This window comes from Podarcis muralis, chromosome 2, assembly GCF_964188315.1.
Source record: "Podarcis muralis chromosome 2, rPodMur119.hap1.1, whole genome shotgun sequence".
NCBI lineage: Eukaryota > Metazoa > Chordata > Lepidosauria > Squamata > Lacertidae > Podarcis > Podarcis muralis.
Window position 1 is genome coordinate 35,606,263 of NC_135656.1, and position 125,410 is coordinate 35,731,672.

A 125,410-nucleotide genomic window follows, 5' to 3' on the forward strand; every position below is an offset into this window, starting at 1 on the left:
AGTTCTCTTGTGTAGCCAAGGGCAGTGCTAACTTTTGTGAGCAGCAAGACACCTCTAGAAGTTCAATCCATTCAAATACAAAGCACTAGACACTTGCAAACTGTCCACCCAGATTGCTCCTGTGAAAATGGCAAAAAAACCAACACCCCATTTAAGTGGGTGAAAGGAAATTCATGGCATGTGATAGGCACAGTTACCTGCTAATGACTGCAAAGCAAACCTCTTTAAAAGCACAGAAGCTGTCCCCCCCCCCAAGTGCTGGCAACTCAATATGGAGGTATTGCCTTCAAGCCTGTGAGAGATCTCTCCTGTTTGTGGCACACCAAGCTAGATTATCATTGGCTGTACTCCGTATTCTGATACTCTAATAGTATTAGAATACTAGTTAACAAGTGAAGGGCTATTTTTGCACTTTGATGTGCTTTTGAACTGCTAGGTTGGCAGGAGAAAGGACCGAGCAACGGGAGCTCACCCCATCGCCGGGATTCGAACCGCCGACCTTCCGATCTGCAAGCCCAAGGCTCAGTGGTTTAGACCTTAAGCAATGATAATAAAACAGAAAACCCTAGTAGATGCTTCCTAGATCCGCTCTCTAGCTATGGCAACAATATGAATGGCCTGGGGAACTCATGAGATCTTTTCCAGTGCTGGGTCTTTTTTAGAACTGGTAGGATAATAAACATGATTCAGTGATAGATTATTTTCAAATCAGAAACCAAAACATGTCACTGAGGCTGCAACACTGCACACACTTGCCTGGGAGCAAACCCACTGAACTCTTAGGACTTGTAATTCTGAGTAGACACACTTAGGATTGCACTGTCTGTTCTCTTGCGCTGTGTCACTCACAAATGTTGTAAGATGATACAACACCGAAAATAAGTAGATGAACTGGCAGTAGATGAACTAGCAGCAGTTCTCCAGGGTTCCAGACAGACGTCTTCCTCAGCCCTATCTGGAGATGCCAGGGATTGAAGCTGGAACCCGGTGCATGCAAGGCATGGGCTCTACCACTGAACTACGGGCTAGAGTCAACTAATGAGTCGCACTAGCAGAAGCCAATGCAAGGACTTCTCCTAGTGCAATGGGGCTTTCCCATCTCTTCTCCCACCCCTGCACCTCCCTATTGGTTCAGTGTATGGGTCAAGGAAACCCCCAGAACACAGCATGTGAGTAGACAGGAGATCATTCCGCTTGCAAACTGAAATCCTTATGCTGGTGGAACAATCTCCTTAGCGCTAGGTTGAATTCCTTCCATAGCCACCTCCCCTAAGTTAAGATGTAAAACACAAGCTTGCAGTACATTATCTTGCAGGTGTACTAGTTGGGGAGTTCTGCCTGCAGCAATCTGTTGAGTGCACATTTAGTGGCCAACCTGAGTTTGCTTCTGCGTAATGTGTGGAATGGACTTCAGCTTCAGATACGAGAGCAATTCTTATCTAGTAAATCCTATGGCAGTTGCGGGCGGGCGGGCTGGGCTAGAATGCCCCACAAACCAAAATTGGTTGAGGAACAAAACTGAACAATGAAGCTATTAAGCTTCAACATTTCCCATTTGATCCTGGATTAGAACTGTATCCCAAGACACTTGCTGCTTTTTTAAGAGCCTAAAATTTAGACTATCCAACTGATGAGAACAGCCACAAGAACTCCCAAAAAGAACAAAGGGGAAAAAGAAAAAAAGAGCCCATTCCCACGAAATCTCTGGCTTCATTTTGCCAAGCAAAGGGGCATTTGAACAACATATCTGAATTTCTGGATTTTTCTCTGCACTGGAAGCTGGATTCCTCAACTTTGGACACTTCTTCATTACTATGCACCATGTGTCCAGCCCTTCTGCTCCCCTGCACCATTCCTTATTTTTTCCCACCCTAGTGAGTAATGTTAGAAGGGGACGAATTTTCAGGATGAGGAAAAAAAAAATGTAAAGGGGGGGGGGTAGGGGTTGGGGAACCATCAGCTGTGACCTGCTCAGAAGGCAAGGCGTCAAATCCTCCTGAAGGAAACAAAAGCTGGGCAGATTAGCATTTCCAAACTGAGCAAAGACTGGGCCCCATTGCAGAGCTGTTTATTCTAGGCGTTGATTTTCAATATTTAGAATGATTAGCAAGTGAAAGCAGGTTGTTGCCAAGATGGCTCTGTGCCAACCCCTGTACTCAATGGAAGAGAAAGAGCAACAAATAAAAGAATGGCAAGAACCAGAGAGGGGGAAAAGAGGAGGGCTTATGTGTATATTTTTCCTCTGAAGGGGAGAGCAGTTTGAGGTGTTGGTGTTTGCCCAGCAAGAAAAGATGATAGTTTGCAGGACAGCTGGGGGAATATGGTAAACAAGCAACAAAAAAGTAATAATCATGCTGATCCAAATGACGGGCCATTGTATTATGTTGAACCTTTGCTCCTCAATAGTCCTCTGCACAGTCATTATTTTCCCAAGAAGGAGCCAACCTCTGAAATGCTGTAGAGTTGTTGCTGGCTCCAGAAGGAGCTACACAGCACTTGGATGGAATGAAATGAATCTTACAAAGGGAGCTATGAATTGGGGGGGGGGCAGAGGGTTGTTCCTAATGCATGCAACTTGCACATGTTCAGATATAAACCTCTTGTTACAGCTGCAGCAAGCTTTTAGTTACGGTCATATTCAGATTTCTTACATCACTAAGATCAATCAGTTTTGACTCTACAAATGTGCTCTGCCTCATGGATTGGGAACCTGTAATCCTTCAGATGTTGTTGACGCCAGTTCCTACCATCCCTGACAACTGGTCAAGCTGAGAGTTGGAACCCAACAACCAGGGGCGTACCTAGGGGTTGGTCAGGTTGGTACCTGCAAAGGGCACAGGTCCAGCTGTATGTGTGCAAAAATCACTCTGGCTTGGAGTGGCTAGGAGCACACCAGCAGACTCCCTGAACCGCTCCTCCACTGCTCTGGACAGCCAGGTGAGGCATGCAGGCTCCTCTGGGCACCTTGGCAGAGGAATGTGTCTGCTGATGTGGGCCGTTGCATCAACCCTGCAGGGCCCCTCCCCTGTCATCCAAGTGCCCATTGGGGCTCCAAGGGCACATGGGACGGCATGTGTGTGTGTGTGCCAGTACAGTTCTTTGCCAAGGGTGCAAGGAAGCCTTGGAACACCTCTGCCAACAACCTCTGGAGAGGCTCCCTTCCCATCCCTGATCTATCTTCTCCCCAGCTCACCATATAGACTGCATCCCAGGTCAGGTTTAGCCAATCTTCTGGCCCAGGCCCCTCCACAGATTTTCACTTACCAGCTAACTCAATTCTTGCAGCTATAATTAAGCCAGGTGGTTCTTCAAAAGTGAATCAACCACACCCCACTAAGCATATGCACATCCAGATAAGGACCAGGAATGGCCAAGTTTATCCTTGTGTGATTCCATAAGCCTCAGTAATGCCACAGAATCCTGGAACTACATCTGGAGGAGTCCTGAACTATACAGACCAACCCCTTCGGGTTTCAGCCATTGCTAGAGCCAGTGTGCTGTAGTGGTTAAGAGCGATAGACTTGTAATCTGGGGAACCGGGTTCGCATCTCCGCTCCTCCACATGCAGCTGCTGGGTGACCTTGGGCCAGTCACACTTCTTTGAAGTCTCTCAGCCCCACTCACCTCACAGAGTGTTTGTTGTGGGGGAGGAAGGGAAAAGGAGATTGTTAGCAGCTTTGAGACTCCTTTGGGTAGTGATATAGCGGGATATCAAATCCAAACTCTTCTTCTTCTAGTTGCTTAGGCCATGCCACCAGCCTGCTGAAAGCTGTGAATGGGCACCACTCCTGTGATGGTAGCAGTGAAACGACAGAGAGCACTCAGGTGCTACAGCAGTCTTCTGCAAGCTGGTGGTGCCCTCTAGATGTTTGGGACTACAGCCATTCTGGCTAGGGTTGACAGGAGTCATAGCCCCATACATACGGATGGCAGCACCAAGTTGGTAAAGCTGTGCTACTAAGAACAAAGAGAGGCATCCTTCCTGGCTAACAGAGGACAGGATCTCACTAGTGCATTAGTTGTCAACCAAGGCACCCTTGAGAGACTTGAGGAACGTTCAGGGGAGCCCTCAGGGGAGACATAGTTTCGTTAACTTGCAACCCATATCTTCCTGCATTATCTTTCTCTCTGAGGAACTTTCAGGGGAGCCGGTGGGGGTACAACGGGGCAGGGCGAGGGAATCGCCACTTACGCGGTGGCCAGGAGTGATGGCGCCTTGGCCCGCCAGGAGCAGGATGGCTGCCAGCCATGTAGAGAGCTACAGAGAGGCGAGAGAGTCCTGCCCAGGTAAGGGGGCGAGCAGTACAGAAGGGTGGGGAAGACCTGATGCCAGCCGGGCCCAGGGAACTTCTCCACAATCATTGCCAGCGTTTGGCTTCCTGGGAACTGGCTCACTTGGAGAACTCTGGTGTTGCAATTCCTTCATTGCCGGGGGTTGGCCTACATGGCCCTAGGGTCCCTTCCAACTCTACAGCTCTGTGATTATTGTTTTTATGGAATCAAAGTGGCAGGTGCAGGCAGGGCCGTCTTAAGCATATCCGGCGCCGTGCTGCAAAGATCCCTCCGGCCCTGAGGCCCACCCCCCATTTCCCAGAGTTGTTGACCTTTTTTAGGAACGGTTCCCCAGAGTTGTTGTTACACATTATCTCTAACAAGCCCTTAGAACAAAATAAAATGAAAAGGCAGAAGAAAATTTAATAAAGTCCTCAATTCCAAAGCAATAGGACCTTAAAACCCGCCCCCGTCTTTATAGGACTTTTTGTTGGTGTTTGTTTTTAACCACTAACTGCATGGAGAGCACGCTCTCGAGTCCATCCTTACCTCCGAACTGAGTCCTAATGGTAGTGCCCCCCCCCCCAGCTTTCCCCTCCCACTGCCCCAAATCTGAATGAAACCCTCCTCCACCTTTTTCCTTGACGGAAGGGGCGGGGGGTAACGTTCTCGGGCCCCCTGCCCATCCTCCCCGCCCCCTGTGCTGGGTAGCTTGAGGCTCACGCGGGGCGGGCAGGAGGGAGAAGGGCGCTGTGCAGCTTTGCGCGCCACCGCCACTGTCTCTTCTCCCAGGCAGGAAGTGAAAGAGCGAGGCTGGCTGTAGGAAGAGCCAATGCCACCCAGCATGCCATCGCAGCTGTTCCTGGTCGGTCCTGGACTCCTGCTGCTGGGCACCCCTGATGGGCCATGGCGCCACTAACCCTAATGGGTAAGACAGCCCTGGATGCAGGGTGTGAGAGAGGAATGTGTCCTTCGCCCCATAAGGCACCCCAGCCATTTTAAGTGTCTTGGTCAGGTGTTCTGGAGGCGGGAAGTGATTGTGCGCACACCAGAACAAAACATTCTCATTTGCTGTTGGGGAAAAGGCAATTTCCACTAGCCCAGGTCCGTGGGAAAGATGCTCAGGCCCTCTACCAACAAGAGGCCTGCCTAATCCGAAGAAGCCTGCAACTAACCCATTGTCTAGAAGGGTTGAGTTCGCCTCCACTGGGGGCTGGGGAGCAAATTGCTCTAACCCAAATTAGCTGCATGGCTGTGGAAGAAAAAGAAGCAGCAAGCGGGGTCGATGGCCATTGCAGTTTGCGTTGCACAATTCTTGTTTGATCTGCCAAACTGCAATGCATTTGCTCTGCTAGCACACACAGGGAAGAAAAAACCCTTCCTTTCTTCCCCGCTTTGGAGAATAGCCCTCAACGCTTTTTGTGAAACTGACTGGCTTAAACAAACAAATAAGATTCCACCACGTTCCCCCCTCCACACACAAAAACCCCTGGCAAGCTCCGCTCGCTCCTCCCCACCCTGGCCTCGCTTGTGGTTTTGCAGTTAGGGAGGGAAGCGCGCCACTTCCCCCGGGAATGGAGCAAGTCCTTGAGGTGCCTGGGTGGGGAAGAGTCCTGCCCACAAGCTTTGGTGTTGGAAAACTCCTGCTTTTACCAGGCAAGCCCGGGCAGGCCGAGCAGCGAAAGGGCCGTGACCTGCCTTTCTCGGTGTTTCTTCCCCCCCTTCTTTTTTCTCTCCCTGAGTACACATAGTGCTTTGTAAGAGGCGCTGTAGTCTCCCCCCAAGCTCACGTTGGAGGGCAAAGTTGACAACCCAGGGGGAGAAAGTTTTATTGTCTCGCATTCTTTGCGCTCAATCTCCTCCTTGTTGGCTGCTGGAAAGCGTCAAGCTCTGAGGGAATCGAAGTTTAAAAATAATAAGGAAAAGAAGAAGGAAAAGGGGGGAAAAAACAAGACCCCCGGCTTCTGTACCTCTCGCCCTGGTTACGCCACCGTTGTTCCCATCTACTCTCCCCGCCACCCCCGTTACAAACGCATCTTGTGGGCTGCTGTTGCACACAAATGTTTGAAAGGGTGGACCCGACCCAACCCCTCACTGGTGGGGTGGAAAACCACTCAGAAATTTGTTTCGTTTTTAAAACTGGACAAAAGGTGGTGGTTTCTCTCTCTCTCCACCTCCCACCCCTTTCCTCCAAAGCCTCGTATGACGATGCGGCTTTTATTTTGCTCTCCCTCCTGGGGCCTGGCTGACACTTTGCTGCTGCAAGAATCGTAGGGGGGTGGGGTTTTTTTCATCCGCTTCCACGTTTCCCTTTTATATTTCAAAGGGTTTCCATTTTGCAGGGGTGGGGGAGAAGCCGAAGAGAGTGGGCTGGAGGCGGGGGGGGGGTGTCTTGCTTTTTTTAAAAAAAGGCGCTGCTTGGCACAGCTGTTTTTGACAACTGCCGGGGCTAAACAACACGTAACTTGGGAGGCCTGCTGTCCCCCTGACAGACGGATTTGTGCTTACTTAAAAGCCGTGGGGGTTGAGCTGGAGCAGCATTGCTGGTGTGGGGAGGTGGTTGACCCGCCGTCAGCCCCACTTTCCCTCCCCATTTAAACCTCCCGAAGCTCCTGGTGGCCCCATGGGTGCCAAAATCATACAGGTACCTGGATTTTCCCAACCCCAGCAACTTCAAGGTGATGGAGGGGGTTTTAAATAGTGAAAACAGAAGGGGGGGGGGAGAAGGATGACCACACACACACACAAGGCAATCACAGGTTTCTCTCTTGTAACTGGGTAGTTTGGGCTGCGTACAACAAGGAGAGTTGAAATGTCCTATTGTCGGGGAATTGATGTCCTTTCTACCTCAGTTGATGCCTTTTCTGCATCAGTAGATTTGCTATGGAGCCCCCTGCACAATGTCACACGTGGCCTCTTGGATGCTGGCAAGTGAGATACCCCAGCTGTGGTACATAATAGGAAATAAAACGAAAGGGATCTGAGCATCTCAGAATTCACTCAACGGCAGTGTGGTCCACCATTATTATTATTATTTTAATGATAGTTTGGAAGACTTTTGTTGCAATGCCTCATGGATACCAGTCTCATCTGGTGGGAGTGGGAATATTAAGAGTTGGAAGGGAGAGAAGTTGGGGGTACAGGCAGGTGGCAGGTAAATGGGTGAGGAGGGAGGAGATGCAGGGGTCTTTGCTCATGTACAACAGGAGTGGGGAACCCATTGGACTCCAGCTCCCATCATTCCCAGACAACATGGCTAATAGGATGGTGCAGAGATGATGGGAACTGTAGTCCAGCAACATCTGGAGGGCCACAAAAAGTTCGGCTAGATAGAGAGGTCAGATTGTTAGGAGTTGAGGCAGGCTGAATCCCTGTGCCCCCTTTTTAATTCTTGGATTATCTGAGCTAGCTTCCTGGTGAGGTGTTGGGACATTAAGCGGAACGAAGGAAGGGGCTCTGTGCGAGATGCCACACTTCCATGTAATAATGATTTTAAAGGTTTTGTGCTTCTCACTAGCTGCCAGTTTCCACTTTCCCTATGGCTGTACCAAAGGTGAAGGTTTCCTGAACCAATGCAACTTCTCTAACATACTCCCTAGCATATGAGACTGCTGAAACTTCCTTTTCAAAAAATACATGGATGCCTCCTATTTTGAAGCTGCCATACCCCAATGAAGCATGGGGTCCCCTAAGCTCATAATTTTGACCTGGTACCACCCTAAAACAACCCACTCACCGCATGGCTTGACCAGTGCATGGCTGGCATTCTTTCCTGTACTGTTCCTCAAGTGCCTTTGTGCCACTCAAAGGTCATTAGTTCACCCTCCCTAACCTTTCATGTTTCCTTCCCTCTCCTTGCCTCCAACATCTTCACAGAAGCAATTGCTTCTGATCATAATTAGCCTCAAGTGGATTCATCTATTACTGTCTCCTTTGTGTGTGCTTCACTCCCGTGCTTTTCTCAGGGTGCCTGGGCCATCTCTTCTCCACACCAGAGCTTTCTAGCTTGGAGTGAGCACAAGATAGTTTCCACTACAGAAATGGACTGAATTTTCTTCATTTCATCAAGTCGTCCCGTCCCCACGAGAAGGGGTGGGGGATCTTTTTCCAAATTAAAGGCCACATTTCCTTCTGTGCAGCCTTCCAGGAGCCACATGCCAATGAGGTACCTGGCCAGAGGTAAAAGTGAGCAAAGGAACTAAATCTCGCCTCTGTACCATAAACTGCTTTCTACACACACACACACACACACACACACACACACACACACACACCTCTCTCTATCCTCATCCATTAGCAGAGCTCAAGGACACATTCCAAAGCAGGGCAGTTGAGGGGGGTGGCTGAGAAGGGGGGTGCAGCTTGGGGAGAGGGGTGTGGAGGGCCACAGCCAGTCCCCAGGCCTGAGGTTCTCTACCCCTGCTCTAGAGTGCGAAGTGCTACCTCAGTCCCTTCTTTGTCTGAAAAGGAAAGGATACTAATACACGATACTAATGTACCTTTTCAGCTATGCTAAATATCTATATCTTGAACCAGTCCCATTTTGCAGGTAAACCTTTATTTGGAACCCCACGGTGCAAAAAGAAGGGGGGATGACTAAGAGCAGGAGCAAAGCACCTCTCTCTCTCTCTCTCTAACACACACATAAACACACACCCATGCTGCTCCTCTCCTCCTGAGTGTCTTTGCCTTGTCTTCACCCTGAGAGATAGCTCACTTGGTAGAGCATGAGACTGTTGGTCTCAGGGTTGTGAGTTCGATCCCCATGTTGGGTAAAAGATTCTTGCATTGCAGGGAGTTGGACTAGATGGCCCTTGTGGTCCCTTCCAACTCTACACTTCTATGATTCCCAAAGCTGCTTTTTGTCCTGGGCTTGTTAAAGGGTCCGTAAGAGTAATGTAACATGCTTCTGCCCCTGATATCTAATGTGATGCTAAAATATAGGGAGCAGCTCATCCTTACCAAAGCAGAGTTTCCAGGCAGCTGGTGGTGCCTGCAAATCCCACTTATAGTAGGGTCCTCTTGAGTTCAAGCTGGGCTGCCAAGGGAAAAAGAATCATTGGCTTTCCTGCTGTCAAAGTGACACCAGGTGATCAACAGGTGGTGGCTCCATCCGCCTGTTGAAGTGAACTTCAGGGGATGGGAAAATTCACCCTTGCCCTGAATCATTGAGGTCCAAAATGCTGCTCACTCCCTGTTTTTGGTCTTGCCTTCAGGTTGCCTAGTACACCTGGGTCGCTCATCTGCACTACTGTAGCTCTCTGTCCTTCTGCTGTCAGCTGCTTGTGGAATTACAGCTAAGGCTCCACAAAGGAAGTAGACATTGCAGAGGAGGTTGCCTTGCTGGGAGGATGTGCAGGGGAATATAAGAAATGAAGTGCTGAGCATCATGTCTCCCTAGTAGAATTCTCACTGGTTATATAACATAGTTCAGGAAAGCCCTTTCCATAATCCCAGGTCTGGTTGCATTATGCATCATTGGTGCATCAAAATGTGAGTGGGAACTGCCCAAAGCCATTTCAGTCCCCAAAGTAGGCCTAAACTAGCTTGAAATGAATCCAGATGATCTGGGGAAGTGTCTGTAGCAAGCTCTGGCCATGTTTTATTGGATGAATTTCAGTTGTTACAGTCTGGAGATGCGAATAATTGTGCTACAATTGTGCTAACTACTATCAAGTTGGCTTGACCTTTGTCTTTAATGGTTAATACAGTGGTACCTCAGGTTACAGACGCTTCAGCTTACAGACACTTCAGCTTACAGACTCCACTAACCCAGAAATAGTACCTCGGGTTAAGAACTTTGCTTTAGGATGAGACCAGAAATCGTGCTACAGCAGCGCGGCAGCAGCGGGAGGCCCCATTAGCTAAAGTGGTACCTCAGGTTAAGAACAGTTTCAGGTTAAGAATGGACCTCCAGAACGAATTAAGTTCTTAACCTGAGGTACCACTGTACTATATTAAGCTGAATAGGATCTGGAGCCATGGGGTGGGCAATGCCACTTTACAAGAGAGGGAAGTCTTGAAAGAGCCAGCTTTAAGGATTCATCCGGAAACTTCTTAGCACTATGTTGAATTATACCTAGTCCATCAGTAGTGCTAGAAAGCCCCAGTGTGGACGCAGCCCATTTTCTCTGTTGCGATTTCCATTAAAGCACTTGTGGAATTAACATTTTGCATTGCTACTGAGAATTTGTTTTTCAGAGCTTCTTGGTTGGAAGTTTAGCAAGTTTGACCATAACAGAGGCTTGGAAATAGTTTGTGTTTATAGTGTGTGCATTTTGAGAGATAGCTCCCACCTTGTTTGTATAGCACAGCCTTTGCCAACCTTGTGGCTTCCAGATGTTTTGGGGCTACAACGCACATCAGCCATAGCCAGGAGCTGCTCAGAGCAGTGGTCTAAAACACATGGAGGGCAGAAGCCAGATGCAGCAAATGAGTTTTGTAACTTTGTGTCATGTTCCTCCACCTAGATCCTGCAAGCAACAGGTGGGCCTGATGCTCCCAGTTTGACATAAGGAGGGGGGGAGAGCATAATTTGATTTTTATCTCTGGTAGGTTCACCAGGAGGCAAATTGGATTCCATTCTCTCACAACTTGCCCTTTTGGGCGCAGATGAGTAGTTGGTTCAGCCAGACACATTTGCCTTTCTTGTTAGAACTTCCATCTGCTGATTCTCCTCTAGACTTTGCTATGTTTTCTGAAGCCATTGATCTCTAGAATTGTGCTCCTGAAGCTTCCTGTATGGAGACTGGGACCAGGCTTTCAGCAGTAGGCAGTCCAGAAATTCAAGCCAACTTCCATAGACCTAAACTGATCTGAGAAAAGCTTGAACAAATTCACTATTCTAAATGTGCAAGACGAACATGAATTTAAATACCTCCTGATACTGGTCATCCTGATACTGGTCATTGACTGCAATAAAGCGACTTTACTCATTAGGAGAACACTGAAATTAGATTTGCAGCAGTATTAGGTTTTTTAAAAAATAAGTTGAAGTAAAGTCACTGACTGCAACCAGAACCCATTGAAATCAAGGACAAAAATCTCATTGATTTGAATGCTGAATATTACATTTAGGTTGTGAATCTGAGAGTACATATTTACATATTTAGGTTTTTTTCAGATTATATATCTGTGCTTCAAATGCCAAATCCCAAAATACAAAGAGACATAACAAAAATCCATTGGATTTCTATTTAGTCCTATTGATTTTGGTGGAAGAGAATTAAAGCACAAACTTAATTCTTTCACTGAACAATAGGATTTTAAAATGCTGAACTCTGTATGCCTCGTGTCCATTGAAACGTGAATTCCAAATCTGAGTGCACTGAATTAAAGTTCCAAATTTTAAATTCAGCAAATCATTCTGTTTTGCCTCAATTACCGGTATTTGTTTCAAAACTGGTCCATTTTGCATGTAAGTCCCCATTCCTTTTAGTTCTGAAATATATGCTCTTCCATAATTTAAAATAAGGGCTTTTCTTTTCCAGTAGTTACCCAAACTAATTTTTATTTTTCAATAAACAAGCAATAAGGAGAGAGAGAGAGAGAGACATGTACACATATCTACGGACATGATTAAGGTTTCTAATATTGTTTCCAACAGCAACAGTTCCTAGCTTGCTATTTTTCATTAATCTAAACACACTCCAAAGAAAATCTAGTATTTTAACTCACTGTAAATTAATAACATTTCCAACAGCAAAGGAGTGGATTAGAATCTGAATTGCTCATATTTCAGTTCCATGTCAGTGGTTCCCCTCTTCCCCCATTATATTTAGGTGATCCATATGGTTCCCAGATACAGTACTCTTCTACACTCCCACTACAAATCAAATAGAGGGCTGAATCCTGCTCAGCTCCAGGAAGCTCTGTTGATTTTTATTAGCAATACTAATACCAGCTGGTCCCAGAATATGAACATACTTTGCCTTCCATTACTTTGCTTTTTCAGGTACTCATATGCCTGTGACTTTTCCAGGTGGGTGGGTGGGTGTACCTCCAGAGTAGTCTTCTTACATTGAGCTTTGGAGGCAATATATTTTAGACTAGAGATGGCCAGTTTGGGGGGCCATGTGCTTTATCACCCAAGTAATGAAGACTAGGCAGGTGGTGGCAGTTCATCTGTGAATGTCACAAGGCAGAACATTTTTACTACCCAGGAGGCGTGGCTCTGTTACCCTTTAGGAGTCTAGTACTTGGCAGGGTGTAAGCTGTCCATGCTTGGGGGCAGTTTATCTGGGAATTTATGTCCTACATTCCTGCAGACGCTTCAAGGAATAAATGGTGTCTATCCCCATCCCAAATATGGGACTACCTTGGTGCTGCCCAGAACTCATAAACTCTTGATTACACAAAAAAATTGTATCGGAGGTTGGATGTGTAGTCCACAGGTTGCCCTTTCTAGACTGTGTGCACTCTGCATAAGATAAAAAAATAAATTTGGGTCAAGTGCTTGGAAAATATAATGTGCAGCCGATGTGTATAGAAAGTGTGCAGCAACTCAGAACCAAATGCACATTTACTGCACGTAAAAACACCCCAGGCCAAATGGCCTTCAGTCTTCTGCCTAAAGAGAGATTCAATGGCCTACCTTTGAGGGATGGTGTGAGGATGATTGTAAAGCACACTGAATACTAAAAGTGCTAGGAAATAACAATGCTTCATTGCTGCATCTCTCCTTGCACACTAATGTAAGCACAGGACTAATATTGGGGGCAGAAAGCAAAGAGCTGTGCTTGGATTCTCTGCGGATTCATCTGTGTCCATGATGCGGGTTATGTTTTTTTTAACTGTGAACAAAGAGAACGTAGCATGGGAAGCAGCCATCTCTAGGTGTCAAATTATTGTCCCTGGAAGTCTAGCTCTTTTGTTAAAATAAACTGGTGGGCGGGCAGAATACTCTGATGTGAACAGATGCGGTTCTAAAGAGGCATTTATCGCAGTTCATCATATTTGTCACACAGAAACAGAAAGCCTGCACTTTTCTCCCCAGGTTGTAGCCTTTCCCCCACTTAAAAATCATTGGGGCAGACTGATTAAGGGGATGGAAACATTAACATTTCAAAACATAATGCACGTGGCTGTACATTATTCAGGAAGGTGCAGAGAAGTAAAGAAAAAAAGGATTGACGTTTGCTTGATGAACGTTCTGTTTGTTTCTGCGTCTGCTAAATGCAGACAGTAGAGCTTTACCATTCCAGAAAGGTAAATACCTATAAAATATCATCATGTTCCAGACAAGACTGCCAGGTTCCCAGGGGGAATCCCCATAACTATTGGGAATATGCAGAGTTTACTTGAATGCACATAAAGCTTAAGATGACTTTTGGCTTAACATTAGCTGTGGGCTAAACACCTAGCTGGGTGGCAACTTCAGTTCTAGGATGGAAGCTAAATAAGAAGGCAGGGGGAAGCTTTCATTTGCAGTCTCTACTGCATATACAGCCTTTGGCCTGTAACCATCCACTTAAGGCTATGGGCACACGTACAGTTTGAAATACACAGGGCTTGTTATTCCACAGAGTGCTTTTGTACATAGCACTTTGCCATTGTACATAGCTTTGCACAGCAACGTTGCCTAAAGCGGGAGTTAGTCTCTGTGCTATCTGTACATACAGGTAGGAGGTTTAAGAAGCAGTGAACAGCGATGTTCTCTACTCCCCTCCATTCATGTAGTCTAGTCACACCCCCTAAGCGCTGGAATAAATGGTGCAACACCTCACCGCACTTGCACATGTGTAGTTCCTTCCTCACCTTGAAAAAAAATGTGCATTTTAAAAATATGCAGCGGGATGTTGTCGGTATGTACGGCACCTCAAAAGTGCACTTTCATCCAGCACTGAATACAAATTATCACACAGTGTGTACCTACCATGAGTCTAGAGCCACTGATTAACATGCCCATTCGGAGTTTTGTTTTAAACTCTCTCTGGCTAGAGACTCAAATATACGGAGACATTAACGAAAGCAGAGGAATATTTGAGAAGTACCCACCCGGGATCGCTTGGCCAAAAGGAGAGGAAAATAATAGCCCTTCATTACTGATCAGTTGTGCTGGCAACTGATTTGTCAGAGTCTGTCTTTCAATCACACAGATTCCTTCATAGTTTCCGGCTAGGAAAGGGTACGGCACTTTGTTAGTTGTTCGAGACTTCAGAGGGCCTGCCTGCCATGACTTCAAATGTCTAGGCTTTACAGTATACACAGTCAAGATTGCAAAAATGTAAAGAATTTAAGATACAAAAATAAGTAAAAAGGACCGTCTAGAGAATGCCAGGTCCCCATTTGTGGATTTTTAAAAATCCTCTACTGGCAGGAATTCCCACTTGCATATTTTATTACATTTCCCCTCTGTATAACAAATGCTTGATACACTTCAATCTTAATCAACATTATTACAAACAATCCTCATTTCCCACCCCCGCTGTAAATACTCTACTGATTGTGCCCTGTAGCTAAAAATATAGGTTTTGTAATAGATATATAGATATATAGTAGGCTCTCTATTTTATAAGCCTGAAAGATCCTGCCTTGTTGATTCATTTCTGAAAATACAGATGTCGACATCTAAACTAGTCCTAGATAGACTGGTGGCTGAAATTCCTAGAATACAGATGGGAATTGTATTTGCCTGCTACTTAATTGTCCCATGTTTTACCTATAAGAAATTTTCCCTGGGTAGAAACAATGCAAACACACTCACATGAAAGAGAGGGATGGAGGGAGAAGCAAATGGACAAAAGAAGGAAGAGGAAATTACAGAAATCACAGATCTAACATGTTCTTAGTAACCAGAAAAGGCCAGCTCTTCCATCCTATTCCATTATATTCAAATGTCATGCCCTCCCCTGCAAGGAAGATATGCCCTTTTCAATTCCGTCCACCCCCGAAGTAGAAAAATTCCATATTTCTTTAAAAGAACACAAAAATAAGTACTGTATTATTATTATTTTGTTGTCTTTTGGGGTACAGAGTTCCCCGTGTGTTGCTTTCAGATACATCCTGCCAAATTCTCCAGATCTTTCCCTCCCCACCCCCGACACCTCTGTGATCCACGTGGTCCCAAGAATGAAGATGTCTTGTTTGCTAGAGGATTCTACTGTTAGTGTAAAGTCCTGCAGCACTGGGCCAATCTTGTTCATACAGCAGGTCAACCTGGGATGATCTTGAGCCTTCCAGCCAGGGCTCTTGTCACTCATTAAAGACACCCAGCATTGCTCCAGTCATTCATTTCCGTCTGCAATGAAGGATCGTTGAGTTCAAAGAGCGGGTCTATGTTGACAGAACTCGAGAGGTAATCGTTTCTCCCTTCATCCCAGGGATGCTGGAGGAAAGAAGTGGCAATGAAGGTCTCGTCAAAGTCCAAGCTGTTCTGGTTGGATTCGGTTAGGATGTAATCCTGCCCGGCAGGGCACCACTCCTGTGGGCAGTCAATATGTCTTCCATGCACAGTCAAGTCTACATCCCTGGTTATTGGGCTGATAGGAGGAGTGATCTCCAGATCCTCAAAGGTGGAGAAGTCACCATTTAAGGTGGTGTCGAAGATAGCTTCCCAGTCAAAGTCACCTTTCAGAGACCCAAGCTCTGTCTGCTCTTCCTGAGTAAGCAGGGGGGAGCTGGAGAGGCGGGCTGTCTTGCACATTCGCTTGGGGAGTGGCTGCTTGCGTTTATGGCTCATTTTCCCATCTGCCGGGTTCCAGTTCTGGTCGCCGGTGGCTTCTTCAAACTCTTTGAGCAGCTGCTGAGACTCCATGTTGATTTTCAGGATGCTGTTGTTTTTCCAAGATGCCGCCGCCTGGTGAGCCAATGAACTGGAGCCAGCATCCTGCTGGAGTCTTCCGGTGAAAGCTGGGTGGATTTGCACGGGGGGCATCCTGCGCTTCTTGAACGCTCCGTTCATCAGCCTGTCTGCATACTGGGGGTCGATCTTCCAGAATCCACCTTTCCCTGGTTCGTCCTTCTCTCGTGGCACCTTGATGAAGCACTTGTTCAAGGACAGGTTGTGCCTAATAGAGTTCTGAAACCAGAATTAAACAAAATGGAGTTTTAATATAAGTAACTGCAAACATAAACCCACATTGAAGTGAATACAATGAAGGCGGCTGAATCAGCTGTAAGTGTGAAGGTCTTTTCAGCAAAGTAGAAGGCTGAAGTGGCTTGCCACAGTGAAACTGAATCTGGAATAGAATGATGCTTAAATGAGCCACATGGCCAGGCATATTTCTACCGATAAATGACCATCCTCGTTCCTATACAACTTTGAAATATATGGATTCATGCCTCAACTCCCATCACGATATTTTAACCATCATGATCAACCAAGAACGTCAGATCATGTCACATTAAATTCATACAAGAGCGACATGAACCAGAATATTTACTGGAAGTATTTTGTACGAACCTTCATTTGAGATGGCCTATGGATGCCAATGGCAAGTGTGGGGAGATGAGGGGTGTTAGTACCCTGTCTGCTTTTTCTAGTGCATGCATTGCATAGTGTTAGGGCACATTCAACACACATAACTTCCCAGAAAGAATCCTGGGAACTGCAGTTAAGGGTGCTGGGAATTGTAGCTCTGTAAGGGGGAAACTACAGTTCCTGGGACTCTTTTGGGGAAGCCGTGTGTTGGATGTACTTTAAATGTAGGGTATGGATCTGCCCTTAGTTTCAAGGTTTGATTCTGTCAAAATGTTCTAAGTTGCCCTGAGCTTTCAGGAAAAGATCTTATGCCATGTGTGTCTATATTACAAGTTTAAACTACTTTCAAAGCACACCCTGGCTTTCAAATTGCTGTTCTGTGCAGAAGTCTCTAAGAAATAATTCTCAGCACTTTTGCAAAGCTACCATTTCCAAGGTGTTGTCAAGGAAGTCAAGAAGAGAGCTAAATGAGATTAAATCTGTTTAAATCTGTACTTAAAACTTTTCATAAATAATAATACTTAAAACGTGAAAAGGGTCTTTCATCTCCCTCATAGTACACAGACACTTGTTCTCTTATTGACACACCTTTTCTAGTCTGCTGCCCTCCTTCCGTCACTTCTTTAAATAACAAACATGCCAGCAGAAGTGGAGCCAAGACTGAGCCACCGAGAAACTAGAGTAATTAGGGGGGAATCCCAAAATTTACAGAAGTACAAAACATCCTTAAAAACAACTGATGTGGTTAAAAAAGAGAGATGATACTCAGTAACCACAAAAAAAAAGTTTCAGCTGGAAAAGAAAACCAGAAAACCATGGTGGAGTAGCCTGAAGACAGGTATGGATGGATATACAAGATCCAGTCCAGTGCTGGCACGAGAAAAAAATATGGATGGTGGAAGAGAAAGTGCAAAGAGAGTTTTGATGGAGGCATATGTGGAAGATTAAGAGGAAAATTGACCTCTGGAAATAAGGCACCTCAACAATCTCTGCAGGTGGAGGGCAAAGAAAGAGAAGTAATTTTTAAGCAACCACATGCCCAGCCTTGCTGTCCTTTAGTGATGCTTAAGGAAAGACATTTATATTCCCCCAAGCTCCAGCTCATTCAGAATTACTGGAGGGGGAGAACACCTTAATATAAGAAAAAGCTAATGCAGATGCCCTCCATTTATCCTGAGTGTCAGTCATCATAAGATCAAGTGTCTCCTTTAATATGCCAACAACAACACCCTGCCCATCGGGCTGGGTTTCCCCAGCCCCAGTTACAATGAATAGTTTCTTTCAGTCTAAAAGACTGCATATTAGGTCTGGACCAGAACAGACTGTAATGCAGTGAAATAGTGTAGTAGAAATAGCGCCTTTTTCCCTTCCATGGTGCTAGAAGAGACAGTTTCTGTTTCACTGGTTTTGGTCAGAAGCGTTCACAGCAACTTTCTGAACAGTGAGATGAAGATCACCATCTCACACCCTCAAAATCAGAAGAGAACAGACCTCCTGCCTCAGTGCTTCAGGAGACCAGAAAGGTAAGCCAGACATTTTATGACCCTCATAGTTGGGTTGTTTTTTAAAACCCATGCTAGCCAGAAAACTGATTTTGGCCTGGCTGATGTGTCACTTTAAAAACCTATAGTTTAAAAATGAACATGCAAGTACTTGAGGCACTGTTAACATCTCAGCTGCTTTGCTCTTCCTCTGCTCATACCAGGCTGCTAGGATTATGTCTAAACCTGGGCTCATTGTTTTTCTCTCCCTCCAAACAAACCATAAACTGTAAATTACCCAAGTTTGTTCTTCTGGCTTCTGGCTTCTGGTTTGCTTGCACAAAACAAGCAGTGAGCTCAGGTTCTTAAGTGTCACTAATCCAAACCATGGTTTCATTCCTGGCAGGAGTAGGGGAGGAATGAAGCAGCGGCGGTTTTTGCTCTGTGCACCAGCACACTGCAGGTTCACCTTTTAAAGCACAGCTAAGCTTCAAATGATGTGTGAACCAACATGTCTGATGCTGAAGGATTATCCCATAAACCACAGCTACCATGGTACACAATGGTGCTAAATATGACGACACTGTGAAAGAACCACTTCATTTGACAGAAATGGAAAAGGGGACACAACATAACTCCCCCCCCCCTTGCTCTGCACACTCACTGGCCTCCTTGGTATGGATTGCTTATATTTACACACCCATGTGAGAAACACATTTGCGCACCCATGGAACATCCTTTGGTTGGAATGGACTTCATATGAAATCACCCTCTGAATCATCATAAAAAGGAAAAGAAAAATCAGAAAAGCTCTAGAAAAAAATAGCAACAAAGAGATAAATAAAAAGAAGGGGCATTTACTGTTCCCATAGAGCTACTCCTCAGAAGAATGAATGTGCGTGTCTGGAGTGATGTGCACAATCAGAAAGGAAACTCTGTTATTGGGTAAATAACACCCTCTTATAGAGCACAAAGCCAGGAGGGTGTTAAGAGATTGGATATGGTAAAGGATTGTGTGCAAGAGTTTTTCATTCTTTTTTTTTTTCCTTTTAAAAAAAAAAGTTGCCTGGATATCTTTATGCTTATTCATCCATAATCCGTATTGCCAAAGAGCAAAAGCAAGGCTTGAATGCCTGGAGGGCTAAATAATAATAAGAAGCTATTCCTCTAGGCTGAAACTCCCTGGGCATCTTGGCTCCTTTCCAAAGCACACAGCTCCCACAGGAATCTCTCCCCATCCCCCCACCCCCCTGCTTATGGGTGGCATGACATTTTGACTTTGTGTCTGCACTTACAGGAACTGGGGTTGACGAGGCGGGTGAGAACATGGGCACGATGGGAGAAAGGGGAAAGAAAGAAAGAAAGAAAGAAAGAAAGAAAGAAAGAAAGAAAGAAAGAAAGAAAGAGAAAGAAAGAAAGAAATTCCTGTGAACGCGCTGGTCTCCGATGAGTCAGAATTTACTGTTTAATGAAATTTTACAAGGGTCAGAGAATAACCCTCTCCCCTGCTAGAGTCAGTTTAAATCTGCTGGGCCTGCCTACAAGCTGATTATTACCCAGCTAGTTAGCATATTTATCATTCTTCCCTGCAAGGATCCATCAAACCACCTGCATCACGACAAAGAGGGAGTGAATACTGGGGTTTTGTTTTTTTTTAAAGGGGGAAAGAAAGAACAGGAAAGTTTGCATCAACCACATCAATATGCAAGGGTTTTTCTTTCTTTCTGTTTGTACTTATTAATGCCCATGTTGTTGTTAATTCTGTAAAACATAAAATGTCCCAATCTCATAGGAAACCTAATGGATTTCGTTTTGGTCAATACCTTTTTTAGGATTTAGGACCACTAGAATGTCAGAAAATAGTGAGCAAGCTTTTGAGTTCTCCAGAAGTCTTCATCAGGCTAGATGTTACTACTTGTTTTATGCATTGTGACCATGGTAGGAATCAGAAACATCCACTACACTGAGCAGCGTTATTGTGGTGACTGCAAGCAATAGTGTTTTGGCACATCAAGAGACCTGGTTGTGATACAGTCTACTAGGAGGATTGGAAACAAGCTTAGCAGTGTGTAGTGGCAGCCTTTTGACAGGTGATGGAATGACAATAACACTGTACTATGTTATGTCATCACCACCATATCCAACCACCTAGAATCTAACTCATTCACTTAGGATGGAGAGGAAACTCTTTGTTTCACCTTAAGCAGGGGTGCCAACTTCAATAAAATACTGGAGGGCCCAGATAAGCCCCACCCCTCGTAATTGATCACGTGACACGGTGCACGCACACCATTTGAATGGCAATGCCCATCAACTTAGTGGGGGGATGGTCCCCTCAATTTTGGGTGTGTGTGAATTCCCTTCAGCCCCTAGGAGTTAGCTCTTATGATCTTAAGAACGATGTGGGCAAGGAACATTTCAAGAGGGTTTCCCTCAAGGATTCAACACTAAAACTACCCATGAATATCAAACTGTCACATCAATTGTCAGAAATGAATGACATGTACTCATCATTTTCCTTTGACTGAGATGATGATGCTTGTTATTATTTTTAGAAAACAGTGCTTTGAGAGCAGAAGGGAAAGTCCAAGGTATAGAATTAAGAGTGGATGCTTGAAATATGCTGACTTTTGGGTCTCCGTCTATTGGTGTGGGGCTACAGATTCACTGTCTTACCAGGACTATTTGAAGGATATAAAAAAATTACAAGCCATATAGATGCTACAGTAATAGAGTCCAGTAAGTACCTTATAAAGACCTGGTGAACAAATTTTATTTGGATTTTCTGAAAGGCAAAACTTTCCCTCTTTTTTCCTACCCAAACTTTTACTTGTCCAGCCTAATATTTTTAAACCTCAAAGAGCAAAAGACACAAATGAGTCTACCACGTATCACAGACATTGGGAATTGAAGGAGGTGGTGCTCAAGGACAGACATTCTTCCTTACACTGTGGTGCTTGCTAGGGGAAGGAGAGAGCCTCAACATGCAATATTTCAATATTGTTGTTAACATGGTAACAAAAGTGAATTTATTCTCATTACAGGCCACAGCCTTCATTGCAGGCTGATGTCTTATGTCCAAGGCTGTTCAGCTGGTGGTCATGAGACTTTGGCTCTTCATATGCTGTTATTGGATTTCAACTCTCATTACCCTCAGCCAGCATGGCCATTGATCAAGGATGATGGGAATTGGAATCTAGCAACATCTTGCAGGTTACTCACACCTCTCCAAGAGGTTAGTGAAAAGTTATATTTCTGTCTTTGACCATTTGAGGCACTGTATACTTCTGATCCAATATCCCAGCCATTCTACACTTAGATGCACCTCTTTCCTAATAACCTCTCTCAAATCTTTATTTTGCCTTCTTTCAAATGCTTCTCCACAGTCAATCTTGGAAAGCATCAGGTCGCACAGAAAAGACACATCAATTTCTTTGGCGCGTTTCCTCCTCAATTGATCAAAGAGTGGGATTGGGGGGAAAGAAATTTATACCTCTGACTTTTTCTCCTCTTTCTCCCTAGAAGTGAGTGAAGCAGTTGCTTGTTTTAAATGCTCTCCAGGCATGATGCAAATAAGCCAAGTATATCCTACTTGTGTGACCAACTAAATTTTGGATACAGTAAGTTAAGCTTCCAGATACTGAATATGGAAGATAGTTCCATATTCAAAGAGCTGGTTTCCAAAGCCCTCCTAACAAGATTGTTCCCACTGAAATCTGGGGGGGGGAAACAAAGACATTTCAGGGTGGAGCATTAAGATTTACCCCAAAGTGCAAGGCTTATTCTTGGGTATATTCAAGATAAAATTTATTTAAAAAAACCAGGTATCCTGAGAGCATTTGTTGTGGCTATTTTTTCTACCTTGTTGTAACCAGAAATATAAACACTTGTGGGGAATAATCACATGTTATCCGCAATGAAGGATGGAGTGGGGTTGACTGCCCCCTTCCCTCTCTAAATGGTTCCCCTGCCTCCCAGTTGTGCATTTAATTGACTCCAAATGCCCATTTATGACTGATTGGATTAGCAGCATTAAGCATCCAATGAAAGATTGGAGGAGAATCACCTCTAGGCAACGCAATCCGCCTCTTGGCTCCTACTCTTGCCATCTTTACTTTTCTTTCGCCCTCCACCTGTTTCCTTCTCTCTTCCCCTTCACTGCCCCTCTGTTGTTTTTCTGTACTGTACTTTCTATGGCACTTCTTTTACGCTTGTTGGAGCCTCAAAAAAAAAACCAAAAAGGACATTCTCTCAATCATCCACAGTCTTTGTTAGATAATTGCTACCTTCAAAAGGAGAAAATGCCTGTTTACATTGCTCTGCTTTCTCATTTACCACAACCTCTGTGTGCTACTAAGTGCTTATTCCAGGCAAAACACCTTGATAGGAAACATACCAAGCAACAGTAATTGCACTCTAGGGAGAAGGAAGCACAGAAAGGAGCTGCAGCATGAATACTACAAACACTTGGTCGCTTTCTATTGTCATAGGAGGTTGACAGGAGATCTGTTCCTCATCTTGTGGCAAGAGGGTCTTACAGCCACCTGACCACAGACATAGCTGGTTCTCCTGTAAGGTGGCACAGCTGACAGTGATGGAACCTTACGTTATGTATGTATGATGAAAGATGATCCAGAAAAAAGGGTGCTAGTGTCTAAATTTGCACACCCACCATACATTTAAAGCACATAACCACCACCACCCCTTATAATCTTGGGAACTGCAGTTTGTTATAGCTGCTGGGGATTGCAGTTCTGTCGGGGTAAGCTACAGTTCCCAGGATTTATTTGGGGTGTGAATGCTTTGAATGTGCTCAAAAGGTATGGTGTGGGTCCAGCCCCTGGTTGCAAACCTAACTCTACTTAGCTGGGAGTAAGTCCCATCAAGTAAGTCCCTGGTGTGCTCTGGTCCACAGGGTCACGAAGAGTCGGACATGACTAAACGACTAAACATCAAGTCCCATCAAATTCTATATGGATATGGTTAGGACTGTGTTGTGTGTTAAGAATGCAGGGAGCTGCATTCTTAAGGTTTCTGGCCAAGTAGCTTAGATTTCCTTCATTAGCATATTAGGTGTACACAACACTTGCCTCACATGGAAATTATGAGAATTTAAATAGTGGTGAAACAGTTTCACTGTCAGATAATGCAAGTCATAGAAGCATCAAGGCTGATTTGGGAGGATGGCTGGTCATGAACTGCAGTGGATAGCCAACAGAAAACATGGATACAGTAGCAAGTGCACTATAACCTCACCCACATGACTGGGTGGCCAAAATGCAGAGAGGTATGGGCTTCCCATCCTAGGCACCTACCTGCCATGTGGGGTCTGCATGGCGGAAATAGCAGAAATTATCTGTAATCCATTTATAGATGTCTGAGAGGGTGATTTTGGTTTTCTTGCTCGCTTCCATCGCCATGCAGATGAGCGTGGCATAGGAGTAAGGAGGCTTTACATGGGGATTAGTCTTGTAATCTATGTCTTCCAATGGCTGGCCTTGCAGGTGTGCAGTCCTGGATGTGGAAGAGGAGATTGGCTTGCCAGGGGTATGGGGCATCCCCATGCAAGCCGGGTCACCAGCTAGAGGGGAACACGGTGCAGCAGAGCCAGGGATCTTGTGATAGCCGTGAGGATCTGTGCTGCAAGGGGAAGAGCTTGCCTTGCCCATGTTGGCGTTGATGATGGAGAATTCTTGAAGCCACTGTAGGCTGGTCAAGCTGTCGTCCAGGTTGCTCGAATCTGCCATGCTGCTTTCCTGGCCTTTCTCTTCTTCAGACTGCACGTTCAGCCAGCTGTCAGTCATGTCAGGGGAAGCCAAAATAGGCAAGTCCAACATTCAGGAATTGTGGGAGAGCAGGAAGGGGGAAGAAGGGGGAAGGGCGGGGGGGGTGACAATCCTGCAACAATAACACGAAGAAGTTCAAAGCCCCTAACAAATAGGCGGCTCACAAACAAACACTTGAGCAGGTTGTTTTCTAGCCAGACACTCTAAAAGCACTGGAGCCAAATATACCCTTGAGGTAATCCCAGAGAATTGAGCCATCCCTGGGTGTAGGATCCCCTTCTCAAACCAGCCTACTTAACTAGCCTGCTTTATGCAGACCACAGCCTAAGATGGGTGGAATTCACCCAAATGCCCCTTTTTTTCTTTTGTGGCAAGATTTTTCGCAAAACTTCCAAGAATCTAAGTTGCATTTGTTCCTATTGAAACACTTAAAACCCAGCTAGAAACATGCAACTGAAATGAACATGTTAGTATCTCCTTCTAGGTAAATAACAATTTCTTCAGCTTCATAAATGCTTCAGCTTGCAAACCTGACAGTCCCTAACCCTTTTACAGATTCCATCTTAGTGATTTGAAGTAGCCTCTGTGTTAAATCTGTCATTGATTCCTCACTCAATGCACAACACCATCAGTTTTTGTTTTTGTTTTCTTCAACATTAGAGGTATGAATACTGCCATAAAAATGGTTAAGATGGTGGGAGTTTCATGCCATTCCATAATGCCTAGAATTTCCAAGGCTATATTGGAGATAAACGTGATTCATTTTTTTTAAAAAAAGGAAAATCTACCTCCAGCAACACAATCCATAAGTTGAAGCACTTTCATTAAGGCAAGTGGCACCCCAGTGCCAAACACATTATGTGATGTATATCCCATTGATTTCAATGGGATCTACCTTCAGGTAATGGGCTTAGGGTTGCAAATTGCTCCCATTGATTCGGCAGGGAGCTAAACCGGTTTAAACCTGACTGCTTTGACTCAGCTGGTTCATAGAGCAGAGGGTAAAATCACACCTGGGCTGCTCAAGGCTGTAATCCTGTACCCAGAGAGTAAGCCCCATTTACCTCAATGGGGCTTAATGCCCAGTATATTATTCATAGGACTGGGCTGCTTTGAAATCCTATGAATCTTGTATGCCGTATATGTAAGCATAACAAGAGGGCGTTCAGGTTGGAGAACCAGAAGAAGAGTGGCTGAGTACCTGTATTTAAGCTTTACTCCCCCTGAACTAGTACATGAAGATTCATGCCAACCATCTTCACATGAAAAACACAGAATTCAACCAAGCCCCCAAAAGGCTCTTACCATGGATTATTTCTTCCCCTTTTAAATGAAAGTGTTGTTACATTTGCGTTGATGGATTCATGAGAGGGTCCCTCTGCATTCACGTCTGGCCAGAACCATAAAATAAAAAAAATTGTGTGCTGGGAGGATTCCAGCCTCCCCAGGATAACGTGGCGGAGAAATAAAGCTGGCCTGCCCTCCCCGCCTTGTTAAGAAACAAATAATTCCGTTTATCTTACCTGTTCCTACGAAGGAATCGCACTACCGCCAAGTGTTTACTACTAAGCGCCGAATATTCAGTGGGGTGAAGTGTGTGGCGGTGGGGGCCGGGTAGGGAAATAGGGTAGATTTCTACTGCTCTCCCGTTGGATGAATTATTACGCCCCTCGCTGCCAGAGCCCTTTTATTCCGGAGCCGCTGTGATTTGTAAGCAACAGAATGACTGTCAATAAGTAGCTGCTCCGAAAGGCTTCTCTGGATGCTATGGAGACGCTCCGCCCCTATAAACAGCTTCTGCCCCTCTCATTGGTCCTCGGATCTCCATGGAGAGCGCAATCACTTGACAGGGTTTCTCTCTCTCTCTGCGGTTCTGCTACTTTGCACAAACTTTGTTTTGCCCCCCATCCATCTCTCTCCCCTCCACATCGAGCCCCCCCTCCCACCTGCTTCATTTGCCACCAGTTAATTTTTAGTCACGGATCCTGGCTGCCCTGGTGGGGAAAGAGAAGCTTATGAAACCTTTAAAATGCTTTTAAATATCTGACGAAGCGCAATCGCACGCATTTTTTTTTTTTTAATAAAAAATAAACGACCCGGCGAGGGGGTGGGGGGGTTTCTTTTCAAAGGCGCGTGCTTGTGTGCGCGCGCGCTCCCGCGCCGGCTGCTTTGCTTGCAAGGGTGGCTCGGTTGGTATGTGGCCACTGCGCACACAGAGGGGTGGGAGGTGGTGGGCGCTTGGGAATTATTTGCTGTGAGTTTCATTAAGACAAATTAAAGTCCACTTGAAACAGCTCCCAGATGCCCATTATTCTTCGGGATACTAAAGGAAAGCTGGAGGTGTAGGGAGAGAGAGAGAGAGAGAGAGAGAGAGAGAGAGAGAGAGAGAGAGAGAGAGATCCCCTCTGCCAAGAACAAACAACCCAGCAACCAGAAAGATTCCAGGCCTTGGAAAGAAAGGGAACGATTTCAACCGCCTGCTCCTTCCTTTCACTGGGGCAATTCCCCCCCTCATCTCTTTAGCTTGGCGTTGCTTTTGTCCACTCTGATCAGCAGGGCAGGGCAGTTGCTGACTCCCCCCCCCTTCAACCCCCCAATCGACCAGGCATTACTTCTGCTTTGAAGTTATATTTGAGAGAAAACGATGAAGAGTCATTGCTTGCAGTTGGAGGGGTGTGGAGGAGGAAGAGGGCATTCATGTGCAAAGGTCTTGGCTCTCCTTGAACCTTGGCCATGGCTGAATTAATAGTTAGCCTTTCATGATGCTAAGAAATTCCGGGGGCCAAATTGACCCCACGTGCAGTTTGGGCCCAGAGAAGGCAGCCGGCACGGCTTTTCCCTTCTGCTTACCTGCTTCAGTTCTGAGGAGTTTACCTTCTCCCCTTGACCTTTGTGTAACCCGAAGTAATTAGATGAAAGAGGATAGGGGGGAAATATTGTGTGTGTAGGAGAAGTGCAGACCCTGCATCAAAAAGGTTGCTGGATGTGCCCCCCTCTTTAATTAAGAGGCTACAGCCGCAGCCCTATATAATAGGATGCCCCCTCCCTTCTTTCAGAAAAAAGGGATGGTTGAAATGGATATTAGGTATTTATTACATGTTCATGCTGTTCTTCCTCCAAAGAGTCCATGTCTCTTTATTCTTACAACAAGCCTGTGAGGTAGGCAAGGCTGAGAAGTACTAATGAGCTCAAGGGGAGCTTTATGGCTGAAGTGCCATTCTGCCTACAATTCTCACTCTCTCTCTCTCTCTCTCACACACACACACACACACACACACACACACACTCACATTGAAATCAAGTACATTTCCCACATGGAAATCTGTCTTAGAAGGTGAGCCTACCTCATCCAGGGCAGCTGATGCTCTGAGGTGTGTTTTATTCTGGAGAGCTTCAGCAGAGTTTTGCTGGGCAGAGTTGAACTGTGGTGACATCAACACACCTGGCTAGTAGTGTCCAAATATTTCTGTTAATCAGTCACTTCCCCTACAGTCTTTGAAAATTTTAAACAGGCTGCAGTAAGGTATGGGCAGGCAGGGGAGAAATGGACAGAAACCCTCCCCGCGTCAAAAGGACAGCAGAGATGTGGAACAGTTCTCAAAACCTTGTTTTGATTTTGCCCACAGCCCACCAAGACAATTGAGTCTTCTACCATGGCTGCTTTCAACTAAACTAGAGTGGACTGGCTAGAGTTTCAGACTAGGACTGGGTAGATCTTGGATTGGCCAGTCAGTATCCGTTAGCCTAAACTACCTCACAGGGTTGTCATGTGGATTAAATGAAGCCGTGTGCTTGTGTGGAAATCAAGTACACTGCCTTGGGCTCCTTGGAGGAAAAGCAGGATACAAATGTTATGAGACCAGTATCACTCCTTCACACATAAAGCCAATCTCTTGCCCTTAAAGATCTTTTCTCTCTCTCTCTCTCTCATATTGTTTATCTGACATTTACATTCCATTGCCCTCACAAAAGCATCAGACAATGCCCCGCTAAGACAGTTTACCCACTTTGGAAGCAGGCCCAGCGTCAACGGCAGAGGTTGCAACATACCAGTTGCTCACTCACAAAGAGCGGCGCACATCTTGAGTTAAAGGGTGCTCTCTGCCGTTTACACTTCTGCTCTGCCAATCTCAGAATGGAAATTATATTGGCACAGTTCCTCCTCTAATGATTTTAAAGCACATTGTCTCCAGTGCACCACCCATTACGGACTGTCTCCAATCCCCCAGTTATCAACCGCCCTGTTAAATGTTCATGCGGTAAGCGTTACCGCTGTGAAACCGAAACACACACATTAGCCCCCCCCCCCATCTTACTGGCAACTAGTTAATAGGGCACCGTTCTATTTGCTGGCAAAGTTAGAATTGCATGGTGAGCATTGCTTAATTTTCAGTAGCAAATAAATAGCTGGTATATGGGAGATTGTGGAATTGTGAAGGACAGTTGCAATCTGAAAGGACAAACTTAGTTCTAATTCATGGTGAAGTTAATTTACCAATCTGTATTAGTTATCGTAAGAATAAATAATTGTTGCAGCCATGTAGCTTGTTCTTGTAGAACAAAAACTGTCCTGTTTCATCATGACTATGCTTGTTTATAAAGGCAATGGGTACAGAAGATGCTAGAAGTTGTCTTCCTTGAGCCCTTGAACCACTATTCAGGGGTTAGGGGTCAGGGGGAGGTGTGACTCGAGGTAAAAAAACAGCAATCCCAAACCTTCCTTTTCCTGTGCTATATCGGGGGATTTTAGGAGGGAGGAAAGTAACGGGGGCACCTTTTTTTCTTTTTACCTTCCAGAACCTCTCTGTCCCCCAGTCTGTATAGTAACACAATGATTGGCGTCCTGCCTAAACTTGAGCCCCAGAATTCACCATCCCAATATTTTGTCAGCAGTGAGATACTATACATTTTGGAAACATTAAAAGCGTTTGCTATTTTTAAGGGAAAGTTTTGATAAATAGGGGAGATGACAAGCATTCTGGAGCTCATCTTTATACACCATGTTCATCACCCTACGAGAGAGCTACCCCCCAACAAGTCATGGCTCTTGCAGGGACAGGTGGCACTCCAATTCTAGAACTGAAACCTGTATTTAACTCACAAAATCCAACTTGCAAAATCACAAGGCTGAAATTCAACATTCTGCAATATTTGTATGTGTAGTAACGGACGTTCTGGTAGTACAATTCAAATTTGGGTGGTAGAGATGTTCTGCTAGTCAGACCTTGTTTGTGACCAGACTATAATTTAGTACTGGCAGATCTCTCCCACCCATTTCTTCTCAAAAAGCTTCTCATTCATGTAATTTCTACCTCTTGTGTAATTGCAAATCCCTTTCTCTGGGGCAATAAGAGTGTGTTTGGCTCTTGCATGCCATCTTCTGATTTCAAAGACTCACTACACCTCCCATATAACTCACTGTGGCCCTAGGCTGTTGTTTTAAGTGACACAAATAATCGTTCCAGCTTCCATAGATCTGTTACTCAGTTCCAGGCACATCAATAAAAAGATGAATCCTGACATTTTGAAAATGGCTTTTGTGTTGCTGAGATGTAGCTGTCATAAGAGGAAGCAGATAGGACAATATGTCCTAAGGAATGTTAGAACACCCCCCCTCCTCAAAATTCATTTTTAAACAAATGAGCCTCTTTACATTGACAGGCAAGCAGCAGCCTGCCCCTGTGACTTAAACCGCTGCCCATAATAGCGTGGTGGTAACACATCTTTTACCTCAGACAATGACACACACAAACAATTCCAGGCAACAGCTGTCCATCCCTTGTAAACAGCTTTATTCACTCTTTTAAAGAGTCATGCAGTCATAAATACATATTGCATTGCTGCCACTGAGGTGCACACAAGCGTGTCCAGAAGGTTCTATAGTCCCATGTTGTGGCATGTGCACCCATTAAGAACAGTCTGACTGTACTCTTGCATGGGGCACACAACTTGCTTCCCTGCTGCACGTGCCTGCTTCACAGTAACAAATTCAGATGGACACCATCTTGCACCTGCAATTTCTGTTGCCTTTGACTTCGCCCCACCCCTGTAAAGGGGGGAACGAACAAAAAGAAAATACATTTCTCCTCAGTAACCCCACCCCACCCCACATTCCATCCACGTTGCCACCATTACAATTTTCTGAGAAATCTCTGGAACATAAACAAGAGTTTGCTTCAGAGGGGTATGTGAGGGAACTGAGGAAAAACACACAACCATGCTGTCTATGCCAGTCCTATTTTTCTTGTTATTGCTTTTCCCAGTCTTCAGGTCTTGCTTCATACAGCGTTTTGAATGCTGAGGTAAATCTTGAGAAAATGCACTTTATCCTACAACAGGCTTACTGGTGGAGCAGTGGGAGAAGGAGAGCTTGATTAATTTAACTAAAGCAAGCATTTCTGGGGTTCACCAGCCCCACTATCCCTTGTGAAGACTCCCAAGACCACACAACCATTTTCCCAAGACTCCCAGAGTGAAAGCTCCTCCGTGTGGATAATTAGCAGGTTAAAGGCTGTATCCAAGGTCTCCGGTTGTAGAGTTTTGTCATGACCACCAGTCAATTACAGTAAAGGCCAGAGCCACGTGACAGGCATTTCACAGTGGAAGGTGTGTATATTTACCCCTTTGTCTCTTGTAAACAGATTATACAGAAAAACCTGACTGACCAGCTGGGGTGGGGTGGACAAAATAACTATGTGCACACTTGGGACGCAATACCTCTTTGTTGTTTCTAAAGACACAACCGATGTTCTCCAGAAAAACTGAAAAGTGTCCAGCATTCTTCTTAATCCTCTCATTCCCCTCCTTCAAGGAGAAACAAAAAGTAGACAGGGAAATGGAATATTGAAGGGTGTGTTGCTGGTGAAGACAATGCAACACAAATGTTTTCTTGCTTGACCATACACAGGAAGATGCAACAGAAAGGCCTGAGACAAAGTCTTTGTCTTTGACGATGGGGGCCGGTTAACACAAAGCTAAAGATGTAACCTGCTCTCCTCCTTCTGGAGGATCAAAGGAGTCTGCCCAGAAAGTCTTGTGAAGCCATCTTTGTGTGCTACACCATTAATTTTGTTCTACAGTAGGAAAGAGCTAAAGGAATGAGAGTGGTAGGAAGCAAGAGTAGTCAAGCCCAGCTCAAAAAACCCACCACCAATCTAACCTTACCTGACCAAGAGAAGGCTTCACTCATCCCCACTCCATCCCCCACAGTTGCAATTGCTCAAATGCCACTTCATGTTCACTCCTTTTTTTTTTTTTTTTTTTTTTGCCAGTGTGTACTAGAATCACACCCTCAATTCAAGAACAGCAAAACTTCCAATGGTATTAGTGCAAATATTCCCAAACAGCAGGTTCTAAAACGACTGTGTTGGTGATTCACCAGACTGCTGGCAACTAGCCTCTGCACAGTAGGGGGAGGCTTGACAATGCAGCACAAGGAAGGATGAGAATTTCGACTCAACAGGTGGGTCCCAACCAAATACCAAATTCGACTGCTGGGATGGACAGCTTGTTAAAATGACTGGGGAACTGCTGGCTTCAGCAGGACTTGCATACACTCATCACCAAGGAAACCAAGACCATTAACAGTGAACAAATGCATAGCTAATGATGCATTTAAAAGGCCTTTATCGCATAGGGGGAAGACTGCACTTTTAAGTAATGCCATGCATGAAGTTTAAGGGACAGTCTGCCTTAATAATATCACTTTACAAGTGCACTTACTAACGCTCCTCTAACTTGGTGCCAGTTAATCTTTTCCCAACCACAAGTCCACATGCCTAACTTCACCTGTTCTATCACCTCTCATGGGATCCAAAATTAGCAGAAACAGCCACTAGGGCAGTGTTGTATTTTCATATAATGAATCTCTTTTGTCATTTTCTCTTGACTGTCTGTCTGCTTACCATTTCTCTCCCCCATTCTAAGATACAGCTGCTAGATGTTCCATATTTTAAGGGGGGGGGCCCTTTGTACTAGATCTTGCCACTTCTATGCAGCACAGAATTCAGCCCAGATCTTGAAGAATAATGGATACTACACATCCCCCATATTGATTGCTTTGTTGTGACCTGGAATCATTATCCAGGCAGCTCAAAAGACTTCAGGGTGAGTGTAGAATGGGTGAAGGAACTATAATCTCATTTTTCTGCTATCAGGTTTGCTGCATGTATTAGGTGGCATCAAATACATGTCTTCCACACTGAGTGGATGTGATAGGGAGCTGTGCCAATGCATTAGTTTGCAAGTATGAATTTGCCCTCTGTGTACATTACATTTTTACAGGTACACATTCTACATGCACCTGTCAAGAATTATAAATAGGTGAAGCAGCATTAATTCCTTGATTTTTTTTTTAAAAAAGGGAAACGGGTATTATGGCAATTACCAAAAAATTATTCGGTTACACCATAAAGACAAAGATTAGCAGAGAACAGGGAACGCTGAGTTGACAAGATGATAACAGGAGACAAAGCATCAATGTTTATGGAGGCAACCATCATTTGAGCCCAACTCAAGCCATTCAGCCAGTCCTACTGTGTGTTCGTTTTAACATAGAATGATTACAAGGGCAATGTGGCTTCTTGGCTACCATGTGTGGTGTTTAAAACAATGTCACATCATCTGCAGGGTTTGACAGGGGTAATGCCCACAGCTTTGCTGCTTTAAGTGTTTTAGGGAAACGTGTTCAGTGCTGTGATTTTCCTCTCCACACAATGCAACATCATCGAGGGCACAGAAGTCCCAGCATGCATTGCAAATCTTCATCGTACTCCAGGTTGATGCTGCTGGCAGAAAAGTGGCGCCTCAGGGTCTGGCTGTGATTCAGAAGATTGTCAGCTGACGCCTGGATACCTATGAGAAGAAAAGTAATGAATAATACTATTGGCGAGAGCTTAGCGGGATAATAGGAAGCAGAATACCAGCGCCAAAGAATGGAAAAACAAGAGGTTTGTGCTTTAAAATTTAGGCAAGTAATAGATGTAGTGGTCTACAGACTCTGGCAAGAGTACTGAAAGACTGGTTCTTAATAACGGTCAATAACTAGGGGTGGCAGTTTTTACAGAACTCATTTTAGGTCCTCATCGAGCCCTGGGTTCATTCTGTAACACTGACATTTGTTACAAGGTATATCTGAATTTCGGTAAAACTAATTTTTATTTTATGTTTAAAAAACATTTACCTTTTCCTACCTACACTTAAAATATATTAATGGAGGTTTGTCATAATTTCTTCTACCACTTTAACCATCCATTTAAAGAAAAGGAAACTTATCATGCTCTTAGGTCCTCCAGGTGATCATGAAAAATTGGACAAGCCAGCCAACATAACTAGCTATTTATAGTATCTTCACTGCAGGTTTGACAGGTTACCCATACAAGTGTGAATATGGAAGCTGCTGCTGTGGTTTCAAACAAAATGAAAGTTTCTCCAAGTACACAAAGCATGCCTACAAATGTCTTCCATATAAGCACAGGGAGATGGTGTCTGGAAGTATCTTAGGTCCCTTCCTAAACTTAGCAGCCTCACACTGCGAGATCTTCAAATGGTTGCTGGATTTAGTAAAAGGAATTGCCCGTGAGGCTCTTCATTCTAGGAACATTTTGATACCTTCCATTCCGTAAGAACAGCCCTATTGGCCCAGGCCTGTGCTCTGTGATCGCAGACGGACAGACTTAGGAAGGTGATAACATAACAGGACCATTTTAACAGAGTGCTGTACATCATTCCCTATAACTCTAACTTATCTTAGTTTAGCTATAGCCCAAGTATGAAAATAGCCGCCCTGGGCACAGCGCAGCTATTTATATTCTCATCTTTGATGCAGTGAATAAAAAGTAGACATTTTAATTATTTGGCATCTATGGAGCCTACAGTCAAGAAATGCCATAAGTTATAAGCTGGGATTTTCATTTACTACAGGAAGCAACTAAGTACATCTTTCATGTGCTTTAATTTGACCCCAAGGCATTATATTTGTACTAAACAAAAAAAAGAAAGAAAACCACTTGCCAGCCTACAGCATAGTTATATGCTAAATGAGGCAATTAACTCCTGCAAAACAGCTCTAAATCTCATACACTTTGCAGGGATTTCATTAGGAAATCATTGCTGCGCAGAGAGAAAGTGCAACTATTATATAGAAACCAAATATCCAGCAACGGTTATCTCCCTCCCTCCTGGACTTAATCTTTGAAGTATGAGAACTCCCCCTTCATTCGGGAATGGGCCCTTGCTGAAATGTAAAGTTAATTGTGATGTGATAGCACAAGGAATGAAAGTTCATTGTTCACAGCAACCTTTTGAATAGTCAAATTGAGTCAATTCAGCAGCGTTAGTCTTTTTGCACTCTTGCGAAGGAAACATTTTATGGGCATTTGCTAATCAAAGTGGTTGAGCGCCCAAGACAAAAACAGTGAATATATTTCTGTAGTCAGACAGATTAATAGATAGATATAACAGAGAGGGAATCTGGTTGATATTGTGCAGTTGGACTTTCAAGCAGCTTTAGACAAGCTACCTCACCAACAGCTCCTGAGTAAGCTTAGCTGTCATGGAATCAGAGAGGTCCTGTTGTGGATCAAGAAACAGGAAGTAGAGAGCAGGGATGGAGGGATGTAGAAGGTGGAATCCCCCAAGGATTGGTACTGGGACCTGTATTTTTTAGCAGCCTATCCTACGGCAAAAGAGAGTCAAGAGTTGTGGTGGGTAACAATTGCCCCAGTACATGTGAACTAAAATCCATCCCACTACACCCTTTGTAACATTTGTGGACTTAGTCCCTGAAGATGAAATAGCCTGGGTAACCAGTACATGGCTAGAAACAGAAAAATGCACCCGGGCACAGTTCTATTGGTCATGAATAGATGCACATGGTTTGCCTTACAGTGTAATCTTGTGCATGTCTGCTCAAAAGTCAGTTTCACGGGGTTCAATGGCAATTACTTCTAGGTAAGCATGTGTAAGATTGCAGCCTCAGATTCTGTAGCTTGGCTTTTAAAAGTCATTTACACCAATGAGTTAAGAAAGCCCATTCTGCACTTGTGTTTTGGTTCAAGAAGTGATTAAGTATCACTTGCCCCTGCCAATATTTCATGCGCAAGAGGCAATCCTTCCCTTTTTCAAAAAAAGTGTGTAGGGGGTGGGGACTGTTTGATCAAACAAAGCCTTAGAAAGATTATACTGCAAAATGAAATCTAGGTTTATTCAGACGAAGTGAGCAGCAGAGGACTTTGCAAATCTCATACCTATTCCTCAATGCTTATGGGGCAGGATTCCGGAACTGCAGCTGTTTAGTAGGAAAGACCAGAAGCAAATGGTGAACAAGAGAAAGGACAGACAACACAAATGCAAATACATGCAACGGAGAGAGAGAGAAAGAGAAAGAGAGAGAGCACAAAAAAGGGACAAAACAAAAACTATCTTCTACGTTGTAATCCCTAATGCCAACCTAGGAGATTTGACATAGAAGCCTGTGTGCTAAAAACTCTTAGGAATTGTGTTCAAAGTCAGTGGCAATTTCTAAGCAAGTCTTCGTTACTGTGAGTAGCCTATCACAAAGGGATGGAACCCAACCCAAGGTGTCTACAAGAAGCATGGGACAGAGCATAGGTTTAATCCAAAGGCTGTTTTATTCCACAGAAACATTTCTAAAGCAGATGGGATGGGAAGCAGGGGCCCTTGATTAATGGGTGTTCAAGAGAGGGCTGGGCGCTCTAGAACGGTGCTGCAGCAAGCTAATCCTTGCAGCCCAACTCAATTTGAGCTCTACCCCTGTAAAACAGCTCACATCCATCATAGATATTGTTGGTCGAGACCACAGTTTGGTGGCAAGCTAGGCCATTAAACCTGTAAAGCATGCTAAGAGGAGAGCCAACAATTCCACAGAGATTCCCTGCCTCTTGCATGGCCAATGATGTCACAATATAACATTGTTATACATTCTATAGCACAGAATTGGCAGCAGATTGCGGGGGGGGGGGGGCACAATCCATCAGACATAGCCCCCAAAGGCAGACATGGGACATAGCATTTTGAATGGGCCAAGCTAACTTTTCTCTGGGCTAAATGTTAGGTGGTACGGTTGATGCACAGAAGACCTACTCTTAACTTTCCATGAGACCCCAGCATTATTCATTTAGTAGTAAAATCTATGCCCTATGTTCAAAAGGGATTCCCAAAGCAGCTTACATTAATGTTGGGAAAACAAATTGCAAGACCAAAGTGTTGCCATCCAAGATTTAAGGTCGCTACACTTTGACTTTTGCACGGAATCTAAAAAGAAGCAAGAAGTGTAAGCTATCCTGTGCCCCACATTCTTGGACCGTCATGTTTAAACATAGGGCAGTTTCAATTAGCATTATGTATTAACACAGAAAGAAGCAACAGCTAAGGTCTGTCTGGTCATAACTGGAAAGCACAGTTGTGTAGTGTAGCCTCTAGAATACACCAGATGTGCATATACCCTGTTAACAATGGCTCAGGGGTATCCATGTTAAGAGCTCAACAAACAATTCCCCCTGAGTATTCTGCTTGTAGCTGGGAGACTATCTCAGCAGAGCAAAATGCGTAGCTGGAGACACACAACAAACTATAAACATTTACCTATTACTGGGTGCCAAAGGAACACTATTTGGTCCTGTGATAGTTCAGCACAATCCCTTGAGATGGGCCAACATGATCATTGCCAGCTAGCCATGCTCATCAAGCTGTTTGAGTGAATTACCACTTGCCCAGCTGCCAATTTACTTAAAGGCCCTGTTTGTACCATTTTTTTTTTATTTTTTTTTTGCTACTTGGGAAACACAAAACATGCACAGATTTTTGAATAACAAATAATACATGCATGGACTGGTTTATTGCCTTCCACCTCCCATATACACATGATATTTAGAAGGGAAACATACAACAGTATTTGACACCATTTCTGTATTTTGCTCTCTGGCATGTACACCTGAAAGAAGTGGTCTTTATTCTCTTCTGCATCTCTTATGTTGTTTTTATCAACATCTGAGAATTATTTAGTCCCACAACTGGGCCACTACATCTGGCTATTAACCATATCAGTAGGCATTCCCTTTTGCGTTTGTCCCTGCCTTCTCATTTGTTGGTTCTATCATGCCAATTAAGTGCTGACAGAGCATGTGCACAGATAGCTATGTGTCCACCTCATTATATATATATTCCCCACCCAAAAAGTGTGCAAAAGTACTTAAACAATAGTAAATTTGCTTGTGCAGTTTTTTGGTTTGTGCAAATCTTGAGTGATCTAAAGAATACATATATACATAGATGGCTAAGTTCCTGACACCCCGTTATTGGCATGCTAGAAAAGAAATGAAGACAAATGTAAATTCTCAAGCACACACTTTTCAAATTGTTGCCCAATAAATCTGGTGTAGGTTTTGTGCAAATCTGAAAAAATTAACAAAACTGTCTCCAGAAATGGTTACAAGCAAGGCCAGAAGAGAAATGAAAGCACTAAGGAAGTAGTGTACATAGGAAGGAGAGTAGCAGAAAGTGACAACACAGAAACCAATTGTCCATGACCCCAAATTGAGTGGCTTGGAACCTGATTTTCCCCAACTTCCTGGATTTATCCCCGTATCGAATGAGCCAAAATTTATAAGGGAAAAGCATCAAGACTGGTGTTGTGTGAGGGCAGTGTCATGTGCACTATATGCAAATCAATTGGGAACACAAACAGCTGCAAACCCACATTAAAACCCAGTGCGGACAAGCCCTAAGCCAACTATCGCAGATTCAAAATTAATACTTTGCTTTTCCATCTCCCGTACTTACCTTTGTACCTATTCACTCTTTAAAAAGGGGGAGAGAATCCAGAGACTAAAAATCCTTAAAACAAAGAGACTGAGCTGGGGCGGGATTGCCCTCCTCAGATAAACTGAAGTGGAGTACCTAGAAGTGCTTTTTTGTTTTGTTTTTAGGAGTTCAAACTTTGGGGTGAAGGAAATGGAGTGTGAGGGAAACAAGAGGACAACTTCAGAAATGCACCCCTGCCATTAGATCAGCCAGGCACAGCATTACTCCAGCCATATACCAAAAAGCTCAAGGGCACAGCATCTGCGAATAGGCAACTCAAGAAGTCTCATTCCCCATTCTGCTTTACATATATAGCTTGTGCACCATGGAAGCAGGTACATGCTGCTTCTGGACTGGCTGCAAAGCAAAGCATGGGTTTGCACAATAACACACTGCAGCTAGGGAAAAAAGAGGACTTGGCTTCGTCTGTTGCATAGAGTGAAGGGTGGAGGGTCTGCAAAAGATTCCTGCAAGCAGCAAAGGGTATGCAAGCCAGAGGAGGTGATGACACCTCTGGTGACTGTATAGTAATTTATTCCACAGGTCTCCTGATGCCCAGCTTCCACTCCAACAGTTCAAGAAGCACTGCAGGCAACACTAGGGAATACTTCCTATGTCTATGCAGATAACAGCTGGGATGTGATAAAGATGTGATCTTTCATCTAAAGCAGTTCTTGAATTTAGCCAAGATTCTGGGTTTGGAAGCTTTTCTACAACCAAGTATGCTAGGGAGTAAGTTCCACTACAACACATTTAGAGAAATATCTCATAATGCTCTCCCACTGCTGCAGTTATGTGATGAAATAAGAGACAGGAAGAATAAGAGACACTGCTACATTAAGTTGGTCGGTAGCTAACTCATTAATTACTGCCATAGTAAAAAGGTAAAAGGTAAAGGTACCCCTGCCCATCAGGGCCAGTCGTGACCGACTCTAAGGTTGCACGCTCATCTCGCTCAAGAGGCCGGGAGCCGGCGCTGTCCGAAGACACTTCTGGGTCACGTGGCCAGCATGACTAAGCTGCATCTGGCGAGCCAGCACCAGCGCCGCACACAGAAACGCCGTTTACCTTCCCGCTAGAAAGCGGTCCCTATTTATCTACTTGCACTTAGGGGTGCTTTCGAACTGCTAGGTAGGCAGGAGCTAGGACCGAACGATGGGAGCTCACCCCGCTGCGGGGATTCGAACCGCCGACCTTTCGATCGACAGGTCCTAGGCTCTGTGGTTTAACCCACAGCGCCACCCGCGTCCCCTAACTGCCATAGTATAGGCCTTTAAATATGAGAAAGTTTTGCTTTCCTAAAAGTAAAACAAACAAAAAAAACTGACATCAAATGTTATGGAGATTTATCTGCAATGATGGACTTTTTGGGGGGCGGGAAGAGGGAGGATTTGCTAAAAGTAATATTTTGCATGATAATTCACGTGCTGTCATTAATGCACACTGTTGTTCACTTTAAAAGCACAGAGATGCATTACAAAGCCTTTTTTTACCAATTTGCACCATATTGCACAGTATATTAAGCTACTATTTTTTTCTTTCCTTATTCAAAAACTCATTGACAAGCCTGCTATTTCACAGGGTCTAGGCAGCTTTAAATAGCTCAGCTGTGAAATATGTTGTGCAACATGTCATTCCTCCTCCCCACTTCTTGTTCTTCTGATAGAACTGCAACCACTGTTCTGATACCTGATGCTATATTTGGAACACTTATCCACTACACCAGGTATGCAGTTTTCAAGAAATTCAAGGACATTAATTATATCCATACTGGTGACTTTATTGAGTAAGATGGGTTGCATGTGTCAGCCTCTGTTCTCTGGTTCCTCACTGCCCAATAGCCATTTTAAGACCCCTGGAAAAAAATGTTCCAGTGATTTATTTTACTGCCCTCCAATAGCTTGCTTGACTGAAGCAGGATTTCTAAGTTTAAAAGATCACAATTTGAAGGGTTATGGATACGCACTAAATTGTACTTAGCAAGGCATTTGGTTAAGATTTTGCTCGGGTCTGGGCTTATACACAGAGCCATGATCGCTTGAAGGTACCAACACTGCAAGGACATAATATGGTGCAATATTTTAACCTCGGAACTATAAATGACCTTGCATGTGGCTGTGTTCAAACAATTCCTGCCCCAGAAGAAAGATGGCATTTGCCACTATTGTTAGAGGGTCTCTTATCTGCGGGCACATATGCTTTTGCAGAGCAAAGCTTGGATTAACTGCAGAATTTCCCAAGTGAAATAAATTACACAGAGGGACAGCACAACAGAGGAAGAGAGCTAGCTTGCTAGCAGCTATGTGAGAAAGCTCTCCCTCTCCGAAGCAGTGAATTAGACCAACCAAGAAAGATTCTTTCAGGTATCTCAAGTTTACAGCCTTGAAAGCTTTAGCGAAAGGCAAAATAAGCAAGAGATGGGTTGCTATGGTGTTACAAATGACAACAAATTTACTGACATAGGAGGACGGGTCTGATGCACCTGCATTTTAAAGATTTGGGGCATAAGCCAGAAGAGGTTAGGAACACTTAAATCCTATTAAAATAAACAGAAATTAAAACACACACTAGGTAAGTGTTCCAAGTCCTCTCTGGGTGGGACACATGAATGCAATCCATCCAGGGCAGAGGTGGACAAGACCCTTATATTTCAATGAACGGGCACAGAATTGTGCCCATGGTTTCCAATCATTGGAAATAAAAACCAACAAATCTTTAATTTTCATTAATCCTGGACCAGGCAAGGCCAATTTGCTCAACTATAATGCATGATTCTATTCCCCCCTATTCAGTTTTGTCCAGACCTTTAAACGTCAGCCAGTAAAATTTACAGCCATTTCAGCAACCCGGAGAAATGGAAAGGATGGAAGCATGGGCTAAGAAAAGAAAAACAAGAAATTTGCTGGCGTAGAGTGAACATGAACTTTCACACTGATGAAACCCAGTGGGGCAAAAAGATCAATGAAACAGCAAAGAGACACACAAGGCATACCCGGGGTTAATAACAAAAAGTAAGGTGGGGAATGTGATACCAGGGCTAAGCCAAGGAATTATTAAACATGTCTCTAACATGCTTTTTCGTTATGTTACTAACCAGGCTAGCTATGTGTAAAGAAAATAATTAAATCTGAAGGACTTTTACATATTGGTTAGAAATAGAATGAGATTGGGGGCGATGGCTGGATCTTATTTTAGTGCAGGAAGAAGTCCCCCAATAGAGCATCTTTCCCATGGAGTCACTAAATTAGATATCATGGAACAAGTGTGGCTCCTTCTGTACCCAACAGATCTAACCAATGCTTTGACTTCTATAAGCCTATCTAGGAGCTGACAATTTATCCTGCCACTATGAATCTTGTCAAGAAGAACTCTGCACGCTGAGTCTTGGGCTCAACTTTAAAACTTAACCCTATTTCTTATGCCAGGCGTATGTGAACATATCTAAACTGTACACCTAAAATGGCTTTCACTGCCATGACTGAAGGATCTTGGGCACTGGTCCTCAACAGGTGGATGAGGACACCCAGGTGGGTTACAACCCGACCAAAAGTGGGCTGCACCAGCAGTGCTGACATTTCCTTTCCCCCCTTGGCTTCAAAAAGTTTTAAAGATGAGGAAAAAATGTGGAGGCGGAGAGAGTAGGACACAGAAGGAGAAAGAAGGGGATGGAAATATTCAGTAAGAAATAAAGTGTGGGCACCACGCTACACATGGAATTAAATGTGGCTCCCGTGTCTTATGGGCTAGGAACTCCGACAAAGATGTTTCCACACCCTCAGGGAGTTTTGGTTCCCAGGGGTCAGTGGAGAAAGCCATATTAAAAACTTGCCTTAAGTTAGGAAACCTAAAGATCTCTATATTGTGGTGCAATGCAGGGCTGGTCAGGGGAGGTAAGTGGGCATGGTTTAAAATATCTGGAAGATGCCATAGCTGAGCACCTTTATTTTTGCCTGTTTCAATGTGAAGTATGTACATGCAAGTGTTACGTTCTGGCTGCTGGTGACAGGGTGGGGTGGGGGGGTATGTAAGAGGCTCCCCTCCCACCGCCACACACCCACAAAAGTTCATGTTCAGCAGACTGCCACTCACCAGGTAAGCAGGCCTCAGAGCACAGCTTATTGTCCAGTGCTTTCACGCTTGCGTTGCCAATGTCATTGTTATTGTCACACTCCATACCTAGGTATGCGCCTGTCCTTTGGCCTGTAAGGGAGTTAATGTAGTTAGAGAGGGGATGGGGCTGCGCTTTGACATACGTATTCTTTCTCCTTAAAATATCGGAAGGCACAAACAGTTTGTATCAGGAGTTGGGGAAGAAAACCTCAACGGCAGCCCATGGGGGCATAGAGAGTGAACAAAAAGGCATTCGACTGGGTTGCATCTGCATTAAGCCATCTTGGCAGGTTTCCTCAACCACTTCCATTTCTATCCTGGTTTCCAAGGGAAAAAAATATTGCCAGTGAAAAAGGGTACAGGCACAGGAGGATATTTAACCTTTTCTGCAAAGGCAATACATAAACAGGCAAAGAAAGGAAGATCACCAGCTCATGCTTTTGCGGGTCTCTGGCTGGTGTCTGAAGCCTTGTGGAGGAAGCTATATGAATGCTTCAAAAACCAAAACGTTCCCCCAACTTGTTACCTCTCCAGCAAACGCAACACAACAGGAACCTCAGTTGGTTGCAAAAATTAAGCACTATTAATTTTGTATCGCAAATAAGCACCATTGGACATATCCTTCTCTTCGGGTAGCTCTGGGAATGGTAGTTCTTTGTGACGGGGTGGGGAAATTGATGGCCTCCCGATGTTCCTGGACTCGCATCTCTCATAGTCCCAGACCACTGGCCATGCTGCCTGGGGCTGATGGGAGTTGGAGTTCAACAATGTCACCTGGAGCTCAACGACTTCCCGTTTCCTGTTCTGTTGAGTGGGTGCTAGGGATTTCTAACAGAATTCCTAGCCCCTTCACAAGAACGACAGTTCCCAGGATTCCTTGAATGATGCCTTGCACTGGTATAAAACAGATACAGAAAGGTCTGTAGCACAGATTTGTTTGCTTTGACACAGCTTAATGTTGGAAAGCAAAAACTGTGATTGCCTTAGGCTACCTTTTTCAGGTTTCTCCAGTAATATTCTAAGAGGTGCTCACACATATCATAATTACTGCAGTGAGTTTTCATTTTTAACAGTTGAATGAGAAGGCTAAACTGAGTCAAATGTCTGTTTAAATGGGGGCATCTTCTTTTACCTGAAGCTCTCAGGACATTGAGTGATGCATTACTTTTGAAAATGCCCCAACCTAACCAACAATGACATCTGTTTTAACAATATCTGGCTATACTCCTCTCCCTACCCTACAAAAGCCCTTAGGCTTATTCATTGTTTTTCCTTGCAATATTCCAGATTAAATTTAGACTGTGTGGGTACTATTTTGTTTTTTGTTTTGTTTTTAAAGAGACAGAAATATCTATGTGGTAAAGGAAGAAATTTACAGAACTTCCATATATTAATTCCGGAAAAGTTAATAGAAATTTTGCCATTTGGTTTTTTTAAAAAGCGAAAGACCTTGCAAGAGGAAACCTTTTCAATTGTTTTCTGGACAAGTGGTTTTGGGGGCTGGAGCAGAAGACTATGTTTAAAAAAATCTTTCAGTGACAACTCTCTGAAGCCCTGAAAGAAAAGCATTCCACACAATAATGTGGGTGGTTCTTTCCTTAATCAACCACACAGACTATCCATCCTACTCTGGACTCTCTGCTGGTTGGATGCGCAAGTGTGCAAAAACTCGCAAGTCCTAAGAACACCAGAAGAGCATTCATTCCTGGACGTCTAAATAAGAGTGCTATTTAGAAGGCCTTCTGCTATTTCAAGCTTCAAAATAAAGTAAGTCTTTATGGTGACAGAATCCCTCAAAGCCGCTTTGGTTGACATGCTAAGAAGCAAAACTGATGCACAGCCAAGTACTCCAGCATGGCTGGTTTATGGAGTGGGCTGCTGGGCATGTGTTGAAGTATTGTGCTGCACGACTGCTGTACGAGGCAAGCATGCAACCCCACTGGAATCCCAGAAGCGCAGCTGGCACTAAAGCAGAAGCCCCAGCCATTGGAGGGGGAAAAGGGAATGGCACCTGCTGACCCACGGAAAAGCCACCAGGTTTTGGTAAACACTGCCATTATACTGCTATTTAAGAATGGGTTCTCTGCCTTGTTGGTGCTTACTGAGGGTGTGAGAAGTGTCGCGCACGGAAGAGAAAAAGATCACACGATCTGTCACCCTCCCCCATCACCCAGAACCAGTGGCATGCCACAGAGTTTAACTGAGTTACAATTTGCTCCAGTTATGGGTAAACTTGGCCCAGCTCCTGCTGCAGCTTTTAAGTTAACCCTCAAATGTTAGCAAAAACATTCTGCAAGCATACCAGGAGGCAGAAACCTGAGGCTAATTGGCATGTTCCATTGAAATTGCATATTCACTATGCATATGCTGTGTGGATGTCAACTTCCAGAATCATAACACGCATGTGGGTTTAAGTTTTGATTTAACCTTCCAATTATTAAGCATGCGGCTGCAGTATTTTCGAGCTTGTCTCCTTGCTGCTGACCATGAGCACCTGAAACTTGCCTTTTAAAAATGCTCAGAGTTCACAAGGAAAGTCCACGAGTCAACTAAAAGCTATTTTACTTGGGGAGGGTTGTGTATGGAAACTCTTAAGAATGTTTATTATGAAGTTCTACAAAGCAGGTTGATTTCTAATCAGCCAAACACACCAAGGAAGGAGAGGAAGCCCATTTTACCTGGCTTCTCTTCCCATCACAGTGAGAGCTTGGTCTCTGCATCTTCCAAAAGTACCAAAGAGGTGTGTCGTCATCTGGGGTTATGGGAGTGTCACAGATCCCTTACTTTTGGGGGAGCAGTTTTCCATCAGGGTCCCTATGTCAGTGGCCCATGACCTAGCTTCCGAAACGTGATGATTTGTATTGACCTATGCTTTGCTGCTGCAAAGTTCTGGTGTCTATAGCCCTCTAAGTAGCTAAAGACTGAACCTAATAGCTCATTATCTGCAACAGTGAAGATTTCCCCCCTCAGTTTTGTAATTTTGTACCAGAACATCCACTGCTATGGGCATTGCCAAAGATGCTCCAGCTATCTGAAGATTGCTCTCGGCTTCATCCTTCCCTCCCCGCTCCGTTTTCCAGAGAGGTGTTTGGAATTGCTATTGCTTTAGTAAGGGACCCTGGCATTTTGAAATTGAGGACTTTTCATTTATGTCTCTACCTTGCAACATTTTTATAATTTCACTTGTGAGCGGCATTACTGAAACTTCTGAAAGCTGTTTTACACTACTTTGCAAAAACTAGACCTCATATTTTGGCATCAGAAACACATAAACCCACAATATACAGGGAAAGCCATCAAGTAGCTTTATATTACAACTCCCCCCCCCAACACCTCCAAACTCTTTAGACCATCCATCTGCTACTACAAGATAAACAAGGCTGAGCTTGTCCAGAAGTCCCACCCCCGCTCAGCCTTGCTTTTCCTTATCCGCCACTGTGAACACTGCCAGCTGGATGTGATGGAACATAGCCAAAAAATATGGGGAAAGGAGTAATGGTCTGTTCTCTGTTACCATCTTCTTGTGTGGGGGAGCCAGCCTCTTCCTCCATGACGTCATTCCCCTGCCACAAAAGAAGACAAGGTGCAAATGTTAAAAGTGAAGGACTTGCAATACACAGAGGAAGACACAAAAGCTCAGTTAACAGAGCCTGGTTCCCTCCTTAAAAGGGTGTCCAGAGAAGCATTCTCCTATGTATTTTCTCCACAGAAGAAACCTGAAATTGGCTTGATCAAATGAACTCAGCCAGAGGCTCCCTGTGAAACCTAGTGCGGTGGTGCTTTGACCGATCGGAAAGCCATGGATATGAAGTTTAGTTTGCTTGTTCCTAGAACTGGAGTCCCAGTCATATGGGCGCACTAGGTTTCACAGGGAGCCTCTGGCTGAGCAGCTGCTTTGGCTGGACAGCAAGGAAGAGCAACATAGAGAATATGCTTAGCTAACAGCAATCCAAGAAGACTCAGATTAGCCAGAAGAACCTGGCACCGATCCAGAGTATTTCCTCCCCCCTTTTTCATAACTTTATTTTTTTATTTTGATGAAGTAGTAATAAATAATTAAGAATTAAAATGTGCACCTCATGCCCTAGACCATTCCATTCTAACTATCCAACCTCCAAAAATTTCAACACCTCTTGCAATGGTTTGACCCCTTTCCATTTAAACACTACAAATTCTACAAATACCTTCCACATCTCCTCAAAATTATTTCTCCTGCACATTCCCCGTCTTACCTTAATAGCACATGTTAGTAAAGGTAAAGAGACCCCTGACCATTAGGTCCAGTCGTGACCGACTCTGGGGTTGCAGCGCTCATCTCGCTTTGTTGGCCGAGGGAGCCGGCGTACAGCTTCCGGGTCATGTGGCTAGCATGACTAAGCCGCTTCTGGTGAACCAGAGCAGCACACGGAAACGCCGTTTACCTTCCCGCCGGAGCAGTACCTATTTATCTACTTGCACTTTGACGTGCTTTCGAAGTGCTAGGTTGACAGGAGCTGGGACCGAGCAACGGGAGCTCACCCCATCGTGGGGATTCGAACCGCGACCTTCTGAGTCCTAGGCTCTATGGTTTAACCCACAGTGCCACCATAATAGCACATGTTAATTTATCATTAATAGCTACACCCCACACCTCTTGATACCATTCCTTCATTTTATATTCACCTTGCCCCTTCCACTTCCTAGCTATAATAACTTGTTCAGCTGTCAATAAATTTGTGAGCAAGTCCTTCATATCCTGTGAAACTTCCACCCCATTGTAAATTGATAATAATGCTACCTCTGGACTTTCGGTCAGCTTTAACCCAGTGATTTCTGTTATCTCCTTAAACACCCTTTGCCAAAAAAGTTGTATGTCACTTTGTGCTGAGCTACAAACTTCATCACTGAGCAGCTCTCAGCTTCCCTTTTATCAACTACACAATTTACAGCATTTTCCATCTAGAGTATTTCACTTTACTCATTGGCTCCCATCTGCCTTTCTCTCCCTAATTGATGCCTAGGCTTTCAGGTTGCCAAAGCAAAACGTTTTCACAAGAAAGCTTCAGCCACTGGCTTTTACATCCAATCATCCCTCCCCTTCCTTAAATAGGCTTTCAAATGTGGAACTTTACCTCTGCATCTCGTTCCTCTGCTGACATACTGACAAAATTTTCATCTGGAGATTCAACGGGGGTTGACTAAGGGAAGAGAAGGGGAAAAGGGCAGGGCTTGGACTTACTGGTGCATTTCCTGTAGAGCCAAGTTACCATCACTGGCAAATTGCATCGGTGGTATCAACCCCAACACACGTTCTGAATTTTTTAATGTCTCGCTGGCTTCCCACCTCTTCTCGAATGAATTTTTGCAACAAGGTACACCTGGCCAGTGCTTTTTTTCCCCTTTAAAAATATGTTTAGGGGTACTCTCATTTTGACTCAATAAAATCACCATTTTATAGTACAAATCGGGAAAAATAAATACAGTAAATGGACAAAAGTACGAAGATTCACAACATGTTTAGGGGTCTGCGTCCCCCCAGAAAAAGAGCACTGCACCTGGCCACCACATTTGTCCATTTCTGCCACACCCAGGCAATGGCTGCTTAGCCACAACCTACAATGCTGTGTGTTTGCTGCCATCTTGGATGTTAGGTGTGCCATATAATCACTGGGTTCCACCCAATAGCTGAAATGGCTTGAATAACTTTTTTTTAAAAAAACTAGGTGGTATTCAACAAAGTTTTACCCAGAGTAGAACTTTTATTTTATTCTGTGAACTGCCCTGAAACCCCCTGGGTATAGGGCAGTATATAAATTCAAGAAGAAGAAGAAATAATAATTAATAAACATGACTTAACCATGTCCATTAATTTCAATGGGTCTACTCTGATTAAAACAGTTGAATATCTCTCTCAGTTTGACAATTTAAAAAGGTCTTGCATTATACGAAGTGCTTTGCCTGTCCCAATGGTGAACACATCCCTTAGAGTAGGGATGGGGAACATGTAACTCTCCAGTTATTGTTGGACCACGACCCCCATCATCTGGCTACTTTCCCTCCTGGCTGGGAGTGATGAGCGTTGAAGTTCCACCACATCCGGAAGGCCACAGGTTTCCCACCCCTGCCTTAATAAGGGTGGCTGTCATCACCAAAATGAACTAGCCCGCATCGCAGTTTCTGCTGATTGGTCATCTGAATAGGCTTGCCATACTTACATCTCCTTCTGAAGGTACCCCACTGGCAACAGCAGGTGATGGGATCATGTCCCCCTCTTCCTCAGTGCCAGGAGCTACGTAGGAGCCTGACATGGAAGACATGGTGTCAGTGCTGATCTCAGAGTGCTGGCTTTGAGAGGAAGCCATGGACATGACCGACTGGGCCAGGCTGCTGCTAACAGGATCTAAGGAAAGAGAGGAGGGCGCAGGCAAGACATTGCCAGGGAGGCTGGTTATAAAGGGACACACAATAAACTAGCTGAGATACAAGTTTAGCATTTTTTTTAAAAAAACAAGCTTTTTAACAGCTTCCAAGATCCAACCAGAGCCTCAGTCCTGTGCAAGGGAAAGGTCCACTCTGCTGTGCTCTTAACTCAATCGGTACATCACACGCTTTCCTTACTGCATCCGGCTCCTGATCACGTGTCTTTCATGAGCTGTCTCTTCTAGCTCAAATCCTACGACAATGACTAATATACACACAATAATTACCAAAATGATTATACATTCTTTATCAATCTTCTGAGAAAAATGCAGAACCTTATGCAAAGCCACAGAGACTTGTGAACTACCCAACGTTATACAGTGGTGCCCCGCAAGACGAATGCCTCGCAAGACGAAAAACCCGCTAGACGAAAGGGTTTTCCATTTTTGAGTAGCTTTGCAAGACAAATTTCCTTATGGGCTTGCTTCGCAAGATGAAAACGTCTTGCGAGTCTTGCAATTTTTTTTTGCTCCCCCCCCCCCTTTCTAAGCCGCTAATAGCCTTTTAGCCGCTAAGCCTTTAATAGCTGCTAAGCCGCTAAACCGCTAATAGCGCTAATCCGCTAAGCCACTAATAGCAAGACGAAAAAACCGCTAGACGAAGAGACTCGCGGAACGGATTAATTTCGTCTTGCGAGGCACCACTGCAATGTTTGATTTCCGTTATAATGTATCTGTGGCTTTGAATAAGGTTTTGTATTTTTCTCAGAAGATTGATAAAGAATGTATAATCATTTTGGTAATTATTGTGTGTATATTAGTCGCCAACGTGTTGCATGAGTCGTATTACTTCTATCAACAGAACAGGTTGCATTTTTCTAGCAAATCCTACGATAAAGCTACTCACTGATCTGCCTGCTTTCCAACTGTATAGCAGCAGCATGGGTTAATCAACCCATTAGTTAATCAACACGATATCCATAAAAGCAAGGAGGCCAAAAGGTGGAACATCTGCAAAACCTTTTTTTTTATTTTAAAGCCAAGACTGTGCATCTTATGGTCTATTCCTGTGCACTGGTGTTCAGCCTATGTCCTCTGCCAAGGCGTACAAAAAGGTGGTATAGGGGAAGAAGTGTGGGATTGAGGAAAACCACTAATATGCTTTCTGAGGGGTCTTTTGAAGATGTGCCCCCAGAATCAAAGCAAGTCAGCTTTTCTTCTATACCTTCTGGAGAAGAGATGGTAGAAGAGAGAGGTGTCCCTGTACATGAAGACTGGTCTATTGCTCCTGAGGAGGATAAGGTAAGGTTTTCACTTTCTGGCGTCACACCACATTCCTGAAAAAAATGCATCAGATGTTAAGAGGGAAACATAATTTCCAGTGATGGAACTACTGCCATAAATTGTGTGCTTAGCCTTGCCATTACAGATAGGCAAACTCCCCCAAACCTGCTTCAGATTAATGGACATAAGAGTTGAGGTCTTCTGAAAACAAATGAGAAAGCTCTCAGATCATTTTACCAAGGCAATCAAAGTTCCAAAAAAATTAGTCCCTTAAAACAGGAAGTGATCTAGTTCCTTGGCAGTGCTCCAACAATCTCTGGTCAAGAAAGGCTTTGCTCAATCTCTCCTGGCCTGGCAAAGCATTTAGCAACAAGGGAAGCCAGTGATTCTTCCCTGGCTTTGGATTTCAATCTGAGCCAGAGACGAATTCCTGAGTTAGCAAAGCTCACTTCCTCTTTGAGGTGGGCTTTTCCAAGCCTCTGAAATTCTTTCCTAAACCAGGTTCAGGAGAGCTCTGCCAGCACGCTTCCTTAGCATGAGCAACAAAGACATCGGGTTTAACTCCTGGGATCTCTTGCAGGAAAGCTCTTTAACCCTCCTGTTACCAGGAAGTAGAGTTGGTTTTTTTTAATATAAATCAAAGACCTTTCAAACAAACAATCACCTCTTCATGAGGACGAGGAGACTTCCTCCTGGAAATCCTGATTTCAGATTCACTGCCGGTCTTCTCATCCTCTTCTTCATGTAGTACTGAGGAATTCTGGGATATTGACCTGGTGGAAAACAAACCACTTCTTTCTACTAGAAACCAAAGGGAAGGGGGAGCTCTAAAGAGCTACAAGCTGACAACAGAAGACACATCCACAAGCAGCTAGATACACCTGGAAGGCAGCAGCTATATATATCAAGAGACAGCAGACAGGTACCAGCGATTGTAGCTTAGCCATTGCAGTTTGGGCAACAGCCACTGCAGTGCAGGAGACATCAGCAAGCTACTTACTTGGACAGGCTCTTCTTCAGCTTGAGTCCTTGGCTGCCGCAATCCGACAAGCGGTCAAGGGGAGACAGGGTCCGGACGGGAGGCAGGTGGCCATCACTGCCATATGAGGGCAGCATGCCCGACACGTGGCTGTCCCCAAGTACGTGGAGCGGAAGAGCTGCTGGGGATGGAGTGAGAGGCCCATTAAGGGCTTCCAGAAGAGAGACCACCTCATAGCCCGGAGGGATGTTCTCTGAAGACTAGAGGAACCGGGGAGATGGGTGTGAGAAGAACACTCTCCCTCTGTATCAAACATAGCTTTTTACAAGAGAGCTCAGCACAGAGGAGTAAGATCCACCCCCCTTCAAAGGAATCTGACTCATATGTAAAAGGAGCAAGAGAGAGAGACAGACAGGCTGAGATCACCGATAGGAGACTTGCTTATTTCACATAAAGTTGCTGATATTTTCATGCTTTATTCTGGACCAGATCACTTGGATTTCTTAGCCTGAAATCTTTTAGTTAGAAGAAGTTGTGACTGTGTGACTATAAAATGGGAAGAGGAACACCCTTGGGTGCTGGAGCCGTGCAGGGCACAGAAGTCAGAGAGAGAGAGAGAGAGAGAGAGAGAGAGAGAGAGAGAGAGAGAGGAAAGGAGGGGGGAACTAACACACAGGAATCATCCAACACACAACCTGCTACTATTCTAACAAACTTCCATAGTCAAGAGGATATGGTGCACACTTTTCTGTTCTGAGCTTGACATTTCAAGCCTGGTTCCCTGACGTTGCAGATGTGGTGGTAAATTAGTTCTGGGCTCAGATCTCTTCAGACTGCCCACCGTGTGGAAAAAGTCACATTGTTAAAATTATTTATCCATTGGGTGGTGGTGGAAGTCCACATGCACTCAAAACGAAAGTATTGAGGGGAGAAGACTAGAATTTTGCTCTTCTCCCCAGTATCTAGTTTTCTAAATGCAAAGCTGTTTAAAAAAGAAACCAGCGAAAAAGGAGGAGAAATTGATATTACCTTCCACTTGCAGTCTGAAGCACTATTGTCTAGAAACATGCATCTACTCTGCATGTGGACCTAGAATGAATCCCACTCTCCCTTAGATAGATACCAGATCCGCACTAAATTCTGGACATGCAGACTGGCAGGAGGTGAACAACTCACTCTATGTGGGTGCTGCTGGGGCAGAGTAAATTGCTGTAAGGCACAAGGGCCTCATTTGCCAAGTAAACTTCCAGATCCCTAGCTCTTCTGTCTTCAACCCATGGCTTCTGGCTCAAGGCTGATTCACTTGATTTTTCATGGAATTTCCTGCCACGCTACCTGAATCATTGTGAGGAAGGCTGGTTGCCCTTGTCATCAGCGGCAACTTTTCTTTGGACCCCCAAAGCCACTGGCTGTGCAGCAGTCCCGTAACAGGCTCTGTGGATACGATACTACAGGGAAGGTTTTTAAAGAAGCCTTCTCTGTGCCCGACTCCTCTTCAGCAAACTACGGTATTTCACAGCCCGCAAGACATGCTCAGCAAAGACAGCAGGGCAGTGTCAACACTGGGACCACCAGCACACCTATACTAACCGAGTGCTCCTCTGAGTCAGATGTCTGGGAGGCGATGATAGGGTTGAAGTTGGTTGGGGAAAGCGGTCCCAGCTTTTTTCTCATGGCTCGGATCTGTAGCAAAGCCCGAAATGCTGCAGGGCAAGAGATGAAGGGTAGGAGGAATAAAAACAGCTTCCAACAACAAGTATTAAGGATGCTCACTGTCAGACAGGAACTCCTCATGCACACAATTTTGTGTGGCTTCCACAAAACACCAAAACGCAATCCCATAAATTTAATCCAGATTTACCCTTACTGGGTGAATTCTGATTTGGAAACCCCTGTTGCCAGCAGCCCATACGAGATATTTGAATGACTCTTTGCAATAATAAGCCCCTGCTTAGAAGCTCCCTCAGAAGACAGGTGCAATATAACAACATACGCTATAATTTGCACATGGTGACAAAAAAATAAAAATAATTAAAAATAAGATACTGCATGCAAAATCCGACAGGATTTTTGTCAACAATGAAAAATGAATGTTAACTTTCCAAAGTCAGAGGATCAAATAGGATAAGCCACTGATTTTTCCAGGATATGGCTACCTCTAATTTGGACAAACATCAAGGTGTAAAGAAGCTCGCGGACTTACGCAGCCTGCAGATGGGGCAGTTGTTGGCTTGGTAACGCAAGGTGTCGGCGCAGGTATTGCAGAGGCAAAGGTGGCGGCAAGGTAAGATCAAGGTGTCCCGGACATCAGAGAGGCAGACCACACATTCTGCACTATTGTCGCTCACCTCATCTTCTGCCACCTGGAAAGGAAAGCAAAGCAAAGCAAAATTACAAAACAGGTAGGTGAAATATGATGTTCAAATATTTCCTTAATGAATTTGAATAAATGGGAATGCTGTTTTGCTGTGCTTACACAGATGTATTGGGGGGGGGGGGAGAGAGAAGAGAACTGTAAAAATTGAGCAGTAACTAAATGTTAAGAGGTCCTCCCCTTTTAAATTTTAAAATTTCTGCCACAGCAGCTTTCCAAGGCGAATTCTCTCGTACGAAAACAAATCCTTCTTGAGTCTGTTTCATGTGTATTTTTACATCATGTGAACTTGCCCTGCATCCTCTGCTTCAGTACTCACCTTGGAATCCTGTGTATTATATTTGTTTTCTATCCCATAGATCTCTTGAAGGAGGTAGCTCACTCCGTCCACCTACATGGGCAGGGAGAGAGAATCAACACATAAGTAATTGGAGGTAAGTAGAGTAAAAAAAAAAGGGCTCCTTTGGGAGGAGGGGGAGGACTACAGACAGCTTCTGCGAGAAACAAGAACTTCTCTAATCCAAAGATACCAGTCTGCTTCGGCCCACCTAAACACACACACAGTAGCCCATATTGTGGGGAAGTAAACTCCATGCTTCTCTGCAATACTTAAATGCTATGGGTGACTATGGCATGTTGAATTTTTCAACTTTCAAATTCCCAAAAGGAGGGGTGCTAAAAAGTTGTAACATGACTTGGGAAATCAAAAGATATTTTGGTTAAATTCATATAATTTAGTTTTGTTTGGTAAGTAAAATATGTGTAAAATTGCATAGAAGTTTTTTTTAAAAAAAAGATTGCCAAATACTTGTGGTTTTTATATATATATATATAGTTTAGCATTGCTTGACATTTTTGGAAGGTAAAATTAGAATTCTTCATTCCCCCCCTGAAAGCTGATTGTGTGCTTCTTCATCAGACGTAGGCTTCCAAACACGTATTTTTATGACCCCCCAAGGAAGAAACTTGCAAAAATTAAGTTTCATCCCTAAAATGACATCAAACTGTTCTCTAATTTTCCCTAATCCATGGCTTCCCAATGCTTTTTATCTAAATGCTCTCTGCAATAGAATAGGCACGGACGGTTGAGATTAGACTAGGATGGAGATCCCAAACAAATCTGACCCCAACTCATATGCCCCCCCCCCCCAATTGGGCAATATCCAACTTAGAGGTAGCCCACTGAAATGGATGGACTTAAAATGGATCTAATCTGAGTCTGACTAATGTTGGCTATCACCCAAATATACTTGTGTCTCGGGGTCTTCAGTGATTCTAGGCAGCTTTTCCAGAAAAGTGGTAACCAGGGACACACCTGAACTAAAGCAGCAGGCAGACACCACCAAACACCAACCACACACTCACCACTTGCTTCTGTTTGAGGGGCTTCACACAAAAGCTGCCGTCGGCATGCTGGGAGAAAAACACAAACGATCAGATAGGGCTTTAGTCTGTCAAAAGAGGCTTCACAGAATACATTTGCGATGAAACAGAATTCGCCTACTGAAGAGCATCCGCTTTAAAAAAGAACGTGTCCGCCTTGTAGCAGAATGCAAAAGGAATGCATCCTATTCATGTTGTGCCTTGTGCTCCAGGAATCTTCTAAGAATCACTCCCCTTTCAACTCTCCTAGCACTCTTCTTTACTATTCAAACGCTCACAAAAGATTGCTACAGTTCAAAAGCAGCCTCTAATCCTTTATATTTATATTTTTTACATCCTTTACATTCACTCAGCCTGAGTACAAGGGGTGAGTGTGTATTAAATTTAATTAACTGAAGGAATTGGGGGCGGGGGCTTGATTTGTTTTGGTATAAGCGAGTTTGGGTTGGTTCCACAGGCATGTCTTCTGATTATATCCCTGCTGAGCATTAATGCCCCGCTTCTTTGGTGTTTGGGCGTACGGCGAATAGACAGTGCTACCAATATCACTGTGTAGCAGAGAGTCAAACAAGCAGCGCGCAAAGCCTGCAACCTCAGGTGCTCAGTAGGATCACCATCCTCAGATCCCCTCCGATTCCATGAAATCCTGTTATATAGAAGAGGGCCCAGAACTTCTCTTCTTCTACCAACATTGTTCAGAGATCCTGGCTGCTTCTTGGAAGCTTGGGCAGCTCTCCAAGCCATTCCTCATGATCCAAAGTCATGTAACTTGGAGAATGTGGTGGGAAGCAGAGGCTGGAGAAGTCTACAGAGCTTGCCCCTTGCCAATTTACCCAAGCGGCTCAGCAGTCTTCCTAACCCTTTGACCACGGACTTGCTTTCAGAGCAAACTCTTTACCCACATTTGGGAGGCCAGATTTCTGGGCATAAAAGCTAGCTTGGACAAGAGGTCAAGAGAAAGACCACACTCACCTTCTCAAACGTTGCCAGGAGTACATGGCAGTGGCCCATATGCTCTGCAAGGCAACAGGCAAGAATGAGAGTGATTGACACACACATGCGGAAGCCTGTATATAGATGATAGAGGTCAGGGATGGCCTTCCATAATTGATTAATTAATTAATTGTATCCTGCCCATCTGGCTGGGTTTCTCACAGAGTTACAGACACACTTGCACTTCAGCTCTCATCACCTCCAGCCAGACAGGCCAATGGCCAGGGATGATGCCAGCTGCAGTTTGCCAATACGTGGAGGGTGATAGGTTTGTCACCCCTGGTACAGGTTTTCTGCAATTGCAGGTGTCCACTGACGAACACAATTCAAGTTGGTAAAAACTACAAACAGATCAATTAAATGTGTACAAATAGCTCATTATAGGCAGTTTTCAGAGTGTATTTGTTTGCTAATGTCACTCAGCAGGGCGTCTGATGGATAGCTGGGATGTGGTTATCTAAATAGAAACTGGGTTGCAAAAAGTACAGCTACAGCTTGCCAGGCAAAAATCATTTGAGCATCCATGTTAACTCAGTGCCAAAATGAATCCAAACCTTCAGAGCATTGCTTACCGTCTCCCTCATCTACCACTGCAAGAACCACCATGGGGTAGACTTCACGGTCCAGATCAAAGGCCAGCTGCAAAGAACAAGAAGGAAGAAAGGAATATATACAGGGGTGAGCGAAGTGAGCAGGGGCATCGGCCCCTAGTAACACCTAGAGTTGCTAAGTGCTTCTGTATCAATACTGCATTTTTAAAAGAGATGAATGGACTATACTACAGTATAGTCTGCTTGCATCTTTTCTGTTTGTAAATTCCCATAGGGCAGTATCCTGCCGCATTAGTATTATCAGGATGGGTCCTTACAACTTGCTAAGGACTCCTTAATTATTATGCCTCCCCTCCAGTGCTGAAAATATCCCTTAAACTCCCTTCCCACATTTGCAAACCCACTTTGCCTTACCTCCTCTTCAGTCCATTCTGAGGGATCGACAGTGTGGGAGGGGAGGCAGAACTGCTGGCACACCCCTCGCTTGTAGTGGACAGTCTCTGATTGCAAACTATTGTCTTTGGGGATGTAACTACCATGGAAAGGGAAGACAACAAAGAGTGAACAGCCACAGAACATCTGCTAATTATTCTTGAATCCCAACATGTAGCATCCCCCAAATGCACTCCAAGACAAAGATCTTCCTCCATGCAGCAAACCAGCTTTATCTCTAACAGGCTCTTACTAGTTCAAAGGGATTTCAGGTCTGCATTATATTAATACCCCCCGGCAGCCACTTCCTTATTATCCAGAATATCAAGCCTCCAATCAAGATTCTCTAATGGTATCCTCAAGGCCGATTTCCAGAACAACCCCAGCATGTGGAAGCCCACGCTGACATTGATCCATGGTGAGTCACTCATCTACATCCTGATAGCATCTACATAATTCAACTCAGATTGGCTTCGGTATGCCACTGCAACATTGCCTTTTCTGCAAATGCGCAGAGATGCTATCAGATGCCATATTACTTTTGATTCTGTGCATGCTGTCAAATGCTGTTCTAGGATGAATTCTCCCTTGCTACAGGCTGACACTGATTCCAAGACTCCACAGCTCAAATTGCTACACAGACCCTTGCAGGTAATCTTTCTGCCCATCCATTAACTTGTGTCTAGTTGATTTCTTCCCCCTGCACATATAGCAAGCTCAACACAAGGCCCTTACAACCACCCACTTGGCTTTTTGTTGCTGTTTAGGTGCTTTTAATCTATTCTGCTTCTGGGCCCAATGTGTGTGGCCTTTTCTCTGGTCACCTGCCCTTGCTCTTCCAGAATGATTTACACATGTTGGCTCCCTGCCTGAACCTACAGTGATTTGCAGCCTCGTCCCTTGAGGACTCTGCCAACTTAGCTTTACGGTAGCATACAAGAGAACTGCAAACTACATGCATTTTATACTAGTGTTTGCTCTATCCCAGAATGGATGTTTCAATAAACTTAGCAATGTCAGGATGTTTGTGTTATCATTCGCACTGCTTTGCGAATGGTCACTGCCCTTATTTTACATGTTTATGCTGTAAAGCAATTCCAGTTTCCTTATTTTCTTGTATTTTGTTTCCCTATGGCCTCACTGGTAACATTTTCTCTCCCTTTCCACCCATATATGTACAAATCATCAACTAAGGATCCAATGAAGTAAGACCCTGGCCCACAAAAGAGTACACCATAATTAACTGTGTTAGTCTTAAGGTGCCACTCAAAATACCCAGAGTTCTATTAATTCCAAAGCAGGTGTTTTTTTAAACTGCTCTGCATTCTAGCCATTGGCAAATTAATTCATTTTGCACTATGTGCAGCTGTTTCCCAGGAGTTCATGCTTCTGAATACCAGTTGCTAGAAACCAAAGGAAGGGAAGAGTACTTTTGTGCTTGCGTCCTGCTTGAGAGTTTTCCACAGGCATCTGGTCGGCCACTGTGAGCACAGGATGCTGGACTAGATAGGACACTGGCCTGATCCAGCAGGCTATTCTTATGTTTAAACATACATCTAACACCAAGGTGGGGCTGGGAGAAATGGTGCAGGCTTCCCAACTGTACGGAAAGCCCATGTGCTTTCCTATGCACACGTGAATAGGCTCTCCTTTCAAATGTTGCGCTGAACATATGGATGCTATTGGCAGAGCCTGGAGGTGCAGTCCACCTCCTCCCTCCATTCACTGGTGGTGCAAAAAAATTCGGACACCCTGTCTGAGTGTGCAAGAAAAATTTAAGAAATACTATTATTAAGCCGTCTGATTCTGTGGGAAGCAAACACTCCCCAACCCAGCTTTCGGTATATTTACCTCACTACTCCATTTTGGAATTCTTCAGTAGCCTGGTAATAAATTGTTATAGCCACCCGGGCATCAGTGTCGAATGTGAATTCCACATTGTAATGGACTTTGGCTTTGCTGACTTCTTCCCCTGGAGTCTTCACTTCCTCCGCACACCTGGTAGATAAAGACGCAGGCAAAGAAATTAGTCTAGCTCTAGACCAGGCATAGGCAAACTCAGCCCTCCCGGTGTTTTGGGACTACAACTCCCATCATCCCTGACCACTGGTCTTGTTAGCTAGGGATGATGGGAGTTGTAGTCCCAAAACACCTGGAGGGCCGAGTTTGCCTATTCCTGCTCTAGACCTTGCAACAAACAGAAAGGATGCAACTCAAAATGCCCAAGAAGTGATTTGACCTCTCTTCTGCTAAAACAGGTGTAGCCCTCCAGATGTTGTTGGAATACAATACCCGTCAGCCCCAGCAGGCATGGCCAGCGTTCAAGGACGGTGAGTCCAACAACAAGTGCATGGTGCTACATTGGCTACCACTATGCTAAAGTAAACATTAAGAAAGTAATGCAAGCACACCTGCAGCAGAACTTTAAAAACATTTAACCCCTGGAGGCAACTGTATGCATGCAGCCCATCTAGCATTGACACAAACTCCAGGTCCTCAGTTAGTTAACCCTGAAGCATCCCATTTGCTAAGCCTGGCCAGACGTCTGCACCCGCCTGCCACAGTGAGACAACAAAATGTGATGCCATCCCCTTCTTCCTTCCAGACACCCATTTCATCCCTGCTACATCAACTGTGTCGAAACAAACCTCTACCCAAAGCTGATACTTCTGACCACACCCCTCTGGGGCAAGGGGCTGAGCTGGACCCTGAAGGTAACCATTTTGGAAATGAAATCCTGTGTTTCTGTGGGGCTTTGGTGCCCCATGCTATGTTTGCAGAGTCAGTAAGTGTGGCAAGAGAAACCCAGTGTTCTTGTTGTTTTGTTATTATTACTATTTTGTTTAAAATGGATTACTATGATGTGGGTCAATATTATCGGAAATGAAGTTGCCGGGTGTGTGAAGTTGATTGTAGCAAGCAGTGCAATGAGTTAAAAAGGTGGGTGGGAGTCAGATAAAGATCTGAGAGTTTCAGCTGTGGGTAGAAGTACAGCATCTTCAAGATGCCAGGACTACCATATTGAGAAACGACAGAGGGATCATGCCCGTGCCAAACATTTAAAGCACTCTTATACCACTTTAACAGTTATGGCTTCCTACATACACACCTCAAAGACACATGGGAACTGTAGTTTGTTAAGGATGCTGACCTGACAATTCCCCTCCCCCCAAACCACAGTTCCCAGGATTCTCTATGACCGTTAAAGTGGTATCACAAGTGCTTTAAATATATAGTACGGATGTGGCTCTTGAGTATTAGTCTCTCAGAAATCAGGCCTAACCAGGCCTACATGGTTACCAGATCTACCAGAAATGGCAGACCAATTCTGTGGTGCTAAATTATGCATCCTTGTTTGTTTATGTATTTGGGGTATTTACATCACACCCACCCACTGTTGGGGAGGGAGCCCCCTCTGGACACCCATGCACACAGCCACTGGCAGCAGTGGGGGAGGAAGGGCTACCAAAAGGCTTCTCCCCCCCCCCCCTTTCTTTCCTCTGCCTTTTCTGCATGCCTGACCTCCCAGGCCTTGGCAACATCCCTCTGAAAATAGCTGAAAACACAAATGCAAATTGAATCCAGAATGCAAGTAAGGAAGGGGCAATCTCAGTAACCAAATTCACGGCATGTTAAACTGGTAGAGAACATCCCTTCACCCAGGCCTGTTTCATTACTGCCGCTATACTGCCCAGAGTCTTTGCTAGGTCAGTCCCTCTCCACACACACACACACACACACACACACACACACACACACACACAGCAACCCCTCAGGTCCTGAGCTCTAAACTGCTGGATTTTATTTGGCTCTGATTTTAGCCCAGCAACAGGAGTGAATTCAACTCCGTCTAATCCTGTTGTCACCTGCAGTGACCCTGAAAGCCAAGTGGAGAAGATAGAGATATAAAGGCGCAAACAGCCTGTCTCGTTGTCTTACAGGGCATCTGTGTAACTCCTCCTCCAAAACAGCCAGATAATCTCTCCGGTAATCTTGAGGAGCTACAAACGGATCTCCCCTGCAGCTGATGGGATTGCTTTCCAGCAGACCATTATCAAAACGGAGCAAACAGACTTACCTAAATTCAAGCGTTGCTTTTTGAAGTCAAGTTCAAAAGGGGGGGGGGGGTTTAAAGGAGCAAAACAACGCATGACACTCTCATCTGTGGGTGGCATGTGTGTTCTGAGCAGCTGAGTTTGCCCAAGTATGCGGGAGGCTGGGGGAAGGATGATCCTTTCATGTTTAATGAGCAGCAAAGACCTGAGCATTTAAAAGCACTAACCGAAACTGGGAAAAGGACCACGCCTCTGTTTCTTCTGTTGAAGGGAAACCGGCTCATTTACACACATATGCAGCATTCATAACTGGCACACCATGCATGCATTCTGCTACTTAAATGCAGAGATTTTGTGCCCGGGAAATTAAGAAAAACCAGCTCTCAGGCACCTAACAGAGGGCACCCTTTGTCGGAATGAATAACTGCAAAGGCACACAGCACTCACTGTGTATAACACCCCATCTATCCTATTAGACAAGTGCTCATGGTCCAGGAATATATTTGAAAACACTGCAGAGATATTTTTCATTTAGGAAGGCCAAGGTATATTTGGCACCTTAAAAAAATCATTTATGCTTGAAGATGCTTTTACAGAGTTATCTGATGAAGTGGGGAAGGGAAGGGGCATTGCTCATAGGCAGAACATACATGCCCTCCATGCAGAAGATCCCAGATTAATTTCATCACATATCCACTCAAAAGGATTTCTGCTAGCAAGGCTGAAAAAGACCCAATCCTTGCAGAATCTTTGGGCTCACCAAGGTTGACAGCAGCTGCCTAGTTTACACATCACGTTAAACCGTAGTTTAAAACAACGGGCAGCGTGTTAATGCACACTGCTCAAAAGTTCCCAGGTTGCTCCTTCCCCACTTCTGCCTGGGACACGACAGGAGGGAAAGCAACCAGAGGTTGGCTTCACATTACATGCAAACCAGAGCTCATGGTTTGTCCCCACAACCAAAGGAATTGGGATTGGGAAGTTATAAGGTCAGCTCCTTGAGTTAAACCGGTTTAAAATTATGGTTTAACATCAGAGTGCTACAAACCCCTGTTGTGAAGCAACAGTGACTTACTTGACTAGGCGCAATGTGTCCTTTCGGACGTTGATCAGGCTTCGCAGTGTCTTCACTGGCTCCTGGGGCGGTGGGGCAGCATACGGAAACTAGACAGAGAGGAAAGAAAGAGAATTTGACATTTTAAGATGTCACTCGGTCTCTAAGGCCCCATCTGCTGTGACTGGCACTAGCCTAACTTCTATGTTCACTCAGTATTGCATGGGCAATAGGATCCTGACAGACACACTGCTTGCCCTTGAAAATGAAAGGAAGCAGAGACTTTTCTAAGGATCACTAGAAACAATCCCTAGAAACAAGCCGGATACATTTTGAATCATGGCAACTGAAAGAGTCCCGCAACTGGAAATGCAATGGAACTTAAACTGTTGTTCCTGAACCTTTGGAAGCCGCCTCTCTGGGCTCGTCCACGCCTCTGCTTGCCCCATTACTCCCCCCTGGGGAAACCCAGAGGTTTCCGCTGAGGACCAAACAGCAATTGGATTTTCTGCGGATTGCTGCTTGTTCCAAATCAGCAGTAAAAAATGTGTTTTCCATAGGAATGTTGCAGGGCAAATGCAAAACCACTAAGGTGCATGCTTAAAAAGCAGAAGACAAGTGGAAAACCATTCAGCCCCATGCTTTTTAGGCTTGGGACAAGTATAGATGAGCCTGTTTGTTTGTTTCCATTTGCTTGTTCTCAACATGACACGTTCAGGACTATCTGGTAATGTAAAGGATGCTACAGCCAGAAAAGCACCTCCAGGTCTGTGAACAGCAGCAGCCTCTTGACTTGAAGTCAGGATTTGCATTTTAGGAGCCCAGGGATGTAATGCTTCATATGCAGATGATCTCCCTGGCCTAGAACACTGGAAGAAGGCACCAGTAAATGGCTGCAGCCTTTCTTCTTCTTCTTTGTCTTTGCTGCTGCTGCTAAGAATCCTGAAACACAACAGCAGCTAAACCTGCATGGCAAATTATGAGCGGCTCCACACGTGCATATTGAGCATCTCAAGGGATGCCACGGGGGCGGGGACAGCTCTTAAGGCACATGCCCCCTCGGGGCACAAGGGAGACTCTGTAGTTCCCTGCAACAACTGAGATGGAGAAGGAGAAAGTGGAGGTGGCAGGCAAAAGCAGGACAACAGCTTGGCATCTGAAGACTGAGTTCCCTCCTTGGGCTCCAGCAACTAGTAGGCCCAGTAAGTTAGTGAATGGACATTTACTTCCTGTGAAGGGCACAGCCAAGCTTGTCTCTCTCTCTTTTGGGTGGGGGTGGCGTGTTCTCTAAAAACGGCTTGGTAAAAATTCTGCTCTGTGTCACATCTCTGCCATACATTTACATAGAATTGTAGAGTTGGAAGGGACCACACGAGTCATCTAGTCCAATCCCCTGCATTGCAGGAATCTTTTGCCCAAAGTGGGGCTTGAACCCATGTCCCCGAGATTAAGAGTCTCATCCTTATCCGACTGAGCTATCCCAGAGAGATTTTAAAGCACATGGCTTCCACCAAAGAATCGTGGGAACTGTACTGGGGGCTGGAAATTGTAGCTCTGGGAGGGGTCAACTACAGTTTCCAGGATTCTTGAGTTGTAAACAAAATCTGCCCTTTCCCCTTAGGGGCTATCCAAGAGCCCACACAGAGGCCTTACGTAGGTTCCCTACTGGGAGGAGAAAATAACAGAAGCCAACCAGAGAATATTGAGAAGCAAAGCAGCTGGTAAGCCTGATCTTCATTAAAGCTGTTGCAACAGGGTGCTTCCCTCACATGCAGGAGGGCGGAGGAGGACCCAGAACAAAAGTGTGCCTGGCCTGATATAGACATTTTAAATTCCCTGCCCTGGAGCTCAAGACCACCCCTCCGTACATCATACATATATCACAGAAGGGGTGTAACCCAAGACCACCCCCCACAAACATCATACCTACATCACAGAAAAGGCGGTCTACAACAAAAATTTGAATGTTGTTGTTTTTCCTGTCTGTCAGGTTATCTGATAATGCCTTATCTTATTGCCTTTCCTGGTAGTCTGCCCATTCCTTTGAAATGGTGATTACCCAATTCCTGTAACAAGGAAGGTTTTTTTCACCTCCTCCCTCCTTGCAGAGAAACATTTGGTCAGCTTGGGAGTCAAAATGGTTTCAGGACTGTCTTCCTGTGCTGCTTCAGACATGTGGTTTATATATTTATGTAAGTGTTTGCTTGGTACATTTATGAACATTTATTACCATATTTTTTGCTCTATAAGACGCACCAGACCACAAGACGCACCTAGTTTTTGGAGGAGGAAAACAAGGAAAAAAAATATTCTGAACCTCAGAAGCCAGAACAGCAAGAGGGATCACTGCGCAGTGAAAGCAGCAATCCCTCTTGCTGTTCTGGCTTCTGGGATAGCTGCGCAGCCTGCATTCGCTCCATAAGACGCACACACATTTCCCCTTACTTCTCAGGAGGGAAAAAGTGAGTCTTATAGAGCAAAAAATACGGTACATATCTAAGACATTAACATTCTTATAACATTTGGGGGGGGGGGAGCCACATGCTCTAAATGCATGGATGAGACCCCAGACTGGTACAGCTGTGGTTTATCCCTCCCTTGCTGGAAGAGTGGTCGCTTTGAAAGATCGGAATACAGTACATTTTTCCTCTGTGCCTGCTGAGACAGTGAAAACCTCCCAAGCAGCAGAATATATCCCATGCATGCACTGTGGACACATTACAGCTGCCTTGGGAACCTTTGTTCCAAGTTATTCATTTATTTAGAGCAAGCAGGATGTTTCCATCACAGTCTTAAAACAGACAGCAACACAAGCCATTACCTGCACCGAGATTCAGTATATATACACATATACAGGTGAGAAGGTGAAAGCTGCTTTGGCACTACTTCTGCAGCCCCTTTCATGCTTTGCTTGCCTCCTCCCTGTTTTCCTATTGCTCTCGTAGAAGTCTACCGTGCCCAGTGCAGTAAACAGAGGGGATATTTTTAGCTTGCTGATGCAGCAAAATGCCGATTTAGATCAGTATCTGGAGGTGGGTGCAGAGATTATTCTCTGCCTGCCTGTCACAGAATGACTACAGATTTGCCTATTTAACCAACTGTGCTCCAGAAGCAGAAAAGGGATTATTTACGCCTGCTTGATATTAGTCAAGTGAAGCATATAAAAAAGCAGGGGAAGAGAAAGAGAGTTAAGCAAGACAGTTTCCCTAGAAGGAAAGGAAATAAGCAGGACAGGCAGTTGTGCAACCCATGCAGGGGGTATCAATGCTGGGAAGAAGGCAGCTAACATAGATGTACTCTTGAGTTATCAGTGTTGGGGTTTGTCCACATCAGAGCAAAATGTGGACCCTCAACCCAGCGTTGTTTGAGACCTTTCTAATTTCAAATGTGGCGGTTTTAAATCCTAATGGCTTTAGACTTTCCAAAGAATAAAAGCAAGCAAGCAAACCCACATTTCAAAGGGGAACAGTTCATGACAACACTGGGATGGGGAGGGTGTCATGTTGATGCCCCTGCATTAATGGGGACACAGGCCCGTGCAAATCCACCTTCTGCTGATGTGGGCAAGCCCTTGGTTCACTGAAGCGCTCTTGATAAAGAATATTTCAACTTTAAAGAACAGGTATCAAGGCAGAATTAGGATTCATTTCAAAAGGGTTTGGTGCTATCTGAAGAAGAGCTCCGTCACACACATGGCCACTCCCAAGGGCTTATCCAGTGTTCCCTTTCCTCCGCTCTTTTTAGGCATGGTCCACGCTTTATAAAGCTCTGTGTCAGAGCAACTTTTGTTTTGCTCCAGAGCTTTCCCTGTGAAAACCCCGAATTGACATTTGCCCCGAATCAACTTTAAAGAGTGTTAAAGCGTGGACCATTGCCTGGAGAGAGCTGGGCAGAAGGGTAAGCGTGGAGTCTTCTGTCTGATGTGGCTCCAGTGTTGAGAATATATATATAGCGTTTCAAACCCTAGCATGTTGGAATGCTTGTAACAAATGAACTATATGCTTCATTCTTGCCTATTTTCACATTTGGTTGAGTGTTTGCTTGTCCTCTCTCTCTCTTTCCTTTGAAGAACCCCCGTTTTTCATTGTGACATTTTCCTGTTTGAACATGCACTGTGTTAACCAATTTGTCAATATTGCTAGATCTATTGATATAATTACAGTATACAACACATAATACAATAGACCCGTGGGTCCTAATTTGGATGAATGTTGCCTTTTCATACCAAGTTAATATTGTTTTGTTGTTTACTAAAGGTAATGTTGCATGTAAAAACTTTCCTTCTGTTCAGTGAAGCAGCAGGTCCTGGCAGCTATGTAGACCAATCTGTCTTGTGCCTGTTGCATTAAGTACCTGCTTAATCCTGCAGAATTTCTAATCAAGAGCTGAATAATGAATTTAAATACCTTTTTAAAAAAATCTGAAACATTTATACTGTGCTGTTCAAAACTGAACACTGTCTAACAGAAAATTTAAATTAACAAAATCAGATACAAATCATAGAAAAAACTGAGGATTAAAAACCAACATCAATCACGACTCAAACCCCGCTGATAAAATATCAGTGTGCACTGTACCCATTCCCTAAGTCCTCAAAAACAAAAAGATACTAACAGCCTATCAGAAAAGCCAGGTATGGGGGCAGGATCAGGCCAGAGGATAAGCCTCAAGAGGGTCATTCAGACTGGATTTGTGTTTGAGGAATGAAACCTCATTGAGCTCCCATTTGGACTTGTCCCAGCTGCGATATACTCATCTATAGCTTATGGATGCTACATTGCTTCAGGACAAATCCTTTCCTTTTGAGTCAACAGCTTCTGGCTGACATAAGCAACTACAACACAGCATAAAGAACGCCCAGAAAGAATGAACTGTTAAAAGCATTCAGCCTAGCTCTACCAGATGTGGAACATAGGCACCGTGACAATCCCAATACCGTTGACACAGAAATGTAGGTTTTGTAGCCAATCAAGCGATGGCAGGGTCCAGTCCTAGAAGGGCCACTGATGTCAGGCCACACAAGTTCATGTGAACGTTTATTGGCTGGAGCCAAACAATGCTCTGCACTGCAGAACACCAAGTTACCTCGTAGAGCACACAATATCGACTCTGCTTTGTTCCAAGATGTTAGGAACACTATAAACCATAGAATAGTATACTCAGATTGCTGATATATGAACCCCCAATTCACAAAGAAAGGAAACCTAGCTGGCTGCATTGCTACAGCTGCAATGCAAACAAGGAGCCTTATGTCAAGCCTTTTGGTGCCACCAAGTGGTAATGTTTTGTTGTTACTTTAGCAGATGCACAAAGGAAGAGGAAATAGGATAGGATTGTTGTTGTTTAGTCGTTTAGTCCGACTCTTCGTGACCCCATGGACCAGAGCACGCCAGGCACTTCTGTCTTCCACTGCCTCCCACAGTTTGGTCAGACTCATGCTGGTAGCTTCGAGAACACTGTCCAACCATCTCGTCCTCTGCCGTCCCCTTCTCCTTGTGTCCTCAATCTTTCCCAACATCAGGGTATTTTCCAGGGAGTCTTCTCTTCTCATGAGGTGGCTAAAGTATTGGAGCCTCAGCTTCAGGATCTGTCCTTCCAGTGAGAACTCAGGGCTGATTTCCTTAAGAATGGATAGGTTTGATCTTCTTGCAGTCCATGGGACTCTCAAGAGTCTCCTCCAGCACTGTAATTCAAAAGCATCAATTCTTCGACGATCAGTCTTCTTTATGGTCCAGCTCTCACTTCCATACATCACTACTGGGGAAACCATAGCTTTAGCTATACGGACCTTTGTCGGCAAGGTGATGTCTCTGCTTTTTAAGATGCTTGTTTGTCATCGCTTTTCTCCCAAGAACCAGGCGTCTTTTAATTTTGTGACTGCTGTCACCGTCTGCAGTGATCATGGAGCCCAAGAAAGTAAAATCTCTCACTACCTCCATTTCTTCCCTTTCTATTTGCAGGGAGGTGATGGGACCAGTGGGCATGATCTTAGGTTTTTTTTTTTTTTATGTTGAGCTTCAGACCATATTTTGCACTCTCCTCTTTAACCCTCATTAAGAGGTTCTTTAATTCCTCCTCACTTTCTGCCATCAAAGTTGTGTCATCTGCATATCTGAGGTTGTGGATATTTCTTCTGGCAATCTTAATTCTGGCTTGCGATTTATCCAGTTCAGCCTTTCACATGATGAATTCTGCATATAAGTTATATAAGCAGGGAGACAATATATAGCCTTGTCGTACTCCTTTAGGATAGGGATGGGTGATGCCAATTAAAATTAGGCCAAAGAACCAAGTGCTCTCACTGCAGGCAGTGAGGAGACTTGTACCAAATCTTGTATGTGTAGACAAATAAATAGCTGAAATCTTCCCAGCTTCCTGCAGGGGAAACTTCCTCCATAAGCTGCTATACTCCTACCATCCCTAACCATGGGCCACATTGAGTTGAGAGTCCAGCCATGTCCACAGGGCCAAAGGTTCACCATCCTTATGTGTAAAAGCAATAGTTCTTCTGATACGTTTATCCAGAGAGCCAGTCATTGGCCTGGTTCTCATATAACACTAAGACAAATTAGGACTTTGCATGATTGGGCAAGCATGCTGGTGCACAGTGAGAAACTCATGGCCACTTTGCTCCTCCTCCACCCCTACCACTCTACTGGGAGCCAAGTCATGGTTTGGGGCTTGATGATACATCCAAACCTGGGACCATGGTTTATTTCCATGGGATGCCCCAAATCTCGCATAGCTACCAAAAGTAATCTAGCCTCATCTACGTCTGGAAGCACCACACAAATATGCGTTCTTGAAGCCACAATGTGTGCATAAATCAATGCTAAACTAATTTAAACCAATTATTAGTGGGAATGCTGCTTAAAGAAATTAAAGCAATGAACATGGTCAATTCTGAGTTCTGCTGCAAAACAAAAATCCTTAATTTGAATAACTATATTAAATGACATCCAATGTCTATGCTGATCCTTAAAGTATAATCTGGATAGAATGGGCAAGCCCATCTAGGATTGCCCAACAGGGGACTTGGCCTCACTGCAGGGAGTTTTCTAATCCTACATCTGGATAGCTCAGTGGGTTAGAGTGTGGTGCTGATAATGCCAAGATTGCAGCTTCGATCCCTGTGTGGGACAACTGCATATTCCTGCATTGCAGGGCATTGGACTAGATGATCCTCAGGGTCTCTTCCAACTCTAAAATTCTAAGATTCTATGATTCTCACAACCTCTGTGGCATTTTGTATTTTGCCACCCCTTAACCTTCTCCCTTGACAAAACAAAATACATGTCTCCAAAAACCTGGGTTTTTTGAATAATAAAGAAATTGTGCAAAACAGGTAAATGCATGCACATTGACTTTTCTCATGGCTCTGTGGGTTCCAGATCCATCACCATCTATTTTCTAGACCATGGGGTCTAGGGTATACAAGGCAGGAAATGCATTGTTGTCGCCGATGGCACACACTATCAAGACACTTGCAGCAGATAATATTCTAAAACAGTTGAATGTCAGCAAGCACAATCTGACTTCCTAGAAATTTCGCTATAGGTGCATGCCCACGCTTAGATGGATTTCAGCCTAAGTTCTATAGTGATTCATCTATCTCTGCCTCCAGTGCGGCTGGGTGGATTCTACCTTACAATCTGCTGCGTCGGCAGAACACTGGAAACATGCATTGATCCTTAAGTGCTGCCAAAAATAATTCAACAGCAAGGGCAAAAGGGGGGAGGATATCAAGTCACTCCTTGGCCAAATGGCTTTGACGCAAGAAAAGAAAAAAAAGGATGTGAATGCTGAATGCCGTTACCACAAATATGCACTTAGGTGCGCATAGACTTGGGAAAGAACCCTCAAACTGCTTTATTTATTCAAAGCAGTGCAGCACTGCTTCTAACCATACTACCAGGGATTTTCAAGATGTGCCAATCTGAACCATGGCTGGGAACTCCATATATTAGTGGGATGCCTAGCAGGAAACAGGGCATTGTTCGTGCATGCCCAAGGGGCTCACTATGTTCTTTGGAAACCTCTGCACTGAGTCTATTGCTCTTGGAAAAGCGCAAAAACAAATTAGCAGGTACATGGTCCAGGGATAAGCAATCTCCCTTAGGGAACTAGAATACAGACACTGTCTCTGCCTGGAGGGGAAGCAACGTTTACTGTTCTACTAGTAAACTGGGCAGTGTTCTCGAGGCTACAGGCATGAGTCTGACCAAACTGCAGGAGGCAGTGGAAGACAGGAGTGCCTGGCGTGCTCTGGTCCATGGGGTCACGAAGAGTCGGACACGACTAAACGACTAAACAACAAGTAAACTGCCATGTAAAGATTAAATGAAGCTGTATTGGAGATAGAAATCTGGAGGACCCCGTATGTTTGTACATTTCAGCTTCCTATAACCACACAGATACCAAACAAGTCCATTAGATTTGACTCCTGACGTCATCCACCTTCTCCAGCTGATGGCTTTGTTCCTACTACAAATAAATCCTTCAAACTCTTTTGATCAATGCCTTTAGAACAGAGCACAAAGTGGCAAAGTTTATTTTTCTTTCTGCGGTGTATAGTTTCACCTTGCATGAAACTCTGTGGTGAAAACCAAACATTAGCCATTGACTCAGCCAGTAGAGCACGAGACTCTGGATTTCAGGGTCGTGGGTTTGTGCCCCACATTGGACAAAATATTCCTGCAATACAGGGGATTGGACTAGATGGCTCTCACGGTCCCTTCCAACTCTGCAGTTCTATGATTACATCTCTAACAGACTGAATGTTCAATTATTATTGCATTCTCTCATGTTTACATGAACCACAAGAGTGCATAAAAACAGGCTTCTAAAATATATTTAGAAATGTTAATACACTCAGGATAATATTGACAGAAGTCATGTGCTAACGATTGTAGCAAGCAATTAGTGCTTTGGAATGAATTCCTAAGTAGAACAGCTGATTTCAAATCATTCTACTTTTCTTGGCAATTTAACAAATGCCAATTAATCCATCTACCCTGATTAATGGGGTTTGGTGGCTGGTGTGGCTGATATCTAGCCTGTTTAATTGAACTCTACCTTTTATAAAATCGTTGGTGTCCTATAATAGGGGCTGCAAACCTTTTTGGGCCAATGGGCACATTTGGAATTTTGAGAGAGCCTGTGGGTGCCAGTCACAAAATGGCTGCTGTGGACATATGGCATAACACAAAATGGCTGCAATATGGACATGGGATCATGATTGCCACATCCAAAAGAGCAGAAGAGGAGATAGGAACACAAAATGGTGCAGGCATGCCTCTTCATTAGCTGCCCAATCATCTAGTCCAACCCTCTTCAATGCAGGAATCTTCACCCAACATCAGACTTGAACCCACAGCCTTGCGATGAAGAATCTCCTGTTCTACCAACTGAGCTATCCCCCTTGGGATGCCCACATAACAGATGGTATCTATTTAAACATTTTAATAAATAAACAATTTGTGGGACTGGTAGGCAGAAATCGATACCAATCCACTCACACCACGAAAGATTTCCATGAGTGGATTAAAAAAGCGGACAGACAGTATGCACTTGTAACTTTAACACAGTTTATGTTGGCCCTTCCAAGCCAGAGAAAATCATTTCGAATCCAGCCCTGGGCCGTGACGAGACTAATCACTACCATGTGCTCAGCAAGCGATGCTCAGCTAGAGCGGGCTTCTTCACAGGCAAGCGAAAACATTATCTAGGCCAAATGCTTTGCTAGGAGGAAATGCCCCATTACTGAGTAAATGGGGGCCATTTAGAATACAAAACAAGGAAGTGGTGCCTGACAGAGGACGAAGGGAATAGGCATCTCTGCAGAAAAAGTGTCACTCTCCGTCTTGACTGAGAAGCGGCACATGTGTAGCTTCTGATGCTCCTTTCCCTGCCACAGAAAGAAGCCCTCTGTATTCCACTGGATCAGGACAATCAATGGGTCAAGCATAACGAAAAGGGAACAGGGGGAGGGGAGGAAGAAAGCATGAATAAACAGCACACAGCATGGTCAGGAAGTTAAGGGAACAAAGAATGCTATGATATTATTTGCCAGCTCCATTTCTTAATGTTCACTTGCTCCAATATGTGTCCTAAAACAGAGATACCAGCTCAACTTTCTGTTTCCCGGCCCTGAAAGTTTAGGAATGTCTCAGAACAGCAATTTTGTTTTAAATAAACGTTGCACTCTATTAGAGGGACCCTGCAGAGAAACTGCTCTCAGTAGTTACTGGGTGGGTGGGAAGTACAATTGGATGAAGATTTCCTTTCTTAGGCTTTTTAGTTCTTTGGTAAAGCTGCAGGTAGTAACAAGTTTTTTTTTAACGTGCTGCTACTTTTAGCTATGCTACTATTCCTTCTGCTGTGAAACTACATTGAGCATTGTTTTAAACAAAATGAGAAGTGAAATATAATTGCATCACAAATCAAAACTAAGTTCCACTGCTGAGGCTTCCAGGTTCAAGGTTGATGTGTTTGGGGCTGAGAATACATGGCAGAATTTTGAATTCCAGATAAGATATTACACAATACAGAACAGGTTATGTGCATAAACAATGCATAGACGCAGGAAATGTCATGGGCACAAGCACTGTACACCTGGATCTTCAACAGAGGGGGGAAAGAACTGTCCTCTCACTGTATAGCACTATTGGGACTGGGGTGGGCACTTATATCAAGTAATAAATTACAGTGAACCTAGTGAATATCCCCATAGCTGGGCAGGACTCAACATAAGGCATTTTTTGGAAGCAGCTTTAGGCCAGGAATATTTGCAGATCCTGTGGCTAGATGGTTAACTGGGTAGGGCAAAAGAGAGGGTGGGGCCAGGTGTATCAAAGCTAGAAGCAAATCAATAGCTTGCCTTCATCTTCTTTCAGTTATTATTTAACGTACATTGTAAGAAACAGGTTGCCTGTTTTGAAGAAGCGGAAAGTGGCAAAGCGTCACATGTACATGCAAAAGCTCTATAGCCAAAAGGCAAACAAACAAACACAGGGACATTGTGAGAGAGGTAGAGAGGAAGCTGTATCTTGGAGAGAAATCCTCCAGGATGTTTACTAATGCACGTGACCAAATTGGCCCAGGGAAAATGCCTCAGACAAGGTTATAGTGCTGCTGAAAAACAAGGACAAATTGGGCTGCTTGTTCCTTATTTTCAGCTACTTTCTCAATTTAAAGATGTAGATATTCCCCAAACGATGACCTGGAGTTTACTGGCTCAACAATACTGCCTTTGAACCCCCTTTGTATTTCCACCAGCAGAGAACTGTCTCCTAGTGCAGGGACAGGAGACCTCCACCCCACAGACCTATTTTGCCCTAGTATGGGTTCCAGTTTTGGCCTGCAAAGCTGTTTTCCCCACACCACGCCCACCTGACCCACACCTGATGTCACATGTGGTGCTCTGACTATATTGTTGTTGTTTAGTCGTGTCCGACTCTTCGTGACCCCATGGACCAGAGCACGCCAGGCACTCCTGTCTTCCACTGCCTCCCAAAGTTTGGTCAGACTCATGCTGGTAGCTTCGACAACACTGTCCAACCACCTCGTCCTCTGTTGTCCCCTTCTCCTTGTGCCCTCCATCTTTCCCAACATCAGGGTCTTTTCCAGGGAGTCTTCTCTTCTCATGAGGTGGCCAAAGTATTGGAGCCTCAGCTTCACAATCTGTCCTTCCAGTGAGCACTCAGGGCTGATTTCCTTAAGCATGGAGCGGTTTGATCTTCTTGCAGTCCATGGGACTCTCAAGAGTCTCCTCCAGCACCATAATTCAAAAGCATCAATTCTTCGTCAATCAGCCTTCTTTATGGTCCAGCTCTCACTTCCATACATCACTACTGGGAAAACCATAGCTTTAACTATACGGACCTTTGTTGGCAAGGTGATGTCTCTGCTTTTTAAGATGCTTGTTTGTCATTGCTTTTCTCCCAAGAAGCAGGCGTCTTTTAATTTCATGACTGCTACAGAATTGTCGAGTTGGAAGGGACCATGAAAATCAGCTAGTCCAACCCTCTGCAATGCAGGAATCATTCGCCCTGTGTGGGGCTCAAGCCCATGGCCCTGTGATTAAGAGTCTTATGCTCTAGTGAGCTATCCCTTGTGAGGAAGTCTGCAGCCAGTCAGTCCTTGAAGGGGCTTGCAAAGAGCCCTGCACGGCACCTTGAATAGCTGGCAATAGGCAGCACTTCAAAGCACAATGCAGGGCTCTTGGCTTTTACTCTGACGCCTTAATGATCATAGGGGTTTCAATGACCCCATCTGATGTCCCTGTGACATCAAGTGATTGACTGGTAAATGGCCACAACCACCTGTCAAATTCCCCCATGAGAAATCAAAAGGTCCCATGGTTCAAATCTTAAAGGGACCCCTGACCATTAGGTCCAGTCACGGACGACTCTGGGGTTGCGGCACTCATCTCGCTTTATTGGCCGAGGGAGCTGGCATACAGCTTCCAGGTCATGTGGCCAGCATGACTAAGCCGCTTCTGGCAAACCAGAGCAGCGCATGGAAACGCCGTTTACCTTCCCGCCAGAGCGGCACCTATTTATGTACTTGCACTTTGACGTGCTTTCGAACTGCTAGGTTGGCAGGAGCAGGGACTGAGCAATGGGAGCTCACCCCGTCGCGGGGATTCGAACCACCGGCCTTCTAATCGGCAAGTCCTAGGCTCTGTGGTTTAACCCACAGCGCCACCCGCGTATCTCTGCCATAAACTCACAAGGTGATCTTAGGAAGGCCACTCTTTCCCAGCCTCAGTACCCCAGATGCAAGATGGAGCACAATAACACCAACTTACCTTACAGGGCTGTTATAGTATTACAATTGGATGGTGCCATGTGAAGGTCTTTGAACACATGAGTAGTTCTAAACAAACATTAAGCATTGCTAATAATAATAATAATTTTATTATTTGTACCCCCCCCCCCCAATCTGGCTGGGTTTCCAGTAGCAGCCACACTTTAAGTGGATGACCCCACCTCTCACACTGCAAGCAGAGTACTAATAAAGAACAGGGATTTAAATCACCCTGCTAATACAAATAGTCTTTGGACACCCTCCTGCAAGATGCCCTTCACTCCCCTAGGATAGGTGCGCTATTTTGGAAATTCCAGCTAACGAAACTTCGTTCTCCAAAACCTGAACAGGGAAAGAACTGAGCAGCAATGAAAGTGTTCCACTGCAGCCGTGCCACCCTTACTCTAGCCCCCCTCCACTCCTAGGTAAAAGCCCTACTCATGTATTTATTCGTTACAGGGCATTCATATGCAACAACAGGAGCAAGGGCACACTTCTAGCCTTGCCTCAATGTTGTGTCCCTGTCTCTGAAGCATCTCCTCATCTATGTGCGTCAAAGGATGGAGGCCTGACATGAGAGCCCTTTGTGCGAGTGCAGAGACAAGACGGTGCAACATCATGGGCATGCCTAGAACCACAGCCCTCACCCTACACATGAGCAACCCTACAGGCAAGTCAGGGTGTGAGCACAGAAAAAAGTTCTGCTGAACTGGTAAGCTGTCCATCCATCTCATAGAACACTACTTTTGGACGTTGTAGAAATGCACCTCCCCATCTTATCGTTTCACACAAAGGACAACGTTCTGAATGTGACAGGGAAGAAGGATAGAAGACCCTCTGTCCATAATTAATGTCTTGCACATCCTGGAGGTCTGAAACACGGTCTGACATTTAACGCTTTGCTGAGCTAGCAGGCAATAAAGCAAGGCTGCTTCAGCCTGAGAAATAGGATCAGGGACACTTTGTGGCTGCTCTTTAGAACAAACACATCAAGACACACAGACCCAAGCGGAGGCATGAAGGGTGGGGGTGGAAAAAGAGCAAAAGCTTGTCCAGAATAGTCTGCATCAAAATGTCAGGCTTCTCTTGTAAATAGTGGAAGGGAAGCTAAGAATTAACTACTTAAGACAAAGGAGCATATACGAAATGTTGAACTGCCTGGAACCTCAAGTGTGTAAAGAACACCCAAAGGTGACGAGATATAGGCGGATCATCCAGCAACTCTAATCCACGAGAGATGCTTGTACACTCCTCAGACACGCCGTTCTTGGACACACGAATCACAAAGTTAATTAAACCAAATAATGGCACTTGCTCCTCAATTATCTGTAAAAGCACTTCGTGCCATACATAAACACACAAAGTCTATACACTTTTTTTATTATTTGCAATGTTTATTCAGTATTGCACACACTGGATTCCTGCAAATTCTAACATGGACTTGCTCTCTGTTTAAGAGTTGTTTGTTTAAGGAAGGGCACTCTACAGTGCTAAGAAGGACACACGTCTCCTTATCATTGGGAAAAAACACATCCTCTCAAACCCTCGCACATCAACAAGCAATCTTATTCTTATTCTTTTTATTTACTAAATGTGTAACTGCCCTTCATCTATAGATCTCAGGCAGATTCGCCACAAAAACATTACAATTCAAAAGATACAAAATGCATTAACATTTCCTGCAGCCATACCATCCCTCCTACACAGTTCATGCTAACTAGATATTCCACATTTGCTTTTGAACTGAGTCTCAGGGGAATATTGTACAAAGGGTAACATGTGGCTGAGGGATGTTTCAGGCAGCCTTCTAGATAAAGCACCCAATACTGCCTCCTGGTACCCCCAGAGAAGCGCTTGATTATGTGAATCATTGCAAACCATGCATTTCTGAGTAGTCACCAATTTGCATCTAGGTTGCCCATGTCACCAAATGGACAGCACTTCAGAACCAATGAACATTCACAGCTAGATTTTAAGAGCTATCTAGGCATGTTAAGAACCCTACTGTGTTTTTAGGGATCTTGAATTGGATTCTGAAACAGATCTAACATAAAATGCCTTCCCATCAGACTAAGTGCAAATAACATCTTACTTATTATTATATTTATATCCCACCTTTCCTCCGAAGAGTTCAAAGTGGTGTACATAGTCCTCCCATTTTATACGTACAGCAACCCTGCGAAGTAGGTAGAGTGAGGATGCATGCAAAATGAAACAAAAACTCCTAAAAAGGAATATTTGTTCCATGTCCACTCATACCCCCCACAGCTACAAATCCAACTTTATTAAAATGGGATTATTATTTTTCCTCCTTACCGCTACAGGCCTGTTCCCAAGGAAGTTGAGATCACTGTTTTCTCCAAAAAGGTAGCCCTCGGGATGTGTAGAATCAAACTTCTCACCTCCCATGATGAAGTGACTGGCAAAGTAGCTTCCTGAAAAAGAGAGGGAAACAAAGAGGCTGGTAAGAATTAGGAGTTCAATATACTATGAAGGAAGGGAACTACCACAGAGGTTCTAATTATCAACATGGACGCAATCAGTACAATGCATCGTGGAATAACTCGTGGAAATGAATGCTTCAATTTTAAAATATCAGTAAGCTCCTAGCCCTCATGGTTGTGGAGATATTTATTGGTTTCATTCAAAACTCCAAAACCAGAAGAGGTGAGTCAGTAGCAAACATTTTATTTCCCCGTCCCTCCTTATAGCCTGCTACCCCTACAAATGTACAGTATGCCTGCCTCCAAGCCATATGATGTTTCTCTTCCAACACCCACTTTTCCTGGCAGAGTTTCCAAATTTGCAAACTGAAAAAGGAAAGGAAAAATGGGGTAGCTGGCACTTTTATAGCGCTTTTAATTGTTGTGTGTATTGAACTTCACATAAATAAGTCGACTTCCTGATTTGTAGCTCAGCCACTTAGCCACTAGGCTTAAATTTACATTATTTGTTAATAACTACATTTTATAAGTCATTGGTTGGCAAACGCGCAGTTATCTATTCCACACCATATTTTTACAGTATTGCTTAACTCTGCCATCTCAGTACAGCATTTTTCACAGGTGTGCACTTAAGTCTCTCCCACAATTCTAAACCATGAATAATAATGATGCTGAGAAACAGTCCAAAGGCTATCACTTAAGGAGACTGCAACACTTGCAGGGACAACACAAGGTCTGTTGCCAGAGTAACACATACATTTCCCCGCAGTAGGGTTTAGCAGCGTTGTTCAGGTTAGCTGTACATATTCAAAAGGGAAACCTCTGTGATCGGTTTTATTCTCTCTTATAGGATTCAAAACGGACAGACCTGTGCTGAATTTATTTGACATCTCTACCAGAGATACACTCCCCCAGCCACCCAAGGAGCAAATATGTATGGGAGTACTCTTAGATACCTGGAAGTCCTGGCTGGTCTTTGGACAGTAGGTTCACCAGCTACAGCCATTCCCGTATACAAGTAGGCTTGCCATGGTAACCCATGCTCTGATAAACCTGGATTGCTATAATGCGCTCTGAGTGCCTGCCATTTCAAGATGACTTAGATGCTGCAGCTAGTACCAGCTCCTAGTTTGCCAAGTGGAGCAGCTAGCTTGAGCTACGTGACTCTGGTTGCGAAAGGAACCGCACCGACTGCCAATATATTTCCCGTCCAAATTCCAAGATGTCTGCAATAACTTTTAAAAGCCCTAGACAGCCTCAGACAGAGACGTTTGAAGGAGGTACCTCTCCCTCTGTTGTCTTGCCTAAGCATTAAATTCTTCTGGAGAGGCCCTTCTCTGCATCTCACCTTTGAGAGTCGTACATTACGTGCTTCTTCTTCTTTGGTGATCACTCATAGATTGTCTTCCATACACACGGTTTTAACAATGAGTCCATAAGTGACTGTGGAGGCCAATTCTGGATCCACACGTCTTTCCACAGTGGGGACATTGCTTTCCGGGTAGGAGTTGATCACGGTGTGGATTTGCCAAGCGTGCCTTCCTCTTAGCACATTTCTCCCTTGCGTCCTGAGTTCGAGTGTCTTCAAAGCCTGTTACACCTTTGGTAAAGGCTGTTCTCCAATTGGAGCACTCACAGGCAAGTGTTTCCCAACTGTTGGTGTTTATACTACATTTTTAAAGATTTGCCTTGAGACAGTCTTTTACCTCTTTTGTTGACCACCAGCATTACGCTTTCCATTTTTACGTTTGGAACATTACTTGCAGGGGCATACCTAGGGGTTGGTCAGGTTGGCTCCTGCAAATGGTACATACCCGGGAGGGGGGACGCAAAACCACTCCTATCCACTGACTCAGACTGGCTAGGAACCAGCCCACCCATGTGCACACATCCTGGGCTGCTCCTCTGAGCAGCCAGTATCTCCTTGTCAAGGGTGCAAGGGATTGTGGGGCACCAATATAGCTCCTTGCCAAGGGCGCAAGGGAGCCTAGGTACACCTCAGAGTATATAGCAACAGAAGAGGAAGGGCCCTCTCTGTTGTGGCACCCTGTCTGTGGTATGACCACTCTGAGGTCCAGCTGGCACCAACTTTGGCTCTGTTCTGGTACCACTTTAGTACTTGGTTCCTCAAGCACGTATGAACTGTTAATCTTGCAGCGTAATGTTACAGCTTTAAGATGAATATTTTATAGAACATTTTACTCGTTCTTGGTTTTGCTGATGTCGTGTCGCCTGCACAAATTGTGAACCCCGCAACGTGATAGAGGGCAGGGTATATAAACAAGTTAGTAAATGCATCAATGATGCATTTCTAGAAGTTTGAAGTTTTCTGCAGAGAAATATAGCCATGGAAAATTTTCCAGCCAGTGTTAAAAAAAGCCTTGAGGTCATCTGCACTGAGGCACTATGTTCCATATTGAAAAAGTAGCTTTATGGTTAGTCACAGTCACGAGCACACCCACTGAAATCAATGGACTTAGGAATATGACAAACTCTGTGTAAGCAGTCTGAGGTACCACCAAAAAAAAAGAACATTTGAGCAAAAATGGAAATCTTGCAATTGCTCTGAAAGCCTCCTCAGATTGTGATCGACTTCCACGGCGGTGGAATTGGAGACTACCCTGCCACATAAAAATAATAGGATATGGCAACACTTGGAAAACTCTGTCTGGAATTTAAACAAAAGGGTAACAAACTTCTCTCTTTACAGCTCACATACAGCTTCCTTCACATATCTTTTATTGACTGTTTGTTTGAACATCTTAGAATAGAACCACTCAAAGCAGGCTTGCAATGTGTGTACATACACTACCCATGCCCCCTCTAATGCACTTTTATCCCAACTACGGGATTTAGCAAAAAGGTCAAATGCACTTTTAACAATCTAGTATTACCATGCTAGTGGTAATAGATAGGCCTTTGCTTTTAAAGAAAACGAGGATAAGAGCTTTCCCCCGGCAGAGCGGTTTCATTTGTTGTCCTTTCCACAACAGCTTGGTTAACCTTGAAGGTATTACACAGAGCATACCTTGCCATTACAAACTTTTACATGGCTACTCTCCTGAAACTGCAAATTATTCAAGTTTTGCCCGTCTTCTGATCCAAACGAGCAAAGCCACATCACCGCTACTGCCATAGTAATGCTTTTATAGAACAGGCCATAGAAGTAAGAACTACACACTCATCTTTAAGGAGTATATAAACATTTCTATTTCACAAGCTATTTTCCAGTTGGATGGGTTGAGGGCCGTTATTAAAAGCCGCACGCTGCAACAGTTAATTCAAAACGTGCTCTCTTCACTCCTCTGCTGTCCTCACCTTGAGGTGAAGATTGGTGGTAGGTATACAAAAGTCAGCTGAATCATCAGTCCATAGGTTACAGAAATGTGTAACGACAATTACTCTAGTGATTGCTTCCGAAGCACATTTTAATCTGGTGAGGGACATTATTTTATTTTAAAAATATTGATAGCCCACCCTTTCACCCGTAAAACTTTCAAGGTGACTTTATAGACTATTATGTTTGGCCTCGCAATAACTCTTTTTGGTGGGTTACTATGCCTTATATAAAGAAACTTCAGCTTGGGTAACAAGCCTGCACAATGAGTCAATATCACAAAGATGGATCTTAAACCAGGTCAGAGACTCTAGAAAACCAAACTTTCTTTTCAGTTCTCATAATATTTTGTACATGGCTTTGCACATATTGAACCAGTCTGATGAATGCTCTAGCTAGCATGATTAATCTTCATCTACTACTATTTTCCAGACAGAACCTCAACATTTACAATACAGTGGTACCTCGGGTTAAGTACTTAATTCATTCCAGAGGTCCATTCTTAACCTGAAACTGTTCTTAACCTGAAGCACCACTTTAGCTAATGGGGCCTCCTGCTGCCGCCGGAGCACGATTTCTGTTCTCATCCTGAAGCAAAGTTCTTAACCCGAGGTACTATTTCTGGATTAGCGGAGTCTGTAACCTGAAGCGTACATAACCTGAAATGTATGTAACCTGAGGTACCACTGTATGTTTTATCCTTTTTTTTTGGTACACTTCCTTTTCATGGTGTATGAAAGGCAGTGCAGAATGTTTTAAAAGAAATAAAAATTTAAAGGCAACAGTTCAAAATGAAACAAAGCTCTCTTTTATAAAACATCTACTGAAAAACCTGCAGCATCCCCTTACAAACATCAATACTGTATATTTGTCAGCAACCCCCCCCCCAATACAATTGTTTCCAAACAAGAAGAACACCAGGCACCGCTACAGACGCCAAGATGCAGCTCATCATTTAGGAAGGTTCTGCAATCAATTATTGATGCCTGCTGCTTTCTGGCCCCATTTTTTCCATGTACATAATTTATAGGGAAACAAGAGTTGGGGGGGAGAGAGGCAGACAGACAGACATTTGAAAGAACCCTGGAGCTCACCAAAACCAATGCAGGCACATGACTGAGGGGCAAGAGAAAAGGAATGCAGTTTGACCAGAGAGTTAATCTAGCCTTCTAATGAAACATAGAAGAAGCTGAGAGATGCAGGACCTCATTTAAAAGTGAGCATAGTTAAAACCTTCGAAAAACAGATGCAGAATCACAGCAAGCCACACATTTAGGTGACCAGATGCAATGGGAGGTCAGGATTCAGTTGTGCACAAGAAAGCTGAACCTGGCAAGGGCTGCAGGGCTGTGCATATAAGGTTGCCATATTCCAGAAAGTGAAAATCCAGACACAAATGTTGTTGAGCGTTTTTGCCATACATTTTTTTGCCAATTTCCACCCAGACACTGCTTCCAACTGCAGTATTCCGGGTATGTCCGGGAATTCCATGCACAACCTTAGACCTGTACAGTGCTTATCAAAAATCCCTCCTCTTGCCCCTCTATGAGCTTCCAGTTCATCTTGTCTACACATACAGTGGTACCTCGGGTTAAGTACTTAATTCGTTCCGGAGGTCCGTACTTAACCTGAAACTGTTCTTAACCTGAAGCACCACTTTAGCTAATGGGGCCTCCCGCGCCGCCGGAGCCAGATTTCTGTTCTCATCCTGAAGCAAAGTTCTTAACCTGAAGCACTATTTCTGGGTTAGCGGAGTCTGTAACCTGAAGCATATGTAACCTGAAGCATATGTAACCCAAGGTACCACTGTATTACCTCACCCTGCACATGTAGCTTTAGATCCTGGTCTCCAAAGAATCCATTATGAGGTGCTAAAGAGATCTTATTTGATATTTTGCAGCAAAGCAACCCATCCACAAAAAAAGGGAGGGAGCATAATGGCCAAATGGCTCTGAGTTCAAGTTTGCTTTTCAGTGCTGAATATGCAAGAGAGTGTAGCACACACTCCCATAACCAAGGCTAAGAGACTCAGCTGTGAAGTACGCAGTCCCCAGTCTGAGCCTCCCCTCAGCTGCCTATCTGTTATGTGAACACAACCACCAGAAGAACGAAATTCACCTATGCTCCCTGACAGCCTAGCAAGCTGCTTGTTGTTTCCCAGTGACAAAAACGCACAGCAACAACCAAGTGTCAGGCAGGAACAGCAGAACTACGCTTTTAGAAAACAACTGGTCAGACCCCACACAGCTGTGTGCCTTACAGATAGTGAGCCATAGCTTTATCTTCCCAAAATTAATCTCAGGTGTCACAACTGGCTGCTTTAATTACAAAGACCTCTCCAGAGAGACTACTCTTCATTACCCTGGTGTACAGATAGTTATTAGCAAGACAGAACCCACCAAAGTTTGCATCATCCTAGAATCAAGGTGGACAAGCCTGGAGAGAACATGGCATAGCACCTTAATATCACTTCTGTGATAAGTAAAGATATTCTACAGTCCAACCGATTGTGATTAGAGCCTAAGCTGCATATATCCACCCTTTCCCTTTCATCATCATTCTAATTTCTCTTTTTTCTTCTTCTAATTTTTTAAAATTGATTTTCCAGATTTTTCACACAGAAAAAAGCATATCAAAGAAAATAAACTAAACACATAAGAAAATTATTACTTCAAATACCTAAATCTCTTAACATTGGTAACTGACTTCCTCAAATCCCCTCTATCTGAATTTCATTATATCACCTGTATAACAGATCTCCAATTTCATATTTCTAATAATATTAACTCCTTTCATTAACTAACCTCTTCTCCTTTATTATCATTCTAATCATTAATATTTAGTACCACATATTCTTATTCTACCCCTAAGCCTATTTGTTAATTTCCAGAATTTTCTATTTATCTTACATTACAATATTTAGCTAAATATTCTTTAAATTTCTTCCAACCCTCTTGTATCTCCTCTTCCTTCTGGTTGCGGATTCTTCCAGTCAGGTCGGCCAGCTCCAAAAAGTCCAACATCTTCATCTGCCATTCTTCTATTGTTGGTATCTCTTGCAATTTCCAGTTTTTGGCTAATATCACTTCTGTGTAAGCAGTAAAGATATTCTACAGTCCAACCTGTTGTGATTAGAGCCTAAGCTGCACATATCCACCCTTTCCCTTTCGACATCACTCTACTTTCTCTGCAGCTTTGGTGGGTGGGGAATCCTGGTGTTAGGTTCACTTTGGAGGGTAAGCAGGAATCCTCCTTGTCTTGGAATTGGAGTTAGAAGGGACCACAAGGGCCATCTAGTCCAACCCCTTGCAATGCAGGAATATTTTTGCCCAACATTAAGCTTAAACTCATGACCCTGAGATCCCAGTTTTAGGTGTCTTCTGAAAATTACCGTATTTTTTGCACCATAACACTCACTTTTTTCCTCCTAAAAAGTAAGGGGAAATGTCTGTGCGTGTTATGGAGGGAATGCCTACGGGTGGCATGCCTACGGATTTTCCTCCTCTAAAAACTATGTGCGTGTTATGGAGCAAAAATACGGTACCATTGTTTATCCAGGCCTTTGCAATACGTATTTGTTTCCTTTCAAATCAACCAGTATTTACGGATGTTTTATTTGTGTTTTTCCTGATGCCTTTACTGGTTCTATTGTAATCCTGTATTGCTACATACTGCTGCATTATGCCCTTATGAAAGCGCAGATTTATAAATATTTGAATAAATAAATGAACCATCACATTCTGCCAGTGCAAGGATTTCTGCTTGTGCTCTGGGACTTTCCACCCTTTGCACCCTCTTCAAAGCTGCTCCAGGTGGTTGGGGGGACCTTTAGAACCAATTTAATGGAGGCACTGGGAGGAGGTTAGGGGAGAACATTCTGTTTCACAAGGATTTATCCTTGTGCTGATGGGACAAGAAGCTCAGAGCTACATTAAATTCCACCCTAAATAAATAGAAGAAGACTCCTTAAGTTTTAGTAGAGCTTTCATACTTTGGGTGCATGAGCATATTTAAAAGACTTGTCGCTTAAAACAGATCTTTCTGATTTTTGTGAGATGAGGATGAGAAAGTGTACTGCACTTTAACGGGTTCAAAATGCTTCCTATAGTATCTCACTACTTCCTATATCAAACCTGCTAGTTGGAATGTGTTTACCATTGCTCCCATACAGACCAACCAGAAGTTCAATAAATACAGTGGTACCTCGGGTTACATACGCTTCAGGTTACATACGCTTCAGGTTACACACTCCGCTAATCCAGAAATAGTGCTTCAGGTTAAGAACTTTGCTTCAGGATAAGAACAGAAACTGTGCTCCGGCGGCGTGGCAGCAGCAGCAGGAGGCCCCATTAGCTAAAGTGGTGCTTCAGGTTAAGAACAGTTTCAGGTTAAGTACGGATCTCCGGAACGAATGAAGTACTTAACCCGAGGTACCACTGTAAGGCTTAAAAATCACTTGTTACATACAAAGCTAATAAATTTCCGCTGGTTGCATGCATACTCGATCACCACAGCAACAAGCATAGCAAGTGTCCAGATTAATAACAGATGCACCTTTCCTAATGACTTGCTATATATGCAGAAAACACTCTATTCATCAAAGGTGTACAGCCACTTCATATACTTCTAAGCCCCCCACCACCTGGCAAAGCCATCCGCACACCTCATCAGGAAACCACTGATCAACCTAATGCAATATAACTGTGTCAGAAGCATAGGGGAAAAGCTGGAATCACTTGCAGATCCTATAACTCAAACAGGTGAGCCAAGCTGCAGAACACATATCAGATCACGTATATGTAGCTGATAGAACACTTAACATGCATTACAAAAAAAGCATTTACTCATGTTACAGATTAGGAAAAAATGCCCCTGGGGTGGTATTTATGATTATGATTTTAGAAGCTCTTAACCTCAGTCTATAACAAAGATCTCAAAACACAAGCGAGCAGCTCACTCAGGGAAGTAAGCCAAGCCACAGAATACAACTGAAGCCAAAATATGCATTCTTAATGTCAAGGAATTGCACACCATCACTGACTGCTACTCAACCAAACTCAAAAACACTGCCTTGCATACTGAGGCTTGAAGGGTTGCTCTGAAAAATACTGGTGGGTTGCTTCCATGCATGTGATTCTGTAACCATGAGATTATAAGCATAGGTAAACTCCGGCTCTTCAGATGTTTGGGACTACAATTCCCATCATCCCTAGCTAACAGGACCAGTGGTCAGGGATGATGGGAAGTATAGTCCCAAACATCTGGAGGGCCGGAGTTTTGCCTATGCCTGGATTAGAACCCAAAAGAGGAAATGTGCTGAACTGGCCAAACCAATCTCTCTGTAAACTAATGGTCTTAGCTGGCCAGTTAAGTACTGTCATCAGCATCTTTAAGAGTGAGCCATGTTACCATAGCAACAAAAAGTGGAGATGCTTCCAGGAAGAGGAGAGTGGGCCTTTTCCCACCTTACCTGGCCGGATGAGTCTTGCTCTGTGCTGAATCCAAAGCTATGGTTTTGGGGAAACCCAGAAAGCTAATGGGTGTGTTCATGTGGGGATGCTGTGAGCCTTTCCATCCTATGCTCAGGTTGTATATGTCTGTAAATTAAACTGTATATCCTAAAGATACCACAGTCCCCATTCCCCTTCACTCTATGGACACCAACAATATATACATATACACACATAATGATCTACCTACCTACCTACCCACCCACACACCATCCAGATATGGTGGCAGCTACCACCACTACTTCCAACTAGCCTTCTACTTGCTTGTCAAGTAGTGGCATATTCACCATTTTAAACTGTGTGGTAGAAGTCACACATCGTTTCCAGGTCTTCTCCAAGTCCTCATTTTCCTTCACTGGCATGCATAGCTGCATTAAGCTGCCCATCGACTAAAATGGCCACTTTTAAAGCTGACTTTAAAAACCACACAATGGATTGGCACCAGACCAATGAAATGGATCCTCTATTGGGATATCTGATTGTTAAAAACAACAACAATTTCAGCCTCCAACATGGCAACTTTTAAGGTATGTGTTTGGTAAGGGGAGAGATGCTGGCAACAAAAACCACCTACTCTTCACGCCACAATTTTTAACTTGCTGCAAACCCAGCCATTTTTTAAACTAACATTTCTGAAACAATTTTATTTGCTTATACAGAGAGATCCTCCATATCGATTTTATAAGGAACAAAATTTGCATGCTTTGTAACGGCAGAAAATTCAAAGTACACTCAGCCTTCAAACCTCAGATATGCAATTGTGGCTCTATAATCATCACAGTTCTTCCTCAAAGATTTTTTTAAAAAATAGCACAGCAGAACAGATAAGCTGGAAAAACCTCATTCTAAAAATGAAAAGGGTATTGCTGAGACTTGTTTCTTTGTTTGGCTCGTAGTCAGTGAAGGATCTATAAAACTGACTAGATATTCACTGACTGGAGAGAGGAAATCTCTTTGAGGCATATAGCGCCTTCTACTTCACTTGCTGCATAATCATTTGGACACCAGCAACTAAACACAGATAAAGCTCTGGATCAATGTGTGCATTTGAGAGTTCCCTCCCCTCTTCAGGGTTACATAAAAGATAGAGGAAGACAATTTGTGTGCCCTAGTAGCTATACTCCGAAGCCAACATTAGCTGCCCACCCACCCATCACTGCCCATCTGTGAAAGTATGGCTGGAAGTCTTAATACATTAATCGCTGATTAAAAGCAAGGCTTTTGGTCTAATCAGATTTTGATTAGAGTAGTAAGAGATGTTTAGCATTTCTGTTTGTCACCCAACCTATGTGAAATGCCACTACTAAAACAGCATTTCCCCCCCGTCTCCACTTCCAAAGGTCTTGGTCCTAAAAGACATACATATTATATTATATTATAATTTATATTATATTATATTATATTATATTATATTATATTATATTATATTATATTATATTATATTATAGAAAGGCTTGAAGGAGAGGGAAACCTCTACCTCAAGAAATAAGAACCAAATTACAGCTGTTTAACAGACACCTGCCCCAAGAGGACTAAAACCTCATTAAAGAGAGTTAAATTATTGTAGGAAATGCAGTCCTCCTCAAGAAATCTGCAACTTCCGAGGTCACAAAGAAAATGGGGACAAGGTTGGTTGGTTAGTTAATTAGTTTATTCAACAAGGTTTATATACTGCTTAATCATCCATAACCTCTCTAAGTGGTTTACATGGAACATGACCAAGGTTTCTATAATGTAGATGCCAACACCTGCAAATACAAGCATGAAGCTGTCCGATGTGTGTGAGAGAAGCCAAACCCAGAGCAACCGGGGGTGAAGGAGAAATATATAAGCTTGCACACCGTTCAATCCTAATTATGCTCCCAATGCATAGCTGTCAAGCATCCCTATTTGGAGGGACAGTCCCTTATCCCAGGGCCATGTCCCGCTGCTGTCCCTTATTGATGAATGTCCCTTAAATTTCCCGGGTTTCAAAGGAAGCAGCTCCTCTCCCTCCCTCCCTGCTGGCCAGGGAGGAGGGAGGCTCCAACTGTGTTTCTTGGCTGCCCGCCCCGCCCCCAGTCCAGCCTCCTCTCACCAGCCTCAGCCCCCGGGAGCCCCTTCCCCCGGGACTGGAGGGAGCCTCGGGCCCTTCTGCCACCATCCTCCTCGCGGCCGCCAAACTGAGCATCTCTGCCTGGGGCCTCCCCTCTGCCCTTCACCGCCACTCCCGCTAGGCCGTACTGCGGCTGTGCCACCGAAGGACCCGAATGAGCTGGGCAGCCTGGCACGGCTGAGGAGCCTTGAGAGGAGAGTGAGGGCAACCATAGAGAAAGCATTTCAGAGAGAGGAGGAGGAGGCATGGGCAGGTGTTTCAAGGGCTACAAGAGAAGGACCGCAAGCGCTTCTCCCATAGATTTGTAGTGGTAGACTAGCATAGATGGTCTGATCTGTGGGTTTACTTCGGGCGCTATCCCTCCCCCTTCCTCCCGCCCCACCTGATGGAATTGAGAGCTGCAGATGGAGCATGAGAGAAAAGATACAGAACTGCAGCAGCATCTTCGTAGCTTGGACTTTGCTTTGCGCGAAAAGTGGTTGCTGCTTGTACTTATTTAATTGCAGTGTTTCATCGGCTGGTGTCTTGAACAGCAACCTCTGGAAACGAAGGGCTAAAAACCGGCGCTGCTCTCCAAAATTATCTGGTCCCTTTTAACTTCGTATTTCAGCTGGTTGACTAAAATCCCTTATTTTGGCTGCTGGTCCCTTATTTTCAAATCTGTAAATTGACAGCTATGTCCCAATGACGCTTGTTTTGTGGGTTTAACATCGTGTTGAAGGCCCAGAAGGTGGAAAGCCTAGGAAAAAAATCTCAGCTGTGCCCTGGATAGAACAGCAGGCTAATTAGCTGCCTACTTTTGCCCTGGTTTATTGTTTTGTTTTGTTTTTAATTTAAGATAGAAACGTTTTATACAGATGCTTACAGAAAGGGAAGGGCTTGTGACCCGGTAAGCAGTAGGCAGCATTTATCCTGGAGCCATTTGTACATCAACAAGGGAAACAGACAGCCCTTGTGCTGCTTGCAGTTCAGATAATCCACTTAAGTGCAGAAATCCTCCTTTCCCATGAGCCCCTTACTGCTCTCGACCGGTCTTACTGGATAATATCTAGAGAAGCTGAAGAAGATACGTATGATGCAACTTTGGGGGTGGGGTTAGGGGGGAAATGTCTTGTCTGTTTCTCAGTTTGGAGATTTGTTTACCTGTGCATGGAACAGAACAGTCCTGGTCAGCCAGGCCCAATGGTCCATCTAATGTGAAACCTCTGCTGGACATGATCTAGTTAACTAATCAGATTTAATGAAAAACCCGGAAGGCCTAGACAAGGTCAGCAATTTCTGCTTCAGCCGGAATTAGTTTATGATATATTGTAATAGGTGTTTTAACTAAAATATTCCTCAAGCGTTATTGTAAGGAAATTAATAGGTATTTCACAATATGCTTGAGGTTCTAATAAGCCAGGTCTCAGTTTAACACAAGCGAGTTTCCATTCATATTCATGATTTATAGCCACATAAAAGTGTACCAGATCATGCACATTCCCTTATTCTAAGGGAGAAGTGATACAGCCGTTTTACTGAAGCTAAGCCAGCCCAAGTCTGGAGCCTCACATTGGAAAGCGGGAAATGAAATGTGCTAAATAGTGTAAAGCAATGATGCACCTAATGCAGGTTTGGGAAACCACTGGCTCTCCAGATGTTGCTGGACTACAGCTCCCACCATCCCTGGCCCATTGGCCATGCTTGCTGCCAGGCTTGATGGGAATTATAGTTCAGCAATATCTGGCAGACCAAAGGTTCCCTACTCTTCATCTTATGTGTTCACAATACAGTGAGCATTGGTCGGCATAATTCTTACTATGTATATTTTTCTATTTCGATGCATGCTTAAATGCTTTCTTTCTTTTAAACACCTCCTCTAAACCGTCTCTCCAATACTCTAGTTTACAAGTGGGTTTCTTCCCGTAAGGGCACATTTAAACATACAAAACTCCACCCAGTTCCAAACCACTAGAGCCTGAAATGGCCTAATCCAGGAAGAGTTTTACCACTTGATTATGTCAATTGTATTAAATTGGTTAGAAATAAAAAGCTGCACACAGGCTTGTGAATCATTCACGCCAAGGGGTTCCAAAATGTGATCTGCAGGCCACATTCAGGTAGTCTGCAGTGGGGGGGGGAATCTGTTTGAAGATGGCACATTTATTGCATTAAATATTCATACGAGCTTTTATTGTGTTCTATTTATTATATTGCATTTTATTGTACTACAGCTTGAATTCTATGGAATTAAAATTTCAGTACAATAAACTGCAATATACTGGGTGAGTCTTTTAAGAGAGGCCCCATGGAACATGTGTACTCTGTATCCACGGGGCCTCTTTTAAAGGACTCACCCTGTATAAGAAAGAAAAGCAGCAACAAAAATGAAGTTTAAAATCACACAGCACCTAGCACTGCACACTACAATCGCTACAACAGGAAGAAATATCATTACAGTGGTACCTCGCAAGACGAATGCCTCGCAAGACAAAAAACTCGCTAGACGAAAGGGTTTTTTGTTTTTTGAGCTGCTTCGCAAGACGATTTTCCCTATGGGCTTGCTTCGCAAGACGGAAGCGTCTTGCAAGTTTGTTTCCTTTTTCTTAACACCGTTAATACAGTTGCGACTTGACTTCGAGGAGCAACTCATAGGTGTGGTAGCCTTTTTTGAGGTTTTTAAAGACTTTGGTGATTTTTGAAGCTTTTCCAAAACTTTCCCGACACCGTGCTTCGCAAGACGAAAAAAATCGCAAGACGACAAAACTCGCGGAACGAATTAATTTCGTCTTGCAAGGCACCACTGTAAATGGTCCACCTAGACCCTCAACAATTTTCAAATGGAAAAGGCTTGGGAACCACTGAAACGTTTTCAGGTTGAGGGGTAGGCTTCCATTGAACAGTAAGTACTGTATAGCACTCAAGGCTAGATGATTATAAGGAACCTTATGGAAGGGTGTGTTTCTCTTAATCCTAACTCACACTTTCTCCTCTGCCACACTGACACACAGAAGTGGGCAATATAATCATATTTAAACAGAGAGTCAAAGTGTCTTTTCCCACCTGAATCCTGCCATACCTTCAAACTGTTCCACCTCCTGATCAGATTATCAGTATCCCCCCCCTCCCTATTTTCCTGCACATGGGGCCAAAAAAGGGCTCCTACGTTTCATAAAGGAACCAGCAAGGCCAGGAGTGTGTTTGGGAATTTCCAGGAAAAAAACTCCAGCACAGGAAAATCACAGCAGGAAGCTCCACGTATCTGGAGGCTTATTTGAAGAAGTATTTAGTATGAATGGTCAATAAATCCAAGCAGCACTTCCTTTTCTCCACAGTAAGCAGCTCATCTGCTGGGACAGAATAAGCCTATGCATTTACCAGAAGTAGCTGACTGCCTCCTTCCATGGGCGCCAGTGCAAAATGGAGTAGGGGGAAAACGTATCTCTTGAGAAATCTACTGCATTACTATAAATTCAAGCCCGTTTACAATTTCTGAACGCATACAGCCAGTAGGTATTCCACACAAGTAATTTTCAGTCCTGGGCTGAGATTTAATTACAGTCAAGTCCACCTACCACTTTTTCTTCTCACTCGTAAAATTTCTGCCATTTTTACCCAAACCTACTCTGCAGAAAATATACAGCCCTATTTCATGTTAAAAGAACTGACCAGGTATCTATAGAGCACACCATCTGTCAAGAACTACCCATATCCAAACCTCAGTCAGTGAACTGAAGCTGCAACAGAGCAGCAAGGTTGAAATCGATAGTCTTTAAAATTTCCCTCTGATCAGATTTTGTGTGGTGCTGCTAGAACTCTGCATCCTTCTTTTTTAAAATATATATATATATATATATTCAAGAAAGTTCCCGCCAGTCACTTTACTACACAGGGCTGACTCGGGTCGTCAGGACTGTCCCCCTCCAACTATACAAAAAGTCTAACTTCCAAAACGTTGGCATTATGCCTATGCAACACTGCTATATACAGCTGAAGGCAGAACAGTTGGCACGATAGGGCCTTTTCAGGGGTGGCACCCCATATGTGGAATGCTCCCCTCCCCCCGGGTGAGCTGCTTCTGTCCCCATCATTAACATTCAGGAGGAATTTTAAAACATCTCTGTTCACCAAGCCATTTGATGGCTGAAAGACCGTATTCCTTGCAGCCTTGACATTATAAGCTGTGAGGATACGCGACAATTCTCAGATGATTTTAATCTTTTTAGATATTCCTGAAGTTCAAGTGCTTATATTTTATTTGCTGATGCATTGTTTTGCTGCTTTGTTATTTGCTACCTTTTGGAGCAAGGGCAGGAAAGAAATGTAAAATCACCACCATCCCAGGAGTAGTTTGTGTATCTCCATTAGCCTTGCCAGCAACTATCAAAAACATGGAATAGTAGCAAGGAGACTCGTATTGTGGTCGCACAGATCCATATAGCACTCATTACAGCCAGTAATCACTTGCCACAAGATGACCATATTTTTGGCAGCATCCATGTGGTGGTTCTGACATGTGCGCTGGCCTACTTAAGGATCTTTACGGAGATTAAGTACATCTGTCTGTATTCTTGTCCAAGAAACCCCACTGTTACAATAGCTGAATGAACATCATGCAGCCATTAATAAAGAAGCATTACACTCTCTGGAACAGGCACCATAGAGCTTATTTATATCTGCTGCTGACAAGAGCCCAGGAACAAAAGGTAAACTTTGGGGGACACTAGTTGGTGAGCTTGAACCTATCTCGACATACTTCTGATTGCAGCCATAACCTGTGAAGCCCTCCAGATACTGGACTACAATGCCCATCACCCCCAACATTTGACCAGACTGGTTGGGACCAAGAGGAGTTGCCATTCAAAAATGTCTGGAGGGCACCAAGTGGGGACCCACTGCTTTTACCCCGTACTTCAATCAAAATATTTTCAGGTTTTCTCACTTATAAGAGAACTGTATGGAAAAATGCAGGGCACATTGGGCTCAGAGTTCCTGGGTTTTAGGAAGTTTAGAAGGCTTTGCCAGGGAAACGAGCTAGTTGCTTTGATCTTGGACTAGGATAAGGCAGCTGGAATCTAGCCCTGCTTTCCCCCAGAAGTTTGTGAGCAGGTTGGACCGAGGAGTGCTGGGTGCAATGGTTTGGAGCCTTTAAAAAAAGTTACTGCTTTGGTGCATCCCAGGTCCTCTTCCATCTAGGCTGCAAGAATAAGTGAGAGGGTGGTGGCAGCAACTACCAGAGAACAGGACCCACTGACAGCACTGCAGGGCTGTTGTGTTACAGTTGGACAGGCTCTCTTGGGGGTTCCCCCACCCTTTGTCACACTCTTCTCTCCCCTGTGTGTGCCCTCCCTACGAGTATGAATGACAATGTCCACTGTTGCTCTGGCAGAGAGCACATGGTTAAGCAGGAGGCCACTGACTGAACAGAGATGCTCAATGTCCTAGTGCCGTGACAGAAAGCATTGCTGTCCAAGCAGCCAAATAAAATTATAATATTCACTAGACTCTCCTTACTCTGATGCCATCCTGTTTGCCGCCCTAACAAGTGCCACCAATAAATTGCAGTCTATTTCTTCCTTTAATTTCTTCCCACTTAACATAGGTAAAGGTAAAGGCACCCCTGACCATTAGGTCCAGTTGTGACCGACTCTGGGGTTGCGGCGCTCATCTCGCTTTACTGGCCGAGGGAGCCGGCGTACAGCTTCCGGGTCATGTGGCCAGCATGACTAAGCCGCTTCTGGCAAACCAGAGCAGACACGGAAACACCGTTTACCTTCCTGCCAGAGCGGTACCTACCATATTTATCTACTTGCACTTTGACGTGCTTTCGAACTGCTAGGTTGGCAGGAGCAGGAACCGAGCAATGGGAGCTCACACCATCACGGGGATTTGAACCACCAACCTTCTGATTGGCAAGCCCTAGGCTCTGTGGTTTAACCCACTGCGCCACCCGCGTCCCCCCACTTAACATAGTTGACCATATTTAGCAACAACTACTTAAAAACAGCAGTTCTCCTACAGACAGACACCGACCATTGCGCCATGATAGCTAACTGAATTTTCATATTTAGAGGCAGTGTGAGCGTCATGGCATCCTAACAGCTCCTTTAAATGAAGGGGAACCATTTCCAGTGGAAGCAAAGAGGTGACACAGGAGAGACAAGTCTCTCCTAAACGAGAAAGCACTTTGGTCGATTTACAGCAGTGGAAACAGCAAATGTGGAAAGGAGTTAAGAACCCCTCCCTCTCACCACCTAAGCTGCATCAACAGAAGTCTAGTGTCCTGATCAAGGGAAGTAACAGTACTACTCTATTCTGCCTTGGTCAGACCACACCTGGAGTACTGCATCAAGTTCTGGGCACCACAATTTAAGAAGGATATTGACAAGCTGGAATGTGTGCAGAGGAGGGCAACCAAAGATGATCAGTGGTCTGGAAACCAAGACTTAAGATGAACAGTTGAGGGATTTGAGTATGTTTAGCCTACTAAAGAGGAAACTGTTATAAGATATGATAGCCATCTTCAAATATCTAAAGGGATGTCACATGGAGGATGGAGCAAGCTTGTTTTCTCCTGCTCTAGAAGCTAGGACCCAAACCAATGGATTCAAGTTACAAGAAAGGAAATTCTGACAAAACATCAGGAAGAACTTTCTGACAGTAGGAGCTTTTCTACAGTGGAACAGACTTAGAGGTTTTTAGGCAGAGGTTGAATGACCATCTGCTATGTACTTAGTTGAGATTCCTGCATTGCAGGGGGTTGGACTAAATGACCCTTGGTGGACACTGGGGGGTGGAGGGAGACTGTATGCCACAAAGGGGAGGGCAAAAGTAACTGTTGCCACCCTGTTCTCTTTCATTTGCATGCATGACCACCTTCTCAGCCAATCTGTACCCTTCCTTGCTGATAGATGAGATCTGGAAGATGCCTAGCTGATATACCCCAATGCTTTATCTATTCACTTTTTCTTTTTGACACCACCACCAATCTTGGTGGATTTTGGGAAGTGCAGAGAAGTGTGCTTAGAACCCTGGGTCAGAATTTCTCAATTAAATACTGGAGGTTGCCATGTTTAAAATGTTTAAAGTAAAAAAACCAAAAAGGCATATAAGGTAAGAGTCAAGTATGAACTAAGTTTTTAACCTTAAGATGCTTCTACTTCTTCCTCTTGATCTTCATTTACTAGCACAAATTACTGTATGGTACCTCACAACATTATTCTGCTCTGAGGTAAGAAATACGCAGTGCATCCTCTTAGTTTGCCATAGCATATTTCAACAAAATGTTTCCCAGCAAAAATGAATCAATGGGGGGGGGGGGAAATGTAAGGCAAACTCCACATTTAAATATAAAACAATACTGTACTACTAATAAACAAATCCACACTTTAAGGAACACAATCAATCAATAGCTCTCTGAACGATGTACAAAAGAAGTAAAAGAACCACCAAAGCAAAACATACACAAATCAAAATAAATAGTTACAAAAATAATTTCATTATGTATCATGAAAGTATCATAAATATTACAAACGCACACGTAATCATTCACATACACATTCTAAAAAACAGAACCGCCCCCCAATGAGACACTTTCCTTATATGCACATCACTTCAGCCGCTTAATTCTGACCTCAATAAAACACCCAAATGTTTAACCAACCTATAATCATGCAGAGAAAAATAGGTCCACGCAATAAAACAGAAGCAGGGAGAAAAACACCACTCATTCCCACCTGAGGCAATGCAGACGCCTTCTCCCCACCTCTCACCTAGGGAGATTAAACCCTCCTCTGCCAACAAGCCCACATCCTGTGGGGAGTTAGGCACAGCCAGCCATCAGCGCACCTGATGCTCAGCACCTCACTGGCAGCGTCCCACCCTGTAGAGTAAATTAAAAACATCTTCCTTTAAAACAATGCTCCCTAAATAAACCTCACCCTTGTGGCTTCACAGTCAGACTAGACGGGAGAGGACTGTGGGTAATGGTAGGTAGCAGTCCATCCCCACTCTCCCTTTGGCACCTGAAGCATCTTACTTGATTTAGCACACAGCCTGGGCAGAGGTGGGAAACCTTTTTTAGCTTGAGGGCTGCGTTACCTAGAGGGCAGCCTTGACGGGGGTGAGGGGGGGTGCTAGAGGAAAAACTGGGCAGGGCCATAGGCAAAAGAAGTGGACAGGGGCCAAGGCTGAGACCTTCGCACAGTAGGCTACATTGCAGATATGCAGAATGCAAAGGTTTCTACCTAGCTCAGTCGACAGAGCATGAGACTCTTAATTTCAAGGTCATGGGTTCGAGCCCCATGTTGGGCAAAAGATTCCTGCATTGCAGGGGGTTGGACTAGATGACCCTTGTGGTCCTTTCCAACTCTACGATTCTGTGATACCCACCACTATCACCACAATACATACATACCTCTCCATCCTTCATCCAGACAAGCATGAGGCACTATCACAATTCAAGGGTGCCTTCCAGCATTCTAGGAGGGTGTGGATCAGGGCCAGAGAAGGATGCAGGTTGGAGGGGGTGTAGTCCCAGGAGTGTCCCAAGGGCCAGGTAAGCAGGCCTGGAGAGCCACACTCCCCTGGTGTAAAGGCTCATGTGTTCTTGGTTGATGTGTTATTAACCTATCGCAGACACAGCTTCTGGGCAGGAACTGTGCGCAGCCTGTGTTTTATACAGCACCAAGCACACTGCTGATCTGTTCACTTGGCATGCTTATTCATGCGTCCGAATGCGTCTCCCCACACCAAAGGCTCTTTCTTTCAAGAGGTAGCTGCTGCTGAAAAGCTTTCTGTTATAAAAAATAAACTAGTCACAAATAAGAAAACGACCAGCAGCTGTTAAAGAGATTGATGGCCCAAACGGAAAGGCCATTCCCACCGCACTCAGCCCATCAAGGACAAGGCATAACTCCACAGAAAGGGCACCATACCAATGTGTGGCCATTTTTTTAAAAAAAAATTCTTAAAGGAAAGGCAGGCATCATCTGTTTATGCTTATGAATCTTTCAGAAAACACCTTCTGTCCCAATTGGTGGAAGAAAAGTTGCTAAATGCCAACAGCCAGGCAGATGTTTTAGCAAACCGATTCCAGCTGCTCTGCCTACTGAAAAAGCCAGGCATGTATTCTCAATACAGAAACCGAGTTTATGTTAACAATGACTCTGCGAAGGTCCTTGCTGGTAATCAGCAAGTAATTTGGGCAATGGAGACATCATTAAGGACCCATTTTCTTTTACCTTAACTTGATAACTAACTGCTTAACAAAATTACCACCTATTGTTAACAATCTCCACTGCCAAACAAATCATTTTCAAGCGTAAACACAACCTTTTTAAAAGGTCATAAAGTTGTGATTTGAAAATTAAATAAAACAAAGGACTTCAAACTTCTGTGTTACTCGAACGGAAGAGAAATGGTCCTGATAAACACTGAAGTGAGCAGTGGTTAAAAACCCTTCGTGAAAAACCACTGTAGCTAATGGGGCCTACTGCTGCCACCGCACAATTTCTGTTCTCATCCTGAGGTAAAGTTCTTAACCCGAGGTACTACTTCCAGGTTAGCGGAGTCTGTAACCCGAAGTGTTTGTAACCCAAGGTACCACTGTACTGAGTTAGCTGGACCAATGGTCTGACTCAATATAAGGCAGCTTTTGATATTTTCAGCAGCTATTAAATGACAGCTAGGATCAAGGAAACAGACAGAAAGCTCAGGTCATACAACCCAATCCTAGACATGTTGACTTGGAAGTAAATCCTGCCACAATGAATGTAGCTTACTTCCGGTTAAGTGTGTATATAAATTCAAACTAAACCTGCAATTCTGTAGAAGCTTACATGGGAGTAAGCCCTATTTAACATAGTAGGCCTCACAACACAACCCTACTATGAATGTTTACTCAAAAGTAAGTCAAGCATGTTTGTAGCACCAAGAGAAACTATTGTGAAAGCTAAGGTCACAACTTCTGTAAACATGCACTCTATATGAGGTCTTGGATGTCAACTAAACTGAGAAATGATAAATGAAAGCAACTATTACCCAGACCTTGACAAGTGAACTCAAGAAAGTAAGACAATGTGGGGCTTAAGCAAGAAGCAGTTATGATGAGGCCTCAATAGATTGCATCTTCTTTAGGCATGTCCCCTGGCCTCTGCACCAGTCCCAGCCCCCTGGTACTGTCATACACAGTCACTACTCGTTCCTAACCATATACTTAGTGCAGAGCTTCAACAAGAACTCTGGAATCACCTAGACTCCAAAGATTGCTCACTAGGGACTAGAAACAAAAGGGTTAGATAGGTGCCCTTCTGAGTATCTGAGGGCACCAAACCCCTTTTGTTTTGAATTACACTGTCCCAATGGGAGTTAAATCTTCAAAACACACAATTAAAAATAATTAATAGAAACATGACTTCAAGGGAACCTGGTGTGCTACACTAATATTAGTAAAAATACACAGCTCCCTTTCTAAAAATTCCAGCAATAAATAGGCAAAGCAGCTAAAAAAGACCACACCCTTCATTTATAATTAGTAAGATATCCTGGCACCTTCATTCTAAAGCACAAGTACAGTGGTACCTCGGGTTAAATATTTAATTCGTTTCCGTTCTTAACCTGAAACTGTTCATAACCTGAAGCACCACTTTAGCTAATGGGGCCTCCCGCTGCTGCTGTGCCGCCGGAGCACGATTTCTGTTCTCATCCTGAAGCAAAGTTCTTAACCCGAGGTACTATTTCTGGGTTAGTGGAGTCTGTAACCTGAAGCATATGTAACCTGAGGTACCACTGTATTCAGATGCAGGACCCAATGACTGAAACTGGAGTTAATCTTAAGTAATCAAGCAAAGGCTACCCTATGCAAGTTTTACTCAAATGTTAAGTCCCACTGAGGTCCACGGGATGGGTTTCTAAGTGTGCACAGGATTGCATTCAGAATGCTGATAACTGAATAGGAAATGAAACTATCTGTTTGTGTAGCGTAGTGTCTCAATGCAACTACTACAAGTTACTAGGATGCGCAGTACAGTTTTGCTCCCATTTTTGCAAAGCATTCTCCTGTGTAATTAACTACAGTAAGGGTCCACAGGGACGCAGGTGGCGCTGTGGGTTAAAGCCTCAGCACCTAGGACTTGCCGATCGAAAGGTCGGCGGTTCGAATCCCTGCGGCGGGGTGTGCTCCTGTCGTTCGGTCCCAGCGCCTGCCAACCTAGCAGTTCGAAAGCACCTTCGGGTGCAAGTAGATAAATAGGGACCGCTTTCTAGCGGGAAGGTAAACGGTGTTCCGTGTGCTGCCCTGGCTTGCCAGAGCAGCGATGTCACGCTGGCCACGTGACCCGGAAGTGTCTGCGGACAGCACTGGCTCCCGGCCTATAGAGTGAGATGAGCGCACAACCCTAGAGTCTGGCAAGACTGGCCCGTACGGGCAGGGGTACCTAAGGGTCCACAACCTTTTGAGGCTCACAGGCTTTTTTTTAAAAAAATACCCATTTAACATGAGGAAGAGCTGGTGATGCTCAGAACGCCCCTGAGCAGGCAAGGTATTTACACTCACCCCAAAACAAATGAGCTAGAAGAAAGAAGGCAGCACCCATTCAAACAGGCAAGCCCCTCCACCCAACCAAATGCAACAAAAAAGCCAACAGGAAGAGAGGGCAGATGAGCCTTGGCGCGTACACTGGGGACCCCAGAACCAGAATGATCAGACGCAAAGAGTATACACCTTTAAAAGGCAGGATGAAGAATATTTGGCACTTACATGTTTTCCCAACTCCTGTGTGGCTAATACTACCTGCTCAAATCCTCTCTTATGCACAATAGCTCCTAAGTACCTTCCTTTGCACATGGCCTCCTTCCTTTAATAGCTGCCTGACAAAAAATGGAGCAGGAAAACCTTTTTTTTTTTAAAAAAAATGGAAATTAACCTGTCATAATTTCTGCATGCCAGACTACTGTTAAAGGCACAGGAACAGTGTCAAGAAAAAAAGCAGCTACCCAACACATTGCATGCAAGATAAATTTTATCCTGTCTCTCCTAGCTACCATTACCTCTAGCTTCCTTTTTTAAAAAAGGGAGGAAACTTACAGACTATGAAGTTCTACACCTATATGTAGGAGAGTGAGAAAAGTACAGTAGCGTACTTTGATTTCATCCCACCTAATGCTACATGTGTGGCTTCAGTAACCCAGTATCCCTGTCCCATCAATACTGGAAAACATTCCATCATGAGCAATAGTGTAAAAACAGCAGGATGGATGGGATATTTCCAAACAGCAATTAGAATATAAACAAGCATGTGAAAATGTCAATACAGGTACCAAGTACGAAAACCACACTCCAAGGGGTGGCATAGGACACAGATATTTTAGGAGGAATACTTTCCTCTGCTGAAAAAACTCGATTCAGGACCATAATGAGTTTTTTTGCTCAAGTAAAGGCAGATAGAACAGCTAGCCAAAAGGAATTGCAATCCTTCATTGGATTTGGGCTCGGCTTTTTAAAAAAACAACAACACAGAATTCTTAGTATTTTTTAAAGGTTCTTTACCAACAAGCATGATGCCATGAATGTTGCTATCTCAATTCAGATGCCACCGGGAGCGCTTTAGAGGAGGTCGACCCAGGCGAAAGAAACCCGCATTCTCGGCCGCCAGACCTTCTCGAGCTACTTGCATGGGAGACCTTCTTCGACTGACACCAAAACTCTCCGAAAACTCGTTGGCTGCGCCCCCCCCCCCAAAGAAGCAGCTTCAGTGCGGTAAAAGGCAAGTCCTGCTTTTCACCCCCGTCCCAGGCAGCTTGTGCAAAGCCGAAATCCAGCGACCTCCCCCCGGCTACCGCCTGGAGTTCAACTGTCCAGCCCTTGCTTCGTCACACTGCTAGTTCCCCGATCTCTTCCCCTCCTCGCCTCTCCCCGCTGCTGCTCCTCCTCCCATCCCGGCTAAGCCTTACCGGATTTAGGAGGATATCTGTAGATGGAATTAGACGGGATGTCCACCTCTTCCACTCCTGCGTTCTGCCGGCTGGTTAGCGCTCCCATGCTTGAGACGTAGTACAGTATTAGAGGGCATCCGGGGAGGAGGCGGTCGGGGGTTGGAGAGAGACGCCTCCCTAGCTCGCACCTTTGCAAAGCGAGACGAGAGGCGCGGAAAGGCAGCAAGGAGACACACGCGCGCAGGCACTCAGGTCAGCCGCTGCCTCCTGCAACTGCGCTGCTGGTCCCTCACTGGAGAAGCTGCCGCATTGACTTGCCTGCTGCTGCCCCCAGGGGGGTGGCGGTGCCTGCTGCTGCTGCTGCTACCGAGCAGGGGACAGAGGCAGCCATTCCCCCCATCTTTTCCACCCCCATTCCCTCCTTGCCGCCCCCTCTCCTCCTCCGTCGCCCTCCCCCTCCAGCGAAAGGAGTGAATCAACCTGGGGACCGTTTAGGCGAGCTGGGCTAACGGGAATCCCTTATAGAGCAGTGCAGCTGGGATGGGGCGGGAAGAAGCCGGCGCTGCATGCATCATCATGCACATAGCTCAAGCTCTGGGCTGCGGCCGCTGCGAGTGCAGAAGGCAACCTCGGCAGCACCAGCAGCATCTCATCTCTCCTCTCCCTGCAATTGCAGCAGCAGCGGCGGAGGCAGCTTTGCAAAGGAGCTGGGCGCCGCCTTGACGTGAGCGGCAGCCCTGCTCTCCAGCCAATGGAGGCCGCCTGCTAAGCAGCCAGGGGCGCCTCCTCTCGCGGCCCCAGCAGCTCCCTGGCACATGGCCCGATGGAGGGAAGGGAAGGGAGGGCGAGGGCGGCGGCGGCAGCAGCAGCAGCGACCGCGGTGCTGGTGGCCGTGTGGACTCCGCCGCCGGCCAGCTGCCCAAGTTCACCTTGGTAGGAGCTGGGGGACGAATCGCTGGAATAAAAGGCGGTGCTTCCTAGAGTCACCACAGGCCGGCCTGCTGCAAGGGAAGGGAAAAGTTTCGCGAGGGTGCGAACACCCGCCTGCTTGCCTGCCTCCCATCTTTTTCTGCTTCAACTTTGCAAATTTGTTTTCCAAGATGCGCCACTCTTGCCTAGGAGCGGTGGGTGCAGGCCCGGGCCCCTCCAGCCTACAGCTGGAGCCCATCTAGCCTTGTTTACTCTTAAAAGAAGTCCGGCGGTGGCGCTGTCAGGAAATTTACTTAAATGTCTTACATACATAGACTATTTCCGAATCATAGCCTGCCAGCTTGTTTCTGGGCCCAATTCAAGTTGTCCTTTCATTTCCTCAATGAAAACAGCGACCTCCTATTCTATTATTATTATTTTATACCCCACACACTGAGTTGCCCCAGCCATTCTGGGCAGCTTCCAGCATATATAAAAGCACAATAAAACATTAAACACCAAAAAACTGCTGCCTTCAGATGTCATCTAAAGGTTGTATAGTTACTTATCTCCTTGGGTGAGGCAGCTGCATGATTCCAGACCCTCCAACATTTCTCTGGTGGAAATGGGGAAGTCCGAAGGAAATGCGGGGCATTCTGGGATCAAATCAGAAATCAGGGTGGCTTCTGTAAATCCAGGACTGTCCCTAGGAAATTGAGACACATGGGAGGGTCTGTAAAGGCCCAAATGACATTAAGCGCGCCCACATTCCACCTTATTTCTGAAAGACCATCTCATTCCCTACAGACCCTCCCCAGTGTTAAGCTCAGCATGGGAGGAGGGGAGTTGGTAGCTCCATGTCCCTCAGAAACTCTGGGGTGGTGGCACAGGTGAGGGCCTTTTCTGTGGCAGCCCCCTAAGTTGTGGAATTCCCTCCCCACAGAGGGGCATCTGCCTGCTTCAGCTTTCGGAGAATGCAGAAGATGCACCTCTTTACACCTTTGACACCTGGGGTGCATGTTTTCAGGGCCCCTCCCTATTCCTGTGAGTGCAATCTGTTTTTAACTGCTTTTAAATTTGAGGTTTAAATCGTAACCCACCCTGGGACCTGCTGTTGAAAGCGGGGTAATAAATAGAATTATGATAATAATATGCTTACTGCAGAAGGGTAAGCCAGCCCTGCTGAATTTTGGGGACTTCCTCGTCGTCCTGTTTGAGAGGAAATCCTAGACTTGGTCCAATGGGGCTTGCATTTTAAGCAAGCTTGCTTGGGATTGGGTGGCTATTTCACCCTAAGCCGCAGAGGCCGACACATACTCACCCAGAAAGGCACACTTTATTTCATTTGGACTTGCTTTCTAGTATGTATTCTTAAGGTAAAAGGTAGAGGACCCCTGGACAATTAAGTCCAGTCAAATGTGACTATGGGGCTGCTGCGCTCATCTCGATTTCAGGCCGAGGGAGCCAGCGTTTGTCTGCAGACAGCTTTATGGGTCATGTGGCCAGCATGACTAAACCGCTGGAGGACTATGACGAGTGCCAGAGCGCACGGAAACACCGTTTACCTTCCTGCCACAGAGGTACCTATTTATCTACTTGCCCTGCTTTGCTTTCGAACAGCTAGGTTGGCAAAAGCTGGGACAGAGCAACGGGAGCTCACCCTGAACTGCCAACTTTCTGATCAGCAAGCCTAATAGGCTCAGTGGTTTAGACCACAGTGTCACCCACATCCTTTTATGTGTACTTAAGAGTGCGGTGTAAGGTGGCCAACATTTACCGTAATCTGGCCAGACTTTTTATCAGCAGGGTCGCAAGCCAGACTCAAGAAATGGGGACACCCTGGGATTGCTCCCTTTTCCCTTGAGTCTGCACAAAGTCAGTGTGCCTGAATTGGCACACAAATAAAAGAGCATGCCCATATCTCGATTGGGATAAGAATGTGCTGGAATTAGAAGGCTAAGATGGGCAATCAGGACTCTTCTGTTGCCTTAGAGTTGTTACCTTCTTTCAAAGAAAGGCTTCCTGTGCCTTTAAATGTATGCATGACATTCGTATACACTTTGTGTGCTTTATTTATATTACTATGTCTCAAACCATTCACCTGTTGAATTTCTGCCTGCTGTAAAGTTGCATTCGTATGACAAACACTGTATTTCATAAACCGCAGCAATAACAAACCTTTCATGCCACCATGCTGATTCCATTATACCATGAATGGGTGCCTTTTCTGATATTGACTGATCAACAAAAGGCAACACTTGGGCTAATAATGTACTGGCAATATTTATGAAACACTATCAATTGTTTCTTTATTCACAAACAAAAGCCATATAATTCATGCAAGATGTCACGAATGAATAGAAGTCAAATAAATATTCCATCAACAGGAATGCTTAGAATGGTGTGTAACCACAAAGAAACACTGAAGTTGAGGCAGAAAGCCTTTCCACAGTTCATATCTATATCAAGGTTTGGTTGAGAATGAACTGGAGCCGGGTGGCATCTGGTTGGCCGCTATGAGAACAGGATGCTGGACTAGATGGGCCATTGGCCTGATCCAGCAGGCTCTTGCATTCATAACTATGGTGTTAAACAGTACATAAATTGTTAAAAGAAATGAATAAAATTTCTACCTTTGCGCCAGTTCAAACACTGTTAGCAGCCCTTCCTTAATAGCTTCTACAGTTGTGTGCCAATAAGTCCCTCCCCTGCACCACACACCATAAGAAGATTAATAAGTAACATTTTAGTCACTCTATTTAACACCCATCCTCTGGGCAACTCAGCAATGATAATCCATCAGATTTCAATGTCACCTCTGTCATTTGATAAATAATTTGGAACTACTTGGTATGAGTATAGTTGAATACTGAAATATACTCGGGAGTCCTGTAGTGATTTCATGCTCTTTATTGCAGCTTATAAAACAGTGATTGAATTGCCCCCCAAACCTCAGGCTTTTATATACATTATTTACACAATGAGTCCCGTCTGATTGGCTGATTATGCTTCCCTCCTGGAGCCTGATTGGTCTTTTCCTGCAGGCCAATCAGTTGTTGCATTCTGCGATCCTACCAGCCTAATAGGCTGATTAACTTCCTCCTGGAGCCTGATTGGTCTTCTCCTGCAAGCCAATCAGTTGTTGCATTCTAGGACCCTACTTGCCTATTGTACTAGGATCCAAGCTTAGTACATAACAAATATAAAACATTCCTGCTTTTGGAGAAGCCCAATAACCTTGAAAGGAAGAAAAAAAACTGGCAGCCTTAACTGTGCGACTTCTCTAGCCATGTCTCACAACTGCTACCCATTTAAGCTGCTGCTAACTAAACCAGAAGGGACAAGACAGGACAAGCTGGGTTTGAGGTTTGTTTGTTTTTAATCTGGCCATTTAGGAAGCCTAGTAGACAGACTAGAGCAGCATAATGCCAGGAAGGGTAGATAGACTCTACTTGTCACAGCAAGTGCAGCATTCTCAGGGGTAACATCATCATAAGGTGTTCATTTTTTATTATTATACTTCAATCCTGTCCTTTGTTCAGGAAGTTCAGAGCGGTGTACGGTGGGAGCTGCTAGGTAGCAGGTCTCCCAGCCCCCAATCCTCACCCTGCTGAGACTTGCTTAGCTTTCACAATGAATCAAAGTAATTTCTCTCTGGTTGATTTTTAAGCTGATTTTTAAATTTGGAAGTAAAGCTATCCCTGAATGGAAATGATTTGTGGATACAGATTTGCTTTGCAGCTGATCTTTACTCCAAAGTAAAACCCTAGGGAAGTTTTTAATGTGTGACATTTTAATGTATTTTTAATCTTGGTTGGTAGCCGCCCAGAGTGGCTGGGGAAACCCAGCCAGATGGGTGGGGTACAAATACGGTAAATTATCATTATCATCATCATCATCATCAATGTAGCTTAACTTTAAAGGATCGAGTGCAGTTCAGGGTGGTAACTGGATTATGTTCACACTTTAAACCAAAGGTAGAATTCAGCCATATACCTAGTACGTTCAAAGGAAAAATGGGAACAAAGAGAGATGTTTTAGCTTCTCTGATCTTTTTCTAAAAATGGAGCTAGCTGTTTCGGTTTTCACATCGTTTTGCCAGTTAGTGAGGCCTCATTGAAAGAACTACAATAGTCTCTCTCTCACCACCTTAAAATATCCATGGAAGAAGGTTGAACTTTTGTCATTCTTTGAAGGAATCGGTCTCTTAACAACGCTAACAGTCTTATGCAGTTCCTGAGCTTTACTAGCAGGTATAATCCTACTGAAACCAATGTATATGAGATTATTTGTTTCAGAAGCGAGCCTATAATAAGGTAGATCCAGGCTGCAGTTCAATATACCTGGCTGAGAGCAAGTCCCATTGACCTCAAGGAGCCCTAGGTCTGATGTCTTCATGAAATTAGACCTCTGGCTGGCAGCTTCCTCTCAAGTGGGCAAATAGGTTGGCAGCAGGTGCTTCAGAACTGCCATTTAAATTCATTACAATAACCCAGAATAATACTGCATTGGACGAACTGTGGGGAATTTTAATGGTAGCTAGACCCAACTACCCAAAGCATTGGGTTAGGAAAATAGTGGACTCTGTCTGAGCAATGTGTTCCTGACAGCCGTCCAAGTGTGCCAAATGGTGACATTATCATTTATTTATACCTCATAGCTACTATGGTAATTTTATCAGTACAGGCCAAACAGTAAAACATTTGAGTAAAACATTTTGAACCTTTATCACCAAGGGATGGGTTGAAAAACCTCAGAACATACATTTCTGGTAAGTTACTAAATTCTTTTTCTTTTTCAGGCTCCTGCCAAACTGTTGGAGAATTTCAAACTAATCCGCTCTTAAAAAGTAAGTGAAATTCCTTCCCTCATCCCCCCCCCTAACAAAGTGGTGCAGTTGTGGATCCAGTTTTAAATTACTACATAACAGTAACCTAAATTACTACATACTCAGTGCTTTTCTTCTATAAAAAAAAATGTTTAGGTACTCTCATTTTCCTACTCGTATTGAAATACTGCCCCTCAATGAGGCCAAACTTAGATTCACAAAATGTTTAGGGGTATGCATACCCCTGCGTCTCCCCAGAAAAAAGCACTGTACATACTACAGTGTAGTTTTAAATTACTACATAACAATATGTTAATATTGTTGAAAGGAGGAAGGGGTTTGGTCCCTACTTCTAGTTCTCTACTCCTAGCCTATTCCTTCCTTGGTCCACTAGTATGAATTTATAACATAATTTCATTCTGTATTAACTGAGCCATACCATTTTGAGAATCACACACACACACACACACACACAGAGAGAGAGAGAGAGAGAGAGAGAGAGAGAGAGAGAGAGAGAGAAACCGACAGATATTTTTCAGCCATCCCCAAGCTGTTGGAAAATTTCACTTGCACACCAGAGAATATTCAGTAATTTTTTCAATTTCACCACCCACAGTTATGATGGACAATTTGGTGGGCAAATTTTCACACAGCCTGAGGATGTATACCCATTTAAGCACTTCTGGCACTTTTTGATTTGTTGTGATATTTTAAAATGAGATTTTAGATTGTTTTCATGGTTGAGTAGGTATTATGTGTTCTCCATGTTGGAACCTGTTCTGGGTTTTATTTTAATGAAGAGCAGGCAAAGAGCGGCTCAAATAAATAAACAGTCAGCATACAAAGCCATTGAGTTGACCAAACATGGGTGCATCTGAGGAATCGCCGCATGTGGTCTGAAACACCCCCTGAATTCGAAGGCTGTATGCGCATTCCTGTTTACTCTGCATGCACTGCCCTCTGGTTTGGGAAGCAGTGTACACATATTTGCCACAATCCATATCTATATTGTGTCCTGTCATTTTTAATGAAATACTGCATTAATTTTTTTTTATACTTTTCAGTTTACAACAAACACAAAGCATAAATTTAAATTATTCCAGCACATCATATTTTCATTCTCCCCCTTTCTATGGTTTCTTATATCTATTCTACTTTTTACTGCATTTCCAAGTTAACCCTATTTGTTATGTATCCCAAATAGTCATTATAAGTTTTCTGTTACTGCATGTTTTTGCTGCAATCCTGCTAATGTATTAACTTGTTTACAATAATGTTGCAAATAACTGGTTTCCATTCTGTATTTAAAAGTTTATCGGCTTCTTATTCTTCCAGTAAGATTTGCCATTTCTGAGTATTCTAATGATTTCTGTTGCCATTCTTCTTTGGTCGGGACGTTTTCTTCTTTCCATCTTTGGGCAAAAATCACTTGAGCGGCAGTAAATTTTTGTATTGCTTAGGTAACTCTAGTCCCATAATTCCCAAAATCAATACTGCATTTTGATGCATTCCCACCCAAAACTAGTTTCAATTCAGATTGAGAAAAGGTACAATCTAGCTACATTTCAAAATGGTAATGTATACATATCCTATACCTGTATGAGGCAGTAAAGCATGTTCCAAGTAGGATCTACTATATAGTTTGGAGAGGTTTGTTTGTTTTGTCTGTTCTGTATAGGTATAGCTGCCTCTTGTGATATAATCGCTCTTCATTAACATTTGACCACCAGCCATTTTGAATCAAGATGGCAAACCAAAAGACTGGCTGTTTTTTGGCATTGGTCCGGCTGTTGCTCAAGATACCATAGCCAAACTTGGCACAAAGTCTCCCAGTATGGAGGCAGCAGTCTTCATCAATGTTTGGAGGGCCCTACAACTCACAAATTACATTATCCATTACAACGTACAATTTTCTCCCCCCCCCTTTCTATTTCCCAGGCAGCACTGGAACACTTCGCACTAGTGCTAAATGCAATTATATCCAGCAGCTCCACAAAGGTTTCTTAAACTAGCACCCAAAGCTGTGCAATTAATGATGCTCCCTTTTTAAAAAATTAATCTGTCCACATGGATTCAAGCACACAACAAAAGTTACGTGAACAGCTCTGGAACAAAATGGGATTCAAATGTTTGAAATATATCAAATCCTTCAGCAACCATTTTTTTTTCTCATTTTCCTTGCTGTGAGCGCTCAGCAAGCAACAGATGCTGCCTAAAAGAAACAGGAATTGCACATTAAAAACATTTAAGAATTTGTGTCTGTTGCATCCTGTGCTGCCAAGCTGGGAACAGATGATGCCCAAGCCTTGCAGAGTTGGCTTAAACAGAGAATCAGTTGTAATGTAGTTTAGAGAGAAGCTTGTAGCACAATTTGAATATCTCAGCTATACTAGCTTGAGGCTAGAATGCTAAGCACGTTTACCTGGGAGTAATTCAGTGGGACTTGCCTCCAAGTTATAAACATGCAAAGAATGGTGCTGTAAGGTGCACTGGCTAAGCTCCCAGAAACACAAAATATTCAGCATGATGTATTTTATTAGTTCAACATCTTTGATAAAGGTTAGGCATGCAAGCCTTTTGAGTTGCATAGCATTCTTTAATTGTCAGTTTAAGGGTGTGTTGATGTTACCACCTTAGATTGCAGAGTTGTGTGTTTTCTAGTGCATTTCACAGCACATTTCCAGTGCATTTCACACACACACACACACACACACACACACACACACACAGCTGTTCACATCAGCACTGCTTCATTAGTGTGAGGTTAAATTCTGCTTCTCTTCATATCAAGGGTTGTAAAAGGGGCAGCAATCTCTCTACCCCATGCCTGCTAGATTCATACTGGGCCTTACATCGCAGTTGTAAACACGTCTACTTAGAGTAAGTCAGGCTGAATTAATGGGGCTTACTTCCAGGAAAGCAGTTTTAGGATTGCAGCCTTAGTAACACCTTTGCAGTATATAAAAAAAGATGTAGATACTCTAATTCATTTTGCTAACAGAGGCAGTAGGATTCTAAGCAATGAAAGATCACATAAGGAGACAAGAAAAAATTATTTTGAAGAAAACAATAAATACAACTTGGTTGGGTTTTTTTTTAAGATAATCAGAAGTCGGCGCTATGAAGAAGGAAAAAACACAGGCAGGGAACAGGCTTCCTGATAATAATACCAGCTGATCATTTTTAGTCCTGCATTTATTTATTAAGGGTGCAGTCTTATACACAGTGGCCTGGGAGTGACCCCTATTGAACTCAGTGGGACTTACTTTTGAATAGACATATATAGATTTGTGCTGACAGCATTACTGATGTGTATTTCTTCCTCCCCTCCCAACCCAGCTCCTCCCTCCTCGCCAATCCTCCCCTGCAAGCCTAAATAGGAAACTCAGCGATATAAACACACACTTACTCTTTGGGCAGTGCTAAACATTCAGTGGGAAACCTGATATCTATGCAGAAAGCTCCATGGGGCTGTTTGGATATACAAAGCTTAGGGGCTGGCTGACAGCTGAGCTGCTCAGCCTCAAGGCACACGGTCCTATTTCCTTGCATTTTGCAACAGAAATGTCTGGTGAATTTTGAGCATCTCAAAACTTCCCGTCCTTATATTACCTGGTGTGGAGGACTGGGCACATGGAACATCAAAGGGCTTGGGGGAGAGGAAGGGCAGGGAGTTTTCCCCACAAGAGAAAACAAAATTACATCCTTTTCCAGGCAGCCTTATAAGTATTAAATGGCCGCTCAAGAGGTCGCAGCTGCTGCATTTATAGCCTAGAGTCTACTGTAGTCTCAGAGTAAGGTGAAATGATGCAATGTAACTGCACACTAAAATGGCAGAAGAGAACATTTCAGTACACATGCAAACATACGGCTCTCCGACATGGCAAGCCACACCTGTCAAAATCCTCCTGTGCAATTGGAGGTTCTGTTTTCTGTGGCATCCAGAAAACACTGGTTCTGTTTTCTGTGGCATCCAGTCACTCCAGATAGGGCTTAACAATGGCAGTGTTCAGTCAGTTTTCGAAACCAATTTTCTAGTTCACATAGGGTGAAAATGTGGAAAAGTACAAGCGGTGTACTTTAGAAATTAAAAGTGGGTGTGGCCAAAAATCTAGTCATTCTCTTGAGTACCTGAATCCTGTGCAGCCTTAGCCTCCGATCCCATACACATTTTCCTGGGTGTAGGTCTCACTGAGCTCAGTGGAGTTCCTTCTGAGCAGACAGGCAAGGACTGCTCTGTTGGTGTGTCTCAGACTACTGCAAATCAATAGGCATCAGTGTACCTAACTGTGTAGGAGTGCAGCCTATGCAGAGATTTTCTCCTGGTAAATCTTAGTTCTTTAACTGCAGGCTGTGCCTTTCACACTCCCTCCTACCACCGCTCCCGGTTGTGCTTGCAAATTTTGCAAACTGCAATCAGAATAAATTACGCAAATCAAATACAACATTCTGCATAATTTATTCTGAAACACTGAGGTGGGCAGAATATATCTCGTCGTATCATCTGGGAACACGGCTAGTTGATAAAATCCCCAGCTAAATGCAAAATGGTGAATCGAGGGAGTAACAAAGCCAGTCACTTTGGTTAGAGTCTGTTATAACATCATGAAACAGGCTGCAGAACCCTTCTGGAGCAGGCAATAATTCAATGTTATGCTTGCAAATATCCATAAAGCGCAAGCCATTATGTACAGCGCCAGTGTTTTACGGTGCACTTGCTGTTGCTGCAGCTGCAGCAGAGTATTTTATGCTGCCATACTGCAGTGGAGTGGTGCAAAATGACAATAATACTGCAAGAGAAGATCCTACCAGGGTTTTTTTTTTTTAAATGCAAAATCAGGAGCCCAATTGCTGTTTTCTCTCTTAGGTCAAACAAAGCCATAGCACAGCATAATTTTCATAGCTCTGCAATTCTACTCAAATACAGGCCATGCACAGGATTTTGTAGACTGGATTATTTGAATTTGAAAGTAGTAAAGACGCTGGAGAAACCCAGCCATATGGGCAGGGTATAAATAATAAAATTATTTTTTGAAAAAAATATTGTATCAGCTCCACCTCAAAATTTTCCAGAGGAAGCTAGCACCCCCAAGAAGTGGGAATTTTACAGATCACACCTACCAAGCTAAGCCTACTAGATCATCTCCATCTACCCGCAAGCCTTCCTATTAAGCAACCCCCCTGAATACCAGCTGCTGTTGATGAGATGGCTGTTGCCTTCATTATGTCCTGCCTCCAAGCTTCCCAGGAGCACTTGACTGACCACTTTTGGAAGCAGCTGTGCTGGGCTAGGTGGATACGAATGGTCTGCCCAAGACTGCAATCTGAATACAAGGGAGGAGGAAGTGACTGAGCCCCAAACACCAAATCACTCCACCGCCTTCCAGATCACCTGTGTGATGATGCCTCTTCCTTCAAGTCCACTTTCCCCATTCATCTTTCAGCTCAACTCCTCCAATCTTCAAGCTCTGCCGTGCTGTAAGCATGTGCACCTGAAAAAACCCCATATTGCTTCCCTGTTTTATCCCTGCCTCCCCTCCCTTAGTTGTTTTCCCTGCATTGAACAGGAGTCAGGGAAGGGACCTGGACTCTTCTGCTTCGCAAAGCACCTTGCCTGCAAACGATGCCACTTTTCTAACAGTAACAAGTCCGCTGCGGCAACATCCATTTTACAAAAACAAACAAAAGACCAGGGAAGTAACTGAGTGGCACTCAGGTAACATCTGTTGGCACAGGCAAGTCAGTATCCCTTTCCGCTCACCTGTGCCAGTGCTATCAGTCACAGAGCTTCAAGCCTCTAGGTTTATTTAGCACTTACTCTGTTTACACACACACACACACACACACACACACACACACACACACACACACACAAATATTGAATGGTAACTGGCAGTGGTTTGACTTGGTGTGAGACAGCTTGCTGTGCTCCTAGTTCAAACTGGGAACTAGAAGCTAACTTCAAGGGAACGCTTTCAGACATTTTCATTGAGGATGGGCCAGTAGCATCATGGTAGAGCACGCAGAAGGCTCAGTCCCTGGTGTGACCAGACTTGCTTTAAGGCAGTTGCCAAGTGGGTGTATGGTGGCAGAAAGAGCTACACAACGAACATACTGATAATTCCATTCCCTGCTGGCTAAGCCGCAATGAGAGCCAGTGTGGTGCAGTGGTTAAGAGCGGTAGTCTCGTAATCTGGGGAACCGGGTTCGCGTCTCTGCTCCTCCACATGCAGCTGCTGGGTGACCTTGGGCTAGTCACACTTCTCTGAAGACTCTCAGCCCCACTCAGTCACAGAGTGTTTGTTGTGGGGGAGGAAGGGAAAGGAGAATGTTAGCCGCTTTGAGACTCCTTTGAGTAGTGATAAAGCGGGATATCAAATCCAAACTCTTTCTTCTTCTTGCCACCCGTGTTTTGAGATATAGGCAGCTGTTAGCATTATGACCTACCTGAGACACTTGCTGCCTGAGGCAGAACAGTAAAGGCCATCTTGCCCTGGCTGAATCAAAATGGAAAAAAACAAAACACTTGACTGGCCGCATTATTTTGGCAGGAAATCCAACAATTGCCTCTCCTTGGGAGAGGAAAGGCACAATAATAACCACTTAAATAGCTAATAATTTGCTGCCCTTTGTGACATGTAAAACCAGCTGCCTGGGGTGTGTACCTCATTGTGCTCACAAGGCCCAGAAGTGGACAATTTCCCAGAAGCCTTATTTATTTCCAGAGTCTCCTGTTGCCAATTGCAGAATACATACAGCGCTGCGAAGAGCTATTCGTTGCATTTAAACGTTTTGCCAGCAGGGGGAGCCAGATGGTGGGGAATTTAAAAGGCAAAGGGAAGTCCAATCCGAATTGTTACCAGCCCCTTGTTGGGCAGGTGCTAATTTCAGTTGAGAGGAGATGACCACTACTGAAGGGCCTGAGGAGCTTTGTAAATCATTCCCTGAATTTTAGTGGGTTAGAAAGCAGTGGATGTTCCATTGGACTGAAGAGAGACATGTGCAGTGTCTCACTTTTTTCCACCCCACCCACTCAAAAAATCATGAAGACAAGTGATGGTTGTGATTGCTGCTGTCAGTTTTCTTGGCAGTACTCTTACGCAGTGCTGCATATTTCTGTCGCTGTGCCTCCTTGCGGGAACAGATGACACTTGTTGGTTTTCTTCCGTCAGAGGATACACACAGGAGCTCTGGCAGAAAAGAATGTTGGCAGCTCTGATTTCAGCCATCAGGATGGCAAGAGTTACATCCAGGCCATTAAATATGATACTGACATGGGATACCCCCCCGGGGGGAGGGGGGAGAATGGGTGAGAGAAACTGGCATACTTGGGCAAGAGAGTTCTGAACGAACGAGAAAGAACAGCTCTTATAATTATTACTCTTTTTTCCTTTCTCCTGTGATGAGGCTGCATTTGAATGTTTCAATGTTTTAATGTTGCATTTTAATCTTGTTTTTAAGTTGTATTCATTTGTTTTTATTATTGCTTATTAGCCGCCCTGAGCCTGGCCTTGGCTGGGGAGGGCGGGGTATAAATAAAAATTATTATTATTATTATTATTATTATTATTATTATTTTCCACAATATTTATTTATTATCAACATTACGTTTTCAAATTTTGCAAGAAGGCCTTTCCTTTCCATCCAACAATAATTTGTTGCTTTCCCTTAAAGGATTATTGAATATTGCTTTATTTTCTATAGGTTGCTTATTTTAAAAGTTATTGTGATTTTTTTCGTATTGGATCAGATTGCTACTATTAATGTTTGATGTTTTATTATGTTTCTATATGTGTTGGAAGCTGCCCAGAGTGGCTGGGGCAACCCAGCCAAATGGGCAGGGTATAATTTAAATAATAATAATAATAATAATAATAATAATAATAATAATTATTATTATACCACCCCCAAAAGGTCTCCAAGAGGCTTATAACGTAACATAAGCATAGGTAAAAATATAATAAAAACACATTTACACAAAAACACATGCAATTAGAAAAGCAACAACCCACAGTTAATTACTATCATTGCAAAGCCCTAGTTCCATGTTGAGGTCATGAAGAAGATACGTGTTATGAAGATCAAAGCATGCAGTTTGAAACCACTGCTCAGATGGGTATGGGAGGCCTTTATCCACAAGCCCCTGACATACACACACACATTTCAGCCACAGCTCCCTGTACCCTTCCAAAAACAACAGCAAAGGAGGCTCTCCCTCTAATTCAGGTGGTGCCAGAGGCAGATTGATTGATTGATTGGATTGATTTGATTTACATACTGCCCATAAGATCCCAGGGCGGTTCACAGAATAGGACAGGGCAACCGATTCCATCCCCTCCACTGGGCTCCAAGCCAAGGGGTGCTGCTGCAGGGCCTCACAACTATGATGTAGTGCATGTGCAAGAACGGAAGGCTTGGAGGCGCGAATTTTGGCCTTGTGCAGGGCACCGTTGACATTTGAAATGCCAAAGTCCACCCACCTGGGTAGTGCCGCCTGTTCTCATATAGGAACAAAGGAGCCTGCCTTGTACCAAGAGAGACTGTTGGTCCTTTTAACTTAACATTGCTTACACTGACCGGCAGCAGCCCTCCTGAGTACAGGCAAGGAGTCTTTCCAAGCCCTGTTTGGGGATTCAGCCTGGAACAGCTCCTACCACTGAGCTATGACCCATCCTTCAAGCCACCTCTTTGTTAAGAGCTTTGTCAAAGGCCCTTTTCGGAAGCCCCCGACTATCTGAATGCTGTTTTAACCATTTTATTGATCGTTCGATACAGATTTTTTTTTATCATCGACCTCCTCTTAATCTATTATAGGCTGCAATCCTAGCCTCACTTACCTGGGACTAAGTCCCATGGAATTTAACAGGGCTTACTTCTAAGTAGTGGGAGGCGGGTGCCGCTGTGGGTTAAACCACAGAACCTAGGACTTGCCGATCAGAAGGTTGGCGGTTTGAATCCCTGCGACGGGGTGAGTTCCTGTTGTTTGATCCCTGCTCCTGCCAACTTAGCAGCTCGAAAGCACATGAAAGTGCAAGTAGATAAATATGTACCGCTCCAGCCATGGTTTTCCCAGTAGTGATGTATGGAATTGAGAGCTGGACCATCAAGAAGGCTGATCGCCGAAGAATTGATGCTTTTGAATTATGGTGCTGGAGGAGACTCTTGAGAGTCCCATGGACTGCAAGAAGATCAAACGTATCCATTCTTAAGGAAATCAGCCCTGAGTGCTCACTGGAAGGACAGATTGTGAAGTTGAGGCTCCAATACTTTGGCCACCTCATGAGAAGAGAAGACTCCCTGGAAAAGACCCTGATGTTGAGAAAGAGCACAAGGAGAAGGGGACGACAGAGGACGAGATGGCTGGATAGTGTTTGCGAAGCTACAAACATGAGTCTGACCAAACTGCGGGAGGCAGTGGAAGACAGGAGTGCCTGGCGTGCTCTGGTCCATGGGGTCACGAAGAGTCGGACACGACTAAACAACAAAACCGCTCCAGTGGGAAGGTAAATGGTGTTTCCGTGTGCTGCTCTGGTTCGCCAGAAGCGGCTTAGTCATGCTGGCCACCTGACCCGGAAGCTGTCTGCGGACAAACGTCAGCTCCCTCGGCCAACAAAGCGAGATGAGCGCCGCAACCCCAGAGTAGGTCACGACTGGACCTAATGGTCAGGAGTCCCTTTACCTTTACCTTACTTCTAAATAGACATGGGGAAGATTGCATTCTTAGTTATTTTAAGGGATGTCTTTATTTTAAATGGATTTTTTCCCAAGTGTTTTCTTTTAACTGCCTAGGAAGTTGTTTTATTGAACCAGGGCAAGATTGGGCGGGGTGGGGAGAAATATGATTTAAACAAATGGCATAATGAATTCGCTCAGCGACAGCTTCCTATAGGTTTTAAGATGCAAGTCCTGCCCGTTTGAAAGATGCCTGAGATTTGAGCCCGTATCTGACAAATTTGTGGAATTCACTGCATTTGAAGTTCGCTTCTGAGATGAAGCTCACGCCACATAATAACAAAATCTGTATCTGTCTGCCTAGATCCTTGCATGGCTTTCATCTTCGCAGAATCTGAGTGCCTTGGGGTTCCTCTAAATCAATTATCTTTACACTGTTTGCGAACGCCGTGTAAGTCTTAATATAGGGCTGGTTTCTCTTTTCATGTGGTTTTAAAAGACGTAAAGCGGCAGCCAAGACAGCCTGTGACTGTAGAATGAGAGCAGAGGGAAAGGACTGGGCGAGGGAAAGTGGGTCGTTTCTGTTTCTTGCTGATTTTAGGACAGCAAATCAATTGGATTCAAAACGTGTCCCCCCTCCCTCAAAAAGCAAAATGGAGCCTGGCCACATGAGCATAGGCAACGTCCTTCATAAACAACCTTGTTCTGCCACCATCACCACAATAATAATATTATTCAGTATACAGGACCTTTCTTTTCTTTTGGCTTCACGGCTTTGCTGACCTGGTTTCGTGGTAAGCATGCACAATGTCACAAATTGGATTGTGACATCACTTGGAGAATTAGGGATGAAAGCAGGCAGATTAGACCTATATTAGTGGCACCAGGCAGGTACGCTACAATTCCCCCACGAGATACAGGACAAGAATGGTGGAGCAAAAGAACAATACATTATTAACTCTGTCATGGGGGTTAAAATTTATTATGAGGTATATTCTAATTTAGACTGTAAGTTATTATATTATTATATATAGTAAGGCCCTTGGCAAGTTACACTTAGAGGCAGCAGTAGGTGCTTTGTAAGAAATGTGTTCATATTTACTGTATTTTTTGCTCTATAAGATGCACCAGACCATAAGACGCACCTAGTTTTTGGAGTAGGAAAACAAGAAAGAAAAAAAATTCTGAATCCCAGAAGCCAGAACAGCAAGAGGGATCGCTGCTTTCACTCCCCAGCGATCCCACTTGCTGTTCTGGCTTCTGCGAAAGCAACGCAAAACCTCTTCAAGGCAGGGGGAACGTTCCTCCTGCTACCCTGAGGAGGCTTTGTGCGGCTATCCCAGAAGCCTGAACAGCAAGAGGGATCGTTGCGCAGAGAAAGCAACGATCCCTCTTGCTGTTCTGGCTTCTGGGATAGCTGCGCAGCCTGCATTCGCTCCATAAGATGCACACACATTTCCCCTTACTTTTTAGGAGGGAAAAAGTGCGACTTATAAAGCGAAAAATACGGTAGATTTCGTTTTATTTGTACATTTATATCTCAGCATTCCACAAGGAGCTCAAAGAGGCATACATGATTATTCCCCAGTTTGTTCTCACAACAACCCTGTGAGGTAGGTAGCCCTGTAGGCTTCATGACAGATTGGGGATTTGAACTCTGGTCTCACAGGTCCTAGTTTGACACTAACCACCAGTCCACAAACACCAGCTCACTTGCTGAGAGCAAAGAGGGCAAAAAGTGATCTCCTTTCTCCTAGCAACGTAATGATCTTTATCCAAGGGCAAGGGCAGTTTCTGAAGGCTTCCAGCAAGTTAATGGCTGAGGCAGGTACACTCCAGTCTTGGAGGCAGCAAACCTATTCCAAACCAAAGTCTGTTCATGAGATTAACTGAATCTCTGGATAAAATATATCTGTGTTGTCCTGAAAAACAATTGTATGTAGTGTGGCTGAATACAGCATAATGAGATTTTGAAGCAGTCCATAGTTACTCGAGTCAGGTCAGTTGAAAGCAAGGATTGTTGAGTAAATACATCAGAGATTGGGAGATCTCTCTGTAATCAGAGAGATGGGTTTGAAGAAGTGGAAAACAGCTTTCAGGCTGTGTACACACCATGGCTATTCCCAAGGAATCCTGGGAAATGTAGTGTGTTAAGGTTGCTGGGGACTGTAGCTCTATGAGGGGGTAAACTACAGTTCCCAGGGTTCTTTGGGAGAAACCATGTACTGTAAAGGTGCTCTGAGTTATGGTATGGATGTGACCAACGTCCTAGGTTGTCCGCACCAACAAGAATGAGGAGTCTGTGATATGTTAGCACCACCTACCTGTTACCGGGGTAGCCTGTAGCCTAGGCACACAGTTGCACAGCCTGCCAGGTAAAGTGTAGGGACTGCACCCACACTCAGACCATAGATGTCATATGGCTGAACCCCAGAATGATGTATTCACTACTCAAAACAAGAGTCTTCTTGTGCTTATGATGCACGATTTGTGATTAGGGTGTCAGATTATGATTTGGGAAACCCGGGTTACAGTACAATCGCTGCTCAGTTTCCCAATCCAGTAGCTGGCTCATAGAACAGGATATCTCACAGAGTTGGAAGGGACCCTGAGAACAATCTACAGTGGACACTCAGGTTGTGAATGTGATCCGTGCGGGAAGCACGTTCGCAACCCACAGCGTCGCGTCTGCGCACACACGGGTTGCGATTCGGTGCTTCTGCGCATGTGCAAACGCCGAAACCTGGATGTAACCTGTTCCGGTACTTCCGGGTTTGGCATAGTGTGCTACCTGAAATCGCGCAACCCGAAGCGTCTGTAACCCGAGGTATGACTGTAGTCTAATCCCCTGCAATGCAGGAATATGCAGCTGTCTCTTATGGGGATCGAACTTGCAAACTTGGCGTTGTCGGCACCGCACTCTAACCAACTGGGCTATTGAGCTTCCCAGTCACCACATTGCCATCTTAGAGTGCAGTGAACTGTTTGGTCCCCCCCCCCCCCCAATTGGGTTTCACAGTACTTTCCTCCCAGCTGTTCACACCAACACGGCTTCATTACTGTCAGATTTATTTATGTTTGCATACACACCAGGGGACATCTATGGGGTGGGGATGCCTTTCCCCCCCATGCAAAGTTGTCCACACCTTGGCTGGTGACAAATTAGGGAAGGCTGAATAACGCTAGTTGCTGTGAAGCTGGTTTGAAAAACAAGGCATCAAACGGTAGTGTTGCACAAATATAATAATAATAATAATAATAATAATAATAATAATAATAATATTTTTTTTATTTGTACCCCACCCTTCCCGGTTCAAAAACCGGGCTCAGGATGACTAACAACAAATTTAAAACCCTTAATGATAAAAGCAGCATAAAATACAGTATGAAAACATGAATAACAATAAAATTCAAAAATTAATTTAGGGGAAATGAGCATTAGATAATCCCCAGGGCTAGCTGGCTGAATTGGTCCTACTTGGGCCAGCGAGGAGGCCAGGGGAGAATTAGCTGTGGGGTCTCAGAGCGGGTGATCTTCATAAATAGGGAGGGGGAGGGAAGAGAAGGGAAATAAAAGATCAGGCTGAATTCAAATTAAAGGCCAGGCGGAATAGCTCTGTCTTACAGGCCAGACGGAAGGAGGTTAAATCCTGAAGGGCCCTAGTCTCATGGGACAGAGCATTCCACCAGGTCGGAGCCATCACTGAAAAGGCCCTGGCGGAGGATCGTCTGACTTCCTTAGCACCTGGGACCTCTAAACTATGGTTATTCATGGACCATAAAGTCCTCTGCGGGGCATACCAGGAGAGGCGGTCCAGTAGATATATAATTATAACAGTACAAAATACAACAACAAAAGTCCAATTCAGTAAAGCAAGTGGGGAAATTCCTGCACTTCCAAAGGCCTGACAGTTTTCACATATTTGCATATGTAAATCTTCCTGTTGCCATTCTCGCCATAGCTTCTCCCACAATGGAAGGACCTCCCTCACCACGTCATCTCTGAGGGATAAATAAGTCACATGTGGCAGGGCAGAGGGAGTGGCTGGATACTGGTGTGGGCACCGGGAGAAGGGCAGGGGCTGGAGACTGACTTGGAAGAAGGGATCTGGGGGAGCCTGTAAGGGCCACAAGATGAGAGTCAGAGGCAGGAGAAGCTGCAGGATTGGAGAGTAGAGAACAGGTGCAGGGAGAGGGAGGGAGAGGTCAGGCTGGTTTAGAGTCAAGGGCTCCATACCTCCTCCTCCTGCTCCACTGTCTCCCAGGACCAGAAGAGGACTGAAGTGGGAGGAACAGAAGGTTACACGCAGGTGTAGTCTTTGCCTGCTTATGCACAGGTCCAGTGGGGGAGATACATGAGCCAAAGTTGCATACCCTCCACCATTTCTGCAATTAAAATAGGGATATCCCATTCCGTAACGATATCTTTACTATTTATACCCTACACATCTTACTGGGTTGCCCCAGCCACTCTAGGTGGCTTCCAATACATATAAAAACAAAATAAAACATTAAACATTAAAAAAAAACCCTTCCCACTACCAGATTGCCTTCAGACGGCTCAGGGGTCTGATACAGTGGTACCTCAGGTTAAGTACTTAATTTGTTCCAGAGGTCCGTACTTAACCTGAAACTGTTCTTAACCTGAAGCATCACTTTAGCTAATGGGGCGTCCTGCTGCTGCAGCGTCGCCGGAGCACGATTTCTGTTCTGATCCTGAAGCAAAGTACTTAACCTGAGGTACTATTTCTGCTTTAGCAGAGTCTGTAACCTGAAGCGTATGTAACCTGAGGTACCTCTGTAACTCCGTACGCACCAATATTACTCCAATGAAAATAGGGATGCCCTAAGGAAAAGCGGGACATTCCGGGATCAAATCAGAAACCGGGATGGCTTCTCTAAATCAGGGACATCCCTGGAAAATAGGAACACTTGGAGGGTCTGAGGTCTGGGGCAGGACCTCCCTGTTGCTGAAACTGCCTCACTGGGTGCACACCTTGGAGTAGCTTGAAAAATGTAGGAGCGTACTTTTGACAATACTATAGTTAATTCCTCGCTCTGGACATTCCTTGCCTGACAGCGCTGTGACAGCGAACTGTTTTTTCATATTTCAGCAAAGTCAAAATTCGGCTCCCACCTTCCGTTCTGCTTAACTCATTACGTCAGAGTTGCGATGCCCTGTGGTGCCCCCTAGGCTTGACACCCAGTGCGGCAAATCTGGTCGCACTGCCTTATATCTGCCTCTGCATGTGGCCAGGGAACCCCAATTCACATACATATGAAAACACGTGGCCTTGACTTCCACATCATTTCCCCTCCTGCCACGTCTAGAGAACAAGGAGCATGGAATCAGGGACTTTATTGACAGGGCACTTTGCACAAAGGAAGCTAGGGAGAACACAAAGAAGGGCAGATGGATAAGACTTGTCTTCTCAGAACCTTCGCAGGTGCCCTTTCTCAGGTCTCCAGACACATAAGCCATTAACCTCCTTAGCTTGGCAAATAAATCATAATGAACATACTGTAAGTGAGTGTTCTGTAATAGTATGAAGGGGGTCTGATGAAATGCTAGGACTTCCCAAGGCAGAAAGTTACCTGGGTGAGGTTATCATCAGGAGCACATTCTAACCAGGCCAAAACAAAACTAGAGGAGGGGGTTTAGCAGGGTCAGCGAGGGGTGTGGTTTGGGGAGGAAGTGTCATGAGGGCCATATAGGGAGTCTTGGGGGGCCACATTTGACCCCCTGAGGCTCCTTCACCTCTGTGCGAGTCACTCTGATGGGGTTCTGCACTGTTCTTTCAGTTGTGTGTGAGACACTCTCTCCATTTCCTAGAGTTCAGTGTAATTAGAGTGAAACCAGTTGGGAAACGGAGAGACTGGAGCAGGAATTCATGCAGTCTCTGTTTTCCCATGGAGTTATGCTTCCACCTACAGCCCCTCCCTGGACAATAGGGACACTTAGAGGGTCTGTTAACCCCATAGTTTCTAAGTGATGTGTAGTGAAGTTAAGAAAGAGGTACAGCCCCTTCAGAGCCAGGATCCGAGTCTGATACATGATGAAGAGAAATGTTAATGGGCTAGAATCACAGGAAATAACTACAGCAATAACTCATCGTGGATCTTATTTCTGCCTGATCCGATGGGGTGTTCTTCTCCAGAATGAGAGGCCCTGCCTCTAGTTCTGTTGCCTCATCCCTTCAACACTTGCAATTATTGTTGCTGTCAAAAGCTGCCAAAAGGGAACTTTGCCTTCTGGGAGTGGCAGCCATGTTTGTATTTCCTCAAGGTAGAACTCTGAACCTCTGTTTCCCATTTCCCATTGCATTACTCTTTCCCACTGAGTTAACATCCAATTCATGGTTCTATTTCCTGCAAGCATGCTCTTACATATTCCATTCTTCTCCCTTGCAAAATGCTTGTTCCCTTCCTACTGATGATAGCAACACGAATCGGTTGTGTTGTTGCTAGCATTTTATTTTTGTAATCACTGGTGCTCCAGTGGGACTCAAACCCTTCTCCTGGGAATCCTGCATGCATGCCACCCAGCTGTCAGTCCACAGCAAGCCAATGAAAAGAGGAGGCATTAGGTAGCATGACAAGCTGTCGCATTCCTCCAGACACTCTGTGTTAATTGGCGCTTCCCATATATGACCAACACGAGAGAGTGTTGTCAACGAGTGACACTGCGATTAGTGGGCGGGATAAGAATTTCCAGGAACTCTGCAGAAGTGTCTGTCAACGTTGCTCTAATAGCTTTTGTTTCTACGGCTATTGCTGTATTGTTGTCTCTGCTGCTGGTTGGATATAGTATTGCAACTATGATGTGCTACTGCAGAGTTAGCCAAAGTTGTGCCAGTTATGGAGGGAACCATATTGGCTATACCTGGGCTATTGGATCAGGCTGTTAAATGAGACTTGGTGGGACTTCCCTCTGAATAAGCATGCCTAAAATCAGGCTGCAGAGTACAGTGGTACCTCGGGTTACATACACTTCAGGTTACACACTCTGCTAAATAGAAATAGTGCTTCAGGATAAGAACAGAAATTGGGCTCTGGCGGCGCAGCAGCAGCAGGAGGCCCCATTAGCTAAAGTGGTGCTTCAGGTTAAGAACAGTTTCAGGTTAAGAACGGACCTCCGGAACGAATGAAGTACTTAACCTGAGGTACTACTGTACTGTACACGAGCACTTTCAAAGGACCAGCCATCCCAGATGCCTTGATTTCAGAGATTAACACCGTTTGTGGCAACTGGATCCTTGCAGCTAAAATGCTTCAGTAAAGAGGGGCATTTTGACACATGAGGCTTAAATCAACTCTGGCACAAATCTGTCCGTATTTATTGGCTATAATATACATCTGATTTCTCTTCCCCATTCCCTTTAATTAAGTCATTTGTGATTTGGAGGCGGGAATAACATTAGCCCAGAGTGTGGTGAATGTTACTGAGCTATTCAGGATGGTGAAAACAAAGACAAATTGTGAAGAGCTCCTATAACTGAGTGATCATGGGAACAAAAGCAGTAGATGATGTTCAGTGTAAGTCTAAGCCAGTGCAAAGTGATCCACTGTTGGGAGGTGGGAGGTGACATACACACAAAAACACTTTGCATTACCGTGATGGGGCCTGAACCAGAAAAGAGATCTTGTGGTTGTATGGAAGGTAAAGGTAAAGGGACCCCCTGACCATTAGGTCCAGTTGTGGCCGACTCTGGAGTTGCGGCACTCATCTCGCTTTACTGGCCGAGGGAGCCGGCGTACAGCTTTCAGGTCATGTGGCCAGCATGACTAAGCCGTTTCTGGCAAACCATAGCAGCGCACGGAAATGCCGTTTACCTTCCCGCTGGAGCGGTACCTATTTATCTACTTGCACTTTGACGTGCTTTTGAACTGCTAGGTTGGCAGGAGCAGGGACTGGGCAACGGGCGCTCACCCTGTCGCGAGGATTTGAACCGTTGACCTTCTGATCGGCAATCCTAGGCTCCTAGGTCTAACCCACAGCGCCCCCCGCGTCCCTGGTTGAGTGGAAAGTTCCCTGTAAATATTCTAGCGTGCTTCAGCAATGAAAATGCAAACTCAATAGCACCTGGCTGGCTATAGCTGATCAGTTTGATGGAGACAGAGCAATACTTATGTTTCTATCCCATATTGACAACATTGGGGAAAGAGAGGTTCACAATATATTGAAGGCTGCAGTCCTATACACAGCTTACCTAGGAGTGAACTCAGTAGGGTTGCTCTGTAAGATGCACATATAACACCCTCAGATGGTTCTGAAACCCGCCATGAACCCACCAATGTCACAATTGTGATTCTCCAAGAGCTCTTATCCCACAGCAAGCTGTAGTTTCAGTCAAGCCACACAGATTTCCAGATGCACCTACCATGTACAGTAGTACCTCGGGTTACAGAAGTTTCAGGTTACAGATGCTTCAGGTTACAGACTCCGCTAACCCAGAAATAGTACCTCGGGTTAAGAACTTTGCTTCAGGATGAGAACAGAAACCGTGCTCTAGCAGCACGACGGCTGTGGGAGGCCCCATTAGCTAAAGTGGTACCTTAGGTTAAGAACAGTTTCAGGTTAAGAACAGACCTCCAGAACGAATTAAGTTCTTAACCCGAGGTACCACTGTACTGAGGTGATAGCTTGCATGTCAGTACTCCCTGGGGATTGCATTTTGGAATACCAGTGTGAGAATAGCCTTTTGCAGGACTTCATAGAGAGCGGGAGGTGTGTGCGAATAAACCCAAGCAGGTTTACGTTTGACAACATGCCCACAACAGTTTCAGCAGCACAGATGGCCCAGGACAAATGGAAGCAATATGCCTAAAGGACCACTCCCTTGGTGGTAACAAAAAATATGGCAATCAAACAATAGTTGCCAACGTGTTGTCTTCTAATGGCAACTCCAAATCTGCTGTCTCTACTGCATCGCGTAGGAATGGCTCTGCTCAGCAGTCAGCACAGTAGAGCTAAAGTCATGGGTAGGCAAACTAAGGCCCGGGGACCAGATCCGGCCCAATCGCCTTCTAAATCCGGCCCACAGACGGTCCAGGAATCAGCATGTTTTTACATGAGTAGAATGTGTCCTTTTATTTAAAATGCATCTCTGGGTTATTTGTGGGGCATAGGAATTCGTTCATATATTTTTTTCCAAAATATAGTCCGGCCCCCCACAAGGTCTGAGGGACAGTGGACTGGCCCCCGGCTGAAAACGTTTGCTGACCCCTGGCTAAAGGTAACCAGGGATTGACCTGTGTTTCCCTTTAGCCCAGGGGGGTCCGGAAGCCCCAAGAGAATTTTCACCCTTTCATTCAAGGCCCTAGAGAAGTTGATTCATAAAAAGAAGGCAGACAGGAAAAAACTGCATTTCAGATTTCTTCAAAATCATGTGGTTTTTTTCAAGGGGAAGTTGTCACCAGCATTTTGCTCTGGCATGAATTAGTAAAAGCAGGGCTAGCATAAAATTACAAGAAGTAACATTTCCAATTTTTGCTCCGG

General features: G+C 44.4%; 2 protein-coding genes and 1 long non-coding RNA gene across 9 annotated transcripts; 1 reads left to right on the forward strand and 2 right to left on the reverse strand.

Moving 5' to 3' along the window:
- Positions 1-11,765: 11,765 nt before the first annotated feature.
- FOXJ1 (forkhead box J1) lies at positions 11,766-27,420 on the reverse strand. Of its 2 annotated transcripts, none has more exons than XM_028716990.2 (3): positions 27,305-27,420; positions 23,490-24,072; positions 11,766-16,291 (listed from the first exon to the last, which is right to left on the reverse strand). In XM_028716990.2, exons 2-3 carry the CDS (start codon positions 24,009-24,011, stop codon positions 15,473-15,475), a joined length of 1,341 nt encoding a protein of 446 aa, XP_028572823.2. In that variant the 5' UTR covers positions 24,012-24,072; positions 27,305-27,420; the 3' UTR covers positions 11,766-15,472. The 2 variants fall into 2 exon arrangements, with proteins under 2 accessions (XP_028572823.2, XP_028572822.2); XM_028716989.2 differs by lacking the exon at positions 27,305-27,420 and adding an exon at positions 25,484-25,870.
- LOC114590643 (uncharacterized) lies at positions 20,709-21,897 on the forward strand. Its single transcript, XR_003705139.2, has 2 exons — positions 20,709-20,913; positions 21,697-21,897. It is a non-coding gene; the product is annotated as an uncharacterized LOC114590643 (long non-coding RNA).
- A 2,315-nt stretch (positions 27,421-29,735) lies between the features above and the next one.
- Positions 29,736-101,573, reverse strand: RNF157 (ring finger protein 157). 6 transcript variants are annotated; one of them, XM_028716994.2, is made up of 20 exons: positions 100,521-101,572; positions 76,521-76,639; positions 61,416-61,504; positions 58,137-58,283; positions 56,268-56,385; positions 55,875-55,941; positions 55,282-55,325; positions 54,292-54,339; positions 53,246-53,317; positions 52,756-52,915; positions 52,143-52,255; positions 50,574-50,812; positions 50,238-50,346; positions 49,515-49,626; positions 48,086-48,270; positions 47,003-47,068; positions 45,406-45,454; positions 41,871-41,981; positions 35,207-35,247; positions 32,676-32,813 (listed from the first exon to the last, which is right to left on the reverse strand). In XM_028716994.2, exons 1-19 carry the CDS (start codon positions 100,606-100,608, stop codon positions 35,207-35,209), a joined length of 1,977 nt encoding a protein of 658 aa, XP_028572827.2. In that variant the 5' UTR covers positions 100,609-101,572; the 3' UTR covers positions 32,676-32,813. The 6 variants fall into 6 exon arrangements, with proteins under 6 accessions (XP_028572825.2, XP_028572826.2, XP_077780360.1 ...); XM_028716992.2 differs by lacking the exon at positions 35,207-35,247 and having other exon boundaries at positions 29,736-32,813; positions 100,521-101,569; XM_028716993.2 differs by lacking the exons at positions 35,207-35,247; positions 100,521-101,572 and adding an exon at positions 100,117-100,429 and having other exon boundaries at positions 29,736-32,813.
- Between the last annotated feature and the right edge of the window lie 23,837 nt (positions 101,574-125,410).

Excerpts from the sequence above, each read along its gene's own strand:
- FOXJ1 (XM_028716990.2), bottom strand. The coding sequence starts at position 24,011 with ATGTTGGACTTGCCTATTTTGGCTTCCCCTGACATGACTGACAGCTGG. Across the intron at positions 16,292-23,489 it reads ATGCAGACCCCACATGGCAG|AACTCTATTAGGCACAACCT; the intron begins GTAGGTGCCTAG and ends TTCTGGTTTCAG.
- RNF157 (XM_028716992.2), bottom strand. The coding sequence starts at position 100,608 with ATGGGAGCGCTAACCAGCCGGCAGAACGCAGGAGTGGAAGAGGTGGAC. Across the intron at positions 58,284-61,415 it reads GACACATTGCGCCTAGTCAA|GTGTGCGGAGGAAGTGAAGA; the intron begins GTAAGTCACTGT and ends TTTATCTACCAG. Across the intron at positions 55,326-55,874 it reads AGTGGTAGATGAGGGAGACG|AGCATATGGGCCACTGCCAT; the intron begins GTAAGCAATGCT and ends GTTGCCTTGCAG.